The sequence below is a fragment of the Trichosurus vulpecula genome, chromosome 9, assembly GCF_011100635.1.
Source record: "Trichosurus vulpecula isolate mTriVul1 chromosome 9, mTriVul1.pri, whole genome shotgun sequence".
Classification (NCBI taxonomy): Eukaryota; Metazoa; Chordata; class Mammalia; order Diprotodontia; family Phalangeridae; genus Trichosurus; species Trichosurus vulpecula.
In genome coordinates this window covers 32,400,519-32,544,697 of record NC_050581.1, presented here as the reverse complement: position 1 = coordinate 32,544,697, position 144,179 = coordinate 32,400,519, and the positions used below count along the sequence as shown (strand labels likewise).

Genomic DNA, 144,179 nt, shown 5'->3' with positions numbered 1-144,179 from the left:
GCAAGATAGTCTGGCAAGCTACCCTCTCCAGTGCTTAGGGAGAATGGAGAGGGGAAGCAGAGAATGTGGATACTAAGTGGGAGGGAAAAGTGAAGGAGAAGTAGCAGCCACTATGAGTCATATCTGGGACTCTTGAGTTCAGGATGTATGACTGAATCATACATAAGATACATGGGACAGTTGCTACATTGCCAGAACCAGTCAAGACTCCAAAAATGAAAGCCTTTGATCCTTCTTTTCCCTCCTCCCCCTTTCTCTCCCCTTTTCTCTGGAAAGGACAGGGGCCAGGTGCCTTTCTTAGAGCAAAGGAGACAATTCTGTTTCTTAAAGATTTGTTTGACGACCATGATGAATGCTATTAATCACTGCAGTACTAATTAACAACTGCTACACATCGTGTGGAATGCTTCCATTTTTGCATAAACACAAAGAAGAAGGATTTTTGCCATTTTATATTTCCAGATATAATTTAATTTGACATATGAAGTGAATATTGAGAAAGTTTCTCAGGAGCATTTGTTTCTTAGGTCCTTATTATGTAACTCAGTTTTAATTGGCTCCTGTTTTTTGTTTTTTTTTGGAGGGGGAAGGCAAGCCAGTTGAGGTTAAGTGACTTGCCCAAGGTCACACAGCTAGTAAGTGTGTCAAGTGTCTGAGGCCGGATTTGAAGTCAGGTCCTCCTGACTCCAGGGCTGATGCTCTACTCACTGAGCCACCTAGATGCCCTGGCTCCCATTTTCATTGTGAAATAGCTACTTATTCATAGGGTCTCCAAATTCATGATCATTCATTCTTTTTGATCACCACCAAGTTTGGCTTGGAGCTTGGGCAGAGTTCAAGCCAAGCCTGGTCTTTGAGACCAGTTTGGAGTCTTCCCCCTCCTACCTTTCCAGTGTTCTTACAGCTTACTTTCTAACATATACTCTTCAGTCTAGTGATACTGACCTCTTTGTTCTTACACAAACAAAACAATCCATCTCTTGTCTCTGGTCATTTTCTCTGGCTGACTCTATGCCTGGAACACTCTGACTACTGACCTCCTTTGTTTCCATTAAGTCTCAAGCAAAGTCTTATTTTTACTGGGTGCCTTCCTCAACCTCTCTTAATTCTAGTGCCTTCCCTCTGTTAATTATTTCCTATTTATCCTGTATATAGTTTGATTTGCATGTATTTGTTTTTGCATGTTGTCTCCTTCATTAGATTGTGAGTTCCTTGAGGGTAGGAACTGTCTTTTGCCTCTTTTTGTATCTATCCCCCACTGCTTAGCACAGTGCCTAACACACAGTAGATGCTTAATAAGTGTTGACTGATTAATTGCCCAAACTTCAGTTCTTAGTCATAGACTGGAATGGGTGTGGAGAAGGACGCAGTATCTTACAAGCTCTAGCACAGTCTCAAGTAGCAAAGCCTTGTGTAGGATCTGGGTCTGAGGTCTTGCACCAAATCCGCAAAACTTCTGAATCTTGAGATCTGGAGGTCTGAATTAGGCTTTGTTCTACTACTCACCTGACTGTCACTTCACATCACAGCATGGTCAAAATTGTGGCTCCAAGTAAATCAACTGACTGCTGCTCATGGGTTGGCATCAGAGGTATGCTAGATAAATGTTTAATAACTGACTGAGGTGAGAGGGATATGTTCACAACACACTTTTAAGTTTAATCTGCATTATGCAGATTAAATTATTAAATTAAATGCATTATGCATTGGCAATTTCTCTATCAATTTCTGAAGTCTATATAATTGACAAAATAAAACAAATCCTTATTGTTAGTGTTTGCCAGTTTCAGTGGTACAAATGCTCACACGGAAGATTTACCAATCAGTTTTTGTGTGAACTGGTGGGAACCAGCACATCCCTGGCTGGCATAGCCTTCAAGAGCATCCATGAATCAGCACTGGGAAAAGAAGAGGACATCTGACCTGTACACACATAACCTCTTTCTATACACCCCTAACAGATCTATTAGTGAAAAGAAACAGTCAATTGAAAATTTGACCTGTGGCCATGGAAATTTGTCTCATGATTTACTAGCAACCAAGAAAATTAGGCCTCAGAGTAAATAAATAACCAGTTGGAGAAATCTGATGAGCTAAGAAAGGAATTACAGCAATACTTTCTGCTAATGGGCTAGATGTTTCAAATATCTAAATTACTAACAGCTTAGATGAACATCAAGCTTTGGTCCTGCCCCAGGCTGTGATCTTCTAGGGAAGAAGACTCTAGTTAGGACTCCCAAGACTGGGTTCATGCCTCTTCAGTAGAAAATCTTTTAACAATGAGAAGGCATGTTTGGCTATGGGAGGTGATAAGAACACAAGAGATGGGGATCTAATAACCTGAGGTAATCTCTTCATATTTATAAATTAAATTTCTCCGACCTTTTTATAGATGAAAGTGTACAGTGATATATAACCTCCATATAAGCAAATACCCATGATTTAATTAGCATGTGTTTAGGTAGTAAGTCTCAAAAGAAATAAAATATGCTTCTATGTATTAACTATTTTTTTTGTAAATTCCATGTAGATGCATATTGATGGGTACACTTTGGACTGTATGGCTCATAACTACTTATCTGTTTACCTATTGTATTCTAACCCCCAGCAGAATATAAGCTCTTCCAGGGCAGGCTGTTTATCCTTTTTATCTTTATATCTCTAGTCCTTTCCTACTTCCTGAAGCATACATTGTTGTGGTTATGGTTGTGATTTTTCAGTTGTGTGCAACTCTTTGTGACCGCATTTAGGGTTTTCTTGGCAAAGATGTAGTGGTTTGCCATTTCCTTCTCAATCATTATACAGATGAGGAACTGAGGCAAACAGGATTAAGAAGTACCTTGTCCAGGATCACACAGCTAATAAGGGTCAGAAACCGGATTTGAACTCAGATCTTCCTAACTCTAGAGCTGGTGCCCTATCCACTGCATCACTTAGCTGCCCATTCAGCCTTCTAAGGACCCAATATTTTCTTAGCCAGTGGTGTTGCTACTTCCAGTTCAACTAAGGAGAGTTTCCACAATTCAAAGGGATAACAAGGTGTTAACTGGTCTCCTCATTTCATTAGCATGCAAATAATTTATTATCTCTTATCTGTCCAATAATTTTGTGACAAGATCAACTGCAAGAGAAAAGGAAATTGGTCAGAGATTCACTACACCTCTCCCTACACACACACACACACACACACACACACACACACACACACACACATACACACACACAATGTGTACAGTTTCTATGACTCTAAGCTAATGGCACCAGTGGGTACCACTAGAGAATGAAGTGAATTGGTAATGTTTTTGTCTTTTACTCGCCCTACCAACTGAAGAAAGGAGAGGTGCTAAATTCACTGAGACCACTCCTTTCTCCTCCCACTGGGCTAATTCAGGGGTGTAACCTTTTCCTTTGACCACCCCCTCCATTCAAGACCTCTCTTCTTTGCTTCTCAGACTGGATTTTGCCTATGGAAGGAAGGCTCCTCCCTAAACGCTAGTAATGTCACCTGGTCAAAGAAATTGAACTTGCATTAGCCTAGGGGGCCAAGATGGCCCCTTGATTCTGGTGGCTATCTTTCCCTGCTAGACTGAGGACTTTATAAAAGACAAAAAGTTGTTAACAAAATCACCACAGCACGGAGTACCATGTCAGAAAAAGTTTAGATTTCTGCTCTATTTAAATTCTTTGTATTTCCATTTAAACCCTGGCTTTCTCCGCTTCTCTTTTCTTAGCCCAGACTTCATATACACACATGCAGTATAAGCTTTCATAATTAACCATGGATTTTTATGTAAAGTAAAAGTTAGGATAAAGAAGCTGATTTAAACACTCCAACAACAACAACAACACTACAGCATTGGACTGCAGTCAGGAAGGCCTGAGTTTTTAAATCCTGTCTCAGATACTTACTAGCAAGCAGCTCTTCAACTGCAGGCAAATCCCTTAACCTCGATCAGCCTATCTGCAAAACAAAGATAATAATAATAGCGTCTGTGCAAACCTTAAAGTATTATAAAAATGCTAATCCATGCTAGTATATTTAAGTACTGGTTTAATATCGGGGTGAGCAACTTTTCTGAGCATCTCTCAGTCCTTGTGAAGGGTCAGAGGTAATAACTCTGATGTCAGCACTCTCATAGTTCAGTTTTTATTAGGGATCAAAAGGAGGCACTTAGAAGTCACTGAACATTGAAAAAAGAAAGTTTACTTTGCCCTAATACAGCAAGGATATGCACCAAGTCCTGGCACTTCCTACACAGCCTCTCTTGCTTCCTCATGGAAACTTTGTCAACAGGTCACTTGAATCATATGCTTTTAGCTATCTACCAAGTCTAAATGGCCTAGATTCCATGTAGCTGGGTCTTCTCATGCCTCTAGATAACCTGGGAGATGAATCAGGAAAGCTAGATCTAATAGGGTCCCAAAGGTCTGTCTTTTTTTAAGAAAAAGCCTCCCTATGTTGTGAGTGGGGAAGAAAAAAGCTGCCTTAGGGAAACACTGGTTCTATCACATGATGGTTATACCCAACAGCCTCAGTCTGGCTTCCTCTTCTATTTACTGAAAATTGTGCTGTTGTTCTCCAATGTGTTCTTGTAGGCCAGTTGACTAATTATGTGTTAGATCTCTGTTCTCTCTGTCTTATCAGCCAGTTGTAGACTTCTGTCTCTCTTTTCAAAACTCATGGATGCAACCAAAATCTACTTCTTGGCTCAAAGATTGAATTAGTTCAGTTTCTGTTAGGGCTGGGAGAAAATGTTTATCTATCTAAACCACAAATCCCAGAATGTCAGTGAGGTCTCAAACCACTGTTAAATTTAGATAATAAATTTCCAGTGAACAAGGATTACAAGTAGCTAATTAAAACTTAAAAGACTTAGTTAAACATCATGTATACTTGGGCACTTAATACATGCTTTTTCATCGATGATGATGATTATAATAAGACATTTAGGGGAACTGTCTTCTCATTTGGGGAATGTGTAGACCCTAGCTGGAGTTCCTTCCCCTGCACAGCCCTTACCACTTATTTACATTTTCATGTCCTACATAACTATTTCTGGAGCCCCTTTACTGTATAATTTTTGCATAGTGCCCTAAGGGATAATAATAAGGGAAGTAGCAAGTCAAATAAGCTATTATAAAACCCATGGAAATGTTTAAAATACATGAGTATTGGTCTAGCAAAAGTACATAAAATTTTAAAACAGAAAGGGACTGTCAAGTTAGTGGCAGAGGCATTCAGGTCTTCTGTCTTCTGATTCAGAGTTTTCTACAATAATAGGGCAATCTGTGGTCATCTGTCTACAATGCTCACCAATTAGAAGAACAGCCATCTAGCTAAAACAAGGCAAGATGATGCCCACTTTCATTTATTTATTGTCAGAGTGGAAACTGAGCTGATTAACTTATCTTTGCTAATGATTTACTTGTTCTATCTTAGATCACATAGGCTAGGACCAACCTCCTAAGTATGCGGAATAAGCAGCCCCTTAAATAGTAAGATTTAAAAAGTGTTGTAAAATTTTCCTTGCCTTACTGGTTATTGGTGCCTCAAATTTCACCATTAAAATGGTTTCCTTTGCATCTCAAGTACCTTTCAGTCCAAAAGCCTCTTAATGAAAAGATGTTAAAATGACCTTCCTAAAGTTCAGATCTGACCGTGTCACCCATTATTCAACTCTATTGAGCATTCAAAGCCCTTCACAACCTGTCCCCCCAGCATCTTCTCAATCTTCTTTCACCTTACCCTCACCACCTACATACTCTCCAGTCCAGTGCCACTGACCTCCTTGCTACCTCAGTCTATTTACAGACTGGACATTTTCACTGACTACTCCGCATGCATGGAATTCTCTCCCTCCATATCTCTGTCTCTCGACTCTTCTGGCCTCCCAGATAAAAAAAATCCTTACCTTCTACAAGAACCCTTTCCTGATCACCCTCAATGCTAATGACTTCCCTCTATTGAATATCTTCAATTGATCCTGTATGTATCTTGTTTCTACATAATGGTTTGCATGTTGTCTTCCCTTTAGACTGTAAGCTCTTGGAGGGTAGGGACTGCTTTTGCCTTTCTTTCTATTCCTATGGCTTAGTACAATGCCTGGCATATAGTAGATACTTAATAATTGCTTGTTGATTGACTGATTGCAGACAGCTCTAGAATATATCACTAGGCAACATAAAATGAGGCCTTTTTGCAAATTTAATTATTTTATCAAAAGCGAGGCAACCTTTTCTCAAGTCATTCTGATTTCACTGTTACTGTCAATGGCACAATCATTCTTCTAGTCACCCACTTTCAAAACCTTGGTCCTATCTTTGACCTTTCCTTCTCCCTTACTTGTAATGTGGAAGCAATTGCTAAATCCTGCTAATTCTATATATGCAACATTTTTTTAATCTAGTCTTTACTCTATATTCTTAAAGCCAAGATCCTAGCATAAATTCTCATTACCTCTTGGCTGGATTATTGCAATAGCTTCCTAACAGGTCACAAGTCATAAGATCATGAATGAATGAATAGATGAACATTTGTTAACTGCTTACTACATTCTAAGCATTATGCTAAGTGCTGGTGATACAAATATAGAAGCAAAAATTGCCCCTGCCCTCTAGAACCTTATATTTTAATAGAAGAGAAAACATGCATGCTGGAGTGGTTTTCAGGGAAGGGCACTGATGAATGGTAAGTGGGATTATGGGTGAGTAGACTGACCCATTCCTTCCAGGAATAATGGCAGAGTTGCTTTGTTCATGAATAATTTGACTAGGGGTGGAGGTAGGGGGGACACGGAGCAGGGATGGCAGGCTATAAGGACACTCACTAGGCTAAGCTTGGCTGGGGATGAGAGATTGGTGAATGGTTGGAGCCAACTTGAAAGAGTGGACCAGGTGAAGCAGTTGCCAGTAGAGGGACAAGGGAAAGGTGCAGGGTACAAGTTCCAGATGACAAGGTTGCAACCTTCAGGGGATGAGTTCTCAAGGAACTCTGGAAGAGCAGGGCCCCAGTATCCTTTCCCTCTTAAGAATCCTTGGGAAGTTAACTGATCAATGGTTGGATTTACTCTTCACAGGGCAGGGTGCTTCTGCTGGGCAAGTCAATCTTCAGGGCTCCCTGGGCTTGCTACAGACGGTCCAGCTTCAGGCTCAGTTTTAACCCTCCCCTGGTATACTGTTCTTTCAGGAAGGTCAGAGATGCTCAGCCTGTGATTGGCAGAAGCCTCTCTAGCATTGCTCTCTCAGGGTCGTGTCTCTGAAGTCTGTCACTTTTCGCTGAGGATTTGGAACAAGGTAGTTTGTCCGGACTGTCCTTAATGGTTTTTGGTGATCACTGCCCACCTTTCTGAATGCTCCCAGGTAATCCCTTGAATATTATTTAATAATATTACCGGCCAAAACAGCAAAGCTCTTTGAAAGAGAGTCAAGATTGAGAAGAACAATGCCTATGAAGAATGGAACCACCATCCTTGATGCCATCAGTACCTATTTCTGACCAACTGCCAATCATAAGCAAGGGAATAGCAAGAGAAGATAAGACAATGGGTATTTGTTAAGCTCTTCCTATGTGCCATGCACTACACTAAGCAATGGGGTAAACCTCAAGGAGCTTACATTCTAATGGGAGAAGACAAAAGGGAGCTAAGAAGGTACCTACCCAGGAACATAGTGATAAAGTCCAGAATCAGAAACACAGTCAGGAAAGTAATGAAGCATGGCTGCCCTGGGCTTTTCCGCAAATTGGAGGCCCTGGAAGGGACTTGCCAATGGGAGAAGGGAGCCAGCTTGTTGGAAGGATGTTCCAGGCCAAGGAGCCTCAGGAGGTGAGAGAAGCTGCAGGGTTAGAAGGCAGCTAAGGCATGGTGGCAAAGTTCAGAGAGTCAGTAACACAACCAGACCACTGGCCCTACTTTCAGCTCAACCACTTTAATCATCATTCAGGGAAGCAAATTCTACAGGAATGGGGTCAGCCATCCCCACTGACTGTCAATAGCTGTCACCCACAGGACAGGCAAGTCACTTCTACCACCACCTCTCAACAGACCCTAATGGAGATGACTCCGAATACAGAACCCAAGAGTCCTGGGAATAGCAATATTCTCTCCATAGACCTTTCACCCTACTCCCCAGGCCACTGACTCTGCTTCCAGCCAAGCCCCCAAAGCCAAGGCCTAGAGAAATCCAGAGACTCAACCCCTGTGAAGATGGACCTTTGCTTTTACAGGTGCTGTAGGCCCCATCTCCTTTGCAGCCACAGCTATTGAAAAACAGAAAAAGAAAGTTCCCGCTACCAAAGTCCTTGGCATTGTCAAAGGGTCCAAAATCAGAAATGGATATGGATTTATCAGCTAAGTTTATATTAAAGATGATACATCACCTATTCCACTACTCTACCCTAAGCATAGTAGGGTCTTTCCATCTGACTTACAGGAAACAAAACAAAACTATACTTGTTGACTTACTCAAATAGAATCTGAGCTCCTTGAACTGCCTTGTTTTTCTGTTTGTACATAGTACGTGCTTAATAAATACTTTTTAATTCATTCATTTATGCATTCATATATGCATGCTTGCATTCAACCAATATGCTCTAGAACAGATATTTGTTGAGATGAATTAAACTGAATTCATCTCCAAGCCAAATTCTTCACAACCTTTCTTAGTCTCTTTTTTAGTTTTCCAGTATTTAAACCATCCTGTATTATTTCTAAATTATTTCTTTATCATCGTAATGTGCTACTTTATCATTTTCATCTGGTTCAGTGTTAAGTGCATTTTGTTGTCCTTCCAATTCATGGAAAATTGGTAATCCATGTATGGGTTATACGGCAACATCCTGTTAACCAGAATACCTCATTTCTCAGCTATGAAAGGACATGGTGTTTATACCTGTAAGGTTAATGAGAACACAAAAGCACTCTAAACAATGCCTAATAATGGATGCCCAACTATATTCTCAGGAAACATGGATATGGATATGGATCAATCATGTATTGGTTAATTTCTGCCCAGAATAAGTAAGCTTCTTCCTATCAAGCCGTGGCAGACAGCCTTCTCTGGATTTATGCGAACCTGACCTCCAACATATAAACTGAAAAATCAGACTTATTATGGAGTTGTTTTCTTTCAATGCTTCCCACTTAAAAGAACATGGTTTTGCAGGAAATCAGTTTTTCTCATCGCCTCAGATTTTGTGGTGTGTGTGTGTGTTTTTTTAGCATAACGAGTTTGTCAGAGTTTCCATGGTGAAACATGGAGCACCATGGAAACTGATAGATTTAGCTACATAGAAGAATAAATAAGATAGGCAGGCATTTATTTTACAATGCAATGACAACTTCACATAACCAGTAAAGGAAAAGCAAGTTTGTATTATATTCATTTTCCCTAGTCCACTCTTAGGCATGTAAACATTGGTTATTCCTGGTATAGTATTCACCTCAGTCCTATGCTAACTGGAAAGTGGTTTGCTACCAAAAAAAAAAACCCAAACCCAATCCAAAATACAAAACCAGTATTGTTTATGTCTATATATCACAGGCAGCAATTAAATGTGTATAATATGGAAACAGTCTTGCTGAGAAATAGTCCATGTGAAAATTCAGTGGCTAAAGCAGCCATTCAAACAATCTAGCATTTTCATATACTTTTACAGTTAATTTCAAAATAATACATAAATATTCAAAGGATCTGTGATTTTTTTTACATTGTAGAGATTTTTCCAATCTTTCCCCAACTCCCCCTAACTTCTTCTAATATTACAGGTCTTCTGCACCCTAGTAAGTTCTAAGGAATTCCCTGAGACACAAAGAAATTAAATAAATTGTCCAAGGTCACACAGCTACCACTTGCTGGGGGAGGATCTGAATCCACAAATAAACACAGATTTTGAGCTGAAAGGGACCAGAGAGGTTATCTAGTGCAATCTCCTCATTTTATATATGAGGAAACAGGAGCTCAGACAGGTTAAGTGATTTGCCCAAGGTCTTACAGGTATTTGGTGATAAACATGGGATTTGAACCCTGGTCCTCTGACTTCAAATCCCACGCAGATCTTCCTAAAGCTACATTTGGTGCTCTATTCTGCTACTGCGTGTTAAGCATCATCATTATTTAACTCTGGCTGGAATTTATGCCATGGAAATCTAATTCCCTTAGAAAGATCAATGAAATGACCCCATGGATTATGCTATGTTCCAGTCATTTGAATGGACAGTTATAGAGCCAAAGGGTACAGACCCCACCTATTAGGAGGAAACTTGAAACAATTCGGAACAATACCAAGAAAGAAATCGGGGTCTGGAAAATTGACCAAAGGACATATTTCCTGAAGTTCAACCCTAGTTCCTCTACTGCCATCGGTTGCCACCAGAGGTAACACACTTGCCCTCAGTACCTCATTTTCTCATTTTTGAAATGCAGATAATAATACCCTCCCCAGTCATACCAATTATAATGTTAATGAGGAATAGTGATAATATATATTTATTTGTAAAGTACCTGGAGCTCCTTGGATGAAATTGCTGCATATCTCTGGTGAACCTTACAAATAATTTTCAAAAATTATCCAGCCTTCACGCTTTCTATTAAAGCCTTACATTTTTTAAATTGTTACACCTACACATTAGAAGGGTAGCTGCAACACAGTGGATAGAGTCAGGACATTCTGGGTTCAGATCCAACCTCTGATACCTACTGGTGCTGTGACCTTGGATAAGCTGCTTAATTTCTTATTGCCCCTGAGACTACAAGTTGCACAATAGGTGCTAACCTATGCTGGTCAAGGGAGTTTCCTTACTTGGAGTTCCTTGTGTCAATGAAATTACAGGTCAAAAGGGGAAAGAAAAATTTAGAAGTCAAATCCTACAATTACTCATATCACTCATCCCTAATTAGCCATGTCAGTCTCTACTTGTTTAACAGCATGGGAGTTTGGACCAAAGTATGTTCACAAATGGTGGATTGGGAAATCAGAAAATCAATGGGATGAATCTACGTCCTAGTAATTCAGACAGATGAAATACCTGTTGGTTTTGGTGTTTAGTGGCTTTGTACTGGCTTTATGTCAGAAAATGGCTCTGAATGAATAAACAAATGAATCTTCATTTGGAATCATAGCCTCTAAGAGCTGGAAGGTATAACAAAGAGCATGTAGGCCAACTTCCTTATTTTACAGATGATTAAACTGGGACCTTCCCACTTCCTTTCCTCCCATTGATTTCTCAACCTTTTGTAATCTGGCTTCCTACTTCCTCACTTGAATGAAGCTGTTCTTTCCCTAGTTACCAGCAATCTCTTAATTGTCAAATTTGATGGTCTTTCCTAAGTTCTCATCCTTCTCAACATCTCTGTAACATTTGGTACTACTGACCAAACTCTTTTCCTGTATACTCTCTCTTCTCTAGGTTTTGGGGATATTGCTCTCTCCTGGTTCTCCTCCTACCTGTCTGACTGTTTTCCTGTCTCCTTTTCTGGCTTACTATTCATATCAGGCCTACTAACTGTGGGTGTATACCATAACCTTGTCCTAAACCCTCTTCTCTTCTCTCATATTTCGTGGCCTTATCAACTTCCATGGGTTTATATGTCTGGGAGGCATCTATGAAGAGCATTTTAAAACCAGGAGTGGGGAACTTGCTGCCTTGAGGCCACATGTGGCTTTCTAGGTCCTCAGGTGTGGCCTTTTGACTGAGTCCAAGTTTTACAGAACAAATCCTTTTATTAAGGGGATTTGTTCTGTGAAGTTTGGATGCAGTCAAAGGGCTGCACTTGAGGACCTAGAGGGACAAAAGTGGCCTTGAGGTTGTAAGTTTCCCACCTCTAATAAATCCGTGGGAGCTGATAAGGTCACCTCTACATAGATAACTCCCAGTTATATATAATCTAACCTTAGTCTCTCTCCAGAATTTTAGTCATGTATCACCAACTACCTGTTGCACATTTCAAACTGGATGTTCCAGAGACATCCCAAATTCAACATGTCAAAAACAGAACTTATTTCTCTTTGCCTCCAAGCTTATCTCTCTATTTTTCAATTTATGTTTTCGAGTACCACTATTCTTCCAATTTCCCAGGTTTCTAACGTGAGGATTATTTTCAGTTCCCCATTCTCACTCACCACCCATGTCTAATGAGTTACCAAATCTTGCCATTTCTATCTCAAAAACCTGTCATGTCCCGTTTTCTGTACTCACACAGCTACCACCCCAGCTTAGGCCCTTATCATCTCTATGCCATACTCTTGCAATAACCCCCAATTGCTATCCTTAAGTTTTTCTTCTACTCCAATCCATTTCCCAAAAAGCCCTCAAAGTGATTTTTAAAAAAGTATTATTTATTTTTAACATTAAAAAGCTTTTTTTTGGTTCCAAGTTTTCCTCCTTCCTTCTCCTCCTCCCCCCCCTCCTCGTTGAGAAGGCAAGCAGTAAGATATCAATTATACATGCAAAATCATGCAAATTTCCACATTAGCTATGTTGGGGGAGAAAAAAAGCAAGAAAAATTAAGAAAGTGAAAAAATTATACATCAATTTGCACTCAGAGTTCATCGGGTCTCTTTCTGAAGGTGGAGATCATTTTTCATGAGGCCTTTGGAATTGTCTCGTATTGGTGTATTGATCAGAGTGGCTAAGTCTTTCACAGCTGATCATTGTTACAATAGTGCTTTTCTTTACAGATAGGTCTGACCTAGTCCTTGTCCTACTCAAGAAACTTCAGCGGCTCTCAGTTTCTACTAGAATCAAATATAAACTTAATGTTCTTCACAACTTGGCCCCAGACTATCTTTCTAACTCCATTATGGATTATTCCCATTCCCATAATCTGTGGTCCAACTAAACTGGCTTTCTGGATGCTCCTCACACATGGCCCTGCATCTTCTATCTTTGTCCTTTTGCACTGGCTGTCTCCCAAGTCTAGAATGGTGTCCTTGATCACCTTTGCTTTATAGAATCTATTGGCTGCTTGCTTGAAGGGTGAGTAGAGTGCTAGAGTTAGATCTGAGTTTGAATCCTGCCTCAGGCACATGTTAAGGATATGACTTTGGGTAAATCACCTGATGTCTCTCAGCCTCAGTTTCTTCATCTGCAAACTGGGGCTAATCCATCACAGGGTTGTTGCAAGGATAAGAGACACAGCTCCTGGGTAATTAATCATTTTATTAATAATGCAAGCATCTTACCAATAAAATGGGTCAGTGATGCTCTCAAATTCCAAAAACAAATCATAGCAATGGGCTCACCATTCATATGCCCTTAGAAGAGTGAGTGTTCCCAAGGGTGGCAATCAATTCTGATTGGTTAACGCTGAGAGAATGAATATTATAATGAGAGGTGGGCTTCTTCCAGTGAGGGTCTTGAGATACATCACTAAGCATCCAAATCTTGGTCAAAGAAACATCAATGTCCATATTACCAGTCTGACAACAGAGAGAATTCACATTTTCCCAGACCCCTCTGGGTAAACACAATGAGCAGAAATATACCCATTTGCCTAAAATTAGAATTTCTTTACTATCTTGGATTAGATCTTTAGCCTTCCTGACTGGGTAAGTCTGTCCAAGATTTCCCAGTGCGGATACATCAGGTCCCTGCCCAAGCACCACTTAATGGCTATTTTTTTAGGTTGTAAATAGTAACTGTTTCTTTTGACCAGCAACCCTAAGGGTCTTCCCCTCCCAGTTATTTTTTTTTAATTAAAGGGGCCATTCCTTGACTCACCTCTTAAAGAGGCCTATTCACTCAATGGTCATTTCCTCACTCAAAGTGAGAACCTGAAAAGACCTTAGCTCAAAAGGGCCAAGGTCTCCCATTGCATCCTGGGCCATCTCTAATTGTCCTGATGAATATCTGGCCACTGGATCCAGATGGCTCTGGAGGAGAAAGTGAGGCTGGTGACTTTGCCCAGCCCCGCCCCCCTCACTTTAATCAAAGTCAACTGCAAGTCATGTTATCATCTCCCTGATGTTATGGTCCTCTTTGAGAATGGAGGACAAACACAAGCCACTGTGGTTAATTCCTGGATGAGGAGGTAGAAAAGAGGAAAAAAAAAAAACCTTGGTCTCAAATAATTAGTTCTTAAATACAAGAGAAAAATAATCATTTCTTTCAATACATAAGGTATTTTGCAAATCTTAAAACTCTATATGAACATTAGTATTACTGTCATTGAATTTCTGACTTCCTTCAAAACTCAGCACAAGTACTGCCTTATATACATGATTTTTGATTCATGCGTGAATAGGATTTAAGTGAGGCAGAGTTGCATGAAGTCATCAGCCTTACTCTCTCCTCCAAAGTCATTACAATCCAGTAGCAGGACAGAATCAAGACGCCTGGCGATGGCTCAAGACGTAGGGGATGTTTCGACCGCAGAGTAGGATTCCCTGCCTGTCGCACTAATCAAGCCAGGGTTGGGTAAGCAGACAATTTTTAGGGTACCTTTTCTAGCCCCTTCCTCACCAGGAGGTAAGCAGTGTGACCCTTAAAAGGCTGCTCAGATACCCAGGGGCCTGCCAAATCCCACTGCTGCTTCCAATGAGAAATGACCCTATGGCCTGGGCCACCTGTATGCAGGATTGCGACTACAGCTCCCAGCGTATCCACACCTGGTGCTTCATCACTTGCCTGTCACCACGGGACTTTGAGATAGGTAAAAATGATAAAATGGTACACAAAGCCTTTCTTGATCCCCCAACTTCTGGCACCCTCCTTTCCTTACTACTTCACATTTAACTGCTGAGTATTTGTTTTCTATTATGTGTGTGTGTGTGTGTGTGTGTATACATAAATACATATTTTCTCCCTAATAGAAGTCTCTCCCCTTGAGAGCAGGGGCTGTGTTTTATTTTTGTCTTTATGTAATACAATGCCAGGTGCTTATTAATACCTTCTTAGGTCATTTATTCCTATCTATTGCTATGCTAATCATTGCTTTGTCATTATCTGCTTCATTCCAGTGCCTTCTCTTAAGACACTGCCACTTGAGGGGCCAAGCATGGCATCTTGTGGTTTGATTACATAAAAAAGTACTCAGCTTTGTTGCTCTCTGATGGTTTTGCCCTTTCTTCGAAAGAGTGAGGCTACAACAGATGTAGGGATACAGTCAACTTGTTACCTGTCATTTTGAACTGGAATCTAGGGGCAGGGGGGAGGGGGCCCTCCATTGCCCCTTCTAACGTAATTGTGTACCCTAACTACTATCCACTGGTATGCTGCTTTCTGAAATAGTGTTTGGTATAACTTTAATGTTCAAAACACTGCCTGTCCAGTCTCATTTTTATAGTATAAGGACAGTGGTTGTCCTTGAGAAAGGCTCTGCTGTGGACCTCAAGTGTTAGGACATGAAGGCTTGCTCTATCCCTTGTGAGAAATGGGAAAAGAAGCCTTGTTGGAAAAGAGGAGGAGCAGCTGTTTTTCATGAACACCAAAAATGCAAAGGTTCCATTTTCTATCTTGATTTTTCTTTTTTTTTTCTTCTCCCTTTTCTCCCACCTTCTCCCTTCTCCTTTCCTACCTTCCCTGCACCCCCTTGAAGAAAAGGATGGAACCAAAATGCCATCTTTGAAAGAAGCTTGACTTTGCTGCTTGTTCCAGATCAGGCCTGCCAGGAGAATGGGGAGTGGAGCTCCCACAGTGGACAAAGTCTCAAATGCCCCATTGTTTCTTGGATCTGCAGGCCCTTGGCTGTGGGGGTAGAGAGTAAAAGGGGACAAGGATAGGGTCCGATGGGGAATATGCTTCCCTTCAAGCCCTAGGGGGTGGCCAGTTGACTTGGTCTGCTGGGAACATTTGAAAAGGCCATGAAACCTGATCAAATGGGGCCACCAACATGAAGGTGCAGTCTACATTGGCTATACCAGCTAGCATCCATTCCACCCCTCATCTGTTTTCAGCCCTTTGCTTTTTTCCAATATATTTTCAGTTGTAGTGGTTAGTGTCTGCACAGATACCACTGCCACCCCACTAGAAGCACACTCCACACATAGCTTGTCTGCGGAAAGGGAGAGAGCTGTGTCAGATTCCCCTCCCACCCCCACCAACTGACTAGTTCTAACACTTAGAAACTTCCTACTCCTCTCATTCCTTGTCCTTTTCTCTGCCACCATTAGCATGCCTGTAGTTTACTTCAGTTAAATTACTGTAGTAGTTTGCAATCACTTTATATTTTAAAAACACTTTGTATTTTGTCCAAAATCAAATAGCTCATTAGTAGCAGGTCCTTCCTAGTATCTTCTTTCCCATATTACATTGGTTTAAGAGGACTATTTCCCTATTTAATAGCAGAAGGTATGCAACAAGGGAAGTGTATGACAAATGTCTTTGATTCTTTTTCATTCACCTATCTTAAAAATGGTGCAACACAATTTGCTTAAGCACTTTGGCTTAAGACTTTAAGGAATAGAAACCTGATAGATCTGAAGAAAAGGAAAGCTCCAATTTAACTGGTTTCAAGATAGGGGTGTGCTATTGACTGTACAAATCTCCTCACTTCTTCTTAGAAGGCCTAAGCGTGATTTGGGTACATCTGTCCAAATGGTTATCATTGACTCACAACCAGAAAATCACACAAAGCAGCTGATTATTAATGAACTGTTTCACTGACTTAGTCTGGCTTGACATCTGTAGCTGGGATAAGCAAGTGTTTATTATAGATTAAACTGTACCAGAGGAGTTGTCATTTTATGACAGTTTGGGACATGACCATTCGTTTCATTTGTGTCCTGTGCCCTCTATGGTATTCAACCACTCACTTTTGGGAACTAATGGAGCAAGACTAGATTCTTGACCAATAGTTTGCATTCTTTGTACCAGTAGGGCCTTCTTGCTTAATAACATGACAACATTTTGTGTATTCATTAGGATGTGGGATCTACTACCCATTTATGCTTAGTACATGAGGCTAGGGAGTTATTTGGATGTACATAGAGGATAAATGACAATGGATAGGGTGCTAGGTGGTTCAGTGGATAGGGCTCTGGGCCTGTAGTCAGAAAACATGAAGTTCATATCCTTTCTCAGACACTTCCTTATGATCTTTGTGACTCTGGGCAATCACTTAAGCTCTGTTTGACTCAACTGTAAAATAAGGATGCACTTACTTTACAGGGTTATTGTGAGGATCAAATGAAGTCATATTTGTAAAGTGCTTAGCACATAGTAGGTGTTTAATAAATACCTGTTCGCCTTCCTACCCTTTCTGATCACTTAAAGATATGCGTGGTTAAATAGCAGTTTGTCTCAAAAAGGTCCATGAGTTTTATATTGTGCTGCAAATTCATTATTTGTCAACTGTAATATATATGTATGGCTGCCAAAAAAGCCAATAGAATCTTGGGCTGCACTGAGAAGGATCCAGGAATCAAGAGTCCTACTGTACTCACCCTGGTCAGACAACATTTGGAGCAACGTTCAGGGTGTCACTGTCTTAAGCTACAGAATATCCAAACGAAGGCAACCAGAATGGTGAAGGGTCATGCCTTAAAATGATCTGTGGAAGGGACTGGGAATATTTTGCCTGGAGAAGAGAAGACTTGGGGGAAGACAGGACAGATGTCTTTATGTGAACAGCTGTCATATGGTAGGGGAAGTACACTTGTTCTAGGAAAGCAGAACTAGGACTGATGGGTAGAAGTTACAAAGACAATTTAGGTGTGATGTCACAGGAAAAAATCATAAAAGCTTCCTAAGAATTAGGATTTTTCCACAAGCAGAAGAGCTGACTTGGAAGGTAGGCTCTCCTCCTGTTAGAGGTCTCCAAACAGAAATTTTGTTCTTTTCCAGTTATGGATTGGACTAAACAGTTGCTGAGCTTCCTTCCAATGGAAAATTCTATGTTGCTCACCCTTACTTAGGAGAAAGATGTTGTGTAGGGCCCTGAACCACCTTCCCCCAAGATGACTGAAGGACAGACATATGATGAGAAGGTGGCTCTGTGGTACATAGGAGTGATATGCTGTGAACTACTGGTGGGAAATCCTCCTTTTCACAGTTCCTCTCAGTAAGACTGATCATCAAGGTGGACCTGAAGTTTCCTGAAGCCCAGGACCTAATCTCTAAGCTATGTAACATCTCAGAGTGATTGGCCCTCATCCACGTTTTGGACCTTCCCTGGGTGTAGGGCCATTACTAAAAGGCACACTACCCCTGCATCCTACCTTCTCCTCCTTCTTCCCACTAAGCCCTATCTTCCTGAAGAGGTTTATGTATATTTTATCTATTGAGGGGAAGTGGCATGACAAAAGTAGATCCTTGGCCTCTCCACTCTTCATCCTTTTATCTCCGCAGAAACTATTTAACAGTTAAATGTTTTGTGTAAAAAAAAAAGAGAAAATTATATGATTTTTGAGACTTAGTCAATCAGTCATCAAGCATTTTATTGTGTTTACTATGTGCCAGGCACTTTTCTGAGTGCTGGAAATATCAAGAAAGATGGTTCCTGACCTCAAGGAGCTCACATTCTATCAAAGACTATATAAGGTTGTTAAGGTCTGCTCCTCTCCCCACACCGCCACATTAGATTGTAAGCTCCCTGAAGGAAGGGACTTTTTGCCTCTTTTTGTATTCTCAGAACTTAATACAGTTCCTGATAAGTAGTAGGCACTTAATAAACATTTATTGAATTGAACTGAAATATGTACATACATGATATAGACAGGATAAATCATATTCATCATATTTCCATATTAGTCATGTGGTAAAAGAAGAATCAGAACAAAAGGGAAAAAATATGAGAAAGGAAAAACAAAAAGAAAGTTAAAATAGTATGCTTCAATCTGTATTCAGACTCCATAGTTCTTTCTCTGGATGCCGATAGCATTTTCCATCATGAATCTTTTGGAATTGTCTTGGATGGTTGTATTGCTGAGAAGATCTAAGTGATTCACACTTCTTCACTGTACAGTGTTGCTGTTACTATGTAAAATGCTCTCCTGGTTCTGCTCACTCCACTCAGCATCAGTTCATGTAAGTCTTTCCAGGTTTTTCTGAAATCCACCTGCTCATCATTTCTTATAGCACAATATTATTCCATCACATTCGTATACTATACCTTGTTCAGCCATTTCCCAATTGATGGGCACCCCCTCAATTTACAATTCTTTACCATCACAAAAAGAGCTGCTATAAATATTTTTGTACATGTGGGCCCTTTCCTCTTTTTTATAAGCTCTTTGGGATATAGACCTAGTAGTGGTATTGCTGGATCAAAGGGTATGCACAGTTTTGTAGCCCTTTGGGCATAGTTCCAAATTGCAATGAGAGGTAATCTTAGAATGAAGGTCCTAGTAGTGCGGAGGGTGCTGAGAAGAGGGATGTAAAGGCATCTTGCAAAAGGTGGGATGTGAGCAAAGTTTTGTAGAAAGTAAGAAGTTGGGAGGCAGAGACAAGAGAAAGCATTAGGCCTGAGGGACAGCCAACGAAAAGGCATAGATTTAGAAGATTTGAGTTTCTTTTATGAGGAAAAAGAAAAACGGCAATTGTCACTGGATCACAAAATGTAAGAAGACTGGAAAGGTAGGAAGAGGCCAGGTTGTGAAAGGCTTTAGAAGCCAAACAGGACTTTATATTTATTTGATCCTGGAGGTAATAGGGAACTACTAGAATTTATTGAGTAGGGTAGTGATGTAGGCACATCTGCATTTTAGGAGGGTCACTTTGATTGTGGAGTAGAGGATGGACTGGAGTCAGGAGAGACTGGAAGCAGGGAGACTAACCAGCAGGCTATTGCAATAGTTCAGGCATGAACCTGAACCAGGCTGATGGATGTGTGAGTGGAGAGAGGGGGGACATATACAAGAGATGCTGTGAAGGTAGAAAGGATGGGACTTGGCATCAGATTGGGATTCAAATACGGATTTTCCTGATACCAAGCCTAGAACTCTATTAGGCCAAGCTACCTCTTGGTGGTTAATAATGGACTTTATTTTTTTAAGTTGTAGCAGAATGGATTATTCACTAGGGGGTGGAGCCAAGATGGTGGCTAGAAAGCAGGGACTTGCTTAAGCTCTCCCCCAAATCCCTCCGAACACCTGTAAAAAATGGCTCTGAACAAATTCTAGAGCTGCGGAACCCACGAAAGAGCAGAGGGAAACAGATCTCCAGCCCAGGAGAGCCTGGATGGTCGCCGGGAAGGGTCTATCGCACTGTGCTGGGAGCGGAGTGCAGCCCAGCGTGGGCCACACTGGGACAGACCAGACCTGGAATCAGCCAGCTGGAGTAGGCCTTAGGGCCATGAATCATTGAGCTGTGGCAGTTACCAGACTTCTCAACCCACAAACGCCAAAGAGCAGGTTAGTGGGAAACTGCGGGATTGAGTTCAGAGCGGTCCAGCCACCAGCCCTGGGGTAGTGGAGGTGGCGCAGCAGTGGCAGTGGCAGCAGCAGGAAGCTCCTGAGGCTGCTTCTAGAACTCCAGCATCAGCTGCTTCCCGAGTCCCTGGCTCACACTGTGGGAGGAATCTAGCAGCAGATCAGAGGAGGAGTGCAAGGAGCACTTTGTGGACACAAAGGCAGATTCTCTTGCTGTGACCAGCTTAGATCTGAATTGTGGTCCTGGTTGGCGGTTCTTGGGGGTGGAGGAGCGCTGCTGGGACAGAGCCTGGGGTGACAGCAGACTAGTAGTAGCTCTGAAAACAGCAGTGCTTGGACCCTAAAGCTTGGGACAAAGTACTCTCTACTCTACAAGCAGTCATACCCTGACAAAAAGCTCAAGGGTCAAGTAGTTGGCTGGGAACATGAACAGGCAGCTAAAATGAACTCAGACTCAAACTCAAACTTTAGATTCCTTTTTAGGTGACAAAGAAGATGAAATCATACAGCCAGAAGAAGTCAACAAAGTCAAAGAGCCTACATCAAAAGCCTCCAAGAAAGATATGAATTGGGCTCGGGCCATGGAAGAGCTCAGAAAGCATTTGGAAAAGCAAGTAAGAGGAGTACAGGAAAAATTGGAATGAGAAATGAGAGTGATGCAAGAAAACCATGAAAAACAAGTCAATGACTTGGTAAAGGAGACCCAAAAAATACTTAAGAAAATAACACCTTAAAGAAAAGACTAACCCAAATGGCAAAAGAGTTCCAAAAAGCCAATGAGGAAAAAAATGCCTTGAAAGGCAGAAATAGCCAAATGGAAAAGGAGGTCCAAAGGACCACTGAAGAAAATACCACCTTAAAAATTAGACTGGAGCAAGTGGAAGCTAGTGACTTTATGAGAAACCAAGATATTATAAAACAGAACCAAAGGAATGAAAAAATGGAAGACAATGTGAAATATCTCATTGGAAAAACCACTGACCTGGAGAATAAATCTAGGACAGATAATTTAAAAATTATTAGACTACCTGAAAGCCATGATCAAAAAAAGAGCCTAGACATCATCTTTCAAGAAATTGTCAAGGAAAATTGCCCTGATATTCTAGAACCAGAGGGTAAAATAGAAATTGAAAGAATCCACCAATTGCCTCTTGAAAAAGATCCCAAAAAGAAAAATCCTAGGAATATTGTTGCCAAATTCCAGAGTTTCCTGGTCAAGGAGAAAATACTGCAAGGAGCCAGAAAGAAACAATTTGAATATTGTGTAAACACAATTAGGATAACACAAGATCTAGCAGCTTCTACATAAGGGATCAAAGGGCTTGGAATATGATATTCTGTAGGTCAAAGGAGCTAGGATTAAAACCAAGAATCACCTACCCAGCAAAACTGAGTATAATGCTCCAAGGCAAAATATGGATTTTCAATAAAACAGAGGACTTTCAAACTTTCTCAATGAAAAGACCAGAGCTGAATAGAAAATTTGACTTTCAAATACAAGAATCAAGAGAAGCATGAAAAGGTAAACAAGAAAGAGAATTCATAACGGATGTACTAAAGTTGAACTGTTATGTTTACATTCCTACATGGAAAGACGATGTGTGTAATTCAAGACCTTTCTCAGCATTAGGGGAGTTGAAGGGAATATAGACAGAGGGCACAGGATGAGTTGAATATGAAGGGATGGTATCTAAAAAAATGAAATAAATTTAAGGGGTGAGAGAGGAATATATTGAGAGAGGGAGAAAGGGAGAGATAGAATGGGGTAAATTATCTCACGTAAAAGTGTCAAGAAAAAGCAGTTCTGTTAGAAGGGAAGAGGGGGCAGCTGAGGAGGAATGAGTGAATCAGACTCTCATCGGATCCAACTTGAGGAGAAAATAACAAACACACTCAATTGGGTATCTTACTCCACAGGAAAGTAAGGGGAAGGGTGTGTTGGTAAGCAAAATGGGCTCCTTAGCACTTAGTTCAACAAGTGCCCTTGAAGACTTTGGCTTTTGTTTGCTTTGAGTAATTCAGTGTATTTCATTGAGTCTTACTAAGTGCTAAGTCCCAGGGCCCAAACCCCTATTAGGTGTAAAACCTTAGTGGGTGTGGATTGGCAGCTAAGGTGGGGCCCAAGGTAGGGTTAACTTCAGGGAGGGCCTAGTTTACATGTCTGGGACAGCAGAGGCTCTTAGATCATGTGGGTGTAAGTCGCCTCTTTGTGACGATTTTAGGTCATGTGGGTGAGTCGAATGTGTGACTCACCCCTGACGCTGAAAAAGATATAAAAACCAGGGGTTGGCCTCCTCTTCCTTGGAGCTCATTCCCGCAGCAGTGATGGCGTGTGTGACTCTGGTCCAGCGCTTGTTCTGAGCTCCTGGGCTGAACCTAGATGTTGGTAACTATGAATCTGTATTGGGTCTGTCTGTTGATGTTTGTACTTTGTTTGTAATTTGCTCTGAAGTTCAGTGTGCTGGTCTCTTCCCCTGAACTAAGTGAATGATATTTGTATGCTGAATCAAAGTAAGCTTGTCAACCCCTTGACCTTGCTTTCCTTAGTTAAGCAGATCAAAAGAACCTGTGCTGTTGGCAGCTTTCTGGGTGCTGGCTGTGGGTGGATCTTACACCCCCACAGAAGCTGCCAGCCGGATTGTTGAAACAAAGGGGATAAAAGGGGGGATGATAGAAGGGAGGGCAGATAGGGGGAGGAAGTAATCAAAAGCAAACACCTTTGAAAGGGGACAGGGTCAAGGGAGAAAACTGAATAAAGAGGGACAGGATAGGATGAAAGGAAATATAGTTAGCCTTCCACAACATGAGCATTGTGGAAGTGTTTTACATAATGATACATGTGTGATCTATGTTGAATTGCTTGCCTTCCTAGAGAGGGTGGGTGGGAAGGGAAGAGGGGAGAGAATTTGGAACTCAAAGTTTTAAAAGCAGATGCTTAAAAAAATAAAAAAAAAGTTGTTTTTTACATGCAGCTGGGAAACAAGATATATAGGGAATGGGGCATAGAAATCTATCCTGCCCTACAAGAAAGTAAGGGGAAAGGGGATGGGGGCGGGGAGTGGGGTGAAAGAGGGGAGGGCTGACTGGGGAACAAGGCAATCAGAATATATGCCATCTTGGAATGGGGGGGAGGGTAGAAATGGGGAGAAAATTTGTAACTCAAAATCTTGTGGAAATCGATGTTGAAAACTAAAATATTAAATAAAAAAAATAAATTGTAGCAGAATGGATAGGGTTCTGGCCTTGGAACCAGAAGATCTGGGTTTGAATTCCACCTTTGACTAGTTGTGTTACTGGGGATAAATTGCTTAACCTCTTTCAGCCTCAGTTTCTTCTTCTATGAAATGGAAATAATAATACTTGTAGTACTTACCTTATAGTTTCCAAGGATCAAGTGAGATAATGGGTGACAAGGGCTCTGGAAAATGTAAAGTGTTACGTAAATGTCAGGTATTATTATAACCTGAAAATCTCATTAGCCATTCAGGGTAGGAGGGAATGCCTGGAAGAGAATGCCTCCCTGATGCCTTTCAGTCTAAAGGAGACACATGATCTGAGGATGAGTAGAGAAAACAAGCTGAAGAAAGGAGCCAGACTATTGAAGTTCACAGTCAGTGGTGAGGGACCTGGGCTAGAAAGCACAACAGCACTAGGAAATACGGGTTCTTGGGTGCTTATGCTTTGCAACAGCCTGAGTGGGAATGGAAACAGAACTGTGGTCCTTTCCTACAGGTGAGCCATCTGAGAGTGAAATGTGCATGTGGGGAGATCCACAAATGGCAACCACACTGGCATATCCAGGATGGCTGCTAGTGCAGGTTCTTAGATCTGTGTTGCTAAGGAGAGATAGCTATTTCAGGGGTCAATAATCTTTTTAATCACATAAAATACAGACCGGAAATACAAAGAAGAGAAATAAAAGACCAACAGACAGGGCTCTACTGCCTGAATCAAAGCTTTACATCCACCACTGAATTGAGAGAGCCTTTACCTCTGAGCAGTTGTGGGGTTCTAAACATATGGCCACTCAGAGTCTCGACCAGTGAATCCCAACATCTTTCTCATAAGTGAGTTCCCAAAGCAAAAGGTCACCTTTCAGAATATATACTCTTTAAGCTCAGTACCTAATTAGAAATTAACAAAAGGTGTGTAAGCCTTTCTACAATGGGCTCCACATGAGGCCTATTGATGGGTGGAGAAGATCTTATTCCCCATTGACCCTACAGAAGGCCATGAAGAGCAGATTCTACAGCTCCCCACCTTCCCGCCACACACTCCAAGAGCCTGTTTTTATTTTTAATATTTTTCTCAGGGCACCAAGAAATGTTGTGGGGACAGGAGATCATCTTCTATTTTGAAGTATATGGATAGAAAGAGCAAGTTTCTACCTTTCTTTTATGGTCTCTGAACCTGCTAGGAGAATCTCCTCAGGGTTTCAGCTGGGTGGAAGAGGCAGGGCAGGTAGTGAAGTCAGGGGAAAAGGCAGAGAGGGGGACAAGTGTTACTTCACCTCTCTGGGCCTCAGTTTTCTCATATATAGTGAGGCAATTGACCTAGGTGATCCCTAAGGTCCTCCCTTTCAGCTCTGAATCTTTTAAAGCTTATCCCTAGGTAATGGCAACATTTCCTGCTTTCCATGAGGCAAAGATGGTCACCTTAGTTATAAGCTCAGCATGGTTCATTTGCTATTTTTCATAAAACAGCCCCACTTTCAAAAACATATATTTATAGACACATACACATATAAGTATATTATATATGCTATATCACATTTCCTACTCTTGAAATTGTTATGTATTTATATATGAACATCATCATTTCCTATATTCCCCTCTCTCCATCCGCACCCAGAGAACTATAACTTAAAACAACGATAAAAAAGGAAAGAGATGGAAAAAATAAGTAAGAAAACTAACCAATATAGCAACCAAACCAGGCATTATGTGCAGCGCTCCACACCCACAGTCTCTTGCTCTCTGCAAAGAAAGGAGAAAGGTGGATGTACTCCCATACCCTTACTATGCAGCCAAACTAGGTCATTACAATTACACCGTACTCAGTTTCAGTTTTCTTGATTGTTCCTTACATTGCTCCAATCCTTGTGCGTGTTGTTTTCCTGATTTTCTATCTTCACTCTCCATCTGTTCATATGAGTCTTCTCATGGTTCTCTATCTTTTTATAGCCATTGTTTCTTACAATTCTATAATATTCCATTGCATTCGTGTATCACAACTTGTTTAGTCAGTCCTCAGTCAATAGGCATCTACTTTTTGCCCTTGTTCTTTGCTATTAGAAAAAGTGCTGCTAGAAATTTCTCCCTCCCTCCCTCCTTCCTTCCTTCCTCTTTCCTTCTTCTTTCCTTTCTTCCTCCCTCCCTCCTCCCTCCCTCTTTCCCTCTCTCTCTACCTCCTAAGGATATATGTCTAGCATGGAGATCAAAGGGTATGGACACTTTTAATCAGGACGTGTGTCTTTTAAGGAGCCTTCACAAAAAGAATATTCTTTGTGAGACCTCAAGTCTAGGATTTTGGTTCATCAAATAGAGTCAGTTTAGTTTCTTTGAATTCTCCATTTTGTGCTCCTGAAAATAGAGAATCAAAAGAGACCCCTTCACATGAGTTAGTATCATAAAAACAGCAATGCAGAGAATGCCTGTGCATACACGGTTTTGAAAATGACTCTTTAAGTAGGAACTGAAACATTGATTCATACCAGGATATCCTGACACTGGCTTAGCCCTCCTCTCGAAGAGTATGTATGTGGAGGTAAGTAGAGGTATGGGGTATATTCCGTTCTAAGTTTCCTAGAAGAGTATCCGAAACTCTAAAATTCTTTTAAATAGGAAATGTAAACCAAGGGCTATGAGTTGTGAAAGGGAGGAGTAAGAACGTGGCATAACTGACCTTCAAGTCCTGGCAACACCATAAAGGTATCAGAGAGTGATTGGGCTGGGCATTTGCTTTGGAAAGCAAAAACAGAAGCAAAGACTGGACCAAAGTGACAAAGGAAACATGAATCTTTTGGACTTTTTCTGATATCCTGGGTAAACTCATCATGGCCTTGGATATGATGATTATGACCATAAGTTTTACAAAACATAAAAACCCTCAAGGCTAAATGAAAGTGAAACTAAATCACGAGCCCTCAAGCCATCAACTCTTGGCAAAATTTCAGAACTCTGATTTCTAAGTGCCTTAGAGACAGGAGGGACTAACAGTAACTACTGAATGAACCTATGGGGTTGGACCCCTGTCATAGAATCTGGAGCAGGAACGGTCCTTAGAAATAATATTGTCCGACCCTTTATTTTACAGATCATAGATTTAGAACTAGCAAGAATTCAGGCCTTTGGTCGCACACATAGGAGTCAAATCCTACACCTTGGACTCTCAACTCCAAGTACTCTTTCTCATCTCTCCATGCGTGATCTTTTTAAAAGGGAGGAACAAGAGGAAAGCGCTCATAAAACCTTGTTTTGCTCTAAAGTTAAAAAAAAAAAAGACCAAGGCAGGAAACCCGTCTTCCACCCCTTGCATTCACCCACATCCCTAACCTGAGAGAGTGACTCAGAATCCTCTGCCTCCAAACTTAACCCCAAAAGTTAAGCTGATTTTTTTTTAGAGGGGGCGGGGGAGGGCCCTAAGGGTTAAGTCTCAAAAGAAAACAGGGAGGAGAAAAGTACTTTTCCGCCGCGTTGGCCACTCCCCAAAGGGAAAAGAGGCGTGGCGGGAAAGCCCCAGAGCCTAGAAGAACGCCTATTGGAATCGAGTATCGCTGGGCGACGCCTCCGGGGGGCAGGCCTAGAGACTTGCAGCTGGGTACAAGAAAAACCCGTGTTGCTTCTGCAGCGTCTGCCCCAGTGTCCAGCCTCGCCAGTCTTCCCTGCGGCTCTAGCAGCCCTTGCGCTCTGTCAGCGCGCACTAATTCCGCTCCTCCACCCGGGCACCCTCAGTCTCCTGGCCAGCCAGAGCCTCTGCCATGTGCGCTGCCCACATGACGCCCCTGGCGCACATCTTCAAAGGGACTTTCGTCCATTCCACCTGGACCTCTCCCATGGAGGTGCTGCACGACCACATCCTCGGCGTGTGCGACGGTGGCAAAGTAAGCGTCTGGGCTGGGTGCTCGGGAGAAGGTGGTGTGGAACAAGCAAATACCCAGGAAGGGGTGGGGGGCGGACGGATGTCCAGGGCTAGGACTTCGCTCCTGGTCCGTGGCAGTCGGAGAAGAGTCAACTGCAGGGTTCAGAGAAAGGAAAGAATTGAGAGCAACATGGGAGTTGAACGTGATCGAGCCTGCCTCTTTGCCACAGCAGGCTAAAATGCACCGCGATTGCCCTGGCATCAGGTTTAGCCTCGGATTTTGCTAGCTTGTAAAAGAAGGGGTTCCCTCACAGTTTGGTTTAAGACCTGCCACTTTCCCAAGGCTCCTTTTTCTGCAGGCTGGCAGACAGGTAGCAGTGGCGGGAGCTGAAAAAGAAAAGAGAACCTGCTACCTAATCATTGCTTAAGAAGAAATGTATAAACCTAGGGGAAGAGAGGGTGTGGGGCCGAATTAGTAGAGGCCACTAAATGACTAATTACTTGTATTACCAGCACTGGTTGCATCCAAGTGAACTGATGTTTCCCGTGAACAGTAAACAACTTGCAATATTTAAAAAAAAAAAAAAAAGAGGGGGCGGGGCGGGGAGGAGGATTCCAGGAAAGAAATTCTTTTGTAACAATAACTGTTTTCATCAGTACTGCACTTCTACTTTAAGGCTCAAAATATCTTCGTGCGTGTTTTGAAGTTACCTTTTTAAAAAACAGCCCATGCTTTACAGTGCAATATAGAATTAGGATGGGATAAAATATTATAGCTTCACACCGAGTTTACAAGTGAAGACCCCCCTACTGCCGTAGAGAGTAGGGATGAATCTGGGACTACCCCAGGCTCATCCCTGATCTCTAGTGTTGCAAGCAAAAATAGAGCTACACCTTGATGACTTGTAAAACCTAAGAACTGTATCTATCTAAAAATGCTAACGGGTATTTTCAGTTTTGAATCTTGCTTCTGAAATCTAACGATTAGCCAAAATATTCATCCCTTCAGATGATTTAAACATGATTAAAAAAAAAAAGCATCCTGGCTGTGGATTTCTAGGAGATTTGCTGTTGTGTTACCTAGGTGATGGAGCACAGCTTCCAGAAACTTAAAGATAAAATGCACTCTCTCTGGACTGGTTGGGTGCTTTAGTGGGGTGGAGGTAACAAGTTTATGATACTGATGGACCCACACTGTTTGACCCCAGAATCATCCAAATTTGGTGAAGAAACAAATTTTGTTGTGCCCTGGTACAGCGCCTTGCTTATCATGGGTACCCCCAATTTTTTTTTTTAATTAATGATTGAGTTGAATTACCCGGTGAAACTGTGCTCCGGTTAATTACACCGGACTTCCACCTGAAGCTCTCAGGGAAGGTTTGGCACTAAGCCAGTTTAGAAGAGGTAGGTGAGATTTTCACTGAAAAATATAAGAGCAAGATTTGGGTTAAAATCCCTCCTATGACCTTGGACAAGTCACTTAACACCTCTGGGCCTTAATTCCCTTATCTGCAAAATAAAAATTATAATTACACTTGTCCTACCTACCTCACATGCTGCGTGGGAAGTCTTTATAAACCTTTAAGCTCTAGATAGATGTGAGAGCTTACTGTGAAAACTGTTAATTTACCAGGCCAGAGGCAGCATGGTGTTGGATTTGAAGCTAAAGGAACTGGTTTCAAAGCTACCTTACCTTGGACCTCAGTTTCTTCATTTGTAAAAGAAGGAGTTGGACTAGTTTATCTCTGAAGGCCTTTTCTAACTCTAGAGCTGTGGTTTCTATACCAATTCCATCCCTTCTAGCTGTTTAGCTCTTTCCCTTTTTTTCAGAATTTGGGTGAAATATGGGGCAGGCCCAGTGTGATGAGTGATGACTGAGGATAGAGAAGAGAGATTGAATCATCTACAGAAATTTGTCACCTTTTTTTCTAGGTTCTAGAGAAGAATTTGAAGATAGGGATTTAAGTAGCACTATGAGTAATTACCAGTTGAAAATTCAAAGCAGTATTTAGATGGCATTTCACAGCTTACGGTGTTATAGCAAGCTAAGTAGGAATTGAATGAATATAAGGATGGGTTGGTCAGGTGGATTGGCACATGAAAATAGTCGATCAATGGATCAGATGTTTAGTGAGCGTCTATTAGGTACAAGGCACAGCTCTAATTGTAGCTCTTGCTAAGGAATTTCTGTACAATGTTTGGTGCGTTATGTATCTTTACTATTTTTCCTCAGTTATAAGTTGCTGGGTGCCTTTGCTTCCATAGCATTGCTTTGATGAATTATTTATTAATTTTTTAAATGCGTGGAGCTCTAGGGGCTAGAAAATGTCTTCCCGTGTGAACGCAGGAATACTCTGAATCACATCAGCTACTAATCCTTTAATGAGCTCCAAGAGGGTGTGCAGGTATTACTGAACAGGTGCTAGCTTTGTGTGTTGATTGTGAGCTCAGTTCTCTTTAAACCAAAGAGAATGATAGGTACCTGGAGTAAAGGAACTCTCCTATGCTCACCCCCTACTCCCATATGACTTTCTTCTCTTCAATCTTAGGCTGGGCTTTATATTACTTTTAGGGTAGGAAGAAAGAGCAGTATGACCCTACCTCCTACCCCTAGTCATAGAAAGCCAAAGCAAGAGTATATGCAGGGAGATTTTCAGGCCCAAAGAATGACTCACTACAGTAATACGAATGCATCAGAAAGCTAAATCAAAGCAGTATAAGCTAATTTGAAAAATCTTACATTTCATACTTGTAGCCTATATATTTGACTAAGCCAGAAACAGATTTTATAGCTGCCTGGTGTGTGTGTGTGTGTGTGTGTACTGAAGGCTTTTCTAGAACTAAGATAGATTATGTGTGTGTGTGTGTGTATATGTATATAATACATCAATATGTAATATATGTATGGCACATATGTGTATGATATATATGTCTATCATATACATGCATATGATATGGCACCTTGAAGCCATGAGCATAGTATCTCGCTCATAGTCAGTGCTTAAAAAGTAGGGCAGCTATGTGGCGAGGGCTGGGCCTGGAGTCAGGAAGACTCATCTTTCTGAGTTCAAAGCCAGCCTCAGACACGTTCTAGCTGTGTGACCCTGGGCAAGTCACTTAACCTTGTTTGCCTCAGTTTCCCCATGTAAAATGAGCTGGAGAAGGAAATGGCAAACAACTCCAGTATCTTTGCCAAGCAACCCCCCCAAAGGGTCACAAAGAGTTGGATGACTGAAAAAAAAAACCAACTAAACAATCAGACTCAAAGACTGAAAGTTGTAAGGGACCTCGGAGGCCTAGTCCTATCCCTACATTTTACGTAGGAAGAAATAGAGGCTCAAGGAGGCTAAGTGACTTGTCCAGGGTCATACAGGCAGTGAGCATGAGGGGTGGAATTGGAACCAAGGCCCTTTGACTCCAGATTCAGTGCTTTCAGCGTATGCTTAGTGGTTGGAGCAAATATGATTGGATGGCTGCTGCTTGTGGTTGGAGCAGCCTGGAGACAGGTAACAGGAGTTGAGCTTGTTGAGGATAATGAAGAATTGGGAGGCCAGAGTGTTTAGCGGGAGCAACGATTGTGATGGAGACTAACTTAGTATCCAGAGTGGCCTAAAAGTACGGAAATGACTGACTCCACTCAGAAGATCTGGGCTCAAATCTTATTCTAGTCAATCAGTGAGCATTTATTAAGCATCTACTGTGTGCCAAGCACTGTGTTATGCCCAGAGGACTAAAATACAAAGACTAAAACAAGCCCTACTCTCAAAGAGCTTCTATTCCAGTGAGGAAGAAAGGAAACTGACCTTTATTAAGCACCTACTATATGAGAAGCACTGTGCTAAGCACCTTTTTTATTATCTTATCTGATCCTCACAACAGTCTTGGGAGGTGGGTGCCCTTACCTCGGTTTTACAGATGATGGTGCTGCAGCAGACAAAGGTTAAGTGACTTGCTCAGGTTCTCAGAGCTAGTAAGTATCTGAGGCCGAATTGGAACTCAGATCCTGACTGAAGGGCTGGTGCTGTATACATTGAACTACCTAGCTGCCTAGGTGAGGGAAACAATAAGTACGTATAAGCATATACAGAATAAATGCAATAAGAATACAAATAAATGCAAAGAAATTACGTAGGAGGTAGTTTGGGAAAGAGGAGTTGGGAAGGGGGACCTTGTAGGCTTTATGTAGAAAATGGTGCATGAGCTGTCTTGATAGAAGAGTGGGGTGCTATGATGTAGGGGTGAGGCATGAGTTCATACTGGGTATTGAATATAGAGATGGGGATGGAGTGTTGTACATGAGGAACAAAAAGAAGGTGATTTGGCTGGATCTGCAATATGGGAAGGTACAGTGAGACTGGAAAGATAAATTGGGGCCCAGGTTGTGGAGGTCTTGAGAAGTCAATCAAAGGAGTTTATTTTTATCTAAGAGGCAATGGATAGCCATTAGCATTTGTTGAATAGGGGAGTAAGATAGTCAATTTTACACTTAAAGAAATTAATCTTGACAATAGTATGGAGGATGGTCTGGTGTAGAGAAAGACTTAAAGCATGGAGCCCAATTAGTAGACTGTTGCAGTCATCCAGGTGGATGAAGGGTGGTACTGTGAGTAGAGAGAAGGGGTTGGATGAGAAAGATGTAGATGCAAAGAGTAAAGGCAACAAGATGAGATGACTTTTTCTAGGAGTTTGGCTGAGAAAGAGGAGAGAGAGTTTGAGGCTGTAATAGGACCTAATGAAGATTTACTGAGAATGGGAACCCAGACTTGGACATGTTTCAAGAGACTTGAAAAGGAACCAATAGATAGGGAGAGGTTGAAGGTTGGAGAGAGATAGAGTATGACCGGGGTTGAATTCTGCTGGAGAAGGCTGGGGGTGGCAGTAGGGGATAGGATCAAAGGCATATGTAGAGACGGGTCATCTCAGAGATGGAGAGATAGGAGGAGAAATTAGGTTTGATATCAAGGGGTTTTGAGAAGAAGAGAAGAGAGAATTGATGTTGAATGACTTCACTTTTCTCTGTAAAGAGGTTAGGTCCTTTTGTGAGAGAGATGGGGAAGGGAAAGTGTAGATAGCTTTTGAAAGGAAAAGATGTGAGATAAGGAAATCAATTAAGGAACAATAAAAGGATTTCCTTGTCATAAGGGATCAGTTGAAATTGGGTAAGGTGAATTTATAATATGCTATATAACAAAAGCCTTATAAAGACAAACAACTTTGAAAGACTTAAGAACTCCATTTGATGCCATGACCAAGCATTTGATAAAACATGCTCTCCACCTTCTTCCTGACAGAGGTAGTAGATTCAAGATGCACAATGAAGACATGTTTTCTGATCATTGACAGTATGGAAATTTGTTTTGCTCTACTGTATATATTTTTATCGGAGGTTTTGTTTTTCTTTGTCGTTCCCCTCAATGGGGAGAAAGTAGGAGGAAGAGAAAATGAAAATAACTAAATTTTAAAAATTAGTCACCAGTCATCATGATTGTGATGATTCCTCAGTGCTGATTACCAGCTGAATGAAATTGGGGAGGTCACCTAACTGGCCTGAACCAAAGTTTTCCTGATATATAAAATGAGTGATGGTGGTAAATCAGAAGTCTGATTAGGGAGTTGCAATAGGGAGAGTATGTCACCTCCTCCTAGCCATGTGGGGAGGGGAGGGGGCAGAAGGAGCAAAAGAACAGGCAGCTTTGGAGGAGGGCTAAAAGGTGACTGGTGTCTTCAACAGAAAGCTAAATTTGAATAAGATGATCATAGATCTAGAGCCGGAGAAGAGACTCCTGATGCTGTCTAATCCAACTCCTTCATTTTGCAGGTAGGGAAATTGAGTCCCAGAAGTTAAGTGACTTGTTCAAGGTCCCAAAGGGATATGTTAGAGGTGGAATTTGATTTTGTTAACAATAGATAGTAGTTCTGAAGAGCATAGTATAATGGGAAGAGCTAGGAGGATAGAGAAGGAGAGTAAGGGGGTGGAACAAGAAAAGAGATTTTCACCTAGGCAAAAAAAGAGATTCTGAATCAGGGGACAGGAATTTCCTAACTGTGCTATATGGGAAGTACTAAGTTGTTTTTGTTCAGTCATTTCAGTTGTGTCCAATTCTTCTCAATCTCACTTGGGTTTTCTTAGCAAAGATGCTGATATAGTTTGCAGTTTCCTTCTCCAGCTTATTTTACAGATGAAGAAACTGAGGCAAACAGAGTTAAGGGTCACACAGCTAGTAAGTGTTTGAGGCCAGATTTGAACTCAGGAATGTGAGTCTTCTTGACTCCAGAACTTGTATTCTATCCACCGCACCTCCAAGCCACCTAAGTACAGAGAAGCTAAATCAGTTCTAAGATCTTAAGTACACCAAAACAAACAAAAAAAAAACCACTAGAGTGGTATGCATGTAGCTCTGCAGATCCTGACTCTAAAGTGGAGCCCCTTCTCAATTAGTCAGTAAACATTTATTAAATGTCTACATGTGCTACATGTTTATAGTGTGCTAAGTGCTGGTGGATACAAATAAGAAAAAGACAGTCCCTGCCCTCAAGGTGCTTACAGTCTAATAGAGGTGAAGACAGTACACAAAAGGAAACTGGAAAGGAGATGGGGGCAAAGGGATGGGGGAGGCCACCAGCGGGTATCTGGGGACATGATATTTGTGGAGTTGAACCAAGCAGAGCAGTGGAAGGTAAATGAATTTAGCTGACGTCTGAGCCTTCCATAAAGATAGGCTTTGGGAGGAGTTTACTGCTCCACCTTCCAGCCTTCCAATCAGAAGGGAGTAGAAACTGAGGGTGTTGAGGAGGTGTTGAGTATCAAAGCTGCATCATTCTCCAAGATGGTGGGATTTCAGGTGATGGGCTCATCCTACAGGAGGCCTGATGTTCCTGGAACCCAAACCAAGCAGAGCCGCTGATGGTAAATGAACGGTTATAGTGATTATAATGAGGGGTGAGAGTAGAGGAAGATATTTCTCTTGGTGGGAAACATGTCAACTTATAATTAAGTCATCTCTCCCTATATACAGTTTTATTTTTTTAGACTCACCCCATCACACTCAGCTCAGCCCAAGTCTTTCAGACTACTCAAATAATGATGACAATTATAATAGTACTGTGAATATTTTCACATATATGAAGTAAACAATTTGACCTCATTGAGTCCCTTATAATTGGTCTTTAATGCTTACCGTATATTTCTCCTGGATATGTCATATGGGAGATTTTCCCTTAAGTTCTGGGGTTTTTGTCACAAAAACCTGAAAGTCTTTCATTTTATTAAATGTCCATTTTTTTCCATTCAGGATTATACATTGCTGGGTAAGTTACCCTTGATTGTAACCCCAGCTCTTTTGCTCTACAAAATATGGTATACCAAGACCTACAGTCCTTCAGTGTAGTCATTGCTAAGTCTTGTGTAATTCTTATTGTAGTTCCATGATATTTACATTTTTTTCTTCTTGCTTCCAATATTTTCTCCTTAACCTGGGAGCTTTGAAACTTGACTATGATATTCCTGTAAGTTTTCCTACTGGGATCTCTTTCAGGTGGTAATCGGTGGATTTTTTTCTATGTGTTGCCTTATTATTTTAGAACTTCAAGGAAATTTTCCTTGATAATTTCTTGTAGTATTGTATCCAGATTTTTTTTTCATCAATTTTCAAGTAGTCTGACTATTCTTACATTATTCTCCTTGTTCTGTTCTCCAGATCAGTTGTTTTTTGATTAGGTGTTTCACTTTTTCTTCTTTTTTTTTCATTCTTTAGATTTTGTTTTATGATTTCTTGGTGTCTTAGCGTGTCATTAGCTTCCCCTTGCCCAATTCTAGTTTTCAAGGAATTACTTTCTTCCTTAAGTTTTTGATTCTCTATTTCAAGTTGGTTGACTTCCTTTTCATAATTTTCTTGATTTTCTGGGATTGCTCTTTTTTTTCCCTAATTTTTCCTCAGTCTCTCTTATCTGATTTTTTAAATCCTTTTTAAGTTCTTCCAAGACTTCTTTTTGTGCTTGGGACCATTTAACTAACTATCTCTGAATATGAACCCAAATCTTCTCTATCCCCCATAGTAAACTTTCTATGGTTGGGTTCTTTCTCTGCTTACTCATTTTTATTTATTTGTTTTTTGTTTTATTTTGTTTTTAGCTGATATTAGTGTAATCAAGTTGTAGTCCCAAGGTATGAGGAATGATACCCCAAGTCTCAGCCACTTCTTACTGTTATTTTCTGAGATCTGCCTCAGGGCCCAAACTTGGGCTCTACTCCTAAGCCATAGCTAGGGCCCCTAGCCACACTGTCCCCCAAATAATCTTGCTTCCTGAGTTGACTACAAACTAATAGCTGTCCTCTCTGCCCTGGAACAGAAACCAGGGACTCTGCTCTCCTGTAAGTGCCCACAGCCAAAAGGGTCTCCACCCCTTGTTACAGCACTCATCGGGTGTGTGCTAGCTCCTTCTCCCTGCAGCCACAGCCCAGGACACATCTGGTCAATACAGCTGTGCTTGGCCTCCCTCAACAGTGGAAGATTCTTCAGTCTTCTTCTCAGCCATCAAGACTCCGCCCCCCTCCCCTCCCCACACACACTGTCTGAAAAATTGAAGTTTCTAAGGCTGAGGCTGCCTCTCAACCCAGCTGCCCCCAGAGCTTGTTGCTTATTGATTCTGCAGTGGGCCTCGAGGTGTTTGCACTTCATTCAGGCAGAACCTCTGCCCCTGGAGGCTGAGTCTTTCCTGAGGTCTTGTCAAATTGTCTTAGGAGGACAACTGCTTTACCCTCTGTTTATTTCTGCTGCTCTGGGGTGATGTGTCTTTTTTTGTGGAGGAAATTTGGAGAGCTGAAAGTTTTCTGACCTCCACCATCTTCCCAGAATCTTCTCCCTTGGAAAGGGGTCTTTAAGGATTTGAAGGACTATGTGGAGAAAGGATTGGCCTGATCCTTTGTGCCTCCAGAGGACAGAGCTAGGGAGACTCAATGGGTGGAATTTATAGGCATGCAAATTTCAACTCAATTTAAGTCAGAATTTTCTTGCTTTTAGATGGGATGAGAACAGGGCCTAGACTTATGATTTCATTGGTAGAGGGAACTTCTATGTGAGGAAACAACTTCTATCAAGGTCAGCATTTTTTTGTAATTCATAGCCTTAGAGGCTGTCTATCCATCTGTCTGTCTATCTATCTACAGAGTTTAAGCAGTGGTGTCAAACTCAAATAGAAATGGGAGTCACTGAACCTTACATAAAGATCTTTGTGAGCCACATATTGACATAGAAAACATATATTAAGAACATCTATGTTTTATTGTATTTTTCTTCATTTTGTCAAATATTTCCCAATTATATTTTAACCTAGTTCAGATCATAATTGGGACTGTTATAGGTCACATATGCCCTTCTCACATTTGACACATCTGGCCTAGAACACTGAGGTATTGCCCATGATCACATAGATAAAATTAAAATAAAAAAATTAAAACATTTTAAAAAATTAAAACAACAACAAAAACCAAAGATAGTGTGTGTAAGAGGCAGAACTTGAACTCGGATCTTTCTGGCTTTGAGGCTGGCTCTCTACTACCTCTCTTTTTGAGCACTTTTCCTTCCTTGGTGCTTCTCTTGCCTTTCAGAATTGAAACAGGCTGTTTTACATAGCATTGAGTTCCTTATCGGTGTCCCTCTGGTGTTTGAACGGAGGTGGTCCACTTCCCAGAAATATTGTAAAAGTCAACTAAAGGGAAATCAACTAGAAAAATCCCGTCTGGTGTGCTCTGGTCCTGGGGTTCACGAAGAGTCACATACTCCTGAACAACAAAAACTCTTAACTTTGCATGATTTTGTTCACACCACGTTCCCTGTATATCAGTAGGGGGAGGACAGTTATACTCGATGTTTCCTTTCTTCTCCACCGTGAGTTGTTCCATCTGAGTCACTGACTGCCGTCGTTTGCCTTTCGTCCATTCTCTCCTTTTGGACACAATCCTGCCTCGGATGGGCGCTTCAACAAACATTTTTTAAATACCTCCTGTATGCAAGGCCCTGGAACTAAGGATATCAAAGACTAATATTTAATCTCTGCTCTCAAGACATTTACAGTGGGCAGGGTTTTATGGGTATGTGTGTGTGTGTGTGTGTGTGTGTATATATGCATACACACACATATATAGATATAAAACCTGTAGTCATATATAGTAGTCAGATAAGTATAATACAAACTTAAATAGGGATAAATGTAAAATTGCACCCTTAGCTTAAATACCCAGAAGCAGACAGTTACAAGATGGAAGAAAGGTAGTAGCTGGAGTGAAGAGGGTGAAGAAGAAGCCAAACACTCTAGGGGCCCTATTTGAGGAGGAGAGAACCCATCTGAGAAATACAGGATATCAGGACTCATCTTGCCTCTAGTTTTAAAAAGTGACAATATAATGAACTCTTCAGCCTGAAGTACTCTTGGATTGAGCTGAGTAGCCTTTGCTTACCTCTGAAATAGAGTTTTATTTCAGCTGGCTAAGATGTCCTTGCCTCTGTATCTAAGCGCTGAAAGTGGATTTTCGGAAATGTCTATTTCTCAGTCAGGTCAGATTGCTCTTTCAGATTGTTTTTTCCAAAGACTTATAATTGTCCATAAGAGAAATGGAATGAAAAGGCATTCAGCCTCTCAGATGGCACAGAGCTTCTCAGTTCTTTGAACTATTGTACCCATCATGATACAGAGGTGACTGTTGAGGTAGGTTGCTAGGTGCCACTTACATGCACTGTTTTATTTCTTCTGGGAAGCTCATGGCTATCTCTGTTGAGCTGGACTTGTTTTCACAAAGCAATTCAAGACTCAGCAGCTTTGAGATGGGCCCATCACTTCAGTACTCAGTCCTAGAATCATAATATATTAGAGTTGCAAGGGACCTTAGAATACCTAATCAAATGCCTTTATTTTTTCAGATGAGGAAACTGAGGCTCAGGGAAGGGATTTGCCCCAGGTCACACTGATATAAGCGCTTTGAATATAGAGATCCTTCCTTCCTTCTATACTTCCTTCCATCCTTCCATCCATACTTCCTTCCGTACTTCCTTCCATCCATCCTTCCTTCCTGCCTCTCTCCCTCCCTTTTCATGCCTTCCTTCTTCCTTTCCTCCTATTCCCTCCCTCCTGTTCTCTCCTTTTCTTTCATTTGTTCTTCCTTTCTTCTCTCTCCTCTGTTTCTCCCCTCTCCCTCCAAAAAAGATAGTGTAGCAACATCACATTTCCCCTTAGCCTCTGCTTGGGTGCCTGTGCCTGAACTCCAGTTCTAAAAACACATCTCTCCCTAGCTTCAAAGCATTGGCCCTAGCAGTCTCTCTCTGTAGCCAAAGGGCGGTGTGCCCCAAAATTATCTCTGCTTCTTCCTCAGTAAGCAGCTATGCCCAATTATAGATTGATTTCCGGATCTAAGTCTAACACACATCCTAGACATAGTCAAATGTACACTCCCTTACATTAATTTTGACTAACAAGACACTTGATGGAACCTAGTGAGTGTCTCCAGCTAGCTCTGAACATTTGGTGACTTAGTGACATTTCAGAGCAAAAACCACACCTCCTCATAGCCCCACCTTGGGCTGTTTCTCAGTGAACTCTGGGTAACATACTTGCACAGTAGATACAAAAAGTACATGGTCTTTAAGAACTGACCACTCCTTAAACATGCCTTAACCACTCCCTAATCCCACCCCAAAACACCTAATTGACAGGTTTCATCCCTAAATCTTGTACATAAATTTTCCCTGTAGCCCTGTGTAGTTGCAGGTTCCCTAAGAACTCTTGCTCACTTTATTTACGTGAAGTGTAATAAATCTTTGCCTCCTTGACTTAAAGAATGCTTGGTTCCGCAAACTCATTCCAGGTGACCTGGGAACTTTGGTTTGGCATTCCTACATCCCTGGGGATCATTTCTCCCTCCACAATTCTTTAGGACACAAAAGTTCTCAGCTGAGGCTACGTGTTGCATGTTATCTGCTGTGTCAGTAAGGCAGTAACAACAATGTAGATGATAATTGTCAAAATGCCTCTGTGGTTCTGTATCACAAAGTATACGAGACTCTCCACATAGAAGGTAGAAGAAGTAAACCATTTATTCAGATACCAGAGGATCAGATCCTACCAGCCATTTATCCAGTATCACAGCAGCAAAGCGTTGGATACATAGTATCACTGCATGGAGCCTCGCCATCCCAGAACCTCTCAGACCCCGTGCTGGGGTCTTCCCAGAAACAGACTCACAGAACAGGTGTCACAGTCTGTTCAGCTATCAGAGGTTGGCTTGCTTTACCTCAGATGTCACAATGGGTATTAACAGCCATAACAGCTCTCTCTCAGCATTTCCTGTGACATAACTTCCTTTTCCTGTCAGGAAGCTCCTCCCACCACATGTGACTTAGGCTTCCTGTGATATAAGCAGGCCACATGACCTATTAATGGATGGGAAAGATCTTTAAATCTAAATTGCTATTACGCCTGCCCACTGCTATTACATTGTTAATGCTATACACGTATATGTGTATATACATATACATATATATACGTAATTAATGTGTAATGTACGTAATTAAAATACATACATACACACACACACACATGCACATACAGAGAGAGAGAAGCTCTTTGAGGGCAGGACTGTTTTGTCTGTGCCTTCAGCACCTAACATAGTACTTGTCACACTGTAGGCACTTAAAAATATTTGAATGAGTCTGTGGAAAAGTCTTTATTAAGCATTTGATATATTCTAGGCACTGTACTAAAAAACAAAATCTGAGACAGTCCGTACCCTCAAGAAATTTATGTTCGAATGGGGAGATAACATGCATAAGGGAATAGTGGACAGAGAAGGGCATTTTGGTCTGAGAAGAAATGAGGATGGAGACTGGACAGAGAAAGTCCAGAACTTCTTTGGTGACAGCTCTTGGTGATGATTTTTTCCCCCTCCACACAGAGCTTCATTGAGTTGAAACAACACGCTTTAGAATGGGGTCAAGGGGTGGACTTGTTGGGAACTTCATTCTAGTCATGTGTCTATTAAAAATTCTGTGCAAGCTGAATATTCAAATTTGTAAAGGATTACCCTTTGCATGCAGAGCTTTAATGACATTGTTTTGCAGTGTGTAGCTTACCCTGACACTGTGCTTCCTCATAGTGACATGAAAGTGACCCCAAGTTCCTGGAAGTTAAATTGATGGAACAGAACGTCTGCCAGATTCTGCCAAGGTGGAAACACCCTGAACATGGGCCTCATAACAAACTATATAACTAGTCTGAAGACAGCTTAGCTCATTTCAGAGATTTAGCAGGGTCATGAACTTTTTTTGGCCGTAGCATCTCTTGAGGGGTATGTACTAAGCTATAGAAGGGTTATAATCTCCTTCCATGTGGAGAGATCACACATACCTACAAAAAGACATTTACCACCTCAGCTTAAATCCAGACTGATTTTTTTAAAGCTGTTCTGCAAAAGTTTAGGTCTCTTAAAGCCACCTTTTACCCAGTGCTAGAGTAAAACTGAATTTGATCAGTCTTGAAAATGAAATAAGTATATGATGATATCTATATATATATATATATATACATACACACACACGTACGTGTATATACATGTATATGTAAGTATATACACACACTCATATGATGTAGATGCATGTATACATACACTTATAATATGTGTGTATGGATATGTGCGTGTGTATATACATATGTATGTATGAAGTCATTATCTGGTATGGGTATTGTCAGCTCTAGAGACAAAGCTTTGGTAGAAGACAGCCTAATGATCAGTCATTTGGTTGGAGTTCTACTTCACATTTCCTAGAGTACTGTTTGTTTTGACTTTAGCCTCATTTCCATCTTGATGGAATAAAAGAATCATAGAATATCAGAATTTCAAGTAGACAATTAGAGATTATTAAGCATCTGCTATGTGCCAGGTACTGTGCTAAGTGTTAGTGATACAAAGAAAGGCAGAAACAGTTCCTGTCCTCAAGGAACTCAAAAATCTAAATGAGAGGTAAGGGAAAGAAGATGCAAACAGCTATGTGCAAACAAGATAAATACAGGTTAAATAGGAGATAATCTCAGAAGGATTTGTCACAATTTCTGAGTTGGAGGGTTAGAGGTCATCTACAGTCCAACTCGCACCTGAACAAGAATCCTCTCTACATTGTACCAACTGATCATCTAGCTTTTTCTTGAAGGTCCCCATTAAGGAGAAATTCATTTACCTCTTGGGGCAGCCTATCCTACTTTTGCAATAGCTCTAGGAAGTTTTTCACCTACTGACCTCAGTTCTTCCCTCTGACCATATGGAACAAGCCATTGCCCCTTTCATGGGACAGCCTACCATGTACTTGAAAAGAATTGTCATGTCTCCCTTGAAATGTTCTTTCTTTTCATTCCTATTTTTCAACCAATAGTTACATGGCATGATTTTGAGGTCCATTCAGCATCTTGATTATCCACCTCTGGACATTCTCCAGAGCTGTCGTGTGGGAGGGTAATTAGACTTCTCTTTGGTCTAAGATAGCAGAACTAGGAAAAATGGGTAGGAAGCTGATTTAATCTTGATGTCAGGAAAAAAAAAAACAACCAACTCTCTAATGATTAGAGCTTCATCATAGTGGGAGGGGTCACTTTAAGAGGTAGTGGGTTTCCCTTCTTTGGAGGGGATAGTAAAGGCTGGATGACTATTTGACAGGTATGTTACAGTGGGAATTCATTTGGGGTATGGTTTGAATAAAATAACTACTTATATCTCTTTCAACTCTCAGATCCTGTGATTCTGTCAGACTGTTGCACCCAGAACTGAACACAACAACAGTCTGGATGTGATCAGACCAAGGCAGAGTATGACGAAAGTATTCAATAGGATTGACTTGGGTTAGGGCAGGTAGAAGACCCTGGGAGACCATCTCTTCACTGAAAACCTAGAATACAGGGTGTCCCAAAAGTCTTAAAACAGTTTTAAGCTTTAATAGTTATGCTTAAAACTTCACTAAGACTTTTGGGACACCCTTTATAGGGGTCCATGACCAGTAAATTGGGATTCACCTGTAGTTCTTGAAGCCTTAACTAGTAGTTCTCCAAGTTTGTTGTCAACACCATTGTCCCTTCTCCAGAGTTTGTCAGGATTTCCGTCAGGGAGAAGAGTAAGGCATTCAGCAGTACCTGCTGCTCTCCTTTACTTAGAGACATTCCTGGCAATATCTCCTCCTTTCCCTTTAGTTAATCCAGCTTCCAGGAAGTGACAAGTAGTTCTTTTTCAGAAAACGGCTAGGAGCACCTGATATCTGCTATTCTTAGACTTCAGAAAAATGAAGTCCAAATTCCTTTTTGTGTCACTCAAAACCTTCAATTGCCTGGCCTCGTGTACTTTTATGACTGTCATAGAAAAAAATACTCACAGTTCAGAGTTTATGATGGAAGTCAAGGTAGAAACTTTGTTAAGATTATTTTAAGTCATGGCATGGCTCAAGACTTCTTGGCTTTCAGTTGCTTATCCACATATAGTTCTGAGATCACTTATCCTTGGTCATGGCCATTTATGTTTCCACCAAGTTGATGGATGTTTCCCTGCTTCAGAATTCTTTCTCTAAAACACAGAATTCTAAACCAGCCCCTCCCTCCTCTTTGCACCCTCCACACCACCCCACCCCCGTTTCATCAGGGTGTAAGTGCTGTAATAGGCTGTAATAGGATTTCTGTGTGAATGGCCAGATCCTTTAATGAAAGCAGACCTGGGTCATCAAGTTACCCAGTTTTAAAGTTGAAAGGCACTTCAGAGGTCAACTCAACCTCACTCATTTTACAGAGGAAGAAATTGAATTCCAGAGAAGAGAAGCATTGTGAAAATGTTAAACTTTGGGATCTCTTACAACATAATTGGGGTTAATTTGATGGAGTTTTACCTTTTTGTTGTTGTTTTAATCTTTTATTGGACCAGCCCTTACCCCTCTACCTCCCCATTTTAGCTGTAAACTCAGTTCATGGCATTTCTTACACATGAAGGATAATTTCTAAAAATTCACAAAAATTCCAGCCAAACTGAATTTAGCCCCTTAAGAACATTTTTTTTTCAAAGTAATCAGCTGTTTGAATTAAAAAAAAATTATTGTTGTTTTCCAAACTAATTTAGATGTTAGATACAGGCTATATTTTGTTATAGGGAGGTGATAAATCTCTATCCTGAGACAGGAAGCTTTGATTTAGGATTTATGTTTTCCTTTTTGCTTCAGCTAAATTCAGAACTTAATTGTAATATCCATAGAGAAATGGCTGGGATACAGGTGACATAGGAGAGGGAAGCAGAAGATGATAAAGAGAATGCAAGGAAAGTAAAAGCAGGCTAGTCTAATGTAGGGGTGTCAAAATCCAATAGAAATAGCTCGCTGTGGGCATCCTGTTGACTCAGAAAACCACAAGTTAACATTATCTGTGTCATATTATATTTTTATTTATTTTGTTAAGCATTTCCCAAGTATATTTTAATCCACTTTAGGCTGCACTTGGGAGATTTGCCCCCACTGGAGAGTTTGACACCTCTGGATTAATAGTTGGAGCACTGGACCCAGAGCCAGGAGAGCCCTGGGTTCAAATCCTATCTCTGATTCTTAGCTGTGGAAGTATGGGCAAGTGACTTACCTTCTTAGAGTCTTTATTTCCTCATCCTTAAATTGGAGGTCATAATAATTGCTCTGTCATACAGGATTGTTTTAAGTACTCCTAAAGCTTTAAATGTTAGGTACATGGAAGCTATTTCTATCCCAGAAACCTGGCACCATCTATTTCCTTACATCATTTGAACTAGTTTTTGTTGTATTTTTATTTGTATGTGATCGTTTTCAAAGATATTTCAATTCCTTCTTGGAAGTAGGTGGTTAAATAAAATTCTAATAGCTTGATGGAATAGATGTACTGTCTTTCTCAAAATAGAGGACCGTTGACCCGGTGGGTACTGTTCCGTTCAGAGAGTCGGAGACAATACAAACGATGGCATTTTCACACACGAAGATCAAAGCTTCTATTTTTGCATATTAGAGAATGAGATGGGGATATAAGGGTATCTAGCACTGGCTGTAGGGGCAGCTAGGTGGCCAGTTGGGTCTGAGGTCAGAAATGCTCATCTTCCTGAGTTCACATGCAGTCACAGATACTTACTATCTGTGTGACCTTGGGTGTGGTTGGCTATGTCCTTCTCCCAACCCCACCAGGATCTTTTCCAAGAAAACCCCAAATGAGATCATAAAGAGTGAGACACGACTAAAACATCTGAACAACAACAGCAGCAGCAGCACTGGTTGTAGCACAATACTGAGAAGCTACAGACCATTTTTTCCTATACTTTTATTATTTTTAAGTGCTTTATATAACCACATGTGAATGTTGAAGATCATGGAGCTCAAGTCGTTGACTGCTTTTCAGTGAATGTGCTGAATCTCTTAGAAAAATACACTCTTATGAATCTTTAAGTTGGAGACTACTTAGAAGTACATAAACTCAATATATAATGCTTGTTAAAGTTCTGCTGACCTCAAGTTCATTTTTCATATTCAAATGAATTCATATTCATAGATTCCTCTGATACTTTCATTCCTAATGCAGAGTTCTTCAGCTTCTGCAAACTTATATGATTTTATCTGGTTAGTGCCTCTTAGAAGTTACATAAAAATTGTCCTGATGCCAAAAATGAATAAGTAAGCTAGTAACAAAAGCAAGTCATCATTTATGTACTGTTTTATAAAGTGATTTTTCCACAACAATCCTGTGATACAGGCAACTCAAGAGTAGAGAGATTAACTGACTTGCTTTGAGTCTCAGAACTGGAACTCCAGTCTTCTGACTTCCACTGTGATAGGATGTCTCTGTATTTTAGTAGATAGATCCCAAGGCAAAATTTAAAATTACTTTAGTGGGGGGGGAGGGGGAAGGGAAGGGGGAGAGCCAGGTGGTGAAGTAGATTGAGTCAGGAGGACTCCTGTTCAAATTCCACCTCAGATACTAACTGTGTGACCCTGGGCTTAACTCCAAAAGAAAATTAATGGATATTTCAATTTCTTTTCCTCCAAAATGACATAGTATTTCGTAGTGGATGTAAAGCTGGGCTTGGAGTTAGGAAGGCCTCAGACTTCAACACATCCTAATTGTGGTATGATAGATAAGTAAGTCAGACTTTTATTGCCTTCAGGGAATTTTCTAGAGGTTTTATGTTAAAAATGAGCTTCTGATTTGCGTTGGGGAAGTTTTCTTTAAAAATCTCAGCAAGCCCTCTTGGTGTCATGGTGCCATAGACAGCCAAGCAGTGAAATGAGTATCTTTGCTATGAAGTCAGGCCGCTAAGAACAAAGATGAATTGTTCTTGGAGGTGGATGGACAGTGTGATATTGTAGAAAGAATGCATACTTAGATTGTCCGTTGCTCTGCCTAAGACTCTTCTAAAAACCCACCTTACCTTGGTGAATAATCTGTCTGTACAAGGGACATTTATTCTAGCTGACAGAAGCTAAGCTTGCAACAGTTTTCATATGAATAGACTTCTGCTCAGTAATTTTCTGTAGGTACTGACAGTTTAGTGGCAAGAAGGAGAAAATGCCGATGGTGAAATGTTAGATTTATTTCCAATAAAATGGACAAGAATCACCCAGGATGAGATGACATCTAGGGATTGTGATCTGCACTGCTGGGGCTTTTACCCCCACCTCCATGAGATTGTAGGACCATTGAAATATCCTAAACAAAAATAGGAAAAGCCTAATGCTTGGAGTAATAGCTTATTAGACAGTCTTCCTGAAGAGACCTAGGGACTATTTATTTGCCAAATCATGAGCTGTTTTAGAGATGAAAGGAGCCTTTGAGATCACAACAACACCAGCCACCACTAGCATTTACACAACACTTTAAGGTTTGCAAAGCACTTTACACAGTTTTTATCCTCACAACAATCCTTTAAGATAGTTGCTGTTATTATCACCATTTTACAGTGAAGAAACTGAGGCAGACAAGGGCTTAACTCATTTAACTGGATTTGAATTTAGGCCTTCCCCCGACTCTAGGCCTGGTACACTACCCACCTGACCACCTAACTGCCCTCTGGCCTTGTTGTTAAACAAATGACAAGTGGTTTGTGACAGCAGTACTACACAGCCCTCAGCTCCCGTGCAGTTCTTGGCCATACTTCCCTACAAATACTCCATTGAGAGCTTACTTGTGTGTTGTTTTGTTGTTGTTCGGGGGAGGGAGTTGGTTTTGTTTTTTGGTGTAATAGTGACGGCTAGCATTTTTATAGCATGTACAGATTTGAGAAGTGTTTTACATGTTCTCTCTCTCTCCTCTTCCTCTCTCCTCTCCATCTCTCCTCTTCCTCTCTCTCTCCCTTCCTCCCTCCTTCCCTCTCTCTCTCTCTCCCCTCCTCTCCTGTCCCTCTCTCTTATCCCTTTTTCTCTGCTCTCCCTCTCTCCTCTCCCTCTTTCTCTCCTCTCTCCCTCTCCTCCTCCCTCTCTCTCTCCTTCCCTCTCTCTCTCTCTCTGCTTCTCCCCTTTTCCAATAGAATGCTAGGTTTAAGGTCAGAAAGTTCTCAGTTTGAATTCTTCCTCAGACAGTAGCTGTGTGATGCTAGGCAAGTCACTCAACCCCTCTCATCCTTGGTGTCTTCATATGCGAAATGTTGATAACAGCACCTGCCTCAGAGGGCTGTTATGGAGAGCAAATGAGATAATGTGTATCAGATGCTTTGGAAACCTTAAGGCCTCTGTGTAAATGTTGTTGCTCTTCAGTTATTTTCAGTCCTGTCTGACTCTTAATGACTCCATTTGGGATTTACTTGGCAGAAATCCTGGTGTGGTTTGCCATTTCCTTTTCCAGTTTGCTTTACAGATGAAGAATCTGAGGCAAACACGGTTAAGGGACTTTCCCAGGGCCTTACTTCTAGTAAGTGTCTGAGGCCAGATTTGAGCGCAGGAAGATGAGTCTTCCTGACTCCAGGGCCAGTACTCTGTCTACTGGGCCATCTGGCTTTCTAATAAAAATATAAATGGTAGCTGTTATTATTGTATCACATTTTAGCCCAGATGATCAAGTAGGGGTTGTGTTCTGCATGGGGGGGGGGAATTACCCCCACCCATGTGAGATCACAGGCTTCTTTTCTAGTTATATGGATCCTCAAAGGTGTTTTTCTGTTTCCTTCTGACGTGTAAGTCATGGTTAGTATGCAGCCCACACACAGACACTGTGCATCTATTCATTGCCTTTTGAACTTTTTAAATTTTAATTCTTCCAAGATTGTTGTGCTGAATTATGTCCATGCTTCAGCCCTGGAGCATCACTAGGAGGATAATGCCATTAAAAATTTGTGCTTTTGCTGTGCTATGCAATTGATGATTGTTGAAAATACCATGTCCTAGTGTATGCTGTGTTTCTCTGGCACCGAAGCAGAGCTCTTGAGGGTTTTCAAGACATCAGGAGTGAACATGAGAAGCGTTCCCTTTAGATCTTACTGTTTTTCTGTATTTGAAAAGGGTTGGAGTGGCGGAGCACACCTAAGTTCTCAGGAATCCCGATCTAGTGAGTGTTCTGTCTTTAGAAAGGCAGAGAAGTAGGCTGGCATACACATATGAACTGTTCCACATATAGCGTGTTGTCATGGAAAAGAGCTGGATTTGGAAATTTGAACCTAAGTTCTGCTGTTTCCTGTGTATGTGTGTGACCCTTGGGCACACATATATGACCATAGGGCAGCTAGGTAGCGCAGTGGTTAGGGTGTCAGAAGACTCATCTTCCTGAGTTCAAATCCTGCCTCAGACACTTACTAGCTGTGTGACCCTGGGCAAGTCCCTTAACCCTGTCTGTCTCAATTTCCTCATCTATAAAATGAACTGGAGAAGGAAATGGTAAACCATTCCAAAATCTTTGCCAAGAAAACCCCAAAAGGGGTCACAAAGAGTCAGACATGACTAAAAGCAAGTGAACAACAACCTTGAGACAGTTTTACCTCTCCGATCCTCAGTTTCCTTATTTGTAAAATAAAGAGGTTTGACTAGGTTACCTTCCAGCTTTAAATCTGTGATTACATGTAATCTCATAGAATTATTCCACTCTCCTCATAAGCGCCAGAAATGATGGGTAACTCAACAGAATTCAACCCAACTTGACAATATGTTCATCATATAAGCTTAATGTCATAGCTATTTTAGATCCACCATAAGGAAACAGAGCCAAATGAAAAGTGAAGGAGTATTATGTCACCCAGAACATACCATATTTATATATTCAGGTTTTTTAAAAAAAATACTCTTCTGGAAGTAAGGATAGAATTCCTGTTAATTTGGTTTATTTCAGAAATGCTCAAATGGTGTCTATATGTAATACTACATACACACATACATATGTATGTGTGTCTGTATATATGTGTGTGTATATATGTATGCATATATGTGTGTATGTGTACTTGTGTCTACTGTCGTCTTTTTCTGATGCCTTATTGCATGGTGGTGACACCAGCAGAATATAAGCTCTTGAGGGTCTTCCCAAGCTAGAAGGACTTTGGGAATTGGTCTGCTATTAGATTATGTGCCTGTTATATGGGGGCCAGCCTAGGTAAGTAGGGAGAGCTCTATCCTAAGAAGGTTGAGGGTAACAGTCCACCAAGTCTGTCTTCATAAGATCTTAGATGTAGAGCTGGAAGGGACCTCATTGGTTATCTAGTCCAACTCCCTCATTTTACAGATGGGAAAACTGAGACCCAGGGAGGTTAGGCATAAAAGGATTATAAACTGTGGTGCTGGAAATAGTGTAACCTCAAAGTATTAATGGTTGTGTGTGTGTGTGCGTGCGTGCGTGCGTGTGTGCGTGCGTGTGTGCATGTGTGCACGCGCATGCATGAGAGTGACACAGAGAGAATGAGAATGAAGGTATACGTAGGGATTGAGGACTGGTGACTGGACCTGTGATGTCATTGGAATAAGGAATTCCCAAATAAGGAAACTCCCTCTACTAATGTAGATTGGCATCTTCCACGCAACTTATAGTCTTAGAAAATTACCTATAACACTAAGAGGTTGGGTGACTTGCCCAGGGTCACATTGCTAGTTCATGTTGGAGGTGGGGCTTAAACTAAAAAATGTTTGGCCTCTCAGTCAGCTCCATCCACTACTTTATACTGCCTCTGTGTGTGAATACATACATACATGCACACATACATACACATATGTATGTATGTGCCCACACATGATTTACAAATATTTACATAATGGAACCATTTGGAGCCTATTATGGTATGAGATATACACATAAAGGATTATACTCAAGCATTCCAACTCTGCAAGAATGTGTTATGCACACAGAGGCACTCATAAACATATGAGCACATATGCTTACATAGGTATTTTGTATGGAAATACTTGTTGAATGAATGAAATTATTAGAGGCAGACTTCATAAATTTAACCTGGAAACTTTCACCACACTTGTGTTTATTTATAAAGCTCTTCCAGACTAAAGAAATAAGGCTTTGGTTTTGTTTGGCAGATGCACAAATTTAGGACTGAGAGTCTGCCTTTATCGTCTCACACAGCTTCTTGAATATAGTCAAGAAAGACCCAAAATAGGCTCTGTTGAGCACACCCTTGAATTAGATTCTGCCAAACATTTGGTTTCTGGGGGGAAACTGGGAATGACTTTGTAATTAATGTGACAGAGAGAAATTGAAATGAAGATGCTCTCAATTTCAACATTAAAGATACAAAGAATTGGGGGGGGGGTGGAACGCATCCTCTAGCTCTGAGAAACTAAAAGGACTTTTCTTCTTAAACAGCAAGATAAAATAGCTCTGTGTAATTCTGAGATGGCAGACAGCTTCACCGTGACTGAGAATAATCAAAAAAGCCATGTCAAAAATCGTTCATTTGTATATCATATACCATGGTACAAATGGACAGTGGGTTGGGCCCAGAATTAAGTAGGAGGAAGAGAGTAGGCTGGTTTGCCTTTCAGAAATTGCAAAGCTCCTTTAATGACTCCCAGTTTCTCTTGGAAACAAAGGTGCATCTTTTAAATGCAAATACTCTGCCTGAGTTGTTTCACTTGGAGAAGTAGAAAATAGGTTTCTGGAGAATTGAAAATGAATACCACCTAGTGGAGCATGGTCTGGGTGAGGAGACTTGGAATGTGGGAGGAAGAAGAAGGAACCTCAAAGAACTCAAAGGAATAGGAGGTGTTATAAGGGAAATGTATGATAAGAAAAGAAGATGGCCAACAATGTGGAGAAGGTGAGGGATGTGGCATCTAGAATGGAGTGCTAGACCTAGAGTCAGGAAGCTTAGAGGTCAGATCCTGCATCACATACTTACTAACTGTCTAACCCTGGGCTAGTCCTTAATCTCAGTATGTTTTCATTATCCCATCTGTAAAATGAGGATTATAATAAATTCCCCTACCTCTCAAGAGTTGTGAGGAGAAAATGAGATAGTATATGTAAAGTGCTTTGCAAAGCGTAACATGGTATGTACGTGTGAACTATAATGATATCAGTAACAGTGATAATAACAATAAAGTTCCATAGATGACCAACTATTTGTAGTAAGCACTGTGGGAATTGCAAAGAATCTGAAACCAAGTCCAGCTGATGGGTAGAACCACTGTACCACGTAGCTGCCCCTAATTATGACTCTACCTTCAATCAAACTGGCAAAGATAAGGAAGGGATAAGGACTAGGCACCGTACCTGTGATTTCATTGATAAAGGGAAATTCCCTCTATCAGTGCAGAAAAATAGCAGCTCTTAGCAAGTTGCTTTGGGTGCTGGGAAGTACAGCAAGTGTGTGTTATGGGTGGGACTTGGACCCGTGTCTTCCAGGCTTTGAGGCTGGTTTTCCATTCCGTTTCCTGTTGTCCTTCCGTGTCCTGTTGCCTCTTTCAGAGATAATGAAAGATGATTTAGTTCAATTGTGGTAAAACAGCCATGAAAATACACTGATTGTGAGGTTGTGGATTGGTTCAGCCTTTCAGAAAAAACAGTATGTGTAGAGTAAGAATTTTTGTTTAATAGTAACATGTTTTAACCTAGTTCTATTACTAGAAATATAAGCTGAGCTTGGGGGATGAAGAGGAGGAGGCAGGGTGAAGAAGGGCTATCTATGCAAAAATATCCTGAGCAGCCTTACTTATAATAGCAAAACACTCAAAACAAGCTAGGTGCCTCATAATTGAGGAATGGTTGGACAAATTATGGCATATCAACAAAATGAAATATTATTTTGCCATGATAAATAAAAAATGTGAGAAATTCAAAAGCATGAGAAAAAACTCACATTTAAGTGCTACTCATCGAAGAAAATGGAACCAGAAGAACAGTATGTACACTGACAATTATGTATTTAAGGACAGAAATCACATTAATTCCCCAAAATTCTAAAGAGGTTAAAGAATCAAGAAGGAAGATTTAGTTCCAGGTCATGAGCTAGACAGAATCAGTATATACATCTTTTGTTCAGGAGTTAGCTAGCAGCAAATAATTAAAAGTTTTGAGATATGTACAATTGTATATGATTTCTTGTTTTGTTCTCTTTTCTTTATATTTTGCCGGGGCAGTCTTTAGAAATTTTTAGTTTCTTTGTAATAGCAGTTGATTTACATTTGCTAAACTTGTGTGTGGGATTTTCATAACAGGTGTCAATGTCCTTTCCTCCATCCATTTCTCATTTTTAGCATCAATAGCAATAGGTCCTGTTGCAGTTACTTTAGTTGTGTGTTGTATTTCTATCTCATTTGTATTTTTCAGCTTTGTGATAATCTTGATTTTTCTCTCTTCCCATATAATCAGCTTCCTCCTCAGCATCTCCATCTGGTTGTTCCATAAACATCTCAATCTCAACTTGTCAAAACTAGAACTCAATACCTTCCCCTTAACCCTCCAAATCTACCCATCCTCCTAATTTTTCTATTTTTGATAGGGTATCACTATTCTTCCGATAACCCAGATTTACAACGTTGAAGTCAGACTCTTTACCTTTTCTTGTTTTCCATATCCAGTCATTAGCCAAGTCTTATCAATTTTACTTCCATCCCTGTCACGTCCACCTCCTTTTCTCTACTCACATTACCGCACTGCAAGGATCAAGCCCTCAACACCTCTCCGCTTATACTGCTGCATTAATCTCTAGCTTCTGTATTCTCCACTCCATTCCCCACACAGCTGCCAAATTAGAATTAATCACAAAATCACAAACATAGCTGTGACCATGTCGCTCATCTGCCCAAGAAACTTCTATGGTTCCCTATTATCTCTATAATAAAATACAAATTTCTCTGCTTAGAATTTAAAGCCCTTCTTCTCAGTGGTAGCTCCAAGCTATCTATTCAGAGTATTTATACCTTACTCCTTTTCACACACTCCATGATCTATTCAAACTGGCCCACTTAGTATTCCTTAGATATTTCCCAGTTCATTTCCTGCCTTTGCACAGACTGTTTCCAGTGCTTGGAATGTTGTCCCTCCCCACTTCTGCCTCTCTAAAACCTAGCTGTCTTCAAGGCTTAGATTAAGTGCTTTCTGTTTCCCCTACTTACTAGTGTTTGCTTTCCCTAATAGTTACATTATATTTTAAAAACTTATATTTTTGCATTTACTTATCTGTCATATGTTGTTCCACCTTAGTTGAACAAGCTTCTTGAGGGCAGGAATGATCTTTTTTGTCCCTGTATTCTCAGCACCTGGTACAAGGTAATGGTCAATGCTTACCCTTAGTATACACTTACCCTTATTAAATTACTGGATTGAATTACTCAAAACCCGTGTTTGGGTTAGACTGATAATTTCCAAGGTCCCTTTGAGCTCTAAGTCTATGATCAGTTTTGTCTTCAATCATTTGTCGTGAACTGGTGTACTCTGGCACTTCTCATTCTTGTACAGCGCTCACTAATCCTTCTGCCGTTACCTTCTTGGACTCTTCTGGCAGCTTCGTTGGGATGGATTCAACAGTGGAACTATTTCAGCAGTAGAACTATCGTTGGAGGAGTGCTCTCTACACTGTTCCATAGCAACGAGCTAGTTGCCCAGATCTTCCATCTGTGTTTCGAGGCTGTGTCTTCCAAAGATCCCGTTCATTAGCTGACAGCCATTACTCATTCATTTTTGGCATTAGGATCTCTGACATTTTCACCATTGCTCATCCCAAGTATCCTTAATTTCAGGTTTTAGAACACATGGATGTGTATGACTAAAGGAACAACTTAACTGTCTAAAGACATGCTTCATGCATCTCTGACCGAGAAGCAGCTGTGCCTCCAAGGTTAGGGCTGCATGTGGCCTGTTGTGATGTTCGCTTGCTGTCGTGGCAAGTTTCCTATACGTTACTCCTCTTTCCATACTCTGATCTAGCCAGTCTGGTCTTCTCACTGTTTTGTATGCACCCAACATCCAACCTTCTTCTTTGTACCTTTCCCTTGGCTATCTCCCATGCTTAGGATGCGTGACTTCTTCAGTTCTTGTCCTTCTTTGAGAAACGCTTCAGGCACCATCTTCTACCCAAACCTTTCCTGTTTCCCTTCCCCCCCAGCTGCCAGTCACCACTTCTTTGTATTTAACTACTCTATATATTTGTGCTTATTAACTATATGTTCAAATAAATAAATATATGCATATATTTCTATATCTATTTGTCTCCTCCATTAGAATGTAGGCTCATTGCAAGTAGGGATTATTTCATTCTTTGTTCTTGCATCCCCATGTGCAAGACCTGGTACATAGTAGGTGGTCAATAAATACTTGATTGATTGGATCAAGTAGGGAACTCCCAAAAAGAGGAAACTCATTCTACTAACGCTACTCAGTACCTTCTCTGTAACTTACGGTCTTAGGGAATTGCCTAGATCACTTGCCAGGGAGATGTCAGATACAGGATCTTCCTGGTTTAGAAGCCAGCTTTTTATTTATAGTGCCATGCTGGCTGCTTCTCCCTGTATTACTATTAGTTGTTTCCCAAATGTAATAATATTTTTCTGATGGCAGAAAATCCATGAAGAAGAGGCCACTTGCCCTTCCGTATCAAATCCTGCCTCAGATAGAGATTAGCTGAGTGATCCTAGGCAAGAAACCTTTCTGAGCCTCATCTGTAAAATGGACATGATAGTTCTTCTAAGAGTTCTTACGAGGACGAAATGTGATGATGAATCTTTGCGATCCTTAAAACATTCTGTAGATGTGAACCAATATTGTTAGGCCTCACCAAAACCCTGCCTTCCAGAACCTCTGGACCACAGACGCATTGTGTATGATTGCCTCTGCTAACACTGTTTTTTCTCCCTACCTCTACAAATTCAAATCCCAGCCACCTTCCAAGGTATGCCTCCTCCAGGCATCTTTCCCTGACTACTTTAACCCATAGTGATCTCTCTGTTCTGAACTCCAATAAGTTCGTACTGTTGAGTGGTACTTATTATCTGCTGCTTTGTATTGTTCACGTGTGTGTGTGTGTGTGTGTGTGTGTGTGTGTGTGTTTTACCTCTCTAACAACATTGTAAATTCCTTTAGGGCAAGGGCCGTGTATTCTAGTTTGTATCTTCCAAATTATAAAGCCAACACAAGGACTTACATAATAGATTTAGAACTGGGAGAGACCCCAGAGGTTGTATAGTCCAACCTTTCTTTTTTACAGATGAGGAAACTGAGGCCCAGTGAGAATATATGATTTGTCCAAAGTCACAAAGATTGTATAAATCAGAGCTGGGATTTGAACCCAGGACCTTTGGCTTCTAACTCAGGCCTCCTTCCACTGCATGGTGTTGTTTCAATAAATATTTGTTTAATGTTTGATTGGTCTTTCCTAAAGAATACTTGAAGTGTGATGTTCAGGTATTATTTAATGGCTAACGGTCCAGTTAGGAAGCCAGAGATAGAACCATCAGAAATATAATTATCTATAGTTACCGCCTTAGTTCAGGCCCTCGTTTTGTTTAGTCGTGTCCAGCTCTCCTTGAGCACGGTTGATGTTTTCTTGGCAAAGACACTGGAGTGGTTTGCCATTTCCTTCTCCAGATCATTTTACAGATGAGGAAACTGAGGCAAACCTTGCCCACGGTCACATAGCTAGTGAGTGTCTGAGGTCAGTTTTGAACTTAGAAAGTTGAATCTTCCTGACTCTAGGCCTGGCAGTCTATCCATTGTATCATCTGTGTGTGAATGTATGTATCAACTTTATTTTTGTATATTCACATTTACTTACTGTCTCCATTAGAAAGTAAATTCATTGTGAGTGGAGAATATTTCAATTTTTTGTTTATTAGTCCCCCCAGCGCAGTGCCTGATGCACAAATAACTGAATAAATGTTTACCAATGGATTGACTCTTCCCAGAACCTCCATTTAAGTCAGGTATCCAGGCCAGCCATGTCTCATGTCTTTCCTGGTTCCTGGCCACCCTTGGGACTCCCTCTGTCGTGCCAGGCTGTTGCAATGCCTTTGTGCCTGCTCATCCCTTCCCCCTCCCACTTTTCATCTTCTTTTATATGTTATCTTGCCCTCTAGAGTGTTAACTCCTGGGGGACAGGGACTGGTTTGGTTTTTTTGTACTCATGTTTGTATTCCCAGCATTTAGCATAGTGCCTGGAACACAGTAAGTGCTTAATATATACTTGCCGACTGATTGAAATAAGTTTTTATTTATTTAAAAAAATCTGCCTAGACAGTTGTCACTAGCTTATTAATTTAGTTCCACTGAACTAAATTCTAATTTCAAAAGACATATATTAAATAGCAAATATATATAATGTATGTACATTTTAATATTACACACACACACACACACACGCACGCACATGTATATGTGTATTAACTTCGTGACTCTTTTTTTGTTTCTTCCCTTAAAGATAGTGTTTTTGGAACACTCTTCACAGCAAGAAAAACTGGCAACAGAATGGGGCTTCACACCAGTTGACGTGAGAGAACTCAGCATTCAGTAAGTCCTTCTTTTACAAAAACCTAGAGCAATTAAACTTGCTAACCACAAATTTTCAAGTACCAGAAAACATTGGTTTTTTTTTTAAATTGGATTTATTCGTACTCCCTCTGTAGGTTTCTAATCCTTTTCCTCCTATTGGCCTAATAGGCCACTATTCCAAAAGCTACCCCCCATTCCAAAGCTCCTGTGGAGGATTCGCTGCCTGGGGTTTAGGTCTTCTGGCCCGGCTTCTCATATTCTACCAGGAACCAGGGAAGATTGAGAAGAGGAATATGGTCCTATGGGGAGATGGGAGGGAATGAGACATTTTCATCTAGGAAGGCTAAGACAAGGAATGGAAAAGTTGATGAGAGACCCCCAGAGGAATGATGTTTTTCTGGGTTTGTGTCCTCTTCCTTCAGACCCTTTTCTGAACTGTCAAAAACAGAAGCACAAGAGAGTTTTTGGATGTGGGGATAATTTGGATTTTTCTTTAATAGTTGCATATGGGGTGTGCCAAAAGTCTTAGTACAGCTTTAATGTTTAAACTGCACTAAGACTTTTTGGGATATGTTCTATTCTGCCCTCCCCCCCCCCCCCGCATATTCCAGTGACTTTAAAAGAGAGTGTTTAGCTTTCAAAGGTATCCACATACCAAGAGGGAGCTTAAAGATTGCAAAGAGTCTTTTTAGTTTAGAATTGGCATAGAGAATGGCTTATAAACAGTACTTTTTTGATTTGATGCCATTAATTGGAGTTGGATTATAGGAAATCCTCCCTTAGGACACAGAAACGTTTTTGAGAAAATATGGTAGAAGAGAATATGGAGTCAAATGATAAAAATATTTGAGAATTAGTGGTCTACAGCATGAAATATTGAGGCCTTTTCATGAATAGTATTGAATATTTCTTTATTGATCAGAACGTTTTAGTAGTGGTGATGATTTTTATATTTTGTTTTCAGAAGTGGTTTTTTTATGGTTGGCCCACAATCTCCCTGAATAAACAAATTGTTCTATTTTTATAGAAACTGGAAAAAAATAGCTACTTCATCTTGTTCCTAAAGAAGTATGTTTCTCAGGGCAGTGTGAATGATGCCCATCATTTTCCTTCCAGGAATTCTTTCAAAAAAGTTCATAGTTATGTGGAAGAAATATTATTATTCTTAAGGCCTTGATTTGGCAAAGTCTAGAAAAAAAGATAATCCTTGGAAAATCACGTTAGACTGTCTGCCACCTCTCAGTACAATTTGACTAGGACCTGAAAGAAATTCAGCAGTAGGTGTAAAATTAATTTTTTTCTTTTGTAATAGGGGGCCAGGGATAATAATGATAATAGCTAACATTTATATAGTTTGCAAAGCATTATATAGATGTATGTCTGTACACGCATGTATATATTTAGGTAATTTTATGTAATTATGTAATTTATGCAAATTTATGTAAATTTATCTCATTTGATTCTCACAACCGCTTTGTGAGGTAGGTGCTATTACTATACTCATTTTACAGATGGAAAACTGAGGCACAGAGGCGTTGAGTCACACAACTAGTAAGTATCTCAGGCATGATTTGAATTCATGTCTTCCTGACTCCCAATCCGGCATTCTATATCCACCATGCTTTGATCAGCTCATTTCCCTTCATCCCAGTTGATGAAATTACAGAAGTTAAAGGGCAGGCCACAGAGCCAAAGAAGTGTTTAAGCCTTCAAAAGGAGGCAAAGAAGAGTCTCTATTACCTTTTTATGAGGTGTGAAAAAGTTCTTCAGCTCAAGCAACAGCCCTAGAGGGAGGCTAGCCATTGGTCCTGGTGGCCGTGCCCCTGGTAGCCCTGTAAAAAGCAAGATGTACTCTGTAGAGAGAAGAGAGCTCTGAGGAATGGGCTTGGGAGTTGAGAAGAGACCATCCCTGGTCATGAGGAGTGGAGATCTGGGACGAAACAGGCACTAAGAGCCCCGCTGAGCATCCTGCCCAGAGGAGGTGCCTGTGTCCAAGGAGAGAAGCATGACCACAAGAAAGGAAAGGATGTTGGGGCCCCGAATGCCACATGTGTGTGCACGCTTCCCTACTAGAGTACTTTTAAGTGTGCACCAACTCTTCCTACTGATACTGAATATGGGTGTGGGAGAATAAATCCCAGATTGTTTTATTGACTTTTTTTTTTGCATCTTTTACTGTCCACTAACTCCTTGCTCAAATAGAAGGAATGAAAAGTCAACCCATTGTTCATGTCTACCACACACACACACACACACACACACACACACACATATACACATACATGTATATATACACATATAGTATATTTACACGCATATATATATGTATGTATATCTGCTTTTGTACCTTTAGAAAGGTAGTGTGATATAGTGCAGAAATATCAAATTTGTGGCCTGCAGCATCCAGTCCACAAAACTCCTGACTCTGGCTAGGACCAGATTAAATTGTAATTCGGAAATATTTAACAAAATAAATGAAAATACAGTAAAACATAGATAATGTTAATTTGTGATTTTCTAAGTCAACATGTAGGGATTGGTTTCTATTTGTGTTCAGCACCACTGGTCTCATGGACAGAAAGCTGGCCTTGAAGCTAGAAAAACCTGTGTTCAGGTCTTGCTTCTGACACATACTGGCTATGTGACTCTTTGGCAAATCATTTAACCTCTTAATGCTAAGTCTCTAAGTTGTTCCAAACTACATTGGTAGAAGGAGTTTGCTCAAATTCCTTGTTATCAGTGAAATCACAGTTCTAGTCTCTGTCCCTATTCCTCAACTTTGCTAAAAAGCTTGGATATTTCAATATACAAAGAAAAAAAAGAGTATTTGTTACCATGAATTTCTCTTTGTTTTTAATAAGTTTAACAAGGTAGTAACAAAATTGCCCTATTTGTGTTCCTTTCTGAACTCCTTTTTTTTCTTCTGTATTTTCTTCCACAGTTTTCTGAAGTCATGATAAGTTACTACTTTGATTAGAGTTCAGAAATCTCCCAGAGTTGTTTTCTTTTACATTACTGTAATTGTTGTGTGAATTGTATCCCTGGTTCTACTCATTTCATTTTTCATCAGATCATACAAGTCTTCCCATGGTTCTCAGAATTTTTCATCTTTGTCATTTCTTAGGTTGTAATAATATTCATTTACATTCCTATACCATAATTTGTTCAGTCATTCTCCAATTAATGAACACCCACTTCTTTGCTACCTCAGAAAGTGCTGTATAAATTTTTTTGTACGTATGGGTCCTTTCCCTCTATCTTTGACCCTTTTATACAGGGCATCCCTAAATTCTGGGCACATAGGCAAAAATGCATATTTTGAAATATTTGGAATATTAGCAGACCTTAGCCTCCTTGACTTCATTTTCTGGGGTATGCTAAAGGAGAAGGCGTACTCAGTGAAAATCACCTATGCGACACACTTGATTGAATGCATAAAGAGTGAATGTGCTAAAATTGATGGCAATGTGCAGTTACTGCATAGAGTTCACGTGAATCTTGCAAAGTGCATCAACCTTTGCATCACAAATGATGGAAATCGTATTGAAGATGGTATTTGTTAATATTCCAATTAAATAAAATGTTGTTGAAAATTTCATTCATTTCATTTCTGGAAAATATGCATTTTTGCCTATGTGTCCAGAATTTAGGGATGCCCTGTAGTATATGCCTTCAAAGACTACAGACATCTGTGGATGTGTGCAGACAGAAGGGAAGCCATTGAAGATGCTAAGAGATCAAAGCATAAATTTAGAGTCCTTGAGGGGGATAGAAATGATGGGTTGTATCCCCAAACAGTATTACAAATGGTGACAGCAAATAGGTTAGCAAATAGAAAATGCAGTTAAAATGCTTATTAGTATGGACTTTTTTTTACCCAAAGCAGTGACAATTCAGGGTGCCTATGCTTGCTTGATACCTTCAGGAATTACTTGAAATTTTATCCACATTCTCTCTTGTGGCACACTTAATCATGTTCAGTCTGTGCCCACTCCCTAAGGGAAGAGATTATGTCATCTTTTAGCTTTAAATTTCTAGCACCTAGCTCAATGCCTGATACTTACAGCGTGAGAAATTCATGATTTTCTCAGGAGTGACTTGCAGCCTCCTTCATGTTCTCCCTTATTTTGAATAGGTCTTTAATCCCCTTATTCACTTTCTGAGAGCAGAGAAGGGGTCGTTTTTCATATTTGAATTTCCAGTACCTGGCATAGTGCCTAGTGTTGAGTGGAAGCTTAATAAATGGAATGCTGAATTGGCGCTCACAGGACCCAGGTTCAAATTCCAGTGTTGCCACTGGCTTGTAAGTCACAACCCTGGACTACAGGTTGTCCATCAGTTAGATGAGGGGGTTGGACTCGATGACAGCTTCTAAGTCCCTTCCAACTTTAGAGCTCTGATTTTACAAAAGGAGGATTGTGTTGAAAACTCAGCTACTTAAAAGCCAAGCCGCAAACAGCAGAGATGAGATGAGAAGGGAAAGGCCTTCACTACTCACTCTTCTCTTCTACCATCATACAGTGCCCTTAGCATTTCCCCCTGCTTTTCAGTACAGCTGCCACCTGTCCCCATCTTCTTATCATTCTACTCCACACATGAGACACAGCCTGATAAAAACCTTCAACCTGATACAGCCCCAAAACACTGCAGTTGCTTCACTTCTCACAGGCAAACACTGAAAACTCCAAATACACACCTGCCCCAGTAGTCTTTTGTATACTGTAATCTACATAGAAAAGACATATATTCTGCATGTTGCCATCCCACCTTATACCACAAGCCCAATTCTTGGGATATTAGACAAAGTCTTTCCAATTGGACTACCTTTATTTAAACCAGTCAACAAATATTTATTAAACACCTACTATGTGCCAGGTACTGGGGATACGAGTACCAAGAATAAAGCCTTCCCTGCTCAGAGAAATCTTATAATCTAATGGGGGAGACAAGTACATGTAGTAACACACACACGTGTGTATGTTTGTGTGTATACATGTACGTACATAAAGCATAAAGTTAATAAATATGAACCTACAAAGTCAACAGAGTGCTATCTATTCAGCTTCATATTACTAAGCATTTTGACTGTGCTTTCTATTTGCTAACCTATCTGCTGTCTTGTAATAGGTGCCATTTGCAATACTGTTGGGGATACACCCCGTCATGTCTGTTCCCCTCAATGACATTGCTCTCTCAATTATGCTTTGATATTGAACTTCTTCACTGGCTCCCCTTGTGTTTGCACACATCCACAGGTATTGGAAGTCTTTGTGAAAAGAAAAGTGCCTTCACTTGACCCTGCTCTTCCTATAATAGCTATCCAATGCCTCTTCTTCTTTTCATTGGAAAGCCTACTGAGTATATCTGTTTGACGCCTTTACAACCTCACCACCCACTTGCTCCTTATTGAATGAATGAAAAGAGCATTTATTTAGTTATGTATTATGTGCAAATCATAGGGATAAGTGCTGGGGGTACAGATTGAAAAGCAAGACAAGTCCCTGCTCTCATCCTGACAGGGGGAAGACAGTACATCCATATGGGAGATTTCAACCTCAGGTCAGCTGGAAAAGCCCTATGGTCCTTAGTCTGTATCAGCAAAGAGGATGGTGATGAGTCATGTTCCTTGATGTTATTTCCACTGAAAAAAACCATATGTGTTTCTGACATGGAACCATTTGATAGTGCCAAGGACGTTAGTGATGAGGACTTTCTTTTCCAGATTTTCAATAGCTGTGGTTTCTGAGGAGGCAGGAGATACATAGCACTTGCAGAAGCAGTTGCCGGGTCAAACCCCCACAACTGTGGCTTCCCTGGACTACGGCTGCAGGGGCTGGGCCCTATAGCTGCACTTCACCAAAACTACTTTCCCCAGAAATCACCAACCATCTCCTAATGCTTGAATTCGGTTGCTTTTTCTCAGCCTTTGTGCCAAAGTCAATACTGTTAAGCAGCTCCCCGCTTGTTGAAAGTCTCCCCTCTCAGAGGCCATCATCCTATTATATTTCCTCATTTTCTGACTGCTCCTCTTCCATCTTCATTGACTCTTGTGCTACTGCCACCTAACTAGGGCTTCAAGAATCACCTGTGTCAGTCAGTGGTACTTGACTCTTCATCTCATTGCCTGCCTTCTTTCCTGAGCTCCACTTCTACATTTTCACCTCCCTATCTCAGATGTCACACCATGTCTTAAACTTAGCTATTTCTCTTCTAAATCATCTTCACCACCTAGCTCAATTATCATTCTTCCAGTCACTTAGGCTTTAAAAAGTTTTTTCTTTGACCCACTCCCCTCCCCCCAATACCCTTCGTCCTTGGCCAGTACAATAAAATTCCAAGATTCTTTTTTAGCAGGTTGAAGGTATTTATTAGGCCTTATCTCATTGGTGGAACAGAGTGAAAATGAGATGGAGAAAAGTCCTTTCTTTCCAAGAGATATTTTCTAAATATCTCCAGTATCTGTCCTTCTCTTCCTTTCCTACTGAGTTAACATCCTAATTCGTGCCTATATCTATTCATATCTAGATTTATGTAACTGTTTTCTAGTGGTTCCTTTCCAACTTACAGACTCTCCTTTCTTCAATTCATCCTTCACAGTCCTGCCAGATTAATCTTTCTGAAACATCATTCCTATCATATTGTACCCCTGTTCAAAAGCTTTCAAAGGCTTTCCGTTGTCAGCATGATAAAGACCGGCATTTAAGACCCTAGATATTCAGAACCTATTACTTTTCATCTTTATTCAGAGGAATGCAAGTAAGTACCTTTTCAGTGTTATACAGAAAAATTCAAGTATTTTTGACTCTTAGTACTGTTCTTGGTACCATCTATTACTTCCTTTTTGAGACATTTACAGATAAACACAGACTTTGAATCTCGAGTTTTTTGGTTGAATTATCAACTATGTCATATTTCTGTCATTCATGGCAGGGTGTATTTTAAAAGAAAATTATTGTGCTAGAGTTTCACAACTGCCAACCCCCATATTTCGCTTTCCTTCAAATAGTACATATTTGAATTAACAAATATTTTTCAGTCTTTTTTCTTTTGTTAAGGTGCAGCTCAAGTAACTTATTTTATTCCATTAGAATGTCTGGGAACATGTGACTGCATACTCACATTTAAACAGATCTGTTTGGAGAAGTTTAGGGTTAGTATTAGATTAAAAGTGAATTGCCATAATGATGTGGGAAAGCTTTTTGTGTCTGCATTAAGGCTGTCGAGTCATATTCAAGCCAATAATTATTTATTAAATTCCTTTGTGCATTCCACAGAAGTCCTATTCCAGTGTCTCATGATGGTATGGAGGGGACCCTGAGTTTTCAAAGGTGATGCTGGTAGAGCACAAGCTTTGGCAGGTTCTGCCATGTGCTATAGAAAGGCTTTGAGTATAGGGCTAGAAACAGATCATATGTGCTTTCTGGGGATCAGCCTTGATCAAGGATAGAAAGATTCATAACAAATAGACAGGCTTCTTGGTAGTGAATTTTTCCCCCAGCTTTGGAAACCCATGAAACAAGGACAAATACAAAACAGCCCTCAGTCTTATGTAGCCACCTTCTGTTTCCACAGTCATGGTGGCAGACTGGTTGAAAAGGGGAGCAGAAGGTGCTAAATAGCATCACTTTATAGACTAGCTATAAACATGAACTTCACTGTTTGTACTCTAAATCTGAGATCCTTGGATAATGACCAACAAGTTATCTGACTGCTCAAGGAACTGAATCATAGCAGTATTGACATTCTCACTAAAAGAATGACAGTGACTGGACCTGTGATTGATATTATTAATGTAACTGCTCTTCCAACTTCCAGAGTTTGCTCTCTCCAATCCATCCTGTACAGTCCTTTCAGATTAGTCTTTCTGGTCCCAAGTGAAGAAGTTTCTTTTATATTCAATGCAAGTCGGCACTTCTTCTGAAACTTAGAGTCTCAGAGAGTTACCCAGAGCACTGAGAAGTGATTTCCCCAGGGACACACAGCTAGTATGTATCAGAGATGAGATTGAACCCAGTTCTTTCTGACTCCATGTCTGACCTCCTGTCAGAAACCAGAAGACATAAGGAGGTTGACGTTAAGTGGAAGGATGAGTCACAAGTTTTCCTTAGAGAGGCAAATAAATGAGCTATCAGTGTTGCTTCTATTGTATGTCCAAAGGCAAAAAGGAACATAATTTCCTAGAATACTTAGTCATCTTGCATGTGTTTACAGTGAGAATGAACAAAAAGATCAACATGAAGAGAAATGCAACTTATGTAATCTTCTAAATATAGATTAAGTATGTTAATTATGCAATCAGTTACAGAAAATGAAGAAGTAGAGAAATTCTAAAAGGGCTTAGTGTAAGACCCTCCAAATTAAGTCAACATATACTTTGATACTTGGTCACTTCATTTGAAATGTGAGCATAGTGTTGATGGATAAAAGAGATGTTGGAAAATAGGTTAAAAACCAAGAAATAAGAGGCCAAAGGCTTGTAAACTTCAAAGAAGCCACTAGCTTATATATTATTAATATTTTCTTCAAGAAGAATGGCAGGCCCTTGGGGCATCCATATAAGTTTACAAAAATGAAAATGACCAAATCTTAATGGACAGGAAATAACTGGTTAAAAATAAAGGAGTACTTTCTGAATTATATGTCTCTTAACTCATGGCATCAACATATTAGAGTTGCGATCGAAATCAACAGCAAATTTTAAAAAAGAATAAAAATGAGAAGATGTGGCATACAATCAAAACAATTCAAACCTGGCCTATTTAAGCAAGTTGTTGTTGCTAAAAACGTGGGAAATGGCTGAAGGAACAGACATCCATGTGGATTATTACCATTTTTACAGAAATTTAACTGAAGTAAAGCAGTGGGAACAACAAGAATGTCAAGAAAACCTAGACATCATCTCAGCCAACAAACACTTCATCTCATTGCCAAGAAGATAGATATGGCAGCCAAGTGCAACACCAACTTAGACTACATACTTATTTGTAAAATTTTACAAAGATGAATTGTGGAAAATTATGAAAAGTATCACCTCACAAAACAGTAAAAACAGCAAAGGGGAAGGTGAGTGTACAGAAAGCTTGATGTAAGGCCCAATTAAGCCATATCCTCTTGAGATCGTTTAAGAATGAAACCCAAAGGAAGCCATAAAATTTAAAAGGCAAAACATTGAAAATATCTGTAACTATTTCAATAACAAATTCTCTTATCCTTCACTGACAGTAGAGCTACCATACCACATTTGGATTCTGTCATTATGGCCCCTGATATGCTGTGTGGAGAAGCAGAACTCACAGAAAACAAGGCAAAGATAGAAAGAGCAGCTGGACCCAACCATGGATATAGACCTCTTTTGGAAGCAACATAATTGGGGTGGGGTGGGGTGGCACTTAGGGAAATAATTCTCAGCTTCTCTGAAAGAAGGAAAGAGAGGAAAAGATAAAAAAAATCATAAACTTTTTTTTTTAAAAAAATGTTTGAGAGAATAATATCAAGAGCTATTGACTTAGGGGCAGAGCCAAGATAGCAGAGTAAAAGCAGGGACTTGCTTGAGCTCTCCCCCAAATCCCTTCAAAAACCTGTAAAAATGACTTTGAACAAATTCTAGAGCAGCAGAACCCACCAAATGACAGAGTGAAACAAATTTCCAGCCCAATTCAACCTGGAAGGTTGGCAGGAAAGGTCTGTTGCACCAGTTTGACAGAAGAATACAGTCCAGAATGAGCCACATGGGCACCTCAGCAAACCTGGAGCTGGCCTCAGGGCACAAATCACCGGCAGCTGTGGTGGTTTCCAGACTTCTCAGCCCGCAAACGCCAAAGATAGTTTAGAAGGTCAGTAGGAAAGGTCTGTTAGACCTGGGTGAGAGAAGAGCATAGTCTGGCCCCAGCTCTAGGGTGGCGGCAGAGGTAGTGGCAGCAGCAGCCACTCCTGGAGCTCTCAGCCCACAGACAGTGGGGAGAATCGAGTGGCTGATCAGAGGAGGCTTTCAGGGATCTATTTGCTGACTCTGAGGCAGGATTCTCTTGCTTTGATCTGGGGTTGCAGTCCTGGGTGGTGGTCCTGGGGAGAGGAGGAACTCTGACATGGTGAAGTTTGTGGCAGCCATAGAGAGGGAATCCTCCTCACAGTTCCAACGCAGGAAAGAGTGCCTGTGGTCATGCATAGACTAGGAGAAGAGTAAATACTTCTCCTTTGATCATATCACCTTGGAGGAACTGAAAATTTAAAGGTCCCTAGAAATATCTCTGAAAATGACTGCATAAAACCCCTAAAGCTTGGGACAGTACACTTTCCACATTGGAATCAGAGTCCTGCCTTAACAAGGAGCTAAAAAAGTCAAGTAATTGGCTGGGAAAATGAGCAAACCGCAGGAAAAAAATCAGACTATAGAATCTTACTTTGATAACAAAGAAGACCAATACATACAACCAGAAGAAGGCAGCAAAGTCAAGGCTCCTACATCAAAAGTCTGCAAGAAAAATGTGAATTGGTCTCAGGCCATGAAAGAGTTCATAAAGGATTTTGAAAATCAAGTAAGAGAAGTAGAAGAAAAATTGGGAAGAGAAATGAGAGTGATGCAAAAAAATCATGAAAAATGAGTCAACAGCTTGGTAAAGGAGATACAAAAAAAATTACTGAAGAAGATAACACCTTGAAAAATAGACTAACCCAAATAGCAAAAGAGGTCCAAGAAGCCAGTGAGAAGAAGAATGCCTTAAAAAGCAGAATTGGGCAAATGGAAAAAGAGGTCCAAAATCTCGTTGAAGAAAACAATTCCTTAAAAAATTAGAATGGAGCAAATGGAAGCTAATGACTTTATGAGAAATCAAGAAATTATAAAATAAAAACAAAAGAATGAAAAAATGGAAGACAATGTGAAATATATCATTGGAAAAGCCAGTGACCTGGAAAATAGATCCAGGAGAGATAATTTAAAAATTATTGGACTACCCGAAAGCCATAATCAAAGAAGAGCCGAGATGTCATCTTTCAAGCGATTATCAAGGAAAACTGCCCTGATGTTCTAGAACCAGAGGAGAAAATGGAAATTGAGGGATTCCACCAATTACCTCCTGAAAGAGATCCCAAACATAAAAGTCCTAGGAATATTGTAGCCAAATGCCAGAGTACCCAGGTCAAGGAGAAAACTTTACAAGCAGCCAGAAAGAAACAATTTGATTTTTGTGGAAACACAATCAGGATAATACAAGATTTAGCAGCTTCTACACTAAGGGATTGGAGGCTTGGAATATGATATTCCGGAGATTAAAGGAGGTAGGATTAAAACCAAGAATCACCTGTCCAGCAAAACTGAGTATAATACTTCAGGGGAAAAACTGGACATTCATTGAAATAGAGATCTTTCAAGCATTCTTGATGAAAAGACCAGAGCTGAATAGAAAATTTGCAAGAGAAGCATGAAAAGGTAAACAGGAAAGAGAAATCATAAGGGACTTATTAAAGTTGAACTGTTTACATTCCTGCATTTAAAGATGATATCTGTAATTCATGAGACCTTTTTCAGTATTAGGGTAGTTGGAGGGGATAGATAGATAGAGGGCACAGGGTGAGTTGAATATGAAGGGATAATATCCAAAAAATAAAATAAAGGGGTGAGAGAGGAATGTACTGGGAGAAGGAGAAAGGGAGAGGTAGAATGGGGTAAAACATCTCACATAAAAGAGGCAAGAAAAAGCTTTTATAATGGAGGAGAAGAGGAGAGAGGTGAAAGGGAATGAGTGAACCTTACTCTCATTGGATTTGGTTATGGAGGGAATAACATACGCACTCAATTGGGTGTGAAAATCTATCTTACCCTACAGGAAAGTAGGGGGGAAGGGTGCGGTGATAAAAGGGAGGGCAAATGGGAGGAGGGGGTAACCAGAAGCAAACACTTTTGAGGAAGTACAGGGTCAAAGGAGAGAATAGAATAAAATGGGGGGGTGGGATAGGATGGAGGGAAATATAGTCTTTCACAAACGTGACTGTTATGGAAGTGTTTTCCATGACTACACATGTATAACCTATATTCAGTTGCTTGCCTTCTCAATGAGGGTGGGTGGGGAGGGAAGAAGGGAGAGAATTTGGAACTCCTAGATTTCAAAATGAATGTTAAAAACTGTTTTTACATGCAGCTGGAAAATAAGATATGCAAGCAATGGGGTATAGAAATCTATCTTGCCCTACAGGAAAATACAAGGGGAAGGGGATAAGATAAGGGGGGAATGTGATAGAAGGGAGGGCAGATGGGGGCAAGGGGTAATCAGAATGTATACTGTTTTGGGGTAGGGGGAGGGGAGAGATGGGGACAAAATTTGGAATTCAAAAATCTTGTGGAAGTGAATGTTGAAAACTAAAAATAAATTAATTTTTTAAAAAAAGAACTATTGACTTACAAGCTTACTTTTTGATCTCTATAAAATTTTTGAGAGAATTTATATACAAATTGAGGTCATCCTTGATGAAAATATGAGAAGGAAAGAGGGAGGCTTTCTCAAAGAGTATTCTGCAACAGAGAATGTCTTTATAGTTACATAATTGCCTTCAAGGTACACTCTGTACATGATCCCAGTACGCTTACTGTTTGACTTTTAAATATTTGGTTTAGTAGGACAAAATGCTCCCTTAAAGACTCTCCTTCAATAAAATGTCTGCTGGGCTTATGTTAGTATCATCCAGCTTTCCTTTGATACACCAGTTATTTGAATTTTGATGGTCCTCTGACTATGAATATCAAATGAAATATAGAAGAGGGAGACATACTCATCCCAAATGGAAGAGAGATTTCCTGTAGATTGTGAAAATCTCCAAATACTTCCATTTGCAGGTGATGTGGTAATTTCACCAATCCCTGGAACATTGAAGAGCCTCCTAAATGAAATCCACAATCAATCAAAACAGTATATTTAAACACTCTTCTAGTTTTTTCACACTGGAAAAACCAAATGGATAAAAGAACACCTATGCCTAAATGATGCTATACATTTTGATGGGTATCCCTTAGAGCTGTCGAGTTAGGATAGACACTAGAGATAGGTGATGAACTGGACCCAGAATTGAATAGAAGAAGAATGTTACAGTTGGGGAAGTGTGAAGTGCTTTCAATGACTTCAGCCTTTTCCTCAAAAGAAAAATCTTACCTTTGTAATACCAGTACTCTTCTAATAATGCTATTTGACTTCAAAACAGGTAATATCACAAAACCATAACTGAAATGGCTGTCACTGATGTGTTTACTTTTTTCTAGTCAACCAGAGGACACACTTAATTCAAAGACATTTATAATGAAATAGGGGAGGTAGAATCTGAGCACATTCTTTTATAAATACACATACTATCAGTGGGGGAGAATGGGTGTGATAGGAGTCATGTAAGAGTGGCACATGTGGATGGATGTGTGTACTGTATATGTTACAAATTGCATACACAAAATGATGTAGAAGTATCATCAGAGAGATGATCTGAAAAGGCAGTCATGTAGCAGAAGGGAAGGATAAAACACCTCCCATGTGCTGTTTCAGTAGAAAGACCCTCAGCTTGTTGGGTGGGCCCTCCGTGGAGGATTCATGGGAGCTTGTGTTCAAGAGTCACATAAGAAGCCAAGGTGTGGATGGCTTGAGTGTATACTATTGGCAGGAGAACCTGCATCGATGAGATTATAGATCAGTTGATGGCCATAGTGCATGGCCAGGACTGTGCTCGTTGCCTTCAGGTGGTTTGTTTTGTGAAATAGAATCTCATTATTAGTCACATGTTTTCAATTCAACATGTATTTATTATGCCGCTGTGCTAGGAAGATAAAGATGAAAAATGGCACTGGCTCAGCCCCTACATGCCTTACAGTCTAGTGGAGGGGATGAGTGAAGTACATAAATAACTATCAGGGAAGTTGGAAAATGATTAATTGCACCGGAGAGGTGGGGAATGATCTGTAATGGTTCAAGAAGGAAGGAATCACTTTTGCTACCGACATCAGGAAAGTTTCAAGAAAGAAAAGAGGAGAAGACTGTCAAAAAATGGACATAGAGAGAAGAGGAGAGAAATTTTTTATGCATGAGAAGCATGGCAAAGAAGCCAGGAGGCGGGAGAGGGCAGAATGAGAATAAGGAGTCGCCAGCCCATGGTATAGTAGGGAGGCAGTTTGGTACAGTGGAAGGAGAATAGCCCAGAAGTTAGAAGCCCTGAGTTCAAATTCTGCTTCTCATCCTTAATGCCAATGTGATCTTAAGTCACCTAAGCTTCAGTTTCATCATTTGTAAAATGAGGGGGTTCGGGGGCAGCTAGGTGGCGCAGTGAGTAGAGCGTTGGCCCTGGAGTCAGGAGGACCTGAGTTCAAATCCAGCCTCAGACACTTCACACATGTACTAGCTGTGTGACCTTGGGCAAGTCACTTAACCCCAATTGCCCTGCCAAAAAAAAAAAAACAAAAACAAAAAATAAATAAGTAAAATGAGGGGGTTGAGCGAGAAGGCTTCAGAGGTCTCGTCCAGCTCTAAATTTACGAAATAAGAATGGAAGAAAATTCTTCAGGGCTTTAAAATATTAGAATTCAAGAGCTTTTTACTTTATCTTCCTGGTATTGGGAAGTCATTACAGGGTTTTGGCCAGGGTTGACTGTTTTACATTTCATCCTCAAAAACCACTAAACAGTGGCTCTTTATTGCTGACAGGATAAAACTTAAACTCCTTGTCATGACATTTCAGGCAACTAGGTGGCGCAGTGGATAGAACCCTGGGCCTGGAGTCAGGAGGGATGTGAGTTCAAATCCAACTTCAGACACATAATAGCTGTGTAATCCTAGGCAAATCACTTAACTCTTTTTGCCTCAGTTTCCTCATCTGTAAAATGAACTGGAGAAGGAAATGACAAACCACTCCAGTATCTCTGCCAAGAAAACCCCAAATGATGTCACGACGAGTCAGACACAACTGAACAACAGTTATGGTATTTAAAGGCCTCCACGATTTGGCCCTAACCTACCTTTCCATCCTGATTTCACACTACTCCTATTCATGTAATCTACATTCCAGGTGGTTAGCTGTGGTGTATGGCAGTGGGGAAGTGAACAGAGGTCTGGATTTGGAGTCAGAAGCCCAAAGTGTGAATCTCTACTCCATCATTTACTATTTAAGTTACTTAACCTTCAGTATTAGAAATAATATTTCTACTACCTTCCTCATAGGGTTGTATAGATGGGGATAATAGGACATAAAGTATGTAAACCACTTTGTAAACTTGAAGTACTATATATGTATATGCTGTTACCTCCTTTGCTATTACCCATCTCACTTTGTCACTCTTACACCTCCATTCATTTGCATAGGGCATCCTCATGATCAGATACATTCCCTCCACCTCTCTACCTGTTGAAATCCAGCCTCGAGGTGAGGTGCCGCTTCTTCCATGAAGTCTTGATTCTCCTCCACACTCACTCCTGAATGAAAGTAATCTCTTCTCAGATTTTCTTATCCTGCTTTTCTTTGATATCTCCTTTGCTCGCCTTATAGTCTTTCTTTCTACATAGCCTCACTTTAAGCTCTTCTAACAATAGAGGCCACGTTGATATAGACGATTTCATATCTCAGTGATTGGGTCATCAATGAAGCTGTTAGGATATTGTTGGAGGAGAATCTGGAAGGATATGGAAAACAACTTCTTGTGCAGCTAACCTGTTTTCTCTCATCTTAATTTCCAGTGAATTCTTCATTCCCGGACTGGTCGATACACATATCCACGCGCCACAGTATGTGTTTGCCGGAAGTAATGTGGATCTCCCTCTCCTGGAGTGGTTAACAAATTATACTTTTCCAACAGAAAACAAATTCAGCAACAAGGATTTTGCTGAAGAAGTCTACACCCGAGTGGTTGTAAGTATCATATATGCATGCTATAGTCTATCATATTCAATCAAAAGGAATCAGCATTTTGGGACTGAAAAGGATCTTAGAAATCTTTTAGCCTGATTGGGCGGAGCCAAGATGGCGGCTGGTAAGCAGGGAATAGTGTGAGCTCTGTACCGAGACCCTCCAAAAACTTATAAAAAATGGCTCTGAACCAATTCTAGAACGGCAGAACCCACAGAACAGCAGAGGGAAGCAGGGCTCCAGCCCAGAACAGCCTGGATAGTCTCTGGGTGAGGTCTATCTCACACGGAGCTCGGAGCTGGGAGCTGGGAACGGAGTGGAGCAGAGCCCAGCCTGAGCGGCGTGGACCATCCAGACCAGAAGCCAGGCGGAGGGGGCCCTAGCACCCTGAATATGTGAGCTGCTGCAGTTACCAGACCCCTCGACCCACAAACACCAAAGACTGCGGAGAAGGTTAGTGGGAAGAGCTGCGGGAGTGGAAGGAGTTCATGGTTTGGCTTCCAGCCCCGGGGGCAGTGGAGGTGGGGCAGCTACAGCTGTTGTTACTTCCGGCTCCAGGCCCACCTGGTGGGAGGAATTAAGTGGCAGATCAGAGCAGGAGTGCAACAGCCTGCTGAAGATCTAAGCCCAGTCTGGACTGGGGGTCTTGGGGAAGGAGTAGTGCGGGTCTGACAGAGCTGGCACCTCCCCCCCAAACGTGGAACTTAGAACTCATTAGTCTACAAGCAGTCATACCCCACTGAAAAACTCAAGGGTCAACTTAGTTGGCTGGGAATATGGCCAGGCAGTGAAAACGCACCGAGATTCAGTCTCAGACTTTGCATTCTTTCTTTGCTGACAAAGAAGACCAAAACATACAGACAGAAGAAATTAATAAAGTCAAAGAGCCTACAACAGAAACCTCCAAGAAAAACATGAACTGGTCCCAGGCCATGGAAGAGCTCAAAAAGGAGTTGGAAAAGCAAGTTAGAGAAGTAGAGGAAAAATTGGGAAGAGAAATGAGAAGGATGCGAGAAAACCATGAAAAACAAGTCAATGACTTGCTAAAGGAGACCCAAAAAAATACTGAAAAATACACTGAAGAAAACAACACCTTAAAAAACAGACTAACTCAAATGGCAAAAGAGCTCCAAAAAGCCAATGAGGAGAAGAATGCCTTGAAAGGCAGAATTAGCCAAATGGAAAAGGAGGTCCAAAAGACCACTGAAGAAAATACTACTTTAAAAATTAGATTGGAGCAAGTGGAAGCTAGTGACTTTATGAGAAATCAGGATATTATAAAACAGAACCAAAGGAATGAAAAATTGGAAGACATTGTGAAATATCTCCTTGGAAAAACCACTGACCTGGAAAATAGATCCAGGAGAGATAATTTAAAAATGATTGGACTACCTGAAAGCCATGATCAAAAAAAGAGCCTAGATACCATCTTTCAAGAAATTATCAAGGAGAACTGCCCTGATATTCTAGAGCCACAGGGCAAAAATTGAAAGAATCTATCGATCACCTCCTCAAATAGATCCCAAAAAGAAATCTCCTAGGAATATTGTCGCCAAATTCCAGAGCTCCCAGGTCAAGGAGAAAATACTGCAAGCAGCCAGAAAGAAACAATTTGAGTATTGTGGAAACCCAATCAGAATAACCCAAGATCTGGCAGCTTCTACATTAAGAGATCGAAGGGCTTGAAATGTGATATTCCGGAGGTCAATGGAGCTAGGATTAAAACCAAGAATCACCTACCCAGCAAAACTGAGTATCATGCTCCAAGGCAAAATATGGATTTTCAATAAAATAGAGGACTTTCAAGCTTTCTCAGTGAAAAGACAAGAACTGAATAGAAAATTTGACTTTCAAACACAAGAATCAAGAGAAGCATGAAAAGGTAATCAAGAAACGGAAATTGCAAGGGACTTACTAAAGTTGAACTGTTTTGTTTACATTCCTACATGGAAAGATGAGGTGTATGATTCATGAGACCTCAGTATTAGGGTAGTTGAAGGGAATATGCATATATATATATATGTTTATGCATATATATAAGTGAATGTGTATGTATGTATGTAGGTGTATATGTATGCATGTGTATGTAGGTATATATATATGTGTGTGTTTTTATATATGTATATGCATATATATATATATGTAAAAGAGAGAGAGCAGACACAGGGTGAGTTGAAGATGAAGGGAAGATATCTAAAAGAAATAAAATGAAATTAAGGGATGAGAGAGTAACATACTGAGAGAGGGAGATAGGGAGAGATAGAATGGGGCGGATTATCTCGCATAAAGGTGGCAAGGGGAAGCAGTTCTGTGGGAGGAGGGGAGAGGGCAGGTGAGGGGGGAATGAGTGAACCTTGCTCTCATCAGATTTGACCTGAGGAGGGAATACCATACATACTCAGTTGGGTATCTTACCCCACAGGAAAGAAGAGGGAGGAAGATTAAAAAAAAATAAAAGGAGGGGGGGGATGATGGAAGGGAGGGCAGATGGGGGTGGAGGTAATCAAAACAAACACTTTGGAAAGGGGACAGGGTCAAGGGAGAAAATTCAATAAAGCGGGATGGGTTGGGAAGGAGCAAAATGTAGTTAGTCTTTCACAACATGAGTATTGTGGAAGGGTTATACATAATGATGCATGCGTGGCCTAGGTTGAAGTGCTCGACTTCTTAGGGAGGGTGGGTGGGAAGGGAAGAGGGGAGAGAATTTGGAACTCAATGGTTTAAAATCAGATGTTCAAAAACAAAAAAAAAAAAGTTTTTGCATGCAACTAAAAAATAAGATACACAGGCAATGGGGCGTAGAAATTTATCTTGCCCTACAAGAAAGGAAGGGAAAAGGGAATGAGAGGGGAGGGGGGTGATAGAGGGGAGGGCTGACTGGGGAACAGGGCAACCAGAATATATGCCATCTTGGAGTGGGGGGGAGGGTAGAAATGGGTAGAAAATTTGTAATTCAAACTGTTGTGAAAATCAATGCTGAAAACCAAATATGTTAAATAAATAAATTTAAAAAAAAAAGAAATCTTTTAGCCTAATTGCACCGATTTTACACGTGAGGAAACTGACGCTCAGAGAAGTCAAATGACTTTCTAAGGTGACTCAGCCAGTAGGTGGGAGGACGAGGACAAGAGCCCAGGTCTGCTGACTCAGTCTAATACTCTTTCTATAACATACTGGCTTCCGTGGGTTCATGTTACTTAACAAAGGCCTTACAGATGCACTTCTTTGATTTTTTTCCTCTGGCTCTTCTGCAGCTCCATGATATTGCTCAATGGTCTGTGAAAAAGAAAAAGCTAAAAAAACAAGGGCGGGGTGATGTTCGGGAATAGCTAATTGGGTGGTTTTCCTGGATTGTAGAACAGATGAAGGGGAACAGTATGAAGAAGGGTGGAAAGGTAGGTTGGAGCCAGATTGTGAAGAGCTTTAAGTCCCAAGCCAAGGGGGTTCTGTTTTATACCATAGGTGGGAATCCCTTCAAATTTTTTGAGCTGGGATGAGTACAGGCCTCTCTGTGTTAAGATTTTTTTTTGTTTGTTACTGTTTAGTTGTTTTCAGTTGTGTCCAACTCTCTGTGATCCCATTTTGGGGTTTTCTTGGCAAAGATACTGGAGTGGTTTGCCATTTCCTTCCCCAGCTCATTTTACAGATGGGGAAACTGAGAGAAACAGGGTTAAGTTACTTGCCCAGGGTCAGACAGCTAGTAGGTGTCCGAGACTGGATTTGGACTCATGAAGATGATCCTTTCTGATTCCAAGCCCAGTGTTCTGTCTACTGCACCACCTAGCTGCCTTGTGTTAAGATTAGAGAGGGAAGAACTTGGGACGGGGGAGGGAGGAAGAAGGATATTAGAAAAGATTTCTCCCCTATGACAGTGATTCTGCAGTGATGAAAGAAAAATTTTATTGTAAGGTCATTAATTATACAGATGTTTGTGGTTTCCTTTTCCAGCTCATTTTACAGATGAGGAAACTGAGGCCCAGGGAGGTTGAGCAACTTGCCCAAGTTCACACGGGTAGTAATTGCCTGAGGTGGGATTTGGACTCAGGTCTGCTAGAGTCCATGGTCTTCCCCCTCTTCCACAGTTAAGTCCCCTTTGTCCAAAATCATATAGCAAGTTAATGGCAAAGCTGGACCTAGAACCTAGTCCAAAGTCCTTTTCCACACAACTGATCAGTTATGACCAAAGATGAATTCCCTCAGGTGAATCGTTTCTTACTGGATACATTTTGTGTAGAGATGTTAAAATTTAGATTTTTCATACCTAAATTTAGCATAGTTTGGAAATTATTACCCAGCCCTAAATATGAGATTCATTAAAAAGACATCTTATAAAATCTGAACTATTGAGCAGTGTAGGGTGAAGGAAATAAAATCAAGGAGGTAGTAGTACATAATTTCCCTGCAGAATATACAATATGTTTCCGTTATCACCCTGGTTAAATTCTACCTCCCAAGAAATCAGCTCCAGATTAGAATTAAGCTTTCAGAACTTTCTGCCACAGAGTTTTTTTGGGGCACAAGTGAACCTTGGTTTTTCTGTTCTATTTTTAGAGGAGAACTCTAAAGAATGGTACAACCACGGCATGCTACTTTGGAACGATCCACACTGACGCATCCCTCCGCCTTGCTGACATCACAGGTGAGCAGTTCAGAGTGTGACAAGGTATGTCGTGCAGAAGTGGCCAGCTCAGACCAGTTTTTGACATCTTCACCCTGGCTGGGATTTGTACGTGAAAAGAGTCCTGGATGTTAACTGCAAGAACCTCAGAGTTACATTTCTTGTAGTTCATTAAATTAATATTCTGAGTTCCTATGATTTTGGGGGGTATTTTTTTAAATAGTATTTTCTCTTTTTTCTAATTACATGTAAAAACAATTTTAACATTCGTTTTTAAAAAATGTTGAGTTCCAAATTCTCTCCCTCTGTTTCAACAATCCGGCTAGCAGCTTCTGTGGGGGTATAAGATTCACCCACAGCCAGCACCCAGAAAGCTGCCAGCAGCACAGGTTCTTCTGATCTGCTTAAGCAAGAGAAGCAAGGTGAAGGGGTTGACAAGCTTACTTTTAATTCAGCATTCAAATATCATTCAGTTAGTTCAGGGGAAAAATCCAGCACCCTGAACTTCAAAACAAAATGCAAACAAATTACAAACATCAACAGACTTTGTCTGATTTAATCCCACACATAGTTACCAGAGTTCAACAAAGTTTCAACATCTGGGTTTACAAGCTGGAGGACTCCTTAGCTACAGCTGCCCGGAGTCTCCTCATCAACACCATCTCCAGAGCCCTGCACAAATGGCTCTGTCCTCCCTTCTTATAGGGCTTCAGACATCAAACATCATCTGAATCACCAGAGCTCAGGCTCTGGTGATTGGTTCTTGATTTGGCCCCTCCCCTTAGGACCCTGAGAGGTTCACATCCACATGGATTACGTTAACACCTAATGGGGTTTGGGCCTGGGGCTTAGCACCTAGTAAAGCTCACTGAGATAAATTGAGTCACTCAAAAAAAAGCAAAGGCCATTCTGGTTACACCCTCCTTCCCCCCCCCCCACCCCATGTCAGACAATAAGCAGTCTGATATAGGTTATATGTGTATAGTCCCTATTTTTTTTAACTTATTTTATGTTTGTGGCTTTTGAGTCTAAGGGTTATGTGCCATCAAATTCAAATTTTCTCAGGTGAGAATTTTAGAAGCATTTTTAATTGCCTAAACAAATCTTTCTAGCAGCTCCACCTTCATCAATAAATATTTATTGAATATCTGCAAAGAGACTATGTTAGAGGTTGGAATATCCTTTCTCTAAGAACCCTTCCTCCTCTTGGAGGTTTTTATGGCTACTTGGGAGGACTGGGAGGACTCTTCAGAAAAAGTTGAGTAATAGCACAAAGTAATACAATACTGAATGCTAAATGCATTCAAATCAGTTTGACAAATATTCATTATTAAGCTTTTGCTGGGTATAAGGAATAGTCGTCAAGGTAAGGACCATCACTGTTATTTACTCAGCACTTGTAAGATTTGCCAAGATTTTCATTACATCATCTTATTTGATCCTCACAACAGTCCTTTGTGACTTGTAGGTGCTTCCTCCAAGAAACTAGAGATGGGGAGCAGTTGAGTGATTTGCCCTGGGTCACCCAGATAGTAAGTGCTAGAGACAGGATTATCTTCTTAACTCCAGGTCCTGTGCTCTATCTCCTCTGCCAGCACAACTGGCAATCACATGAGGAAGTTCTCACTCTGGGTGGTGAAGGAGGACTTTGAATGGAAGATAAGGTTCGGGTAAGGGAAGTGGTTTCCATCCCTTATCCTTTCTTCATTGTCTTTCTTCACCACTCTGTGTGAGCACTTCCTCCTTATTTACTCTAAATCTTTTCACCCATTCCGAGTCTTTCTTGGACACTCTGGGTAAACACTTCTTTCTCTAAACAATCAGTCAATAAGCCTTAAGTGCTTACTATATGCCATACATTATGCTAAGCGCTGGGAATACAAAGAAAAAGCAAAAAAGTCTTTGTCTAAAAAAAGTTCTCATTGGAAGGAAGGAGACAATATGTGCATAAAAAGGTATAAACAATATATGGATTAAATTGGAAGGTAAGTTTAGAGGAAGGTGCTAGCTGCTGAGAAAACCAGGAATTGTGGGTTTTGAGCTGTCTTGAAGGAAGACATGATATTCTAAAAGGCAGAAATGAGAAAGGAATGTATGCCAGGCATAGGGGACAGCCAGTGCAAAGGATCAAAAGATGATAGGTTGAAGGTGGGATGGGACCTTAGAGGCCATCTTGGACAACCCCTTCATTTTACAGGTGAGGAAAGATCCTGAGAGGTCAAGTGATTACCCAAGATCTCATGGGAAAGTGACTGAGTCAGGATTTGAATCTGGCTTTTGACTCCAACTCACCATCTTTTCCATTGTACCATAAGACCAAAGCATAAAGAGGGAAGATAGAGCATTATATGTAAAGAGCGGCAAGCAGGCTGGTATGGTTATTCCAAAGAGTGTGTGGAGGAGAATAATATGTAAAAAAAGTAAGAAAGATAGTGTGGCACAGGTTTTGGGTTCATTCTTCCAATACACACTGGAACTAGTAGGTCAGGTACATAGTGAGCAGTTTTTTGAGCTACTACTCCTTCATGAGCCCCCATTAGTGTGCTCCTCAATATTATCCAACCAATTAATATCTCATCAATATCAGTTAACCAACAACATTAATCAACTTTTACAAAAGTACATTTACTGAGAAGATATAGCAAGAATCAAAACACAGTTGCCACCCCCCCCAAAAAAAACAAGGAGGCATACTCTCCCTTCTACCCACTCAATCAATTCCTGGTGAGAGTAGGCTCATACCTGAAGTACAGAAGTGCTGAAACACGAATAGAGGAAATACATGTGGCCAAAGAGCAACTTGGCAGAGTTCCCCAAAAACTCACTTCTGGGAATTATGTGGTCAGTTGAGTAGTCACTGTTTGCTGAGCTGGATTAGGTGTGTCATTCCTCAAGGCTGTCTCCTTACCATATCCTGCTACTGTTTCCACCCTGCAATCCAGGACTCTGGTTGTCAGTGGATTTCCTAGTGTCACTTGTTGCCTTGGCACTCCATATCAGTATATTTATTTACCTATTATCAGGAAAGAAGGAAAATAAGAGGAATAAAGAAGCCATGTGTTCATAGGAATGGCTTCTTTCTCTACCTGGAGGCTTATTGAAGATGCTCCTAATCAAAAGCTATCGAGGAGAACAAGAGATTTCCTGCTCAGACCTTTGTACATACCTCATTTCTAGCTTAGCAGACAATATAAATGCTTTTCAGCACCATACAGTAAACTATCAGGAAATGGTCAAAAGATACCTGTGCAAGTTCTAAAGTGGGGGGGGGGTCACTCTTTTGCACATACCTGGAAGCAGGCTTACTAGTCGACCATGTGGATTGGCATTGTATAAAGCAGTCATGGTTTTGGAGGAGATCAGCATTCTCAAACTCTTGGTCTCAGCACTTCTTCACGCTCTTAAAAATTGTTGAGGATCTCCCAAAGAGTTTTGTTTACATGGATTATGTCTTTTGACATTTACCATACTAGAAATTCAAACATCTTAATATTATGAAAATAGTTTTGCTTTCTCAGACCCCTTGAAAGGCTCAATAACCCCTCGTGGCCCTAGCCCTCTTACAACAGGAAGGAACTAGGTTATGAAGAATTTTAAATGCCAGAGGAGTTTAGATGATGAATTCTGTTTTGGATATGGTAAATTTGAGATGCCTAGAAGACATCCAATTCAGAATGTCCAGTGAACAGTTGGTGATGCAGAATAGGGGCTAGTCCTAGATCATTAGATCTGAATGTTACCTGCATAAAGATGTTAATTGAACCCATGAGAGCTGATGAGCTCACCAAGTGACAGTATAAAACGAAAGGAGAAGCCAGCTCAGGACAAAGCCTTGTGGAGCAATCATGGTAAGTGGGCTTGCTATGGATGAAGATCTAGCAAGGGGATTGGGAAGGAGTGGTCAAACAGAGGAGGGAGAACCAAGAGAGTGCAGTGTCATGAAAACTCAGAGAAGTATTCAGAAGGAAAGGATGGTCAACTGTGTCAAATGCTGTAGAGAGATCAAGAAAGATGAGGATTGAAAAAAGGCCATTAGATTTGGCAATTGAAAAATCATTGGCACACCTGTAGCAATTATGGTACGTATTTTGTTTTTACTTTTGTCTTTGTATTGCCAGTAGGCAGTATGTTTAATGTAATGGATAGAGCCTCGAATTTGTTGTCTACAAGATCAGTTTGACCCTGGGCCAACCACTTAAGTACTCCAATCCCTAGTTTCCTTATCTGGAATAATAATGGTGTAGACTGTCCCCAAAGTCTTAGGGCTGTTGATAAGTTTCTAAGTTATTAAAGCTTAAAACTTTTCTAAGACTTTTGGGACACTCTGTATATGCCGCACAGGGTTGGCGTTCCAGGCAAGGGGAATGTTGTAGGTGAAGATGTGTGGTACAAACAAGATGCCACTTTGAACAGTTGAAGGGTATGAGAGAAGTGAGAAAGAATATTGGAGAGGTAGGTTGTGTGAGAGATTAGTAAAAGTTAGGGAAAGTTAAGTTTCCACAGAATAATTAATGAAGTGTCAGCTGGAACAAAGAAGGGAATACAAATTAGCCAGGATAGATGTGCCCAACCAATCAGAATAAAGCTCATGGTTTTGCAAAGACCATAAATCCAGGATGTTAGGAAAACTGGCCTAAACCAGCCAGATAATGGTCAGCGTTGAAGAGAGAACTGGGTCAAATGGCTACCATGCATGCTTAATTGGCTAATTGAATATTACTTTACACACCCGCAGGGATGAGTTTTCTGCCATTTTTGAACATGGGACGTATGTTGAGGGTGGGGGGAACATACCAAGGAGGTGCATGTGAGGGGCATATAAGGAAGATTGTAAACCGAAAGGGGAATGGACCAATCCATTATCTGAAGGGAGGTACTGAGCTGATGCTGCCTCAATCTGCATCAATCTAACAGAATAAAGCTGGTCTCGCTCCTGTATTCCCCATTCCCTCTTCCTAAAGAAGGGCAGAGTCTGCTCCTGGCCAGGAACATAAGCCAAACTCCTTTGGATTCCTCAATAATAATAAATTGCCCTTGATACCTAAACCTCTGTGCCAAGTGTATTTCTAACAGTTGGGGTCATATTGTAGATGGCATAGAATGTCAAGCTAAGTAACCTGGACCTTATTTGTCTAAATGGGGTACCAGTGAAGGGTTTTGAGCAGAGGAGCAATATTTTGAGAAATATAATCCAGCAGCAGCTTGTAAAAAAGGGTGAGAGACTGAAAGTATAGAAATCCATGACTTCCTGTTGCCTCTAAGATAAAATACTCAAACTGGCATTTAATAGGCCCTTATAGTCTGGCCTCCATGTCCCTTCCCTGGCTTATTTTGCATTTTTTCCCTTCCAGCATTCACATTTTTAAATTTTTTAATTTTAATGTAATTTAATTTTTTTTTTTTACTCACTGCTCTTTCGAACTGGCCTACTAGCTGTCCCTTATACAGGGCAGTCCATCTCCCACTCCTGTGCCTTTGCCTAAGTTGGTCTCCCATGCATGTCTGAAATGTACTCCCTCTGCACTTTGTAGGATCTCTAATTTCTTTCAAAGCATTTTCCTTGTAGTATTCCTATCAGAAATGGTCCTCATGCATCACTTCCTTTAGAAATATTTTCTCAATCCTCCTTCCTCCTTCTTTCCCTCCTCCCCCAGATATTAGCACTTTCTCTCTTCTGCACTGATTTTCTTTCCAGGATCCAGAATCTAGTATCTAGAAAATAGGTTTTAAAATGACTTACATACCCCTGATGTATCCCTCTTGCCCACCCCAGTTTTGTCTTTGTATCCACAATAGCTGTCATAATACCTTGCACATAGTAAGCATTTAGTGTTTTTGGAACTGAACTGACCCGAGTATAACTCATTTTATAGAGCACCTGAATATTTACAAAGTAATTTTCTCACAACACCCCATAAAAGTAGGAAGACTTTTTCAGATAACAAAGAGAGACACTTTAGGAAAAAAATTATACCTTTCTGTGTCTCTTTAGCTTTCTAGTTGAAATTAAAATTCCATCAAAATCATGAATACAGCCTGTTATTTAACTGTCTCCTCTTTATTGCTATCCATGGGATTGAGTCTGTCATTGATAATTGACTGGCAACCTATATAAAAAGAAAGAAAAAGAAGAGGAAAAAAGAAGTGAGAGAATAGTTATAACAGTAAATTGAGAGGGGAAGAAAAAGAGGTACCATGATAGAGTATACCATGAAATGATAGAGTATAATCAGCGCTCCTTTTAGATGCCCTTCAGAGTCATAGGCTGCTTACCACATCTGGATAATTTAATTGGGACATTAAACATAGCTTAATTTATTTAGTATTTTATAGTTCACACAGCACTTTTAAATGCATTATGTCATTTGTTGCTTCACAGCCACCTTATGGGATATGTAGTTCAGGGATCATCTCCATTTTACAGATGAGGAAACCAAGGCCCATAGAGCTTAAATAACTTGCCTGAGGTCACACAATAAATTTTAACTCATGTCTTCTGACTCCCAAACTTTGGATTGTTGAACTAGTTAAGATTTGGGCTAAATATTTTTTTATAAGCAGGAAACCCGAATTGACTTTTTACTCTCTTCACACTTTGCAGATAAATTTGGGCAGCGAGCATTTGTGGGCAAAGTTTGCATGGATATGAATGACACTGTTCCAGAGTACAAGGAAACCACTGAGGAGTCAGTTAAAGAGACAGAAAGGTAAAATGCTGGTGTTTTAAGATGGGGAGCCTCTCAATATCTATCTATCTATCCATCCATCTGTGTATCTATTAGGCACACATGTATGTATATCTCTGCGTGTATACACATATATTCTTGCATATATGTGTATTTACATATATACGTGTATCTCTGTGTATATATATAAAGTCTCTGTATTGTGTGTATGTGCATATATGTATGTATATATGTGCATCTATATATCTATAAACATGTGTTATATGTATGTATATGTCTTGTGTTATGTGTTGTGTACATATTGTAAGGCAGCTCAGTGTGCATATATGTATGTATGTATTTGTGTATCTATTTATAAATATGTGTGTATATGATGTATGTATATAATATGTGTTGTGTTGCGTATTTTGTATGTATTGTGAGGCAGCTCAGTGGATAGGGCACTGGGCCTGAAGTCAGGAAGACCTGAGTTCAAATGTGGCTTGTGACAACTGAAAAATTCCTGAGAGACCGCGTTTCTGGGTAAATTAAGATCAGTTTTATTGACTACATCTAGAAAGCAGTCAGCAAAAAGAGGCTCAATGTCCTCTCAGTAGCCACAGAGACCAAACCTCTTGAACCTTTGATATTTATAAAGTCTTTTGAAAAAAGGGTTCACTTGAGTATGAAAATCAACTCCGATTGGTCAACAAGGAAATGGATCTTATTATGAGAGGTGGGCTATACTCTGTGTCACTTGGCTGATAGAGACATCAATTTCCGTATCTCTTGTTAAGACAAAAGGGAGAACCAGCACTTCTCCAGACCCATCTGAGCAAACACAATGAGCAGGAATCCACCCATTAACCCCAACTTAGAATTTCTTTTACTGTCTGTTAAGATGTTGGCCTGGGTAAATCTATAAGAGAGATTTCCCACACTAGTTGATTTTTGGATGAGGAGGTAGGTAGAAGAGGGGAAAAACCTTGATTTTGATTCAATAATTATTTATTAGATAGAGTTATTAAAAAGAACGCAAAATTAATTTCTTCAACCTGAGACAACTTACTGTGTGACCCTGGGAATCTCTGATTGTCTTAATCCATTGGAGAAGGAAATGGCTAACCACTCCATTATCTTTGCCAAGAAAACCCCATGAACAACATGGTTCGTGGGGATCAGAAAGAATCAGACAATACTGATACGACTGACCAACAACCATATGTTTTATGGTGGAATTTTTTTTAGGGACCTAAAGAGGGTTGTCACTCACCAATCTGGCTTATTGAAGTCAGGGATGGATAATAGCAATAAGGAGTCAACTAAGAGTAGCAAGTCTATGGGCAAGTAGCCCATTTCTTCCAGCTGGCAGGGGGCAAATTGCAGGATGGTTGGCAATCTACCCTGAGCCTGACATAAGTTCTCTGATATGCACATTTTTAGGGTAGCATTCATAAGCTAGACATTATTCAAAGTAATGATGTGTGAAACAAAGAAAAGAAAGATAGCTATTCATAAAACACAGGTGGCTGTATAAAAAGAATCATATACTTGTTGGAAAAAATGTTTATTCTTAGCTACAAGAGACAGATAAGGGAGTTATATTCTGAATATAGTTGGTATCGGTGAATCAAAGAAATCTGCCTGCCAGGCCAGAACCCTCCACCTTTAGCAGCTAAGTCTTTCAGTCCTGATAAGAAGCAAGAATGAGACACTAAAGGACACAAGCAGCTGCAGCTCTGTCCTTCATTTTGCTTAGATAAAATAGCTGAAGTCAGTGTACCTTCATACCAACCTGTTTCTAAGGAGGTGGGGGAGGTCTTTGTGCGATTTGTTAAGCATGCCTTTTATAGGTGTACTAAAATGTTTGGAAGCCTAGGTCTTAGAAATACTTGAAATCTATAAAACTGGAAGGAAAAAAAAACTCAACCACAACTGAGTAGTATTGCCCCACTTTATAACAGACTGCATAATTTTCTGCTTTCTAATGAAATTGGTGTGCCTCATTGTGAGAAACGTGGTTTTGGCTATCACTGGACTTCCTAGGCAGGGCCAAAGTCCTGAAGAAGAACCCTGTGATAATCCCTAGGGAAGGCTGTACAGACCACAGGACTCCCAGAGGAAGACCAAGTGGTAGCCATCCCTTAAATCTGTGGGGATCACAGGGCCTCCTAGGGGTCAGACCCTAAGGAAGACCCAAGTGATGGCCCCTTAGGATGGCAGTAAGATCACAAGGCTCCCGAGACAGGGCCAGAAGTCCCATGTGATGTCCCCTTAAGAAGGCCATGCAGACCACAGGATTCCCCAAGGGAATCCAGAGTGGTAGCCCTCTTAACACCGCAGTGGGGAATCACAGGACACCCCAAGACAAGATCCAGGAGTAAGCCTGGTGAGCTTCCGCTGCCTGTTGCTTCCCTTCACTTGACCTTAGGGAAATCCATGTGATTTGCCCATTCACACCCAAAGAATTCAGGACCAGAGTGGGCAGAGGAAGGCATTTTATTACACTCCCCGGGAGAGCGGGTGTAGTACTTGCAGGAACACTCACACTGATACAGCTGCAGGAGCAGGGGTAACCATTCCCTCCACTCCTGCTAGAGTCATGGTTAGTTTACAATCTTTGTTTTTTACATAGTTTTCCTAGGTTATACAGTTTATATAAATAGGATAATATGGATACAGAAGTAAAAGTGAAGTTAATTAGATTTTCCTTGTCTTAGTTTAGGATTAAACTATATTCTTTTACTTCCCCTACTTTCCCTCTTTAACATATGCAAATTAGGCCTGGGTTCTTGACCAAGACCAGACCCTAGATAAGCTTGAACTGGTTCAAGTGGGTTTGGCCTCTCTAATTCCCCAGACTGCCTTCTCAAAAAGCATGCACATGCTTATAAGCCTCTGACCTCCCACCTGACCGACCTTGAGGCCTGGTCTCTGCTAAAGCTGGGGTGGGGGAGGTCAGGGAAGCACACCTTTAGTTCTGTGGAAACAAAACTCCTCCTCCCATTTCTTACACTCATGGATTGCATAACAATCCCCTCAACATTTTCTTAATTCCAGTGCCCATAGTAGACAAAGTAATAGGTATACCATGATTTCATTGACTGTGGATGAAGAAACTCTCTTTGCCTAATTCAAGTCATCTCTTAATCTACAATTCATACTCTTAGAAGATTGCCTGGGGCATTGAGGAATTAGTAACTTGTCCAGGGTCACACTGCCAGTATGAATCAGAGGCAGGTCTTGAACCCAGGGTTTTTATTGTTGTTTAAACTTCTGAAGCTCGCACCCTGTCTGCTAAATGACAGCTGTCTCCCCAAAGAGTTGTCACCACAATACGTTGATGATGTGTCAAGGCTATCATTTTATTGAATTCACCCAAAAAGAAAGTTCTTTTAACTTAAATCTCCTTTAGGGCTAAGCCTAAAAGAGATTCACATATTTTTTCTCAAAATACATAGAAGTAGTAAGCCATTTCAAGAATTAACTTATGTTACAGGAATCTAAAATTTCCCAGTCCTTCCCCAAAAGAATTCTTTTTCCAGTTACAGCAGGTAAAACTGGGGATGGCAAGCTTCTAAATGCCCCTAGAAAGAAGTTATTCTTACTGCAATAATAATAATGATGATGATGGTGATGATGATGAGTAGCATTTATCTAGCACTTTAAGGTTTGCAAAGTGCTGTACCAATATTAACTCATTTAATCCTCACAGCAATCCCAGGAGATGGACACTATTAGTTTCCTCCTTTTATAATTGAGGGAACTGAGAGAGAGAGACTTGCCCAGGGTCACAGAGCAAGTAAGTGACTGAGGCCCCATTTGAACTCAGGTCTTTCTGACTCTAGGTCCAGCACTTTCAACTCCCTTCTTGAGTTTCTGTGATCAAAAATATTTCATTGGGGGCAGCCAGGTGGCGCAGTGGGTAGAGCACTGGCCCCGGAGTCAGGAGGACCTGAGTTCAAATCCAGCCTCAGACACTTGACACACTTACTAGCTGTGTGACCTTGGGCAAGTCACTTAACCCCAGTTGCCCTGCCTTCCCCCCTGCAAAAAAAAAAAAGAAAAAAATTTAAAAAAATATTTCATTGTCTAGTGATGAACTTTTCTGGACTTAAGATTGGTCATGGGATAACAAGGACTGTTTATTTCTAGGTTTGTGAACAAAACCTATTTAGCTTGATAGAACATCCCAGAACTTACGTCCTCTTAGAATAACCCTTGCAAACCAGTGACCACTGTACAATGACGCCGTACAGTGTGTAGGGCTTTTTCAGCTATTAGGCATGTGAATTTCACATGTAAATTGTGACCCAAGGTCCTGCTATTGTTAATACATTGATATATTCCATGCTTGCAATACATACATCATTCTTGAATTGAGTAAATACATTGTATACTTTTGTATATATTTTATATTATCTGCCTACATATTGTATCTTACCCCTCCCTCTACCCCCGTTTAAGTTCTTGAAGGCAGGAGGTTTAATCTTTATATCCTAAGTACTCTAGCTCCATAATTTGCATGCATTAGGCACTTAATAAATGCCTATGGAATTCAATCAAAGTGAGTTAAATCCTGTGTGTGTTTGTATATGAAGTTATTTCCGTTGCTTTCAGTTGCATCCAACTCTTTGTGACCTCATTTGGGGTTTTCTTGGCAAAGATACTGGAATAGTTTGCCATTTCATTCTCCAGGTCATTTTACAGATGAGGAAACTGAGGCATCCAGGGTTGTGACTTGCCCCAGAGTCACACAGTACCAGATTTGAACTCAAGAAGATGAGTCTTCCTGACTCCAAGCCTGGCCCTCTATCCACTGAACCACCTAGCTGCCCTCTGGAGAGAGATATGAAAGTAGCAGCCAGAGCTGGTGGCTTCACTTTGCATGTTTCTGATTTACATCACCAACATCTTCATTTACTTTGTCTGCAACCTGCAGCTAAACCTATCACCAGCCCCTTCACTACAAACATGGTTTCTTAGCCCTACCACCCTGCATCAGGCTTTGCTTGCTCCCTCTACCGGTCTTCTCTACTCAACTGCCTGCTCCAACTTATGTCACTGTGAAGAGATTCACCAGGAAATTGACTAGTAGCTATCCACTATGAATTGAAAGTAGAAAGCCCTCTGACTTCTAAGCCTCAACACATGACTAAATCTCTACTACCATCTTGTATGTGGAACATCACTGTGTCAACAACCCGGCTGGCAGCTTCTGTGGGGGTATAAGATTCACCCACAGCCAACACCCAGAAAGCTGCCAACAGCACAGGTTCTTTCGATCTGCTTAATTAAGGAAAGCAAGGTGAAGGGGTTGACAAGCTCACTTTTAATTCAAATATCATTCAGTTAGTTCAGGGGAAAAAAACCAGCACCCTGAACTTCAAAACAAAATGCAAATTACAGACATCAATAGACTTTGTCTGATTCAAGTCCCAACAGATAGTTACCACAGTTCAACAAAGTTTCAACATCCGGGTTTACAAGCTGGAGGGCTCCTTAGCTACAGCTGCCCGGAGTCTCCTCATCAACACCGTCTCCAGAGCTCCCAGCAATGGCTCTCTCCTCCCTTCTTATAGGGCTTCAGACATTAAACATCATCTGAATCACCAGAGCTCAGGCTCTGGTGATTGGTTCTTGAGTTGGCCCCTCCCCTTAGGACCCTGGGAGGTTCACATCCACATGGATTACATTGATACCTAATGGAGTTTGGGTCTGGGGCTTAGCACCTAGTATAAAGCTCACTGAAATAAATTGAGTCACTCAAAGAAAACAAAGGCCATTCTGGTTACAATCATGTCTTGCAATATTCCAAAAATAGAGCTTAAAATACTAGAATGGATTTAGTGCTGTGGAAACACTCATGAACAGCCCAAAGGAAGAAGAGCTTTTCTGTGGACGTTAGAATATATAATTATGTTTTCACTTGATTTTATTCAGCATGCTTTTGGTTCCAAACGAAAAAGCATAGTAATTACCACTTGTCTTTCTTTAATTATCAGTGATAAAATTTGTGTGAGGTTAGATGGTTTTTTTGCATAAAAATTGGCATGTGGACCCATCACCATTGTTACGTTTCCTAATTTACTGTTTGTTGTTTTGCCTTAGGTTTATTGACGAAATGCTAAAAAAGGAAGTAAGTAATGCCATGAAACAACATACTTATGATTATGTCTCTGATAATAAAGCTAGCAACTTTTCTTTAAATCATAATCACTTGAGTTCCAAGATTATGCAGCATTGTCCTGATTTTGGTTTTCATGAGTAGATTCCTTGGGTATAGCTTATTCTTAACGAATCATGTTTAGGTAAATAAAACCTAATAATTGATTAGATCAGTGGTTTCAACCCAGAATATATTTACCAGCCTAAATTTGGGGAGTCACTGAATTCAGATGTCTTAATACCTTATGGTTAATTCAGTAATATCCATGCCTAGCTCTGTGTTATAAACACATTTTAAAATCAAGGTTTGTAATTAAAAACTCTAGGAAAAAGCAAGAAGCAATGTGACTCTAAAGTCAGCCTCTTCTCATTTTTTAATAATAAGCTTGGGTTTGTTTTCTTGGGCCAAATCCTCATGTTTTCACATCAAATGTCTTTTGGCTTTTTCCAGTATACTAGGGTGAAGCCCGTAGTGACACCACGTTTTGCCCTTTCCTGCTCTGAGACTTTGTTGCATAAACTTGGTGACATAGCCAAGGACCACAAACTCCATATTCAGGTAGGTATTTATGGTCTCACCTCTAACAGTGGCTGCTTGCTGTCTCTGGACTGCTCATCCTGGGATTAGTCCTTGATTCTTTCAGGGCCCCATAGAATCTTACTAGTCATCTAGTTCAACTCCCTTGTCTCACAGGTGAGGAAACGGAGGTATTGACAAGGCATCACTGCTTCATAAACCTTAAAGCACTGCATAAATGTGAATCCCTCCTCCCACTAGGCTTTTCTTGGAGTTGTTGATCTGTTAGGTAAGCTGTTAGCCTGAAGTATACATCCACCACGATCTTATAGATAAAGACGTTTTCATGATCCACTGAGGCAGATCATAAGAGAGGTTGTTTAGCTATTCTCTTTGGAAGACTTAGATTGTTATTGTATTCCTTTCTTTGCTGTATTTTACACGACACTTTTCCAGCACACTCAAATCTTCTTTTAGGGGAAAACTTACTGCCGTTTGAAAAGCTAAAATGACTAATTTTTCACCTTACAAAAATGCATTTAAAAATTTTTTGTTCAAAGTGTCTTATTTTAACAGCAGCAACCAAAAACAAAAAAAAAACCCACTTTACAGCTTTATCATTAAGTTGCTGCAGTTTTGAGATAAAACACTTTTAAAAGCTTACAGCTGTGGTAAAATTGGGAGCCTCCCCCCACCCCCTTAATTACACACTGTACTAAAATTTCTCCACTTAAGAGTCATTTGACAATGCTACAAGAAAGGACAGGTAGGACAAAGGCAGTGTAAGGATTCTTGACCACTTTATAATGGCCTTTTCTTTTAAAGTCTGGCCTTTCTGAGACCTGTTAACTTTGGCTACTATTTATACCCTTCTCCTTTTTTAATCTTTGTGCATTGAACACTACCATTTTTGTGAGCTGTGTTACCTGAGTTGTCTCCAACACCCTACACAATTCTATCCGGTTGGTGAACTTCAAACGTCAAATCATTGCTACATCTGCGCCTTGAGAAAGCACCAAAATAGCTTTGGAAGAGGGATTAGCATTGACCTGTCAAAATACAGATAAATAGTTTTGGTTCTCTTTCCTCTCTCCCTATCCTTTTACCCCCTTCACCTTTGCTTTGGAATCTCTTGAAAGAGAGTATTTACCACAGTTCTACTCACATTGATGAAAATGCAATTAATTGATTCGTTTACTCACTCATTATTTCGTTGATATAACTATGCACACTATAAGTACTGCTGGTGAGGGGGATGCCACAACACCATTCTTGAAATTGGTAGGCTGCTCACTGGGTTATTAGCCCATAACACACACCCACTGCTAGTTTCAGTCTAGAGACTGCACAACCATCTCCTTCCTAAGAAATGTGCAAAGCAGGGTTTACGTTGTCTCGCGGCCTAGAGAAAGGCAAACAGAGAGAGTTGTTTGGGTAGAAGGTAGGGAGCTTATCACAAGTGAGTGAGGCCTATTTCCCCAGAAAGGACTAAATAAAAGAACTTATGGGCCATAGAACCATATAAATGTCATCATTTCAGAGATAAGGAAAATGAGAACTAGAAAGGTAAAGAAACTTAACCTAAGGTCACACAACATGTTCAGGAAAGGAGTGAGACTAGCGTCTATATCTATGGACCCCTAGTTCCATGCCTGGTTCAACTAAATAATGTCACCTATATTCTCTGATATCTGCTTAACTCTTTAGTAGCACAGAGTCTGTTCACCTCTGATCAGGCAATTATCAGAAAAATGTGGTTTCTTGATCTTTAGGGAAAACTTTTTACTTATTTTGATGAGTTTCTGAATTTCAAAATTTTTGATTGGAGTTCAATTTTGAACAGATTTTAGTTTGTTCTCATCAAGTGATCATTTGCTATGAAAGGCCATAATTTCCATCATCTGACTTTGCAGAAAACCCTTTTGTGTATTCAAGGCCAAATCATCCCTTCTATTATTGTACAGAAAGAGTAATTTTGTAAACTATATTGTAAAAAACCCTGAAAATACCATCTTATTTCTTATAGAGCCACATAAGTGAGACTCCCGATGAAGTTGAAGCTGTTAACAAGCTATTTCCTAATTATAAGAATTACACAGATGTGTATGACAAAAACAATCTCCTGACAGACAAGGTAATGTAAAAGACTTCTGTGACATTTATGAGGCAGTATTTATATAGACTAAATGTATTGAAAACTTTAAACACTGTGGTCCTCACCATTTTTAATATTTATGTTCTTCAGACTAGGAAATTAAGACACTTTGACCTGAAATTTTCTCAAGTCAGTTTCCTCCGTTATGAAGATATAATTCTTAACAAAAAAAAAATTATGCTGAGATAAAACCATGCAAAGTAGGAAGAACATTGGATTTAGAAAACCTGAGTCCTGGCCCTAACGTTTCCTTGCTGCATAATTGAGGAAAAGTTATTTAAATTCTCTGACACTAAATTTTCCCATCTGTAAAATAAGGATAATAATATAACTACCTACCTTGCGGGCTTGCTATGAGGGAAGCTTATTTTAAACCTTAACATCCTACGTAAATGTGAGGCTCTGTGATGCCGTTTTTAGACCCATGGTTTTTATTAAAAATAAGGACATGTTTTCCATATTGTTCTGAAATTAAATATCTTTTGTTGGGTGGCATAGGTATATAGTCAGTTCTCAAAAATCCAAATGAGGATTATCTGCAAATGTTAAGTTCTATACTATTGGCATATTCTAATGGAATTTAAACTAATTTGAATATTAGATTAAATTACTGTTGTTTTAAAAAAGGCATGTTACTTAGATCAAAAGCAAAATTCTCCTTATCTTGTGTTTTAGATTGCTTCTGTCATGGCCATTAATGTAGCTAATGGAAGATTGACTACAATAATGAGATTTTAAATATAAGTTATTTAATATTCTTTGGGCTGTATAGCCTTTGTTTCCCAAAGTACAGTTATGGAAGTGGTGATATGACTTATTGTCAGTATGTGTGTGCACATATTAAATGAATAGTGAGACATATTTCCCTCATGCTATTCATACCCCCTTCAAAGCCATGTAAATGGAAAAAATCAAGCCAGTAAGCATTCACTAAGTACCTACTATGTACCAGGCACTGTGTGCCAAGTGCTGAGGATACAAAGGCAAAAACAGATGTCACATTCCAGGAGCTCACAGTCTAATTAGTGCTACAACATGAAAACAACTCTATCTGAACAAGACCCATATAGGATACATTGGAGGCAATCTCAGAAGGAAGAGACCAACATTAGCGGGGATTTGGGAAAGCCTTTTTGTAGAATGAGATTTTAGCTGGAACTCGAAGGAAATGAGGAGAGGAGGGAGACCATTCCAGGCATGAGGAACAGTCAGTGAAAATGTCTGGAGGCCAGAGATGGAGTGTCTTGTAGCAAAGAGGCCAGAGTTGCTAGACTGTAAGAAGACTGAAAAGGTAGGAAGGGCTTTAAAAGCCAAATAGAGGATTTTATATTTGATCCTGGAGCTACTGGAATTAATTGAATAGTAAACTCTTCTGCTCTAACTACTAGTCTCCTTGGCTTCCTTTAAGTTCCTTCTACAGGAAGGGACCACCTTCTATAGGAAGCCTTCCCCAACCCCAGTTAATTCTAGTGCCTTCCCTCTGTTAATTATTTCCAGTTTGCACAGGATTGTATGTAGCTTGTATATATTTGTTTGCATGTTATCTCTCTCATTAGATTGTAAGCTCTTTGAGGGCAGGGACTGTCTTTTGCCTCTTTTTGTATCCCCAGCATTTATTAGTTTAACATATAGTAGGTGCTAAATACATGTCTGTTGATTAATGGATTAAAATGAACCTTCTGAGTAACCACACCTGGGTTGTTTTTTTTTTACCTCCTCAACATTAGACCAATTTAGAGAATCAGGTTAAATGTGTTTTAAACCACAAGGAAAAAGGTGGTTTAACCCACAGAGCAAATCTTTATTTTCTCAGCCAGTAAAAACAAAAACTCAGTGGCAATTTCAGATTTATGGAAATATGAACACTGAAAGAGGAAGACTATTTTTTTTGCATAAGTACCATAAAGGTTGCAAATGCAATTAAACCCTGCTTACATTCTTACATTTATTTTCATGTGATTCACAAATTAAACTTCAAATTCGCATATATGGTTTCTTTACATGCAAATTGTGGAAACTGCTTTTGTGCTCACTACACCATGACAGCTCAAAGTAGAAAATTATTTTGAAAATTATTAAGAGTTGTTGAAGAGAAAGATCTTGTTCTGGAAAACCTTACAGATTTGGCAAGAATCTGGAGAGAGAAGCAGAGGCTTCATATGCTAGACAAGGTCTGGTTTATAGAGCAGGGTTTCTTTTAAATAAAAAAGGGATGCCTGTTATCAGAGATTCCATCCATGCTGCTTTTTTTCTTCAAAGAAAGTTAATTATTTTCAGCTAAAAGCATGAAGTGGCATCACGTCACAAGATCTTTGGAGCCTAAAGTAAGCAAAATGAAGAAATGAAATCAAATTATGACTCTATAATGGCCTCAAAGATAGTTCTGCTGAATAGTGACCTTTTTCTTTTAAAGAAAATTCCATTTAAGATAAAAAAAACCCACAATTCTTGCAGGAATTCACTTTGTGATTTGGGGTTAATAACTGAGCCTGACTTTGTAGCAGTGGGGATAATTGGATCATAAAATTTAGAGCTCAGAGGAAGCTAAGAGATTCTCTGGTCCTGCCCCATCATCTCACAGACAAAGAAGCCTTCAGTTGCTTGTCATAATCTGCAGAGTTACTTTGAGGCAAGACTTAGCAAAAAAAAATTACTTTAAAAATTCCTTATTGATAATGTGCAAATAATTTATACATACTCTTGCCAATACGATAATAAAAATAGGAACTCATTACCCATGTCTTTGGGCTGAATTGGCAGATATTAACATCACAGCAACTAAGAGGTAAAACTTCTGTGATTTGTTTTCCTGTCTAGACCGTGATGGCTCATGGCTGCTACCTCTCTGATGAAGAGCTCCAAGTATTTCAACAGCGTGGAGCTTCAATCTCCCACTGTCCCAATTCAAATTTGTCGTAAGTAGATAAGGGTGTGTGTTTGAAGAATTCTAAGTCCGAGGGGAGGTGCTTATATTTTCATGTATGAATGAGTGAACAAATAGATTAATGAATGAAAGGGCATTTACTAAGCACTGACTTTATGTAATGCACATTGTTAGATGCTGGAGATACAGATTCAAAAATGAGACATCTCTTGCCCTTATGGAGCCTCTGTTCTAATGGAAGAGAGACAAAACTCTAAGGGAGTTGTCTCAAAGAGAGTTTTGACCTGTTTACAGAGATGGGGGTTGGAGCCTTAGGGCAGTTAGTTGATTGTCATACTCTTTCCAAAAGTAATAGTAGTAACAGATTTCTGATTGCATATGTACAACCTATATCAGATTGCTTACCATCTCAGGGAGAGAGGAAGGGAGGGATAGAGCTTGGAGCTCAAAAAAAAATAGAATGTTAAAAATTATTTTTACATGTAATCAGGGAGAAAAATTAAGTTTTTTTTTACAAAAACAATAATAGTAACATTTTTGATAAATGTTTCCTATTTCAATATAAGGGTATATAGACAGAAAATGTTGCTGTGGGGAATAGTGTGGATGACACTGTATGTGATGCTGTTGGACTATTTTGCATAGGACTTCAGAATCTGTTGGGGTTGTCTGAGTCAGCTAATCTATTCTAAGTCAACTCTTTCAGAACCCTGTAACCCCCGCACATCTGGAACTTATCTAGGTTTTCTCTCCATCTTATCCTAGAAACTCTAAATATCCCACTTAAACTGGGGGTAATAAGTCCCAGAATCCAGCCTACAAGCTGTTTTATCTGGTCTTTCATCCTTGTAACCTACTACTATAGATTTTCCTCATGGGAAAAATTACAGTTCTCAACCCCTGGCCCATCACTATTCTGCTACTCAGATGCACTGGCTCTCCATTTCTCCTGGCTTGGCAAATAACCTTTAATTCAGAGTGAGCAGTACTTCATAACAAGTGTCTTAGGCCAGGCACAGAGTAGCTTCAAATGAAAGTTGCCTTGCTGGAGAGGATAAGGCAAATAAGGCAAAAAGAAAAGAAGTTCTTAAATCCTCTTGGTAAATAAACCAAGGATATACAGGTGCAACTCCCCAGGTTCTCATTCATCGGGATGTACCCAGGTTAGTGACTTGAAATACTTGGCAGGGTTACTGAGAGGCAAGATCAAAAAATTACTTTAAAGAAATGCTCATTAATATATACAAGAAATTCATAACAACAGCGTGTATATAGCTAAGGTTTGTAATATAGAGTATCTCACTTGATCTTCACGACAATCCTATGTGGTTGGTGTATCCTCATTTTACAGATGAGGAAACTGAGTCTGAGGTTAAGTGACTTGCCCAAAATCACACGGCCAGTGGATATGTGAGGAAGGATTCAAATTCAAGTCTTCATGACTGCACATCCAACACTCCACCCTTTGTGCCTGCTAACTCTGTTTTATAACACATATGCTTGCCAATGTGATAACAACTACTCCTCCCTGCAGTCCATCAGATCTGGAGGCTATCCTCCATTCTTGATGATGATTTATATAAGATTTGCCCCAAAGCAGGCCTTGGTTCATTTAGGTCTCCACAGCTAGAGGCTGCATATTTTTTTTAAATCATCAACAGTGTATGGTCTAATAAGACCCTCAGGGCCCAAGGCTGAGATAGAACAAAATCAAGGTTTTATGTTCCTCTATTTATATCTTAGGATAAATGGACTGACCCAAAGAAACAAATCAGTATAGGCTAGTTAGCTTTGGGGGCTTGATTTCGAAATTCAAATTCCATTCAAGTGACTTTCTTCTCCTCTCCTTCACCCAGCCCCCGCTCCATTCTCCTTACTATGATGATGCTGTTTCATTTCCTTCCTGAAGGATAACTGGCAGAATGGTCCAGCGGCAGAGCAAGGCTTTTGTGATTGGTCATCCTCCTTTGTCCTGGATCCTGGAAAGCTTTCCATGATTGATTTAACTTGGGCACTTCTTGCCACCTAAACATTAAAGCAGTAGATTTGTCTGGATGACATTAGGGAGTGGGGAGACAGAGAGACAGACAGACACAAAGAGAGAATGAGAGTGGCAGAGATGAGGGGAGAGTAAGGGAGGGAGAGAGAAGAGAGACAGGGAGAGAATGAAAAAGAGGGAGAGAGAAAGAGAGGAGTAGGAAGAGGAAGGGAGAGAGACCGAGTGGGAGAGATGAGGGGAGAGGAAGAGGGGAGAAAGAGGAAGGAAAGAAGAAAGAAAGGAAGGCAGGAGAAGGAGCAGGTTATATACTCCCTTTTCTTAGACTTTCTTTCTCTCCTGTCTCTAGGATCTCCAGTGGATTACTAAATGTGTTGGATGTCCTGAAACATAACGTGAAGCTTGGACTGGGCACAGGTTAGTAAGTCACTAACTCTGGTTTGCCAGGCATTTAACATGTTTTGCCTTGCCAGAGCTTTATAACAGTCCTGTGAGGTTGGTACCAGAGAGGTTATTTGCTCCATTTAATAGGTGAGGAAACTGAAGGGGGTGGGGCGGGGGCAGGGTAAAGGATTTGTCTACCATTTTATAGCTCATAGGTGAAAAAGGAAGGATTAGAATTTGAGTCCTCCTGAATTTAGGTCCGGTGTTTCTGTTCGTTATACCACAGTGCCTTTAAATGTTTGGTTTCACAGTACTACTCGAAAGAGGATGACAGTCAAAACCTATTATTCAGCTGGCCATGGTAGCACATGCCTAAAATCCTTGCTACTCAGGAAATCTGAGGCTGGTGGATCGATTGAGCTCAGGATTCCTGAGCAACCATAAAGGCAATCGGATGTCCATCCTTAGTCTGGCACCAATAGAGTGAGCCCCTTCAGGAGGAGCAGGTTGTACTGGTTCAGGCCTGGACTTCCATGCCCATCAGAAGTGTCCGGCCTGCTGAGTGGCCTTTCCCCTTCCACCTTAGGCTAGATAGGGAGATCAAGTCTCAAAACAAACAAACAAAGAAAAGGCTATCATTCCTTTAGTGTTAGAACAATTTACAAACATCCTAGAATTGTTCTTTCCTTCAGCTTACATTTTATCTTGTCCTTCAAAGTTTGAACAGTTTTTATTTATGTTATTTCTCAGTAGCTGTCTAAGCACAAATGCTAACTCTAAAAAAATTAAAGTTGTTTTATTTGACCCTAATGGAATGTACAAACAAAGCATTCAGACAACTGACAGATTCAGCAAAACAAATTTCCCTTCTGTATTCCCTCCACCAGTCTGGATGTTGACAAGACCTTCTAGGTGGCTGATGGATTAACTGATGCCTCCTGGTTTGAATAGTACATTTTAGTTGTTTCTCCTAATTGTGTGTTGAGCTGTTCATTTAGGAAACATGCATCATGCCCAGATGTTTGGGCGGAAAGTGCATTGGCACCTCTTTGTCTTACTCTGTATGGCTTTAAACTGAAAATTCCCCAATTGAAAGTGACTAAAAAAAAATAAAAAGGAAGGAAGAAAGCATGGAGGATTTTTAGAATGCTGTTGTGTTCCATTCCAGCCACCTACAATGAGAATGAGTAGGAGGGCAAGCATTTGTTTTTCAGATGCATAAAACCATTAAGATCTGTTCTGCACATATTTATCCAAACTTTTTCTGTCTAACCCAAATCTCTACAGAGAGCACTCAGATGGAATAGTATTACCATTATTTTGTTGACATTCCAGTAGTATGGCTACTTTGATGGACTTGTCATCTCATTGGTGTGGTAGAGTCTTTCCACAGCGGTAAATTGCAACCTTTTGATGTCTTCTTATTTGTGATTCTTGTCTGTGTCTATAGATTATCTACCAATATGCTGGAGAACTTCTCATTCTTTTAATATTTCATGCATGGCAGTGTAGCATTTGGGCTATCCCTTTGAAGTCAGAAGACCTGGGTTCAGATCCTGCCTTCTCCACTTAATATGTTTAGCTTGTCGCTTCACCTCTAAAATGAGTAATGTGGACTAGATGGCCTCAGAGGTCCTTTATGGCCTCCCAGAACTTATCATTCTTAACTCTATGTGTTCAATTTTTATTTTTTTCCATTTAATATTTTATTTTTCCCTAGTTACGTATAAAAACAATTTTAAACATTTTGTTGTTTAAACTTTGATTGAGCTACAAATTATCTCCCTTCTTTCCTCCCCAACCCTCCTCATTGAGAAGGGAAGCAATTCTACGTAGATTATACATGTGTAATCATGCAAAACAGATCCGTGGTAGTCATGTTGTAAAAGAAAATATAGACCAAAAAAACTCAAGAAAAGTGATTTTTTTAAACGTATGCATTAATCTGTATTCAGACACTATCAGTTCTTTCTCTGGGGATGGATAGCATTTTTCCTCATAAGTCCTTCAGACTTGTCTTGGATCATTGTATTGCTGAGAATAGCAAGGTCATTCATAGCTGATCATCTTACAATATTCCTGTTACTTTGTACACCATACATTTCACTTTGCATAAGTCTATGCAAGTATTCTCAGGTTTTTCTGAGAGTATCCTGCTCATCATTTTTTTTTTTGGAGGGAGGAAGGCAGGGCAACTGGGGTTGAGTGACTTGCCTACGGTCACACAGCTAGTAAGTGTGTCAAGTATGTGAGGTTGGATTTGAACTCAGGTCCTTCTGAATCCAGGGCCAGTGCTCTACTTACTGTGCACCTAGCTGCTGCCATCATTTTTTATAGTACAATAATATTCCATCATAATCACATACCAGAACTTGTTCAGCCATTCCCCAATTAATGAGCATCCTCTTAATTTTTAATTCTTTGCCCCCAGAAAAGAGCTGCTGTAAATATTTTCGTACATATAGGACCTTTTCCTTTTTGTTTTTTATCTCTTGGGATACACACAGTATTGCTAGGTCAAAGGATATATATGCATAGTTTTATAGCCCTTTGGGCATAGTTCCAAATTGTTCTACAGTTTACTCTGTTTATATGTAATAGCATTTTTATAGCAGTTTTAGGTTTGCAAAGTGCTTTACATGTTATTTATTCTTTATAACAACCCTATAATGTAGGTGCTACTATCAGCCCTGTTTTACTGAAGAGGAAACTGAGGCAGAGGCTAAGTAGCTTGCTAAGGGTCACACAGCTAATAAGTGTCTGAAGCAAAATTTGAGCTCTGGCCTTCCTTACTCCAAGTCCAGGGCTCTTGCCCACTGTACCTCCCAGGTGCCAAAAAGATAAATAAAAATTCAAGTGGGTCTTTGTTTTTAAATTTTTTTTTGCACTCCCTGTCTGTAACATCCAGATTAAGCAAAAAATCACCAAACAATCCACTTCACTTTGTACTATTTCAAACTGGCTTAAAGAGTTTAGATGGCAGGAGCCTGTTGGTTGATAGGCCAATACTTTAACATAAGGTTGGTTTGTGTGATACCTTCACCGAAGGCAAAGTTTTGAGTGGTTAATGTGCTTTAACCTAAGGCAAAACTAAAACAAGTCCAGGGAGAAGCAGAGAAAGAAACAAATATCTACAAGATTAGGAGAATGTATTTTTTAAAAATATAAAATGTAAATATGTATTTATTATATATATTATATTAAATTATATATATACAATGTTTTAAAAATATATAAAAATATTAAAAAAGAGACATAAGAAAGCTTACAAAATGTGCTCTGAGAAAGTTAAGAAGACCAATTTGTGATGGAATGACTGGTTATGTAAGAATTTATATAAATATATATATATAAGTATTGTAGCCAGTATAATATTCCGTTCTACTGAGTCACACTAAACCTGTTCTTGGCCCTTATTCTGACCTGGCCTTTCGCCAGTCTATGTTCTCTGAGTTTCTCTCTTCCAGTAGGAGTCGCTTGCCTCCATTACCTAATAACTGTTTCACTAGTTATTATCTTAGAATCCCTTGGCTCCCCAAACATCTGCCATTCTCGACTTGCAAAAACTTTATCCCTCTGTAACTCTCACCATTCAGTTTCTCTATTTCTGCTCAGTCATTGCACAGCATCACTGAAGGTCAGGCTGGTTTTGCTCACTTCAGTTGGTCACCAACCTCAGCCAAACATGTGCTGTCTTTAGATAGTTTTTTGACTTTACTCTTACTAACTTCTTATGCTTTTCCCCTAAGCAGCTATTCCAAGCTTTGCCTTCTTTGCCCAGTTCCACAATCATATCCCTAATCCCTGATGCCTACAAGAAATGATTTCACTTTCAACGTGAGCTTCCGCATGTAACCTCTTCCATTCCTCAGAATTCACCACTTTAACCTACTTTCTCTATGTTTGTTTTTCTTTCCACAAAAGGAAAAACAAATAAATGCAAAATCTTTGAGATCTGTCATTTATATGTATCTTTGAGAACTCAGGTTACCTCAATGCCACAAGAAGGCACTGGACATGAATGCTAGAAGAAAGTTATTCACAATTTTACATTTCTGGCTACAAATGACAGTTTCTAATGAATTATAAAGCATACTTCATTCTCCATATAGAGATATTTTCCCCAGCAACAGTATAATAACTTTCCTGCCATTTACTTATTAAATTAATTTAAAATAACATTTAAAATAATTTTTGTCAAAGATAGTTCTTAATTATGTTAAAGTACTTTGTTTTAATCACTTAAATGGTTTCTTTCATCAAATCAGAATGCTAATGCACATATGAAATAGTTACCTATTATCAGTGCTATACATCTAATATACTAATTTCTAAAGAAAATCAGTCTTGAAAATTAACTTTATAGAACTTGGTTTTTAATTTTTTATAAATTGCACTCAGAATAGGACTTGGATAAGTTTCTAGCTTAAAGAATGGTGGACCTGTTTTTTAACTCATTATACCCTCAAAATTATCCATAAAGCTCTAAAACTACATTTACAAGCTTTCCCTGGGAGTTCTACCAAGGATATATGTGTATATATATATATATATATATATATATATATATATATATATATATGAATATGATTTCCTCTCTTTACTTTACCAACCAAATTAGAACATATTTAACACCATTATTTTCAAAGTGAATTTTAGAATTTATTTGTGATCATTATTTGTACCCAGGATTTTTGCATTAATTTATCATAGATTGATATACCATTCGGGAATGTCCACAGTGAAAACAGCTTCCATTTATATAGTGTTTTAAAGTTTTATAGGGTGTTTCTTTTCGTAGTAATCCTTTGAGAGAAGCAGCATAAGTGTTATCTCCATTTTACTGATCAGAAACCTGTGACTAAGTCTGTCAGTAACTAGCATTTAAGTACCTACTATGTGCTGGGTACTAGGCTAAGTGTTTAGGATACAGAGAAAGGCAAAGACAGTCCCTGCTCTCAGAGAGCTCACCATCTAAGCAGGAAGACAACATGTAAATAACTTTGTACAAACAGGATATAGACAGTGTAGATTGGAGATGATATCAGAGGGAAGGCACTAAGATTAAGGAGAACTGGGAAATGCTTCTTATAGAAGGTAGAATTCTAGCTGAGACTTGAATGAAACTAGAGAAGAAAGAAATGAGGAAGGAGAGAAGATCTAGGCATGGGAGACATGGAGTACTGTGTGTTAGGAACAAGTGGATCGCAGAGTACATGAGATTTGTAAAGTGTAAGGAAGGAGCCAGGTTATGGAGGGCTTTAAAAGACAGAGGATTTTATATTTGATCCTGGAGGTATCAGGGAACTGCTGGAGCTTATTGAATGGGTGTGGGAGGAAGACATGGTCAGACTGGTGCTCTAGAAAGAGTTTGACAGCTGAGTGAAGGACAGACTGTAGTGAGGAGAGAGTCAGTGAGAACAACCAGCAGCCTGTTGCAGTAATCAGGGGTGAGGTGATAAGGACCTGCCCCAAGATGGTGGCAACATCAGAGGAGAGAAAGGGGTGCACATAAGTAATGTATGAAGGTAAGATCAACAGGCATTGACAACTGATTGGATATGAGGATGAGAAAGAGTGAGGAGTCACGGATGACACATAGGTGACAAGCCTGGATAACAGGAAGGATGATGGGAAGTTAGTAACGGAAGGGCTTGAGGGGAGAGAGGGAGATCATGAGTTCAATTATGACGTGTTGAGTTTAAGGTGTCTGCAGGAAATCTAGTTGGATGTGTCTAGCAGAGACAGTTGGAAATGTGAGGCTAGAGGTTAGAAGAGTGGTTAGGATTGGACATTTAAAACTAAGAATCATCCGTATAGAGATAATAATTGAATCTGTGGGAGCTGATGAAATTAATATAGAGGGAACAGAACCCAAGACAGCCTCATGGGGAGATTACCCACATTTAATGAGCATGACCTGGATGATTATCCAGCAAAGGAGACTGAGAAGGAGTGGTCACACAGGTAGGCCAGGAGAACCAGGAGAAAACAGTGTCATGAAAACCTGGTGTCAAGAGAATGTCAAAGAAAAGAAATTTATCAACAGTGTCAGAGGCTGTAGAGAGGTTAAGAAGGATGGAGACTGAGCAAAAACCATTAGATCTGGCAATTAAGATATCACTAGTAACTTTGGAGAGAGCAGTTTCAGTTGAATGATGAGACTAGAAGTGAGAAGGCAGAGAGTTATGAAGAGAGTGAAAAGAAAGGAAGGAACCCGTTATAAGTGTGCTTCTTGAGGAGTTTAGCCACAAAAGGCAGAAGGGAGGTGTCAGTGGGGAACCAAAAACAGCATTTAAAAAATGACAGCCAGGGGCTCAAAATCACTAGGATGGAGATAGAATGATGCAGTGGAGGTATGGTAATCATTAAGGAATGAGTTCAGATAGATGTTCAACCTTGGGGTGAAGTTGTCCCAGGGTATCAGGTAGCAGTGTATATTGGGAAAAGGGGGGGGATGGTGGTGGTGGTGCCCAGGCAGGGCAACTGCTCTGGAGCTTAAATGGCCAGAGGGCCTATCCAGAATGCAGTCCAATTGCTGCTCTGGGAGTTCAGGAAACCACCTGGCTGGACAGGTGCAGATAAGCCAACTACGATGGTGTTTAGGGAGCCAGAGAGAGTGACTAGCCCATAGCAGCACACCTTTCAGAGCCAGGATTCAAAACCAGGCCCTCAGATTCCAAGTCCAATGTACTTTCTATTACATGACACTCCCTTGTTTATGTACGTAATTACTTGATTATCTGCATGAATTTACTATTAATATTTTTTTAATCTACTATAGATGTTGCTGGTGGTTATTCATCTTCCATGCTTGATGCTATCAGAAAAACAATCATGGTAGCCAACGTCCTTTACATGAAAAAAGTAAATGAGAAAAGCATCACTCTGAAAGAAGTATTCAGACTAGCAACTCTTGGAGGAAGCCGAGGTAATGGGCACTTCGTATCTGTCTCATTTTTTTGTATCTCTTTATATCCCTCTGTGTACCATAAACTCCATGAGGACAGGCATATAATGCTTTGTCCAAACTTTCTATTTCCCCTGGCATCTAGCATAGTTCTCTAGATGTATTAGCTAATTAACAAATATTTGTTGACTTGAAAGTCCTTAAATAAAGTGTAGAAGAAAGAAACCTGCCTGATTTTTAAAATTTTCTTGATCTGAGAAGAAAAAAGTAATATCACAAAGGTCTTGTTATTCTTTCAAAACTTGACGTGGCACATCCTAAAAGTAACGTGATCGTTTTTGGCATAAAAGGTGGGTGTGTTATCTTTCAGGGAAGCCTGTACACATGATTGATAAACAAGCATAAATATAATGCAAGAACTTTGCTGTGCTGAGTCCCAGTGGTGATAAAGAGTCAGTGACCACCTTGGGTCCTATAGATTGCTAGCTTCTGTTCCAAGAGTGTCTTGGAATGCAGAAAAGCCATGAGGAACATTTGAAGAAAGAAAAGTCTTGCCTTTCTGGTTTCCCTCCCAATCAATTGTGATTGAGATTGTTGATTTATTATCTTAAATTTCAGAAATTTCAGCAAAGCTAATGTCTTAATTAGTTATCACTAATCATATTTTGAAAAATCTCAGCTTAGATTGGTTGGCTGGTTTTTCAGAGATCAATTTTACTGTGTGTTTGAATTTGCTTTAAATGACGCTTCTTTCACTTCAGGCTCCTTGTGATGCGCCTTCATCAGGGATTCGCCCACTTTCTGAGCTGACCAGCATGAGATGGTTACCAGATCATTCCTCTTGCTTTTTATGTAGTTCTCACTTCTAACTCTTAGGGCAGTATGGCCATTGTTCAATGATGTCTTCTCCCTAGGTTGTTTCTACACTGCAGTTTGAAGTGAAATAAGGGTAGATCGAAGCAGTTGTGCTTCTTAAGGGTGGAGTCTTCTCACCAGTGTTCCAGTGCTTAAATTCCCTACTAGATCCAGATGTTGTTAAACCATCTATAGCTACAGCCAAAAAAAATCCAGATTTTCATCCAGAGGGCAGTAGTTTTCAGTAAAAGAGGCCTTCTGTAAATGAATTTGAATTATTTACCAGCTTTGGTATACCTCTGCAGACCTAATAGTGACTGACCTCTAGTAGGCACTTAATGAATGCTTTTTTGTTTTATCCGCATTTTGTGCTCAAAATTCATGGTAGATTTGGATATGGTCACATCATCTATACATCCAGCCAGAGAAATGAGATATTTCTCCAGGGGACAGAAGTTTTCAGTAAAACAGACCTTCTTTAAATGGATTAAAGTTATTTACCAGCCTTCGTATACCTCTGCAGACCTTGTAAGCACCCACCCTCTAGTAGGCACTTGATAAATGCCTTTTGTTTAATCTGAATTTGGGTCTATTTATAAATCCAGAGAAATCAATCAGATCCTTTTTTTAAAAAAAATAAAAAGAATGTCTGGATTCTTTGACCATATGTAGAGATGGTTTAACCACATCTAAATCCACTAGGGTTAGCCAAACCATGCAGGTATTAATGAAATATCAAAATCAGTGTAACTAGAAACATGCTTATCTTTGCTTGCTGGCTTATTGAGTCTACAGCCTTTACTCTTTGACTTGACTTACAGTATTGTTTTTCTGTGTACTAGACAGATACTTCTAGAACCCAAGAGACAGATGTTACATACCTCGGTGTGAGAAGAATTTCCACAGTTATCCAAGGGTCCTTATTTTCAACTCCATGCCAACAAAAATACAAAGAAAAACCTAATTTGAAGTCATCTGACAATGGCCATTTCTAATCATCTTGGCACCCTTTTTTGCTGTGATATTTCTTTGGCTTACAGCCTTTTTTCTGAGAATGAAAGAGTTACCTTTCTGTAAATCATTAAAAAAAAAGAAAAATCAAAGTCATTGCCCAGTAATTTTTCCAAAATTCTTCTCAGATGTAGTGGGTGTTTGGAGATCCAAAGTCACCCATCAGGAGTTTATTTCAGAGACTATCCTTTTACACAATGCTGTGAGGCTGTTGGTTTCCTAAAATCACCTTGACAAATGAAAGAAGCTCATGTTTTTTATCTAGACTTTTGTGTGTACGTCTCTACCAGTCTGTAGATTGGTGTTACAGAGTGGCTCTCAGCAGCATGGCACTGTGGGATGAAACCAGATTTTGGAATAAAAGGACCACAGTTCAAGTCCTGGCTCTCCCAGGGCAAATCAGTTCCTCTTTCTGCCCCTTAGATTCTATAAGTGAAACAATGGATTGGACTAGATGGCATCTGTAAAGTCTCATTCAGTTCTAAATATGAACCTAGTACTTTCATTGGGCAGGAAAACCACATTTTGGCAAAACTACATTTTGGGGCTCAAGATAAACTCTTAGTAGTAAAGGATGTTTTGACATGAAGCTCAATACTAATCACCAAAAGGCACTGCAGAAGTCTTTGGTCATTGAGAGAGGCCATTGACCCAATTTATTGGTTACTGGTGGCCTAACTAATAAATCAATCATGCTCAGGCTGTTATCTCTCAGTTTACCTTAATTTTCAAACATAACAATACAATGGCTCCTCTATTGTTAGTGGAAAGAATGACAGCAGAAAGGATCAATCTTATGCTCCTTAATGATGTTGATAAAGTTTGGTCCTGAAGAAAGAAAGAAAATGCAAGTCCCTACCTTCTTCGCAGAGGTTGGAGATTATGAATGAGGAATGCTGCATATATTACAAGATCCAGTTTATGTACCCCCCAGGCCAACAGCCTCCCCAAAAGGCTGTGTTCTGAGCTGCCTCTGGCTCTCTATGAGGTAGTGTCTGTCTTGAGCTCCTCATCCAGTTAATCAACGTCTCCGCCTGCAAAGGGAGCAGAGACACTTTTTCTGCAGAAAATGAATTTTTCATTGCCCTGTCTTTTTTGCCTTTTGTAACTGAAGTCCTCCTCTTTAAAGAAAAAGAGGATGGGGAGGCATTGGAGACCGATTCCATATTTCCTTAAACCTTAGGTTTGCTCTAGTGACCAGGAAAAATTTGTGAGTCACTATAGTAAGCATCCCATTGAGATGCTTACTAGCCATGAAATAACTTTCTCTATTTTTTTTTACAAACTTTGTTTCTTCTCAGAGGATTTGCACCAGTGGCATCATATATAAGTAATAGTATACTTGATTTTTTTAGAGGTAATAGTAAAAGATGCCATTTATATAGTGCTTTAAGTTTTGCAAAGCACTTTATACATATGATTTGATTCTCACAGCCACCCTGTGAGGGTGGTACCCACTGGCTTTTTCTTAATTTGATAGATGAAGAAATTGAGGGTAAAGGCGGGTGATAATAGTAGCCTCACAACTAGTATCCAAGGTAGGATTTGAACCCAAGTGTTCTGACTCAGGTTCAGCATTGTTTTTACTAAACCACACTACATGTAGAGATAATGTCACTTCCATGAAAATGGACCTTGGGATCAAAATGATACTTATGTGACAGAATAGAGGAGAAATAAAAGTTGGGAGCAGGAGGATAGCAAGGAGGATGCAGTTAGCTAGTAAATTTTAGGTAATGTGTGTGTGTGCGTGCGTGTGCATGCATACACACATGTGTTTAGCAGGAGGCAGTAAACCAGCCTGCAGAATACACTGGCACAGTTCAAAGAGAAAAATTTTGAAATATAGAAACAGATTTTAGATTTACAAGGGACCTTGCAGGCCATTGAGTCCAACTTCTTTATTTTATAGTGGGGAAACTCAGGTTAAGTGACTTGCCCAGAGTCACAGCCAGTCAGTGCACTTTGAGTGAAAAAAGGGCATAGACATTTCATTCTTAGACCTCACTTTTAATGTACTTAACCTACCTACTGTCCCTGTACCCAACTGAAATGAGTGTGCAAAAATTAACTTCTTTTTATGCTTGACTTAAAACACTTGCTGCTTTTCCCCACTCTATTGGTATAAATGTCAGCAGAGTATGTATTTCTTCACAAATTTAACGTAAGTTTTGGGACATGAGCATTCTAGAGGTTCAAAAGTGCCATAAACTCAGTAACTACTTTGCTCCCCATTACAGCCTTGGGCCTAGATGACATGATTGGGAACTTTGAAGTTGGCAAGGAGTTTGATGCCCTCCTGATCAACCCTAAGGCTTCAGACTCTCCCATCGATCTCTTCTGTGGTGATCTGACTGGTGAGCTTTCAGAGGTAAGCAAAGAGAAAGTCTTTGGAGAGTTAAGAGTAGGACCCTGTACTTAATTTAAGCATTTACTATCAAAACCTTCCAATCATGCTTTTTACAAAGATCATTCAAAGCATAAGTTGCATGATAAAAATCTTTGCATTAGAAAGGACCTTGAGGGATTGTACTGGGTGAGCATTTGTTAATCAAAGTAATAGCAAGATGACTTGATTATAAACTCCTTGAAGACAAGACGAAGAATGAGGAAGAATTTATCCTTATTTATTCCCTGGGACCAACCACTGCCCATTCCATATATGAATATTAGTAGATGCTTAGGGAATTTTTGAATGAATGAATGAATGAACAACATTCATAAAGCAGAAATTAGGCATAGAAACTAATTGTGCCCATTGTGACTGCTAAGTAAGGAGAGAGAGGGCCACAAGAAAGGCAGTTCCATCCCTTAACTAGCATCATGTTCTCTCCATATAAAAAACTTTTTCCAAGGTTGGGGTGAGTATGGGGGGAGTTTGATCCTTAATTTAATTGGAGTAGGCAACTCCCAATATGGAAACTCCCTCCACCAATGCAGGTTTTTTAACTCATTTGTAGCTTTGGGTGTTACAGAGTTGCCTGTGGCACAGGGACTGTTAGTGACTTGCCTGGGATCGTACAACCAGTATGTGTCAGAGGCAAGATCTGAACCCACATCTGGTGGACTCCAAAGTTGGTCCTATGTCCACTTTGACAATATACAAATTCATGTACACATGTACATGTACATATATACATATATTTATATACTTTAGTGCATCTTCATTTAATAAAATTTCTGTAAATTTTTGACTATTTTTTATCAATGACTTGATAAGAGACATGATATTTTATAAAGTGTCATTGACCCATTTCATAGGCATGTTAAGTTGAATTGATTATAATAAGTATAACATATTTTGAGCTCCTTAAAGAAAAGAGCTATGTAAGTTGACATTGATATAATTCATTATTTTGTTACCTGTTTATTCTCACGATGGAATGTACTTCCTAATGCCAAACCTCTTTGTCCAATCTATGGTGTTATATTACACAACTTCTGGAATGGGTCAATTGTTTTATCATACTTATTTTTTAAATTTTCAGAGCATCTTTTCTCTGAAGAATTCAAAGAACTGTCAAACACTTTAAAAGTGAATACTGTTCTGGAAAGACATCCCTATTTCTTTAAAAATTGGAAATAAAATTTATTTCCGAAAGACAAACATGTCTCTTGGCCTTGCTAATTGCTTTTGGTCTGTGTATTGGTGGAGTGGAAAGCACTGGATTTGAAAGCAATTTCTGAGTTTAAATCCAAGTTTGAAGGAAGAAAAGGAAGGAAATAAGCAATCATTTAAGTACCTACTGTGTGCCAAGAATTTTATAAATATTATCTCGATTAAATTCCCAACAATGCTAGGAGGCAAATGCTATAATTATCCTCATTTTACAGCTGAGGAAACTGATGCAGCAGATAAGTAACTTGCCCACACAGCTAATGTCTGAAGCTGGATTTGAACTCAGGTCTTCCTGATTCCAGGCCCAGAGCTTTAGCCACTGTACCACCTAGCTGCTGTATGCTAATGGCGTGATATTGGGCATCTAAGGGGAGCATTTTCCTCGACTGTAAAGTGAGGAAGCTAAACTAGATTGCTTCCAAGGTCCTTTTCAGTGCTAAATCCTATGATTGTCTATAAATGTCCTTTTCTGTAGAAGATATCAAACTCTGCTTTCTAATTATTGTCTTTTATTGTTCATTTTAGACTGTCATCCAGAAGTTCTTCTATCTAGGTGGGTCCCTGTATTTTTTCTCATCTTTGGTATTTATTACCCATTGTTATCTGTTACTCCAGATTGCATAAATTCCATTTTAATCTTAGCTCATTCCAGTACCATCATGGAGACTTGCTAGGCTTTAACTGTTTTACAAGAAGATTTAGGGCACACACATCCCTCAAATGTGTATACCACTCTAGCTTTGCCCTCTACTACTGTAACAAACTTCTAATTGGCTTCTCTGCCTCTAGACTCACCCTTTCCAATCCTTCTTACATATCTCAGTTAGACTTTCATCATAGCATGTCCTTGCTTGTTATCCTTCACTGACTTCCTGTTACCAAATGCATCAAGTTCAAACTTCTCTGCCTTTTGAGACCTTTGTGTCTTATTTCCTACTACTCCCCAGCTTTTCCAAGCTCTCTGTCCTTTGCCTCCGTCAGCCTCAATATGGTATGAATGCCCTTGCTCATGCTATTTCTGTTACCTAGAATGCTCTCCCTCTGTCTCCAAGTACCTCAAACCTATCCTTATTTCTTTTTTAAATAATATTTTATTTTCCCCAATTACATGTAAAAACATTTTTAACATTCATTTTTTAAGTTTTGAGTTTCAAGTTCTATCTCTCCCTTCCATCCTTTCCTCCCTGAGATGGTAAGCAATCTGATATAGGTTATACGTGTGCAATCACGTAAAACATTTATATATTAATCATTTTGTGCAAGAAAACTCAAAAAAGAAGAGAGAAAGAAAGGAAAGAAGGAAGAAAGAGAAAGGAAGGAACAAAGAAAGAAAAAGGTATCATTCAGTATGTATTCAGACAACATCAGTTCTTTCTCTGGAGGAGGATGGCAATTTTAGTTTTCATCGTGAGTCCCACGGGATTGTCTTGGATCATTGTACTGCTAAGTCATTCATAGTTGATTATCATATTGCTGTTACTGTGCACAATGTTCTCCTGGTTCTGCTCAGTTCATTTTGCATCAATTCATATAAGTCTTGCCAGGTTTTTCTGAAACCATCCTGCTCATCATTTCCTATAGCACAATAATATTCCATTACATTCATATACCACAACTTGTTCAGCAATTCCCCAATTGATGGACATCCCCTCAATTTCCAATTCTTTGCCACCGCAAAAAGAGCTGCTATAAATATTTTTGTACAAATAGGTCCTTTTCACTTTTAAAAAACCTCTGCCTACCCCTCTTTCAAGATGCATTTCAAGTCTCAACTCTTCTATTACTTCATCCCACCCTGATCTCTCTCCCTTTTCTGAGCTGTTATTACACTAAATAGTCCATTTCATACTTTTCTTCCTGATGATTATGTATGTCTTAGTCTTGTTTACCCAACTAGATTGTAAGTGGGGTCAGGAATCTGGGGTGTTGCAGGGCTCAGGAACAGAAGAGAGCACAAGTCGTGTTCTGTGCAGTGCATTGGAAATTTTTCTGGGATTCTCTACATACATCCTGGGCTATTGGGAACAGCTGAAGTGAATATCAAGCTAGTTGCATTTCCACAAGAGAGCTGTACACTGGGATAGGGACTAGTGTAGCCTGGATCAAACTGGTTCATTAGCTCCTGCAGTATTTCTTTGTGGATCGTTCTCCCTTCGCCTCCCATTATGGTTGAGAGGGACTGCTCACAATTGTCTTATCAGTCCACAATTAGGGCTTTTGCCATTCCTAAGCCCTAAATGAGGCTGAAACCTGTGATCAGCTCCAGCCTAGCACTGCCTTTGTGAATTGTACCAACTGAACTTAATACTGGTTTTCATCCCAAGGGAAGAGTACTTAGCCTTAAGTGCTGGTCACGTAAGACAAAAGGCCGTGTCATCGGCTTCTTTGTATCTCCGTTGACAGCAAGTTCAGCACCAGATACGTACTAGGCATTAATTGATTGATTCTTGTTTCAGGAGACGATCGAAATATTGATGAAGTGTATGTGGGCGGCAAGCAAGTGGTTCCATTTTCAAGCTCAGTGTAAGTCCACTAGGCTTCTGAAGACATTCTCCTGGGATAACTGATGATTCTGCATCTCTCTGTTCAGCCCAGGCAGAGTTGGAAAGTGTTGGTTAAAATATAGTACCTTCTTGTTGGGAATGACTACTAAGTTTCTGTGTCTAATTAGAGCCTCCACTTGAGAAATTACTGGAGAGAAGCTAGGGATCATTCTAGGTTCCTAGGTTGGGTGGCTTTCATATAATTTTACCCTTTGAGCTATTGAGATTTTTTTTGGCCGTGTTCAAAGATAAATTTTACTTTATTAATTTGAAATATTAAATCAATTCCATGGTAAGAAAGACAGAGTTGCTTTTCTCATAAAAATGAATCTTGAGCACACATGTGAAAATTTTCAACTACAAAGTTGAAAATTGCCTAGTGGGGAAATCTTAATGAAGAAAGAAGTCTTTAAAAAGAGTGTGAAAAGGAATGTTGAAGATCACTTAAAGTTATTCATGTTTGAAAATTACATGTCGAGCATACAAATGTTAAAAGAGACCTTGCAGAACTTTAGAATGTGATTTCAGAGCAAGTCTGTGTGCTTGGAAATTTGCACTTACTGAAATTTGCACTTCATAGATATTTTGTTATTGTTCTTTGGCTTTGTTTTTGGATGAAACTTTTGAAACAAAATGCTAAATGCTACATTAAGATAGTTTTGTGCTTGTAAATGTGTGTTGAAAGCTGAAAAATGACTTTTTAAAGGTCTCTTAGGACTATTATTAATGCACTTAGATGGCACAAGTAGGAGTATTTCTAAGTACCTTAAAAACATCTTAAATTATAACCATGCAGTGTTGTTATCTATCAAAATTATACTGTGGAAAGAAAATGGAAACAGATTGCATGAAGTAGTGTTATCTACAGGACTACAAATTGGAAATTGCGAAGACAGAGAAGACCAGTGGGCATCACCAAATCTATCTCATCTCATCTAAATAATGGGAAAACTGTTATTGATCAAAGCTTTACCTGGGAAAGATTCCATTTATTAAAGACAAGCTCTATCCTTACTGTCAGTCACAATTGATGATTTTCAAAGGCTCATACCAAGCAATAGCTGGCATTTTGAAATACATCTCAAGCGTTCTTTTAATAAATATCATTAAAAAGTTCCCCTCTCTCCCCTTAAAGTAGATTTTGTCTGCTGAAAATACTCCCCATTTATTTTAATAAATTTTCAATCCAATAGAATTTAAGTACAACCAAATAACTTAGATACTATGTTAAAATTCATCATAATCGGATTTATTCCATATTGAGGGCTATAGCTGGTTTCTTGTTTGTCCATTTTTTTTTCCTTTCTTTGTATCCACAGTGCTTAACGGTGCCCAGCACATGGAGAATGCTTAATAAATGCTTGTTGATTGGTTGACTAATCTTTTATATTTAGAAGGATGCAAAAGCTTTAAGAGCAACTTATATATCACACTTTGCCATATCCTAGAATTTGAAACAATTTTCGCCCCTGTAGTAAATCTTTGAGTATTATTGTTTATGGACTAATTTTATAAAAGTTATGGCTATTTTTCATACCTGTGCATTTTGGCCCTGGAAACTACAATAGCCAGGAAAGAACCAAAACCTCATCAGTATTCCAAGTAAGCAAGTACCCATTTGGGGGACACGTAGGCTAATTTTGTTTTATAACCCTTAACATTGAAAAACTTTGTATACGTATACACAACTCATCAATAAAATGTCTCCTATTTTGGAAAATTCATTGAAATATATTCATATTATTCTGCCCAGCCATCGTGTTTTGTCTGGTTTTAGACTTCCATCTTCCACAAGTAGTCCATCTTTTCGCAAGCAGAGACCTTCCTGGAATGAATTGTTTCCTCATCCCACCTTAAAGATAAAACATTTTTAGGTCACCAGGTAAACATGTAGATATTGAACAGCTCAGTAAGTCTGTTTTTCCAAATTTTCAAAGAAGTGAGGTGGAGTTGCCACCACTTCTAAGAGATGTTTTTGACTCAAGTTCACATCTTCTTGCTAAAGTTAGTCAGAAAGATAAGTAGGCTAATGAGTGCTTAAGGGAGATGAACAATCTGTCCTAAGCAGCAGTAGCATATTCCTCGCCACTGTTGTTTCTTGTTCACCTCACTTTCCTCTGTCTGAATTGTAAATGGAACTTAAATGTGGATCATTGGCTTTCATCGATATTTAGAATTAGCATGCAATCAAGATAACAATATAGTAAAGAAAAAAGGGAGAAAGACAGTGAGTGAGCCTGTTAAGTGTTAAGTTTCTCCCAGATGGTATGTTAAGACCAGCATAGTCTGGTGGAAGGAACACTGGATTTGGAGTTAGGAGACCTGAATTTGAATCTCAGCTTTGCCATTACTGGGTGGCTCTGGGCAAGTCATGCCCCTTCTCTGAGCCTCAGTTTCTTCATTTGTCATAGAGTATCGGACAAGATGATCTCTGAGATTCCTTCTAAAACTATCATGCTATGGAGTTGTTTGTTTTTAAAGGAGCCTGCTTGAAATGTTCATGTCCTTTGACCTCCCTGCACTCCCAGCACCTGTTTAATCTTTCTGTTTTATTTCTCCAAGGAAAGTGTTATCGTACATTGCATCTGCTTGTGTGGCAAGTGAAGTTCTACACTTAGAAACATTCTTTTCCTAACGTTAGTTAATTATATAATACTAAAAGCTTTCATGAATCATGGAACGGCAGCACCCTAAGCCAATCCGAGGTGTCACTTAATGTTGAATGTTCCCCTCTCTGACAGAAGCAGGAAAGAGTTGTGACAGTGATAGTAAGCATTTTGAAAAATGCATACCTGTTGTCACCCCCTACCCAAATTGCACACCAGCATATTGCTGGAGAGTCCCTGACCCTCTTTCTAATCAGATATACATTTTTCTGGAATGATGTTGCTCTCCTAGCCTTACAAAAATGCTGTTGCAACCAAAGTATGAAAACAGACTAAATAGCCAAGACTTCTTTCATCGTCCAGAATAATAACGGAAAAAAACAACATCCATAATAAAAAAAAATTGAGAGGCTGAATGGGGCAGTGGAAAGACCGCTGGCCAGGGGGTCAAAGGAGCTCGAATCTAGAGCTGGAAGGGACCTCAGAAACCATCCAGTCCAATTTCTGTCATGGTTTAGGGAATAACCTGAGAGAGCTATAGAGGTTAAGTGACTTGCCTAAGGTCACATAGTAAGTGTTCAAGGCAGCATTTGAGCCTAGGTCCTCTGACTCCAGGACCAGTGCTTTTTTCCCCAGTACGTATTCTTTACAAGAGACCACATTTCTAGCACTGGCTCTGCCCCTTACTCGTGAGGTTGCCTGGAGCAAGTCACATCACTTTAAGGAGCTTCAGTTTGGTCATTTATAAAATGAAGAGATTAGCTCTGTGATTTTAAATCTGATTGTCTTCCCACATCCCTTTCTACCTTATCCCCTCCCTCCCAAACCTAAGATTAAATTCAGGAGGGCAGAAGATGGTGGGTTTTTTTTGAAAGTATAGCTAAGGACATTTATTTTTTAAATTGATTTGAAAGCAGATTACAAGGCTTACGAATGTGAGCTTGATGTATAAGATAGAAAAACTGTCAGTCTCATTCACCCAAGAATTGCTTGCGTTTTGCTTATTACTGCTGTGGGGAAGGAAAAGAAAAAGGTTAAAAGATATTTAAATGTAAAACAGAGTTTCCATGAAAAAGCACAGATTTTTTAAAAGCTTTTCAACTTAAGGAGAGTATGATTTATGGCAGACAAATTGGAAAGAGTACAGATGCTGTTCTTTTTTTATAGCCCATTGATAGACTGAGCAGAGAAACAGGTGGGGTGATGATAAAATGTTATGAGTTATTAAATTGTTTTTATGATTTCATCATATTTGGTCTTCAGCCCTTTCTCTAAGTTTAAATATAATGGATATTGCAATAGAGAATGCAGGAGCACACTGAAGAGAAAAAGGAAGAACCCTTTGGATGTACACCCCAACAGTCTCTCTTATATAAATAGAAATTCCACAGTTAGAACAAATAGTGGTGGGAGAGTAATGCTACCTTACAATCCTCGGTGGTTTTTTTGAAACCACCAGTCAGTCAACATTGATGACTGTCTAAAAGAGTTGTGGGGAAAGGACGTGATTAGGGATAGGTAATCTCACAGTGTGTTTTGAATGTTCACTCCCTCCTGGTTCTTCCTGTTGCCTTCCCCTCCAAGAGTTCTCTCTGGGATTTTTGTCCCAAAAGGCAGGATGGCACATTGTGTTCATTGCATACTGTGCTATCTCTGTCAGATGCATCCTAACGGGAAGTCTTTTCTGAGGGCACAGTCTTAAAACCAATGATAACTGCCCAAATTCTGGGATTTTCCAAAATGGAGGCTATTTTCACTTATAAAGCTCATAGGATCTTAGAGGTGGAAAGAACTCTTCTTTTTTCTGTAATTGGGGTTATATGCCTTGCCCAGGGTTACACAGCTAGTAAGTGTCAAGTGTCTGAGGCTGAATTTGAACTATGGTCCTCCTGACTCCAGGGCCAGTGTTCTATATGAGCACTTAGCTGCCTGAAAGGACCTTTCAAGGCCATTGAGTCCAACCGTCTTCATTTCACAGATAAGGAAACTGAGTCACTTGTGTGACTTGCCCAAGGTCACACAAGTAGTAAGTCACAGAAGCAAGAATCAAACCCAAGACCTCTGACCTCCAAAGCAGTGTTCCTTCCATTATACCACCCTGTCTCCTTAGTAACCAGAGAGTGTTCCAAGACCAGTGACTTCACATTATTTTTTAAGCTGAGCCGAGTTAATTGGTATATAATTGGTGTCTTGTTCAAAGGCTAAGAGCAAGATTAAAAAGACTCTTTGATTTAAATCAAATGTTATTTCAGACAGTGGTGAGTTTAAATAGCTTGGTCCCTGAATTTGATGTCTTTAGGGGAAAAGCATTACATAAAAACATAAATAAAATTTTTCAAGCCCTAACGGTAATTATGATAAAGAGCTTTCAAATGTAATCCCACTCCTCTTCTACCTATTTATTCCCCACCCCACCCTTATTCCCCTTTATATCTTGAATGTTAAAGTCCTGGGTAAGAGATCTTGGAGGTGAAACTGTTTAATCTGTTTTCATGAAGTACAAAAATTGACCTTTAGAGTCATTAATGAAAAGAAAATATGTATTTTAGGATGTCCTCCCCATTCCTACTGTGCCCATGAACACCCAGGTAACTAAGGTGCTTCTTGATACCTTGGTCAGTGGCAGTATCTGCCTGTTGCTTTCCTGCTGGAAGATCTGGTTTTGTAGATTCTGTCAGAAACTGCTTTTTAAGGGAAACTGCTTAAAAATGTTGCTTATCTCTTGATCGCTGCTCTTAAATATTATGTATTCTGTGGGAAAATGGAACTCAATATTTGTGTTGATTTGCTTATTTCTCTCGTGAGTGTGAGCACCTGTGTGTTTCAAAAACAAAAATAAAAGTGGTCTTGTGTTTACCTTAATTATCATTTGAGTTAATTTTTGGTAGTAGGAAAGGGCACATCTTAGAATGCCATTCTCACTAGAGTAAGGGAGACTAGAATATAATATATATTCTTATAGGAGGTGGTGGCCCCATCTCATCATCTATTCTGTGTCATTAGAGTCCGAGGATCTGAGTTCAAATTCTTGGCTTTGTCGCTACTGACGTGACCTAACCTCTCTGAGCTGAATTTCCTCATCCGTAAAATGAGGGAGTTGTGACTACATGACCTCTAAGATCCTTTCCAACCCTAAAGCTATGAACCTATGATCATAAGATTCCCCATTTTGAAGTTACTTCATCGTATGATAGCAGGAGCTCTTAACCTTTTTTGTAGCATAAACCTTTTTGCCATTCTGATGACATCTATGGACCCCCTTACAGAACAACAGTTTATACTTACTTTTATAATTGGAGGAAATGCTTAATTTCAGTTATTGGGTTAGTGAAAATAGAGCAATTAATTTTTTCCCATCCAAATTCATAGAACCCCTTGAAATCTATCCATGGACTCTTTGGGGATCTGTGGACCCCAAAGTAAGAATCCCTATATTGTAGTATTGGTCATAATAGAATCAGATAAAAAGATGAGTTTTATTCTTCCATGATGTTCAAGTGACCAATTAAATTAAATTGTACCACCAGCTTTTGCTTGTTTGGAGCTTTGAAAAAGAAGTCAGGTACCTTCTGCCATTCTAATGAAAGAATGCAAAAAACACTCAAATGTGTATTTCCCATTTTTTCTGCCTAAATAAATTATGTAAAACCCTGTGTTTGTTCAAAATAGAAAGGACCTTATAGGTAATATAGTCCAGACTCTATTTTAAAGCTGAGGAAATGGTCCCAGAAAGAGAGAGGGAAAGGGAAAAAAAGGGGGAAGGAGAGAAAGAAAAAAAGGGAAGGAGAAGAGAGAGTGTCCAAGGTCACAGAGTTAAGTGACAGAACCACTGAGGTCCAATGATACCAAGTTCGCCACCCCTGTTCAGAACACTTCCCCGATGTGCCATATTTGAGACTTAATATAAAAATTTTCCAGAATAATTTTGGACAGTAGTTTTTCCTTCTGCGGTATGAGACAGAAAATAATAGATTTGATCAATTGTCCAAGAGTGTGCTCTTCTGTGCCTGCCCCCACCCCACCTCCGGCCAATTCTCAGAAGGTACATTTCATTTATATTTAGGGTTATGAGTGAATGAATCAATAAGTATTTACTTATGTGTCACTTGTGCTAGGTCCTGGGCATTTAAACACAAAAGTAAGCTATTCCATACCCACAAGGAGCTTACGTTCTACTGGGGAAATGTAGCTTTTTATAAATTGTCTATCTTTGTACACTGAGAACACATACTTTCCTAGAAGATTATTAATAGACCCACTTAAATCAACTTGGGCCTGCTAATGCAGGATTTGAGTGAATAAGGCTAAAAGCAGCAACATGGCACTTTGGAAAGAGTGATGGGTTCTAGTACCTGATCGTCCATTAACTAACTCTAATTCAAGGTTTCACTTAACCCCACTGCTCCTCAAACACAGAATTTTGGAGTTGGAAGGGACATCAGAGAGTCTTCAGTACAAGACTCAACCTTGTATCATGGAATCCTTTGGCAGTACAGTGAAACCTATAGACTCTTTCTCAGGATAATGTTTTTAAATGCATAAAAGATAGAGGAAATCCATTATTAAAATACGGTTATCAAAATATTTTTTAAAAACAAGTACATGGGATATATAGACAGAGGGCACAAGGTGAGTTGATATGAAGGGATGATATCTAAAAAATAAAATTAAGGAGTGAGAGAGGAATATATTGGGAGGAGAAAGGGAGGGATAGAATGGGGTAAATTATCTCACTATAAAAGAGGCAAGAAAAAGCTGTTATAATGAAGGGGAAGGTGGGGGAGGTGAAAGGGAATGAATCAACCTTATTCTCATTGGATTTGGCTTAGGGAGGGAATAACACACACACTCAGTAGGTATCTTACCCTACAGGAAAGTAGGGAGGAAGGGGATAAGGGGGAGGGTGATAGAAGGGAGGGCAGATTGGGGGATGGGGTAGTCAGAAGCAAACACTTTTGAAAAGGGACAGGGTCAAAGGAGAGAATAGAATAAATGGGGGGCAGGTTAGGATGGAGGGAAATATAGTTAAGTCTTTCACAATAGGACTATTATGGAAATGTTTTGCATAACTACACATGTATAACCTATATTGAATTGCTAGCCCTCTCAATGAGGGTAGGATGGGAAGGAAGAGGGGAAAGAATCTGGAACTTGAAGTTTTAAAAACAAATGTTAAAAATTGTTTTTACAAGCAACTGGGAAATACAACGAGCTATAGAAATCAATCTTGCCCTACAAGAAAGTAAGGGGGGGAAGGGGAAGGGGATAAGAGGGGTGGGGTGGGGTTATAGAAGGGAGGGCAGACTGGGGGAAGGGGTAATCAGAATGCATGCCATCTTGGGGTGGAGAGAGGGGAGAGATGGGGAGAAAAATTTGGAACTCAAAATCTTGTGGAAGTGAATGTTGAAAACTAAAAGTAAATAAATTAGAAAAAGAAACCAAGTACATGGGCCCCTGGTTAAGAACCTCTGTTATGGTTCAACCCAGCCATGAATGAACAAGAACCCCATCTATAGCAACCCCAACAGGTAGACATCCAATTTTTGCTCTGTCTTTTGGATAGGCCCCATTTTTAGCATGTTTTTACTTGTATTGAGCCAAAATCTGCTTCTCTGCATCTTCCACCCATTGTTCCTAATTCTGCCTTTTGGGGGCAGGCAGAATAAATATGATCCTTTTTGCAAATCATAGACCTTTAAATGTGTCAAAACAACTTTTCATCACCCCATTTTTGTCCTCTTCCAAGTTAAAACTTCTTAGTTCCTTTGACAGATCCTTCTTGTATGACATCATGTTAGTGACTCCTCTCTGCTGATTACCTCCAGTTTATCTTGTTTATATCATGTTTGTAGATAGTTGTTTGCATGTTGTCTTCCCCATTAGACTGTGGAGTCCTTGAGAACAAGGACTGTCTTTTAGCTTTCTTTCTATCCCTAGTGGTTAACACAGTGCCTGACACATAGTAGCACTTACCTTGCAGGGTTGTGGTAGTAAATGCTTGTGGACTGATTCTCATTCTAGTTGATAAACAAGAGACTGCCCAGAAGAGGGCAGTGCCCTACTTAAAATGTAGTACCCAGATCAGAAAACAGTCTTCCAGTGGGGCCGACTACAGTATAATGGGATTGTTAACTCCCTCCTTACACGTGCTATTCCTCTCAACACAGCCTAAGACTACATTTAGTTTGCTGGGCTGTAATATCATACTGTCGAGTAATTGATCTTACAGCTCATTAAAACCCCCAGATCTATCAGAGAAGTAACCTAGACTTGCCATTAACTTCATAGATACAAGGAAGGAGAGATATATTTCAAACCAAAGTATAACACGTTACTCTGAGCTCTATTAAAGTTGACCCTAGAGTTTATCCAAGTTATTGACCAAAATTTTAAAACAGAATGGTGCCAAACTTATGCTCCTTGGGTATTCCATTGAAGACCTCCCTCCTTCCGAGATGACACCAAATTGTTAATGATGTCTTTAACGTCCAGCCATCCCATCAGTTCTGAGGATACCTAGCCATATTATCATCAAGCCCATATCCCTCCATATTTTCCTCAGGAGTAACATGGGAGACTTTTGTCAAATGCTTCATTAAAAATCTGGGTAAACTATGTATACAGTAGACCCTCAGCCTACCATTCCACTGTATGAAAAGATCTATTATTTCATCAATAAGCATAGGAGACTTCATGTATGAGATTTCCTTCCATTAATGAAAATCACAGCTTGTAAGTGGGGTTAATTAATAAATCCTAGAAAGTTACTTAAGGAAAACAGAGGACAAATAACTTGCCCAAGCTGAAGCCCATAGCTAGAGTCAGAATCAGGATTCAAACCCAAGTCTTCCTACTTTAAACCTGATACTTTTCCCACTATGCTATATCGGCTCTGTACAATCTGCTGAAACGGCCAAGGCCTTTCCCCTGTCTTCCAACAGGTTACTATTCAGCTTGTCTCAGCTGTCCCAGGGAGGTGGAGCTTGAGGGACTGTGTTAGGACCTAAAAAGGTGATGAGCTCTGCCTGGGTGAGAAAAAGCCAGAGGAAACTTTAGTTGACATCCATAAAGGGAAGGAGGGAACGGGGAAGGGGAAAAGGAAGGGAGAGGGGAAAATTAGCATTTCTATAATACCTACTGTGTGCCAGGCACTGTGCTAAGCACTTTTGACAAATATGATCTCATTTGATCCTTGCAACAACCCTGCAAGGTAAGTGCTATTATTATCCCCATTTCACAGTTGAAAAAATTGAGGCAAACAGATTAAGTGCCTTGCCCAGGATCATACAGCTAGGAAATGTCTGAGATCATAGAGGTTCTGGCATGCAAACTGGTCATCTGGCCTTGAATCTAGGAGTGAAAGACCAGACCAATAACCCTGTCAAAAGACAAAATAAGGTTTCTATAGCATGAACTGGTCTTGATGAAGCCTTTAACTATTGTAACTAATGATTGCATCCATTTCTAGACAGTGGCAGATCATCCCTTTAATAAATAACGTCTAGAATGTTGGTAAATTCCCCTAGCCTATAGTTTAGACTTTTCTCTTCCTTTATTTGAAAATTGGGGCATTTACTTTTCTCCAGCCCTATAGCACCTTGACTGCACAGGCTTTCAAAAATCACTGAGAGTAACTCAATGTCCCATCTACCACTGCTTTCAGTATCCTGGAATATAACTGGTTAGCATTCAATGATTGGAACTTGACAACGTCAGCCAAGTGCCCTTATGTTATCCCTTTATCCTGGGTTTTAGCCAATAAAAACAACCTGTTGGTTATTGATGCTCTGACTTTTCTGGTCTAAAGATTATTCTCCTTGATAAAGAAAATGGAGATAAAATTAAAATTGAGCAATTCTGGCTTTTCTCTGTAGTCCATTATTATCACTGCACCACTCACCTTTTCAAACAGGTCCCATCACTTTAATCTTTCTCATTCCCCTACTATAGCTTTAAAAAGCAATCAACAAGCCTCTCTTCACCCAGACCCCTCCCCACCTTCCAAAAAACAACCTACTAAGCTGTTCTTAGCATTACTCCCCAGCTTCAGCTCATTTGAAGCTTTAGTACTGGGAACTGATTTCCTACAGGTTCCTGCCACACTATTTTTACAAATATTTGTTATCCCCTACACAACCCCTCCTCCACAATAAGGCAGTATCTAGGAGGAAATTTTTTTTCAGTCATGTCCAACTTTTCATGACCCTGTTTAGGGTTTTCTTGGCAAAGATACTGGAGTGGGTTGCCATTTCCTTCTCCAGCTCACTTTACAGATGAGGAAACTGAGGCAAATTGGCTTAAGTGACTTGCTCAGGGTCACAAAGCTAGTAAGTGTCGGGGACCAATTTGACGTCAGGTCCTCTTGACTCCAGGCCCATTGTCCTATCGGCTGCACCACCTAGAAACCATAAAGAGTAGAACATGACTGAACAACAGCAGCAATCATCTTTCCTTCCCACTGCTCCCTTCCTAATTGTGCAACAATACAGAAAAATATTAACACGTTTTGCATAATGTAGCAAAAACAGATCCCCGCACTGGCCAAGTAAGAGAAAAAGTCTTATTTTTAATTTTGTAAGACCATCATTACCTCTCTGGCAGGAGAGACATGTTTTATCTTTAGTTCTTTGGATTTTGTTTTATCATTACATTGAACAAAGTTCTAATGTCTTTCGAAAGATGTTTTTCTTTGTAACGTCATTATCGTATAGATTTTCTCTTAATTCTGTTCACTTCACTCTGCATCAGTTCATAGAAGTCTTCCCAGTTTCCCATGAAACTGTCCATTTCATCACTTCCTGTCATACTTTTTCATTCATTTTCCACTACCTACTGCCCTTGCTTCCATCCTCTGCACATAGAAATAAGAATAGGGAATAGATCTGTTCCACTGCCCTCAGTTCCCTCATCTGTAAAATGGGAGCATCTACCTCCCGAGGTTGTTGTGATGATCAAATGAGATAATATTTGTAAAGTGTTTTGCAAACCTTAAAGTGTTAGACAAAAGCAAGCTATTTTTACGTAATAGCTAGTAAATATTATGTAGGGAGTTCCCCTCTACCAATGCAAGTACATACGACTTTCCATACCTCTCCTAAGGCAGCCAAATGTCTGGTCATCTAATTGGTTATGCATATGAGTGGATGAATGGTCTTCTTACAACCTAGTGAAACCAGAGTCACAGAAAGGGCTTGGTAAAAAGTAGGAAAAGAAGAGCCTGTTAAGCTTAACTCTAGTCTGGCATCATGAAGAGACACACTTAGAAAAAACTTAAATTGTAGCTTCTCACAGAATCAATCATTTGAAAGAAAAATTAAAAAAACCATTTATTTAAGAGAGAGAGAGAGAGAAGAGAGGGAGAGGGAGAGGGAGAGGGAGAGGGAGGAAGGGAGGGAGAGAGAAGGAGAGAGAGAAAGAGAGAGAGAGAGAGAGAGAGAGAGAGAGAGAGAGAGAGAGAGAGAGAGAGAGAGAGAAACCTGAAAATTGCTTCAATTTTGAGAGTTAGCTAGAATGTTGAAGGCTTAATCACATGCCCAAGATCTGACAGCCAGAATGTATCAGCCAGGTCTTCCAGTCTTTAAGGCTTTAAGGCTTTAAGGCCACCTCTCTAACAACTACACAACCTTGCCTCTTTTCAAAACAGAAATTGATGAACAGGTTTCTTGTGCATCCTCATCAGTCTCTTTAGACAACTGACCTTGTTTTTCTCTTGGTACCTTCACAATCTCATTCTTGAAAGTATCTCAGAATTGTAGGCCATTGTATGTCCTCCCTAAGTTTCTCCTCACTTCCACCTCTTGGCTTCTTTCAAGACTTCTTTCAAGTTCAAATTTCCCTTCTGCTGGAAGGGAGAGGAGTTGAGTCTAAGCTGTGGGCTAGGGAGCTTGATAGCAATTCCTACCAACATTCTAGACATGTTATCTGTTAAAGGGATGGCCTGTCTAGAACTGGATGCAATCGTTAGTTACAGTAGTTATAAGCTTCATCAAGACCAGCTCATGCTACCTACAGACACCTTATTTTCTCTTTTTCTCATTAACATGTTATTTGTATGTTGTCTTTCTTTTGACAGGAACCACGTTTTTTCCTTTATTTTATATCTGCAGCACATAGCACACTACCCAGTGCAGAGGAAGCACTCCCTATATGCTTATTAACTGACAGACTTTAAAATATAGGATCTGAAGGAGATCAGCATTCTCAAACTCTTTGGTATCAGGATCTCTTTACACTCTTAGAAATGGTCGAGAACCTCCCCAAAAAGCTTTCATTTACATGGGTGTTATCTTTTGACATTTACTATATTAGAAATTCAGACATCTTAATATTATGAAAATAGCTTTGAGGGGCAGCTAGGTGGCACAGTGGATAGAGCTCTGGCCCTCAAGTCAGGAGGACCGGAGATCAAATCCAGCTTCAGACACTTCATATTTGCTAGCTGTGTGACCCTGGAGAAGTCACTTAACCCCAGTTGCCTCCCAAAAAACCCAAAAAAGACCCCCTGGAAGAGGCATTAACTCCTGGTGGCCCTAGCCCACTATCTGGGAATGGCTGGACTAAATTTCTCAGTTCCTTTCCATGCTTACAAGGCCTCTGCGTGGATAAATTATTTAACATTCCAGTGGTAGAAGCTCTTCCAAAAATCTGCAAACTGTATGTTTGCATGTTGCTCTACTGAAATAGAGGGCACTGGGAGAGGCGGTAGCAGTAAGGTAGCACAGTAGATATATCACTGGACTTGAAGTTGGGAAGACCTGAATTCAAATCAAGCCTCAAACACTTACTAGTTCTATGTCCTGGGCAAGTCATGTAACCCTCTGTTTATGTCATCTATAAAACAGGATAATAATGGCACCTACGTCACACAGTTGTTGTCAGGAGATAATGAGATATCTTAAAATTATTTTGCAAATCTTGAAGCACTATATAAATGATACTTATTTCAAAGGGACACGACTTTCAGGTAGCTGCTATTGTTAAGAAGAGGAACATACTTTTACTGGCCTATGTGGGTGGGTAGATAGGGTACTGGGACAATTAGGTACCATCGGATAAAATACAGAAGTGGGACGTTGAAGTTTAGAGATCTCCTATTCCAGCACTTTGCCTGGAATCTTAGACTTGCAGCTTTTCAGAGTGCTCTCAGATGCCATCTAGTCTAACATTTCATTTTCTAGATGAGAAGATCCAGGACCTCTACCATCATGTAAGTGCTAATAATACATTTGGCTTCATTACTATCAGATGAGGGCAGCTAGCTGCTGAAAAGGATAGAGTCCTAGGCCTGGAGTCAATTAATTTATGAATATAAATATAAATGAACCATTTGAAATAACTAATATTAAATGTAGTTAGTTATGTGCTAAATATATATTTATTATATAATATTATGTATATTTTATAGCCTTTTCTTGCACGTATGCCAAGATACTGAGATTTTCTTACAGTTTCAGAGATCTTAAAAGTTCAACCCATATTTCATGATAGACTATTCTCTCTACCACCTGGACAGCTGGATGGCTCATGGGATAGAGCATTGGACATGGAGTTGGGAAGACCTGAGTTCATGGATACTTACTAGCTGTGTGACTTTGGGTGACTCACTTAACTTCGGTTTACCTCAGTTTCCCCATATGAACAATCAGGATAATAATAGCCCCTACCTCTCCGTACTATTGGCAGGACCAAATGAGGTAATGATTATAAAGCATAGTGCCTGACACATAGTAAGTGTTAGTTATTATTATTATTCTTAATTACCAGAGACATCGATGTAAAAATGTTCTATTTTAATTCCCAATTTAAAGACTGTTCTGGTTTGGTTTTGCCACTAGAAAGAGAACTCCAACATAACAGGCCACCTATATGTTAGCAATATTTATAGCTCACATCTCTGTATCGCTTTAGGGTTCACAAAGGACTTGCCTCACAACAATACTTTGAGGTAGAAGGGCAAGAATCATCATTCCCACTATATAGATGGAGAAATAGAGGTGAGAGTTAGAAATAGGCCTCGAATCTGGGTCTTCTGATTCTGAGTCTCTTACCACTCCACCAAGGCTGCCCACAACTATAATTAATAATAAATGATCAGGGCTTTATCCATGGGGCAAACATGGGTTGGGGCAGAGAGAAAAAGAGAAGGGGGAAGACGCTTCTTCCCTGAGGCAGCCTTCTGAACCCAGGGCATGAAGAGTATGACCGTCTCTATTCCATGAGCTCCCAGCCACCCCTGGGTCCTAGAGCAAGTCAAGAAGCATTTCTTAAGCCCTTGTTACGTGCCAGGCACTGTGCCAGGCTTTGGAGATATAAATACAAGCAAAAAGAAAAACAGTCCCTGTCTTTAGGGAGCTTACATTCTAATGGGGGAAGATATCATAGCAAGAAACTACAAAAGGGTGAAGAAAAGATAGAGAGTAAAGTCTGGGGAGTGAAGCATGGCTGCTCTGGATTCCTCAAAGTGGAGGTTCTGAGATGAACAGACTAAGGGAAACTCAAAGGCAGACAGAGGAGGCAGCTGAGTACTAGTGGAAAAGTCTGGAGAGTGGAGACCATTTCTATGATGTCTTTCTGCTGGGCCTTGCCTTCTCCCACCGCAATGCCCACAACCATTTTCTCTTTGCTTGGATAAATGGGTTTACTTACTATTCACTATTTGTGATGGTCTTTTGTGTAACCAGCATTTGGTGGGAAAGACCTAAGCTGGTAAGTGTAAGCTAAGGACTATCCTTCCCCTTAAGAATGATCTGAGAAATGACTTTTTGAACTCATTAGATCAGAGTTATTTGAGGAGTGCAGACAGTTAAGATTCTAGCCTTATACTCCAGAGACTGGAAGCAAGAGTGAGTTAGGGTACTCCTGGGGACTTCTTGCCTCTCTCCTTCCCTCACCCTCCACCCCCTAACTAGCATGTTAGCAATACAGGAGCTGTATTTTAACTCTCCTCCTTTTGCAGGAGCTGGAAAAGTCTTAGATTATATCTATCTATGCTACACATAAGCCACATATACACATTTAGACAACCCATGTGGACATACCTATTTTACAGAAGTAGTTGGTTGGGACAGTAAAAGAAGCACTGGACTTGGAGTCAGGAAGTCCTGAGTTCAAATCCTCAGAGGCTGGGCAAGTCACTTGACCACCATGAAATGAAGGGGTTAGACTTGATGGCCTTTGACATCCTGTCCAACTCTAAATCTATGATCCGAAGACTAGAAAATCAGGAAGGTTGCAATAGCAACTTCATTGGAGGAGTCCCAGCACAAGATCTATGATCCCAGGATTAATCTCTAAATTTTTTGTTGTTATTCAGTCATTTTTCAGTTGTGTCCAACTCTCTGATCCCGTTTGGGGTTTCCTTTGCAAAGATACTAGAATGGTTTGCCTTTTCCTTCTCCAGCTCATTTTCCAGATGAGGAGCAAGCAGGGTTAAGTGACTTGCCCAGAGTCACACAGCTAATAAGTGTCTGGAGGCCAGGTTTGAATTCAGGGAAATGAATCTTTCTGACTCCAGGCCTGGCACTCTATTCACTGTGCCACCTACCTGCCTGTGCCCCTTGCTAGACTTTTAGACCTGTGCAAAATTAAAACTAAGGACTACTTGCTCGATCGAGCGACTTAGGTCCCCTCAGAGCTGCCTATGACACCTAGAAAGGTGTGTTCGCTCGCTCGTGTTCCACTTTCTTCTTGTCAGAATAGTGGAGAATGAGTTAGTCCTTGCCCAATTACATAACCAAAACACAAATCTCCCAACACTGCAAACCTGAGCTCGAATAATACAGTGACCTGGCGGATTTCAGCGAGTTCTCAGTATTGAGCATTGTTCGATGGAAAGCCTGGGTTTGTGGAAAAGGTTTTGTTTATTTGTTTTTCCATTTTGGAGCCATTAAGCAGCTCTAGACATTAAAGGCTAAACAGTGCATTTACCAAATCTTCCGAGGCAATTGTAGCATCTTTTGTAAGACTGTTTATTTAACTTAATAGGCAACAATAATCACAAAGGCAAATTGTCGCTCCACAGAACCTCATATGGAGCCTTCACATTCTCTGCAAAATTACTTTCCAGAGAAGTGGTTGTGCTCAGCCTGGGAGTATATGCCGCCTCTGATGAGCGTCCTTTGTACTGTGCTATTTAATGTGACATAAATGAATCATAAAGAAATTGCTGTTAGTCATTCAGTAAGCTCTCAAAAATGGTCGGCTTATCCCTCACAAAAGGGCCATTTTCCATGGAATAATCCTGCAGATGCATAGAGTCATCCCCCAGATTAACCACAAAGGACAATATCTACATCCACAGAAAAACTGATAAATAGAAGTATGTATAGAATGGCTTTACATATATATGTATATTTGCACACACATATATGTATATATGCATACATGTATACATACAGACATATTTGTGTCTAACAGTAGCCATCTCTATGGTAGGGAGGGAGGTAAGAGAAGAAAAAAAAGAAAGTTACATGATAAATTTATTATATATTTTAAAAGAATAGCAAATTGTATATAATAGATTTGCAGTTACATGTACACTCATTTTTTTCTATTCTACTACATTATGGAAATGTTTGTTTTATTTCTTAAGTTGAGAATAAAATAAAAAAATTTAAATTAAAAAAGAAGGATTCATAGAGTTATCCCAAGGGAAAGCTGACAAGATTTATCAACTGTTTAAACCAGAGAGGTAATACGATTTGCCTAAGGCAGGGATGGGGAACATGGCCCTCTAGGTCCACAAGTGAGGCCCTTTGAATCTGGATTCAGTCCAAGGGCCGCACTTGGGGACCTGGAGGGCCACAGGTACCCTCGAGGCTGTAGGTTCCCCATCCTTCGCCTAAGGTGACACTGCTAGTTAGTGGCATGATGATATAACAGGAGTAGAGGAGATGGGGACCAAATTGCAGCTCTGTCTGACACTTGATAGCTGAGTGACAATGGGCAAGTCTCTTAATTTCTCTGAGCCTCGGTTTCCTCATCAGTAAAATGGGGCTCCTCAAATAACATATATATACATATTCTGTCCTCCCCTCCGCTCCTCATTATATAAGCTCCACAAGGCCAGGGGCTATCTCATTATTGTCTTGGCAGTCCCCTGAAGCCTTACTTAATAAATGTTTGTCCAACTGAACTAAATTACTATTTTGTAATCTTTAGCGGGCTCTTTTCATTGTTGGTCAGTCACTTCAGCCACATACAATTCTTCATGGCCTCATTTGGGGTTTTCTTGGCAAAGGTGCTGGAGTAGTTTGCCATTTCCCTCTCCAGCTCATTTTACAGAAGGGGAAACTGAGGCAAACAGGATTAAGTGACTTGTTTAAGATTACACACCTAGTAGGTGTCTGAGGTCAGATTTGAATTCAGGAAAATGAATCTTCCTGACCCCAGGCCTGGCATTCTATCCATTGTGCTACTTAGCTGCTCATGGCAGGCTATGTAAAATGCAAATAGATGTTACGAGGTAAGCAGATATATATGAAGATTATAAACCCCGGTTCACATGAAGAAATACATACCTTTTGATCATTCTTCCTTTAACTCAGTCAGGGTCTGGTAGAAGAGAAGATAAAAGAATTCACACGCCATTTGATGTTTACACAATGACAGTGTTTCTTTTCTCTTTTGCTTTTGTAACATGGGAGTGGCACTGTGGAAGATGTTGATTAAGGAATATTTCCCTCCTCCCTGGGAAGCCTCTCTTGCTATCACCCACAAATGTTCTACTTCCACGTTTATTAACTCTGAAATTCTCTTGTCTGACCACCATCTGTTGTCATTCCACATCTCTGTCTTAGAACTCCAAACCCTGTTCTTTATCTATACCATGACTTCCAATCCCTAGTCCTCTTAATGTTTTACCCAAACCTCACCCATACACTGTCTGTACTGTCTTTCTTCATCTTGACTCCTCGGTGAACAAATTCAACTCTACACTGTGCCTTGATTCTCTTATCACTTTGTTGATTTTATACTGACAAGCCTTAGTCTTGGATAACTTCCACTATAAACTGCCTTCATTCCTACACATGTATTGCTGAATGAAGCTGGGGAAAAATCACAAAACTGCGCTGTCTAGGTCCATTACAAATTTATGTTACATAACCTCAACCGGGCCCTCATTGCTGCCTGGCAATCCTAAATTAAATTAAATCCTAAATTAAAATCCCTAATTAACTCACAATCCCCCTCACTACAAAGTAGAGCTTTCAAACTTTTTCGTCCCTTATCAAGCCTCCCATGGTTTCCCCTTCCCACCCTGTCAGATGAGAACCTTGCTTCATATTCTAATGAAAAATTCAGGCCATTCACCAAGAGCACCTTCTTCTCCCCTCTGCCTCATCTCATATCACTGAGATGCCTTCTGCCGCTATTTCCTCCTTCACCACTTTCACAGATGAAACAGCTTTTCTTTGCCAAAGTAAACTCCTGTACATGCTCCATCTCTTCTTCTCCTGCAGACTGCCCCCTCTATTATCACCATTCTCTCACTTGCCTTCGATCTCTCCCTGTCTGCATCCCTACTGTTTAAAAATATGTCTATGCGTCCACCATACTCAAAAACCACCCATCTGATTCATCTATCCCCACAACTATTATTCCACATCTCTCCTCCCTTTTGAGGTGAAATTCTTTAAGAGTACATATTTAAAAGGAATAGCAAGTTGTACATGATGGATTTGCAGTTTCATGTGCAATAATCTTCTTATTATACTGTATTATTGCTTGTTTCATTCCCTAAATTAAAAATAAAATAAGTTTTTTAAAAAAAGACTATGGGCAATAGGTTCCTCCATATCCTTTTCCTTCTCTCTCTTCTTAACTATTTAGTCTGGCTTCTGACACCATTTTCCTACTGCTAAATCTAATGGTTTTTTCTCAGTCCTCTTCCTTCTTGTACTCTCTGCAGCCTTTGACACAGTTAATCACCTCCTTCTCCTTGACAGTCTCTTCTCTCTGTGTTTTCATGACACTACTGGTCCTGACTCCCCTGCCTCCTCCCTATCCAACAACTCCTTCTCAGTTTCCTTTGCTGGCTCTTCATCCAGGTAACCCATGTTAACTATGAGGATCCCACAGGGCTCTGTCCAGAACTCTCCTCCCTTCTCTGCTGTGCTATTTCACTTGGTGATCTTATCAACTCCCAAGCATTCAATGATTATCTCAATGCTGAAGATTCTCAAATCTAATCCAGCCCTAAATACTCTTCTGATCTCCAGTGTCCCATTTCCAACTACCTCTGTTTTGATATATCATGTCCCTATTCTCAGCTTGCTGTTCTAGAGACATAGGGGAGTTTCTCCATGGGGGAGATTGTGGACCTCTCTCTTGGTTGAGCTGAGTTATCCTGCTCCCAATGGGAGAGTTCCTTCATTCGGCATTGTCTGGTCTATATTCTCCCATGTATACCTTCTCTGATTTCTGTTTTGCTATGATTTGGATAAATGGGCTTTTTTGCTATTCTCTGTGTGTTCATTGTTAAACTGGTATTAGGTGGGAAAGGAGTAGATATAGAGGTTAAGGTTCCCCTCCCCCCCCCCAGGAATGACAAAGCATTCAAAAGTTAGATGGAACCTGATCATATCCTCTAGACTAACAATATTTAAGGGAGCAGCTCTATATGCTTCTAGCCTGGTACCCCTCTCTCTCTCTGAGATGAACAGAGTGAGGGACTCTGGCCCCAACTTCTTGCTGTCAGGAATGAAAGTCTCCCTTGGAGAAGGAGGGGTGGGCACAGAATAGGCTAAGATGTATATTCTGCCTCCCTTCAAGTCCCACACAATGGGCATCCTTACCACATGTGGAGCCTCACTACACATGTGGGACCCACGTGCTCACTCCCTTCCCTACATTTATAACAAACTGTTTCCCTGGAGGTATTAATTTAATTTCCTAGTACACATACCAACTGTAAGGCGAGGGGGAAAGCACGCTTAACTGCTGCCTCCTTAACTGCATGTCCTGTGACATGTGACTAGAAGAATTCCTCCTACTTTCCTGCTCCCCCTTGATTAGAGTACACCCCATGTAGTGTGCCTGGAGCCAGCTCATTTGCTATACTTGGAACTAGGCTCCTTCTGTCGATACATTTGCCCTTAGCCTTTTAGCACTAAGCCAGCACACATGGCCCCCTGGAAGGGGCCAGGGCTATTGTCCTAGGAAGGGGTCCAGCTCCAGGGACAATCCATGTGGCACTATGTAGCATCTACCTCCGGGCAGGCTTCACAGGGTGCATTCCAGCTGGAGCTGCTCAGGGAGCATGGGAGTTTGCCCTGATCACAACCACCACATATATATGCACTTTCTTGGATTTCCAGCAAGATAAGTCTGTCTGAATTTAGCCAGGCTTGTTTTTAGATGATGATCTCTCCCCAAGCCTGTGGTTACACATAGTTGGTGCTTAGTAAGTGCTTTTTAAATTGAACTAAAGATTGAAAATAGGCCAGATCTGATGTTCACTATCTGTGTGATTTGTGGCAAGTCACTTAGCCTTCCTTAGCCTGTTTCCACGTTTGAAAAATAAAGAGGTGAGACAAGAAGCCTCTGAAGAAAATTCCACTTCTAGATCCACAGTCCTAATATAAATCTTGCACCATGGTGGCAGAGCCTTTGAGAACCCAGGGTCAGTTCCATACCATCAGGCTGGCCATCAAGCAATGAATTTTATGCCCATAAAACCTCATGAAACTATCTAATAAGCCTTAGAGGACTTGTAATCTACACCAGAGGAGGGTATGCCCATATTCTTAAAGTTCCAAGTCTGATCAAGTCACCTGCGTACTAGATAAACTTGCATGGCTCACTATCACCTCTAGGATCAAATACAAAACCCTTTGTTTGGTATTCAAAGCCCTTCATAACCTACCTTTCAAGTCTTACTCCCTGACACATATTCTTTTTTAAGATAGGCTGCTACCTAATTATAGCTCTTTCATGTTGTACATAATGAAATAATTTTTTTGAACCTAAATGTAGAACTTTACAAATATCTCTATTGTATCATCTTAGATTGGGCCCAAATTCTAGCCTGTTGACACTCTGCTATCCAACACGTTCACTTTGTGTCATCTGAAAATTTGATAAACATACATCTATACCTTCATCCAAGCCACTGATAAAAAATATTAAGTAGCAACAGGGCCCTGGGACACTCCACTAGAGACTTCTCTCCAAATTGACACTGAGCCATAAGTGGGTCCCTCTTTAGGCCAGTCATTCAACCACTTCTGAAGCTCCCTAACTGGACTACTACTGTCTAGCCCACATCTCTGCTGTTTGCTAACATTGTGTCCCTAAGAAGAGCATGCAACTGTAAAATGATTTGATTTCCAGTAAATTATCTGTAGCATTCCTCGATCTACCATTCAATATCTTTTTCTTGATGAAACCACACTGGCTCTGTGGTTACCATTTACTTTTCTAGATAGCCACTAAATATCTCTACTAATATATTCTAAAAGACGCAGCATCTGAATGCAGATTGAAGCAAACTATTTGCTCTCTTTTTTGTTTTGTTTTGTTTCTTCTTTCTCGTGGTTCATTCCATTGACTATAATTCTTCTTTGCAACACGACTAATGTAAAAATAAGTTTACTGTGAATGTATATGTAGAGCCTATATCGGATTGCATGCCGTCTTGGGGAGGGGGGGAGGGAGGAGGAGAGAGAAGAAGAGAGGGAGGAGGAGAAAATTTGGGACTCAAAAGCTTGTGGAACTGAATGTTGTAAATTAAAAATTAATTAATTAATTTAAAATAGAAAGACTCAGCGCAAATACCACCTTCTGCAGAAGGCCTTTCTGTGTCTCCTCCTGCTAGTTTCCTCCCCTCTGAGATTACCTTTTATCCACTCTTTATATATCTTGTGTGTATCTATTTATATGTTGTCTCTCTATTAGAATGAAATCTCCTTAAGGGCAGGGCTATTTTCTCCTTTCTTGGTATCTCTAGTGTTCAGCACAGTGACTGGCACCTAGTAAGCACTTAATAAATGGTTGTTGACTGATTGACTAAAATTTTGCCAGGATTTAAAGTCACTCTCATGGGCCTATATTTCTTGCAGATTTTATCCTCTTCTGTTTAGGGACTATCTTTTTGTTAATTGTATCCCCAGCACATAGCACAGTCCCTAGCATAAAGTAGGTGCTTAATAAATGTTTACTGAATTGGACTGGATTTTTTTAAGATCAGTAAATAAATGCTTGGGGAGTCTGGGGATTTTAAATACCCCCGGCATAAAATGAGTTTGGGAAAATTTTAGAATAAAATGCTCTATCCAACTTTCATATTGGAGGTGGGGGTGGGAATCTGTTTCATATCCTAACTATCCTTGATACCTAATTTTTTTATTTCATGCTCGAGCTAAAATATCACCAACATCTCAGTTTTCTCTTAGATTGCCTATTCACATTGAGAAGAGCACCAAGGTTCGATGAGTAGTTTGGCAGACTGTTCTAGAAATTGCTGCTGTTTATGAGACTTCAAAAGATATAAGCAATTCTTTTAATGACACAGACCTCAAGCTCTCTCCATTTTAGTCTCTGGTTTATGAGTTGCTATGGGAATGAAAAAATCACCACCTGGCAGCCAACCTTTTGGTAAAGAGCCTCTCTAGATTAAGTTCAAGAGGAACTGTCAGACAAGTAATTTGGAATAAAATACATCACCAAGGACATGGATGGGGCATGTCAACCCACCCCCCCTTTGGTGCCACCACTATCCCTGTAACTTCCAGGACTAAAGTGCTCCCTTTTGGCCACTACTTAGTTGTGGGGATTTTTTTTCCCATTAGAAGGTGAGCTTCTTGAGGTCGAGGACTGTCTTTACTTTTGCATTTATACTCTCAGTACTTAGCGCGGTATAAGCTCTTGAAAAAAATGCTATTTCATTCATTTGTGACTGGAAAAGGAAGGGAGCCGTTCGAGTAGTGAGAATGAAGGATGATTGTATGGCACTGGTACTTATGAAATATATTAGTAGACCTAAAGGAAGGTTTCTAGTGGATTTTCTATGGATGATTGATGGAAGGACCCTGGACAAGAACATGTGAGTGCATGAATGAGTTGTGACCTACAAAAGGTCACATCGACATCTATGAGGTTCCACATTTATCGAAATAAATGGACAGACTGAGAAAGGTGATAATCCCATTGGATTCTGCACTAATCAATCCATATCTGTTAGAAAGGATATTGACAAAGTGAAGTACACTTGGAAAAAAGGCAGTGTTTTGGATGGTGAAGTTAATGCAAACCATGAGACCTAAGGACTGGTTGAAGGAATTGAAGACGTTTAGTCTGGAAAAGAGAATGCCAGGGAAAAGGGATTAGACTTGTTCTTCTTAGGGCCAAACTGAAAATAATGAGTAGAATTAATCAATGAGCCAACAGGCATTTATTAAGCACCTTCTAGGTGCCAGGCGCAGTGCAAGGTGATGGGAAATCTCATGACAAACATGAGAAAGTATCTACTCTCAAAGGTGTTTACATTCCATAGGGAGAGAAAACATGTGTATATAAAAGTTAGTGGCCCTTGCAAGGCTTGGACTGGCTGCCTTGCAAGAGCTCCTAGGTTTGTTAAAGATCCTGGAAGTTTTATTTCTTCCCAAGTTGGAAATTTAAGCTAACATGAGATGAGGACTAGAGGAGGGCAGGATTTTTTCATGACAGCTGGAGTTTTAAGGATCTCAGAAGAGAAAGGAAGAGGTCACACTGAGAGGAGAGAGTTGAGTTCCTTGGACACATGGAACCTAGCCTTATAGTAGCAGTGCCCCCATTATTTCAATCCCCAATGGTTACCTATGTATATTCAAAAGACATAAGAGAAGATTTAACAGTTTGGGAAGTGTAAGTGTGAGTGTGTGTGTGTGTGTGTGTGTGTGTTGGGGAATGGGGGCCAGGGAGTCAGGAAAAGCCTATTATAGAAGGCAATGCCTGCCCAAACTAGAACTCGAAGGAGACCAGAGATTCCAAGAGACAAAAGGAAGAAGGGAGTCCATTCCAGACACGGGAGACAGCCAGTGCAAAGACAAAATGGGAGGCCGATTTAAGCATAAGGAAAGAAGTTCTTTTAAGAGTCAAAGGTCTACCCAAGTGGAATGGTTACCTGGAAGGAAGGAAAGAGGAATAAACATTTATATGGTGCCTGTTATATGTCAAACATTCTGCTAAGTGCATTTCCAAATATTATTTCATTTGATCCTTGAAGCAATACTGGGAGGTAGGTGCTATTATATCCCCATTTTACAGTTGAGGAAACTGAGGCAAATAGAGATTAGTAATTTGCCTAGGGTCACACAGCTTGTAAGTATCTGCGGTTGAATTTGAACTCAAGTCTTCCTGACTCCAGGCTCATTTCTCTATCCACTGACCCAAACAGCTGCCTCTAGAAGGCAGTGAGAAAGTCTTTGGGCAGAAACTGGAAGATCCTTTGTCAAGAATGCTATAAACAGGATTTCTATGCATGAACAGGTTTGACTAGGATCAGGAGTAGGGAACTTATAGCCTCGAGGTCCTCAAGTGTGGCCCTTTGATTGAATCCAAACTTCACAGAACAAATGCTTGATTTGTTCTCCATAGTTGAAAGGGCTGCACTTGAGGACCCGAGAGGGCCACATGTGGCCTTGAGACTGCAGATTCCCCACTCCTGGTAGCTGGCCTCTGATGCTCAATTCAGAGATTCTGTAACAATAACAATTCAGGTGACTGTATAACCTTGTTTCACATCCGATAAAACTTCCTTGTAGTTGCTACTTAGTCCAACGTTGCTCTTAAACAGAAGAAATTATCTCACAGATAACTTCTACAACTTCATACCCATGACAGGAACATCTAAGAGAATAAGGGAGTTGTTTCTTTATCAAGAAAAAGAGAAGATCAAAGCAAGCAGTCAGATTCCTTGACAGCTTGTGATCAATCATTCATCTAGAGGCACATATGCTGTTCTTTTTTTCCCTTCCCAGCATGGCAGGATTTGGCACTTTACGTGTAAGTGAGTGTGTTACATACAGGATCATAGGACAGTAGAACTGGAAGGGACCTAGGAGATGTTTTAGCCCAAGCCTCCTATTTTGCATAGAAAGGCCAGCCTCTCCAGTGCTATAACAAACACATCCAGTGACTCCTAAGCAGTTTCCAGGTCAAAGGTGAACAATGGTCAAAATGTTTGCACGTGCGCACACACACACACACACGCACACTCATTAGCAGGTGAAGTTTTCCTGGAATCATAGCATTTCACGCTGGCTTATTTTTTTCTACACTTCACACAGAAAAGCCAAAGGAAACCCTGTTGCATTCAAATGAAGGTACACTTTGGTCAGTCTGAAATAAATTAAGCAGGGATGGTTCAGTAGAAAGGGATCTGGCTCTACAGTCAAGGGACCAGGGTTCCTATCCTGCCTGACACTTGCTACCTGTGGGACCCCGGGCAAGTCATTTAATTTCCCTGGGCTTTATTTTTCTCATCTGTAAAATGAAGATGGTCTCTTAAGTCCATTCTAGTTCTATATCCAGGATCCTATGAAATTAGAGGCTATTGCTGGGTTATTGTTTTTCTTTTTTAATACACTTCTTTCTGACAAAAATGATTCCAAGTAGGATTTGCAGAGCCGTGATTGTGCTTAACCAGTGCATCCCCTAGTGGCCAGCATTTGAACAAAAGGAAGGCCACTTTCAACCCACAAAGAACTGTTGTCAAAAAACAAAACAAAAAAAAAGATCAAAAACCTATTCGATTTTGACATTTGCTTGGGATTCACTGTTTCAATTAAGGGCCGGGCCCAGTGGGGGAAAGAAGGAGGGAAGTGAGAGGGGAAAATTGTGGAGGATGTTTTCCTCATAGGGATTTAGAAATTCATCAGTGAAGAGCACAACTATGCTAAGAAGTAGTCAGCTGTGTGTGTTTTTCATTCTGAGCTTCACAAACACAAAAATATAACAAGTATTTTATATATACAAAATAGAACAGAAAAAGAATAGTGTACATGAAGCTATAAATCTCTATTTTGTACTACTCCATGTTTTTCTTTTTTGAGTACATGATAGATTCAATACATTATTTTTAAAGATGTTCCCCATGTCTCTGTTTTCTTCCTTCTGAGACTACTTTCCATTTACCCTGTACATTCCCCACCTAGGTGATACAATAGATAGAATGCTAAGTCTGGAGTCAGGAAAATCTGAATTCAAATCCAGCCTCAGATACTTACAAACTGTGTGACCTTGGTTGAGTCATTGAACCTCTCTCTGTCCCCCTCACCCTCAACCGTAAAATGAGGATAATGATAGCATCTATCTCCCCAGAGGTATTTGAAGATCAAATGAGATAAAATCTATAAAGAGCTTCAGAGAGTCTGATATATACTAAATACTTAATAAATGTCTGTTCCTTTCCTCTTCACTGTATATATCTTGTCGTTAGTTATTAACCGTTGTCTCTCCCATAACAATGGGAATTCACTTAGAGCAGTGACTTTTTGCCTTTCTTTGTATCCACAGCATTAGCACTCAGTGCTTGCACGTGGTAGACACTTAAAAAATGCTTGTAGACTGACTGATTGACAATTCTATCCATTTGAAAAAAAAATGTTTCAATGACCCTTTAAGAGCAATTAGCCGTATAGAAAACAACGAGATTAAAGAAACCTTGCAATATGGAGCATGTGAAGTCAGAAACGGAAGTAAGAGAAGATATGGCGAATGTTCTATAAAAACAAACTGCCCCCAATCCAAATGGTCTTTTTCACCCTTCCTCCCAAAGCCCTGCCAGCAGAATACAGTAGATACTATTAAATTCATTTGCTTCTTAAGCACTTGCTATCTATGGTTAACTGGGGGCCAGGAAGAAATGAGCCAGAGTGAGATCATTTCTCCTAGGCTTGGGGAAGAAATGTTTCTTTAGGTTGCCTCACCATTTGGGGGATGCATAATCCTGACTCCTGTGGGGAATGAGTAGCAGAGTGAAGGGGGAGACGTGACACAATAATACATTTGGTCCTACCCTCTTTCACTTGAAAATAACAACAAACCACCACCACCACCACCAAAGAAAATTTAAATTTAGAGGGTAAGTCCTGTTTTTTTAGACTAACCAGAGACATTTCCTTTTATATTCAAAAACAGAATGAGAGCTTCAAGGGAGTTCTTTAAAGTATTTTACTATGATGTTTACTATATATTTTACTACATTTACTGCAATGAAGCACTAACCTCATGTACCTTTTTGGTATTTATCCCACATTTGTTCATTTTTCTGGGACTATTTATGTGTATGTGCAAAACTTTGTAATTGAGTTGGAAGGGAATTTTATCTTTAGCTCCTGGGGCACCTTGTCACACATGCCTTGCAGCCTACCCTGCTCTGACCTTTCCTAAAAATCTGTTCTAGGTTCATTCAAGGCATTCTGTAGGTCAACACACACTGAAAGCGCCTACCAATGTACTTACTTTCACCAATTAGAGGATAAATTAATTCGAAGCAAGACATTTCATCAAACAGCATAGTGAATAAAGCAAAAAAAAATATCTCTCCAAGTATATATGGGGTACACTTTTTCACAATTTACAAAACAATCAAAGGAAAGGACATGCATGACAAGAACATATGGGACAGGGAATTTGCATGAAAATATACATTTTAGGAACCCACGTGGCCAGGGTGAACAAACAGAAGGTTAGGATTCCTGCAGAATCTTTGAAATGGGTTTAAGGAAGAGAGACTTATTGCAATCAATGATTTAATGTGAATCACAAGCAATTTTCTAACCCCAACTCAGAGAATTTGCTTGAGACTAAGGATCTCAGAGTCATCAACTAAAATTGTCTATTATTCTGACTTAAACCATGGTCTCACAGCTAGTAGTCAAATGATCAGTCAATCCAGCCAATTAATCTGATTGATTAAAAAAAGAATTAACCATTTGTTTAGCTGAACTGATCCTTTAAGTTAAAACATACTGTCTGGGAGCACATTTCATATTACCAGAAGGCTATTGTGGTAGTCTAGGTCAGTGGTTTCAAACTCAAATAGACACAGGCAATGTACTGACTTAGAAGACTACAACTTAACATTATCTATATTATATTATACCTTTATTTTTTACTAGACATTCCCAAATTGTATTTTAATATGGTTGGGGCAATATTGGAGAGTTTTTCAGGCATGGCTTGCAAATTTGACACTTCTGGTATGATATTCTGGCTGTGTGATATGAAGTAGAAGGAAGAATCAAATAGGGGTCTAAAGTTATACGTCTGGGTGACTGGGAGAATAGAGCCAGCAGCAATAGAAATAGAGACAAATAAGAGAAGAGACAATTGCATTTTTTTAGCAAGTGTGAGTTGTTTGAGGTTAGAAAGACGATAGATTTAGTTTTGGATTTATTGAATCTGAGCTAACATCAGGACATCCAAGTGGAGATATTCTATCCAACCACTGGAAATATGGAACTGGAACTCTAGAAAGAGGTTGAGGGTGGAAAGAATATTAATATGTCATCACTGTATTATCTGTCTCAAGAATATAGACCTTCTAGAGGCTAGAGGCTGTGCCTGCTATGCAACTAGGTGGTACAATGTGGGTCAGTCAATAAGCATTTATTATTGTTGTTCAGTTGTGTCTGCTTTTCATGACCCCATTTAGGGTTTTCTTGACAAAGATACTGGAGTGGTTGGCCATTTCCTTTCCCAGATCATTTTATAGATGAAGAAATTGAGGCAAACAGGGTTAAGTGACTTGCCCAGGGTCACACAACTAGTCTAAGGCCAGATTTGAACTCAGAAAGATGAATCTTCCTGACCTCTGATTGGGAGCTCTATCCACCATGCCACCTAGTGGCCCTAAGCATTTATTAAGCACCTACTATGTGCCAGGCACTGTCCTAAGTGACAGGGTTACAAAGAAAGACAAAAAACAGTCCCTGCTCTCCAGGAGCTCATAATTTAATGGGCTAGACATGTGGATGGAGCTCTGGGCCTGGAGTCAGGATGACTTGAATTCAGATCTGGCCTTAGACAGTTACTAGCTCTGTGACCCTGAGCAAGTCAACCTCTGTCTCTGCCTCAGTTCCTTCAACTGTAAAATAGGAGTAAGGATAGTTCCATATCACCCAGGATTGTAGTGAGAATCAAATGAGATAATAGCATTTAGCATAGTGTGTGGCACACAGTAGGTGCTTTAAAATGCTTGTTACCTTTCCTCCTTCCTTCCTTCCCTCCCTTCCTTCCCACTTTCTTTATATAGCATTAAGCACCAGGCCACATGCAGATATGCATATCGACTGCTAGATGGCACAAAGGATAGAACATTAGACTTGGAGTCAGGAAGACCTGGGTTCAAATCCTGCCTCAGACACTCAAAACATGTTTGACCCAGGACTAGTTGCTTAATCTCTCTCAGCCTCATTTTCTTTATATCAAACATGAAGATAATTACACCTACCTCGTGGGGTTGTTGTGAAGAAAAAAATGAGATGATGCCTTAAAGTGCTGGCTATAAATGCTAGCTCTTATTATATGCAGATGTGTTACTTAATATATGTCTTTGGGAGGCAATAATAGACATTTATTATATTAAATATAGGCTCTATTGTAATTTAGCCATAACTAAAGCTGTTCTCTCTATACAAATGAGCTTCACAATTTATTTGTTGTCCTTTAGCTTGGGATTAAAGTTTCTCTAGGAAAGACATCAAACGAAAACTTTAAAAGATCACCTGTCATATTTTCCTCATCTATCAGATAAAAGGACAAAGAAATATTTACCAAGAGCAAAAACTAGTCTGGTGAAATGCTAAAGATGTGTCTATATATAAGCTAATTAAATGGAGCCAGAGAAAGAGGATTGCAATAGAACATTGTGTTTATAACAAATACTGATAGTAGACCATATACATATGTGTACACATAGATGTATCATGTATATACATGTACATTTACACACATACACATATATATGGAGTACTTTTGGTATTTGATACAAACACATTTGTGTATATATATTCATATATATCAATGTGTCTCTGTGTATATATACATGCATGTATATATATACATACATATGCTATACTATGTAGTATGTGTATGTACACAAAACAAGGAAATGGTTGGGAATGCAGAGAGAGACTTAGGATGCTGGGCAGCTGCATAACCAATACTGTACTGAACTGTACAATACTGTACTGTACTGAATGTAAGTTCCCTAAGGAAAGGAACAATTTTATTTTTGTCTCTGTATCCCTAGCACAATGCTTGGCACATAGTAGGTCCTTAATAGATTCTTGCTGAATGACTTATTTTATGCTACTGACTCCAGCAGACTCCCACTGAAGGCCCAGTGAGGGTCCTCCAAGCCTAACCCAATGGCGCAATGCAATGGGGAGCATTGAGGATGGGTCACCATATTTGTGTGTAGTCATATCAAAGGGAAAGGAAACTTGTTACTCAGAGAGTTTGGTTCATTCCCCGCTGAGCAGCTAATGACTTCCTGGACTTTCCTACTTCTTAAAGGAGGCAAATATACTAGGCACAAAATAAATGCTTTTTTGATGGATAGATTGACTTAGATGCCACAGCGTTCTGCCCGATCTAGATCGAGTAACTTTGACTCTTTATTCCTTCCATCTCCCAATCCCCCACCTCCATGTAGTCACTGGACCTTCCCGCATCTCCACCTGATTTACTGACAGCTCCTGTTTAATTTGGTTCTACAGCTCACTTGCCTTGTTTTCCCCTACTACCTTCATATCCTCCCACCTTTTGTCTGTGGACCATACCTCCCAGATATCTCCGAGGCAGGGACTTCTCCTTAGTTCTATATTGCTTGACCAGACTCGTCTTTCAGGGAACCTCGCGACAGGGACTTCCATCCAATGAATGACCATCTTATACTGATGGTCAGGATAGCCCCAGTGCCCACTAGCATTGCGGTCTGTAATGGAAGAAATAGCAGTAGTAAGGAAGAAGATGAAGAAAAGGGGAGACGGGGGAACCCCATTCTTCTACCACTATAGGATCCCTTTACTGCTCTTTATTGTCCTCTAAAGCCACCATTGCCCCTTGTTCCAGTATCACTTATGTGAG

At 40.1% G+C, this 144,179-nt stretch overlaps 1 protein-coding gene across 1 annotated transcript; it reads left to right on the top strand.

Moving 5' to 3' along the window:
• Positions 1 to 27,109: 27,109 nt before the first annotated feature.
• On the top strand, positions 27,110 to 117,971 carry GDA (guanine deaminase). Its single transcript, XM_036737822.1, has 14 exons — positions 27,110 to 27,407; positions 56,235 to 56,323; positions 72,004 to 72,175; positions 76,724 to 76,811; positions 83,392 to 83,497; positions 89,567 to 89,594; positions 90,075 to 90,182; positions 92,167 to 92,274; positions 95,113 to 95,210; positions 97,525 to 97,592; positions 104,344 to 104,490; positions 108,576 to 108,706; positions 110,480 to 110,507; positions 112,411 to 117,971. Exons 1-14 carry the CDS (start codon positions 27,285 to 27,287, stop codon positions 112,479 to 112,481), a joined length of 1,365 nt encoding a protein of 454 aa, XP_036593717.1. The 5' UTR covers positions 27,110 to 27,284; the 3' UTR covers positions 112,482 to 117,971.
• Positions 117,972 to 144,179: the final 26,208 nt, after the last annotated feature.

What these genes read in the sequence shown, in the direction of transcription:
- GDA (XM_036737822.1), top strand. Translation starts at nt 27,285, where the DNA reads ATGTGCGCTGCCCACATGACGCCCCTGGCGCACATCTTCAAAGGGACT. An exon ending in ACAATCTCCTGACAGACAAG is followed by an intron (nt 92,275 to 95,112) that starts GTAATGTAAAAG and finishes TTTCCTGTCTAG; the next exon opens with ACCGTGATGGCTCATGGCTG. An exon ending in CCAGAAGTTCTTCTATCTAG is followed by an intron (nt 110,508 to 112,410) that starts GTGGGTCCCTGT and finishes TTCTTGTTTCAG; the next exon opens with GAGACGATCGAAATATTGAT.